Genomic DNA, 121,041 nt, shown 5'->3' on the forward strand with positions numbered 1-121,041 from the left:
CTAGTGTTGATCTTCATCAGGTTTCAAACTTGCAGCTCTCCCACTACCCTGTTCTCTTTGAGACTGATGTTGTGGGCTAAGCATAAGCCTGAGCCTAGGTTCTGTGTCAGTGTTGTGTAGGTGTAGTGTACCAAGGTGTAGTGTAGGTCTGATAAGTGTTGAGAGTGATTATGGGGACTGGTATGGTTCTGGGAAGCCAGCAATTACTGTTGAACCTTCTGCAGGTGTCATAGACCTGAGTCATTGAAACATCTCTGATATTTCCCAATGACATTTCACACTCACTAACCACCCCAGTACCACTTGTTTAAGCACAAGGTATAGATTCATCAGAACCTGTGCCTTGGTACCCTGTAAATGAACCTGTAAAGGAAAACGTTTTTTTTCATTAAGACATCTGATAAAACCACTGTCAGTAACAGGTGTATGAAGTGAGTTCCAAGTGTGAAGGCTAACTGTAACCCTCTTTTCAGTGGCTGCACAGTGGTTGGTGCAGCTTATCCTGTGATGTGAATGGGCTCAAGACTGCCGGAAGTGAGTTCCGGTTCCGGCGGCATGCACTGAGAGCAGGTAGCTTCTGCTGATCCCTCTTTTTTGCTGAAAAATAATGAAATGTGGATCTAATCTGTAATCTCCTCAACCTCAAAACGATATTTAAGTGCAAGCAAGCAAGCAAGCAAGCAAGCTGTGTTGATAGGTGTAAGATAGGCATTCTTTGTTAGAATGTCGACACGTGCGTCAACCAAACAGACTGTATGCAACGCGGAATTGATTGCAACCTTGCGTGATATTGTCCGCGAGGAAATATCCGCGGCCCTTGATGTAAAATTACAACCACTGAACGATCTATTGACATCCCTGAAATCGAAAGTGGAGAAGTGCGAGGTGACGGTGGAGACATTAGAGTTATTTGCTTCTAGTACAAGTGACCAGCTCTCCCTTCTGGAAAAATCACAAGAGAGATTGAAGAAGGAGAATGAATCTTTGCGCCTTAAGGTGGACCAGCTCGAGAATCAATCACGCAAATGCAACATCCGAGTTTTTGGTCTCGAGAACAACGTGGAGTCAGGTAACCCGACCATGTTTATGAACAATTGTCTTTACGATTTGTTTGGCAAGGAGAAACTTGGCTCCATACCACCGGTAGTTGTTGCCCATCGCACCGGCCCGCCACATAAAGTGTCCCGGTGTATGATTGCGAGACTGTACAGCTCTGAATTGAAAACACTGGTCGTCCGGACAGCTGCGAGAGACGCTCCATTGACTTACAAAGGGAAAAAAATCAGCATCTACGCCGACATGAGCGCCGAGCTGAGGAGACAAAGAGATCTATACAAAGAGTTGAGATCCAACCTGCGTAAGATGGACATTAGAAGTGGGTTTATTCATCCTGCAAAACTGATACTGACTTTCCAAAGTGCTACCCACATCTTCTCCTCATTTCAAGAGGCCCAGGAGTTCTATGAGAAGAACATTAAACCCAGCACGGATGGACACTTAGCTGAAGTCAGTGACCCTTAATGGCCACCCAGGTATAGTTCTGGTTACGGGGCTAAATTACTGTAAATTATATTTGTCAATGCTGTGGGCTTCATTGAGGTTGGTGAAGCATAAGACATTGTAGGAAATTGAAGAGTAAGCATATAGTCTAAGTATCTTAATATTTGAGGAATCAATAGCTGAGTAATGTAGAAGAGGGGAGGGATGAGGAAGAGGAAGGGAATTAAAGGGGAGGGAAAGGGAAAGAAAAAAAAAAAGGGGAAAAGGGGTTAAAATTGATTTTGAACCCATTGTTATAAAGTGGAATATTCTGTTATATGGCTTAAGATATGCTCTGTTGATTTTGGAGTATGAGTCTGTTTGTGTGAGAGAGAAGGAATATAGATAGGCCTAGTTTTTTTTTTTCTTTTTTTTTTTTTCTCTTCTCTTTCCACTTATTTTATTTTTGTTTTATTTTTGTTTTTTATTTTTCCAAATAAAGGACAACAGCACTAAAGGATATTCTCTAGATGCCTCTGATCTTTGGAGGAGAGGGGGGAAGAGAGGGGAGGAGGAGGAAGAAAAGGAAAAAAAAAAAAAAAAAATGTATATGTATATATATGTGTATATGTATATATGTATGTATATATATATGTATATAAGTACTACGATTTATTTACTTATTTTTGTTTAATGCTGAGAGGGTTCAAGCAGATTTGGTTTTTGCTGCCTATCGCCGCTATGCTGCAACCCTGCAGGTCTGATGTAGGGAAATGGGACCGGGTGAGGGTGGGAATATTGGGAGGGGTGAAGAGGGGTTTTGGAGGGTGGGGGCACGGGGTAAGGGGTGGTGATGGTGGTTTTCTGAGGTGGGTTTCCGCATGGATCTTATACTTTATTTCTGTTTTTAGTTTTTTGAATGAGAATTTACTTTCTAAACAAGTTTTTATAACTGCATGGATAAGCTGAATATTTTTAGTTGCAACCTGAAAGGCCTCAATAGTCCTTATAAAAGAGCTGCTTGTTTAGATTTGCTAAAAAGAAATCATGTACATATAGCCATGTTTCAAGAAACTCATCTGGTCCAGAAGGATGTAGCAAGATTGGAGAACCGCTTTTATAAAGTTGCAGCTTTTTCTTCTGCATCAAATAAAACAAAAGGGGTTGCAATACTTATACACAAGAAACTTAATGTACGTTTAATAAGTAATGGAGGGGACCAGGAAGGTAGAGTGGCATTTACTCAGTGCTTGTACAATGGAAAGAGAATTGCTTTTATAAATATTTATGCACCTAATGCATTTGACAATAATTTTTTCAAATATTTGAATATAACTCTAGCAAATCTGGCAGATTTTGAAATAGTGATTGGGTCAGATATGAATGCCATCCTTAACCCAAAATTAGATAGATCATATAGCATCAATACAAACCCTCAAGCTACTAAGGCACTTCACCATTTACTTTCTGATTTTGATCTAAAGGATGTATGGCGTTCTTTAAATCCTACATCTAAAGAATATACCTTTTTCTCTAATAGGCACAAGTCATATTCCAGGATTGATTTCATATTTACATCGTCATCACTTGTGTCTTCAGTTGTAAATATAGAAATTGTAAATATGAGTATAACTGATCATCATGCGTACAGCTGCTCACTGAATATTTTAGATGCTCCAAAAAGAGCTAATAGGTGGCGGTTTAACTTAACATTGCTGCAAAACCATGAGTTCTGTGATCAGTTTGAAAGGGAATTTATAGAATTTGTTAAGATTAATCAACCATCAGTGGATGACTCGAGGTTTCTTTGGGATTCTATTAAGGGATTTATTAGAAACAATACAATTTCCTATGCATCAAAATTGAATAAAGAACAACTGAGGAAAGTTAAGGAATTAGAAAATGTATTATCTAACTATGAAAAAGCACAGCAAATAAGATACTCTGATAGTGTTGCAAATTCCTTGGCTGAAGTGAAAACAGAACTAAATCAGTTGTTAATCCAAAGGGGAGAATTTACTATTCATAGAACAAGACTTCATAAATATTTTTATGGGAACCGCCCAAGTCGCCTTCTAGCCAGTAAGTTGAAAAGTAACATCGATCATTGTGCAAATATAACTTCTATAGTGACAGATGCTGGGATTCAGATTAATGACCCTAAGCTTATTAACGAGAGTTTTTGTAAATATTATAAAGACTTATATACTACAGACAGTGAAGCATCAACAGAAGCTATTGACTCATTTTTATGTAAACTGAATTTAAATTCACTTCCAATAGAGGAAGCAACCACTCTGGGAGCCTCCATTACCCTTGAGGAGCTACATTATGCTCTTCAAAGAATGAATAAAGGTAAATCACCTGGAATGGATGGCATTCCACCTGAAGTTTATTTAAAATTTTGGAATTTATTAGGTCCTCACCTATTAAATATGTATTTGTATGCTATCCAAAAAGGTTCCTTTGGTAGAGATGTTAATACGGCTCTTATATCATTACTGTTAAAAAAAGATAAAGAACCTACTAAGTGTGCCCACTATCGCCCTCTATCTTTACTAAATGCTGACATTAAATTATTCTCAAAAACTCTTGCATGTAGATTAGTGAAATATGTACCACAGTTAGTTCATATAGATCAAAGTGGATTCGTGGGAAAGAGATTGGCATCAGATAATATACGTCGTTTATTACATATACTGAATGTATCTTCCAATAATAATGCCTCTTCTGCTGTTCTCTCTGTGGATGCAGAAAAAGCCTTTGATCGCCTTGAGTGGTCCTTTTTATGGGAAGTATTGCAACATATGGGTTTGGGATCCAATTTTATTGGCATGATTAAAACTATGTACTCAAATCCATCAGCAAGGGTGATGACAGGTAACATATGCTCCAACTCTTTTACGATATCAAGATCTACCAGACAAGGAGATCCGCTTTCACCACTATTATTTATCTTATCTCTAGAACCTCTGGCACAGGCTATAAGACAATCAACCAACATTGACCCAATTATAATCAAGTCCACTAAGCATTATTTATCCTTATTTGCAGATGATGTTTTGTTGTTTTTCTCAAATATCAAGCAGTCTCTTCCAAATGTCCTTAATATATTTGACCAATTTAGCTATATTTCCAGTTATAAAATAAATTGGACAAAATCTTCCTTGTTACCACTGAATCAAATATCTAAGGAGGAATGTGAAAATTTCAACATTCCTGTAGTGACTTATTTTAAGTATTTGGGTATAAATATCTATGCATCAGTTGAAAAAATTGTCTTGAAAAACTATAGATTAACTCTCAAAACTATTGAATCTGATTTAGACAGATGGTTAAAAATACCTCTCTCCCTGTCAGGTAGAATTTCGATTGTAAAAATGAATATTTTACCTAGAGTTAACTTTACTGTTTCTATGTTACCTCTTTCCCCACCTCCCAAGTATTGGGACAGATTAAACAGTATCACTACTCGCTTTATTTGGAAAGGCAAACGCCCCAGGGTAAAACTTATTAATTTGCAAAGAGAGAGAATGGCTGGTGGCCTGTCAGTCCCTGACTTTAGATCATATTTTTTGGCTTTTAATTTTCGATCATTGGCAAATTGGTTTTCTTCTTGCACCTCTAACCCTTGGATTGATATTGAAAGAAGTATTGTGGCTCCTGTTCCATTGGACCAATTGGTATTCACTAGACTCTCTAATCGGCAGTGCAGATCTAAATACGGACCAATTATAAGTCATGCTATCCTTATATGGCAAAAGGTGGAGAAAGTCTATAAGTTTAAATGCAAATGGCACGCCAGCACTCCATTATTTTATAACAATGCGTTACAGTCTGGAGGGCGACCGTTCACATCATTGCAATGGTATAATGCTGGTATACAAACTTTAGGTGATGTAATGGATGAAAAAGGTCTATGTACCTTTCAAGACCTCTGTGGAAAGTATAACATTTCACCTACATCCTTTTTCATGTATTTACAGCTTCGGTCAGCTATGCAGGCAGGGGGAATACCCATCAATATACAACCTACTAGTCATCCACTCATGGAATTGATAAAAAAGGTTCTGACAACCATAAAAGGTAGTATTTCGTTTATTTATGATTCTCTTCGTAGCTCTTCATTGTTACATTCCCCCCTTGCTATTACAAGAGTATGGAACAAAGACGTTGATTGTGGTGGCTCGTCAATAAATTGGGATAGAGTTTTTAAGAATATTACTCTTTCATCACAGAACTTGGATAATCAAATTATAAGCTTTAACTATGTACATAGAGTTTATATGACACCAAAGAAAAGATATTTGATGAAAATATCCCCATCCCCTAATTGCACCTTATGTAACCTAAATTTGATAGGTACATTTATGCATATGGTCTGGGAGTGTCCAGAGGTCAAAGCATTCTGGGAAAGGGTTGCTCAAAAATTGTCTATTATGATACGAATGAAACTGGATTGTTCACCACTTCTAATGTTATTGAATGATGATTCATATCTGACGCTTAACTTAACTCAGAGGCGGCTGATGTATTTGGGGATCATTGCTGCTAAAAAGATGGTTGCTGTAAGATGGCTACCTTCTAATTCATTATCAATTCATCAGTGGTTCCAGTCTTTAACAGACTATGTATTCATGGAACTATCCATAGCGAGGATGAACCATGCTAGTCAGAAGAATCTTGAGGCCTGGACGGAAGCATTGTGTTTAGTTAAATATACATCAACTTGAAGGGAGAAGAGGAAATCCATGCAAAACCATTCACACTCATTCTTTATTTAATTACACTTAGATTATGATAAAGATTGATGCGGAAAACGGGCGGGGGCGGGCGGGGGGGGGGGGGGGGGGGGAGGGAAGTTGACACATCGGGAGGGGAGTTAAGGATGTAGGTGTGTGTGTGTCTGGTATGGATGTATGTGTGTGTATGGGTGTGTATATGTATAAATATATAGATGTATACGAATGTATTTCATTTTATACTATCCCTACTATTATTATATGTTTATTTATTTTACTTTATTTTATTTTTATAGGTGTGTGTGTATGTATGTATATGGGCGTATACATGTTTGAATGTGTGTGCATTTATGTATGTTATTATTATTATTGTTATTATTATTAATGTTATTATTGTTGTTATAATCTATCTTTATTGGTTTTTTTTTTTTTTTTTTTTTTTTTTTTTAATTTATTTATTTATTATTTTTTTTATTTTTATATCTTTTTTTTATTGCTATATTACTATTATTATTATTCTTGTTATTATTTATTTATTATTGTTATTTCTTTATGTTTATTTTTACTTATTTTTTGCTATTTAGTCACTTATTTATTTATTTACTTTTTGTTTCGTTTTTCCGCTGATTCATGTCAATGTCAAGGTACCTGCATCCCTTACATCCAGGAAAATAAAAAAAAAAAAACTTGGTCACAAAAAAAAAAGTTGCAGTTATCAATCTTTTTCTTTAATCATGCAGTTTTCATCAATTGCTGTACCTGAACAATGAAGAAAACACAAGTGCACTTTTGAAAAGATCAGACATTACTGATTTTAATCACAATCTATTATAGCTTGAACATTTGTCATTGGACAGGACTGAGGCTGTGGCCCAGCCAGGGAAGTAGCAACACTCCTTCTGGATTGGAAAATAAGGAAAGTGTTTGCATAAGAAAATATATTTAGAATCTGTTTGCACATCAGCTACAACCAATTAATTTGGTTCAACATACAATGTATTCTCTCCTTAAAAAGAAAGGCAGGATTTGGACTTCTCAGTTAAAGATTACCCAGGTAGCAAGCGAATGAAGGACTTTAACTGGGCCAATGACAGAGCCACTGCTGGGCTGATGCTGGCAGTCTGGCCGGATTTAGACTGTGGGCCAACTGTGGTAAGGATGATGTATGTCAATATATGTAAATTATAAGACTCTGTCAGTGTTGGCTCAACACAGGGCCATAGTTTTCAGATTTCCAACCAAACAGGCCAAACAATGCGCTGGCCCAACATTAGCTTGCTAACATGGTAAATAATCCCAAAGGCACCTGAGGATTCTATTCACTAACAGATTTCTACAGGCTTTCCTACTGAAGTGAGGCTCTGTGTCCACTGGGCTCTGCTTTTCTGTGTCAGAAGTGCTGGACAGAGGCTTAGGGGCTTAATGCTGCAGTTCAACTGAAATCTTGTTTGAAGCACGATGCTCTTTAACTAAAAGCTTAAATATTTGTATCCTCCAGCGCTCTGCGTTCTGAGAACTAAAATGATGCTCTGCTCTCAGAGCTGTCAGGAGCGCTCAACTGCCTTTCCAATGAAAATTATTCAGAAAATCACCAGCAGCCTGTTGCCCCAGTTAATTCATTTTAACAGTTGCACCAACTGAAAAAGTTCTAATGTAGAGTTAAATTACAACTTAAAACTCACACCGGTCCTCTACTAGCTGTAAAGTCTTTGTAAAATAACTGTTGGCATGGAGCATCGGTTTGATAGACTTTCTGAGGGACCCAGAGAAGCAAATACAGCAGTTTACATCAGCAATCAGCTTACACTAAAATAAATAACATCTTTCCACCCCATTAGTGATTGTGGGGGAATTGTATTAGGCCTGGCAACAGTATACAGCTTTTACCCTGTTGAAATTACAGGATACACCACTTGATGTCAGTGTTGTTGTCTGTATTAGTTAAATGTAATAATATACAGTATGTAGATTTATGTCTGTGTTGTACTGGGTATGGGAGACAAACTACAAATAAATACTCTAATAAATAAATGCTTTGTACTTGATAAAGAACCTATTTGTTGATGTTTAGTGATGATTAGCTTGGTTCATCCTCTTTTTCTCTCACTATCTCTGAAGTTAGCTAATATTAACTTCAGCTGCTGTTAATTAGTGCAGGAGAAATTGATTTTGGCTCCCGTTAGTCACCACAGAAGGTGAAAACATCACTGTCTGCAACAGTGTTTTGGTTTCATGCTCTACTAGTTCAGATCTAGTTCAGTCTCCATGGGGCAACGATACACAGACATAGCTTTAGTGTCAAACTAACTACTTACAGCATGAAGTTTAGTGTGAACTTTACAAGCTATTTTGCGATCAAATCCAAGTTCAGCTGGTGCAACAGGCTGCAGCACCCAGTGGACACATGCTTTCTTCTATTAAAGAGTAAAGCCTGCAAAGACAACCAGGAAAACACAGGAAGTAAAAGACTCAATATACAGTTTATATATTGTGCTTTTAACATTTCTTCCACCATCTTACAACCCAGTAAAATCATGCCCCATTTCCCTTCCAGTGAATCCCTCTCATACATCCTACTGTTCACCCAGCTTACACACCGATCCTTCACCCTAACCACCCCCCCCACCCCCCCACCCACCCACCCACCCTTCTCCCACCCTTCTCCCACCCCTGTCTGATGCATTACACCCATGGGAGTCTATGCATGTTTCCGGAGCTGAAGCTTGCGTAGTCTCTCATGGATGTGCAATATCAGGCTTCCCCCGGCATTCAAAAACACATCAAAGCTACATGTTAACAACACAAACCCATGCACCTCTGAATACATCAAGACACACCTCAAAATAAAATGCTTCCAAAACTGATTACACAACACAGTTGAGAGCTACAGCTACCAGTTACTACAAAACAAAAGCAAAGCCAACTACCTGAACAGAACATTTTTCAAATGTTCCTCAAACCGGATTACAAGAGGGCAACTCAACAGTCTCATTAGAGAAAACATTCACTGAGCATGCCCAGCTTCTGGAAAAAAAATATTTACATGCAGAATAGTAATCATTACAACACATCGACTTCCTCGTCCCCAAGGCTAGCACGGCTGTGGTGGCTTTGTGAAGGATATGACTTTACATGCTAGTTGGTACCTGCTTTGCCTTAAAGTGCACTCATGACAACTGGAAGCTGGGATCAGGGTCCAAAATTAACTAAATTAACTAATAAACTAAACATTTATCTGCCATGGATCACTTGCAAAAATAATCGCTAAATATTTTTCAGAGAAAGATGCCACCCTACTTGTTTACAATGCTGTTTAGTGCATAAAATCAGCTACTGTGTGAAACATTCAATAACGAGATGAACAGATTTAGAGAGCCAATCAGGAGCCTGCTTGATACGCAGCCATTGCTTTGCTTGGATTTGATTGGCTCGCGGTCAGAGAGAGGGCACACTGGTCAGCAGGGACAAAGTTTGAGGACAGGGAAAGACGTAAGGCTTTATATAACCGCGGCTTTCACATGTTATCGTCTCAAAAAGTTACCGGCCAGTGTGGCGGTTTGATCTGTACTGAATGATCCGACAAAGACAAAGTTTTACCAGCGTTTGTCACTTGGTGAATTGTAATTTTGAACCCTGGCTGAGACATTTCCAACCTCCAAGCTATGAAGATAAACAAGGAGAGGAAGTGAGCAATAATGACAACATGCCAGTTCAGATTCTTATGACAAAACTGTCGTCTCCTCAGCTCAAAAACTACAACAGTTCCCAGTTGTCATGAATGCGTCTTTACTGCCACCTAGTCCGTTTCACTGCCCTCTGGCTGCAGCATCAGCTGAAAAGAACATTTGGTGTTTGATTATCAGATTATTTGGTCCCTTATTATAAAAAGCCCAAACAAAACAATCAACCCAAACAAACCCGATTTGGTCAAACCAAGGATTTGAACCAATGATCCCAAATTTAGGGAGAGGGGGAACTGAACCACCACCAACCCTAGGAGCCCTGAGGATAAGGGAGAGGAGGGGTGGGGTTTGGGGGGGTGGGGTGGGGGTGGGGGGGGGGGGGGGGGGCATGCAGGGTGGGGGGTGGGGGGTGACATCTGGGTCCTCTTGTCGTTCATTCATTCCTGTCGGAGAGAAGCAGTGTGTCTTTAAGGAGTTGTAATGATTTCCTGTTTCGAAATAAACAGAACACAGGCACGTTCGTTATGCTTTGCACAAATTATTAGTCAGTCAGCTTCAGAGAAAAAGAGTCTGGTCATCAGACGTGAGGCAAAACAGCAGTTAAATGTTCACGATTTGGGAGAAGATGATGAGTGCTTGATTTATCTTAAATCAAAAGTAACGGGTACACTTTTGAGGCTGTTTCACAGCCTGGCAAGATAAATCAAACGCACCACAAGTTAAGTAAGGCATGATGTACAGCAAGCGCTTAGGGATCTTCAGTCACCCTGTCAAGGCTTAGTGACTGGCTCACTGTAGATTATCCAGCTTGTTATACAGCTACTTACCACAGACATTAATCCTTTAGCATACAAAATATTGATTTAAAAGGCTTTAATTGCAAGATCAAGTAATTTACAGACTTCGCCCCCCAAAAATAATACAGCAGATCTGTTTGCAGTAACCAAGGAGCAACATCTTCTGGCACAAGGTGTCGCCAGTTAATTTGATTTGAAAGCAACAAAATTGACTTCTCGTTGTTCTTATTCATTGTGGAGTGAAATGCTTAGATGTGGAACAGCGGTCTGTTATTCAGCAATAAACAAAGGCTTTTATTGGCCAATCAGAATTGAGTATTCAACAAAACCATGAAATTATTAAACTAGGGATGCACCGATACGTATTATCACTATTACTGGATATTTGGCCATTATCAGGCTATAAAAGGGCATAGTTATCAGAGAATTTCTCCAATAGTAAAATGCAATGCCAAGATCCACTTGCAACATGCCAGAAACCAAGGCAAAGCAACTGGACTTTGGAAAAATTGAATAGATCTCAGTCATTTTTGTCAAGCTAACATAATATTGTTCAGTACAAGTGATGTGGCAGTATGGGTGCATCCACATTTGAAGTGATATTCAAATATATTTTTGTCCAAGTCTGGATTTTTGGAAAAAAGATGTGCAAGTTTGTGAGTTCTCTCTAGATTTCCCACTCTCACAAAGTCACACTTGGATAGTCCAATATACAAATAGTTGATACTCAACTTCCTATCAAATAACTATAATGTGTCACTGAAAAGTCTACTGAGTTTTTACAGCCACTCGATGATGTGAATATTATAGAGCATGAACACGCGATGTGTGGGTGTGTGCAAGCGTGAACACTTTTGAATTTACACTAAATACTGGTGCAAATATACAGAAGGTGTTTTTTGGACTCACAGTGTAACTGTTTGGCTTCAGAACACTTGGATTATTGAAATTAGTTTGCTAACAAATTTTCTATATTTTCCCCCTTTTTGGAACGCTAAAGAACTTCACTGGTGTTTCGCCTGACATGAGGGTGAGTAGATAACATTTTCATTTTTGGGTGAACTATTCCTTTAAGATAATGGCTAGTAATCTTACAAGATATGTGGCTAAATCTGGAAGTTTTGTGTCGGAGATTGGTCAAATTTACGAAAAAAATCTCCTTTTTAAAGCACAACTCTCTCCTCCGCTCTCTTCTTCTCTCCAGTATTTACCTGTTTGATAATCTCCCCAGTTCTCTCGATGACGATGGTCTTGGCTTCCTTGACGGGGGAGGTGGCCTGGTAGTCGTCGCCCAGCAGACCAAGGATGGGGTACTGGTTCCTGTACCTACACACACACAATATAGTGTAATGTAGTGTAGCATAGTGTAGTGTAACATAGTGTAGTGTAATGTAGCATAGTGTAGTGTAATGTAATGTATAGCATCACGTATTGTGGCATAGTATAATGTAATGTAATGTAGTGTAATGTAGTGTAATGTGGTGTAGTGTAATGCAGTGTAATGTAGTATAGTGCAGTGTAGTGTAGTGTAGTGTAGTGTAGTGTAGTGTAATGTAGTGTAATCTAGTGTAGTTTAATGCAGTGTAATGTAATGTAGTGTAATGTAGTGTAATGGCATGCAGTGTAGTGTAGTGTAATGTAATGTAGTGTAATGTAGTGTAATGTCATGCAGTGTAATGTAGTGTAATGCAGTGTAATGCAGGGTAGTGTAGTGTAATGCAGTGTAATGTAATGTAGTGTAATGTAGTGTAATGTCATGCAGTGTAATATAGTGTAATGCAGTGTAATGTAATGTAGTGTAATGTAGTGTAATGTCATGCAGTGTAATGTAGTGTAATGTAGTGTAATGCAGTGTAATGTCATGCAGTGTAATGTAGTGTAATGTAGTGTAATGTAGTGTAATGTCATGCAGTGTAATGTAGTGTAATGTAGTGTAATGTCATGCAGTGTAATGTAGTGTAATGTAGTGTAATGTCATGCAGTGTAATGTAGTGTAATGTAGGATAGTGTAGTGTAATGCAGTGTAATGTCATGCAGTGTAATGTAGTGTAATGTAGTGTAATGTCATGCAGTGTAATGTAGTGTAATGTAGTGTAATGTAGTGTAATGTCATGCAGTGTAATGTAGTGTAATGTAGTGTAATGTCATGCAGTGTAATGTAGTGTAATGTAGTGTAATGTAGTATAATGTCATGCAGTGTAATGTAGTGTAATGTAGTGTAATGTAGTGTAATGTCATGCAGTGTAATGTAGTGTAATGTAGTGTAATGTAGTGTAATGTCATGCAGTGTAATGTAGTGTAATGTAGTGTAATGTAGTATAATGTCATGCAGTGTAATGTAGTGTAATGTAGTGTCATGCAGTGCAGCGTAGTTTGCTGTGGCAGCCTACCTCTTGGTGATGATGGTCTTGGTGAAGTTCTTGGAGCTGTCGCTCTTCTCCTGCTGCAGCTTCCTGATCTCCTGAGGACCACAAGAGGTCAAAGGGCAGAGGTCAGAGGTCACACGAGAAACTCTGCAACAGGTTTAAATGCTTGGATGCAGAGTTTCTGACTTCCTTTCTCCCCATGCATGCCTGCATACATTATGCAAACACCGAGACACACAGACGCACACACACACACACACACACACACACACACACACACACACACTGATTATGATTTAACTTTCTGCATCACAGCTACTTTATTTTATTTTAATTACTATTATATTTAAAAAAAAAAAAAAAAAAAAAAAAAAAACAGCTACTAAAACTTAATTTCTTTTCTTTTTTTTTTAAACCACTTCGCTTCCAAGTTTTACCACTGTGCAAATAAAATTAAAAAGTAAAACTGACAGTTGCAGCTTGTGGTTTTGCATGTGTGTGTGTGTGTGTGTGCGTGACAGAGGCAGCTCACGCCACATTCCTGAGGTAAAATGAACTGACAATGTGGAAAACAAAAAAAAAACCCAGAATGCAGTTGGACTCGACTGGTGAAAACCAATCAGTGGAATAAAGAACAAATCAGCTTACATACCTTGAAGGTGTGTTTGTGTGTGCATGTGTGTGGTGTGTGTGAGAAATGATGTAATGAGAAATATACTCACAATGACTTTCACAGGTCACAAGTGAACCATTGTGTGTGTGTGTGTGTGTGTGTGTGTGTGTGTGTCTATCGGTAAATGTGTCTAAATAAACATAAGAGATCAGTATTAAAGAATGCATCCTGTTTGTTTTTCTAATAGAAACCAGTTGACTTGGTTTTCATGGCAGTTCAATTCAGGTGACTCACACAGTTCCTTTTCCATGTAATTTCAAACACACACACACACACACACACACACACACACACACACACACACACACACACACACAGACAATGACTTGATGGTGCTATTTTTTTGTATTTTTTTTAACTAAACTACATATATTTTCAAAACACCATGAAGAACATTACTCTTCCTGAACTTATATACTTATATTTGAAAACAAAATCATGAAACCTGAATAATGCCTGACGTGTTAAAAGAATTCGCTTAAATGTAAAGAAATGAAATAAGATGAATAGTAGGACGGGAATGTGTTTTCTTGCAGACCTCCTCCTGTCGTGTGATGACGGTCTGCCGCTTCTCCAGCATGCCCAGCAGCTCCGAGATCTTCAGCTGGAGGCTCTTCTCTGAGGACGACCTTTCAGTGGTGACCGTTGTCTGGATCTTCGTCAACTGGGACTATAGAGGGAGAGAGAGGGAGAGAGAGAAAGAGAGAGAAAGAGAGAGAGAGAGAGAGAGAGAGAGAGAGAGAGAGAGAGAGAGAGAGAGAGAGAGAGAGAGAGAGAGAGAGAGAGAGAGAGAGAGTGAGAGAGAGAGAGAGAGAGAGAGAGAGAGAGAGAGAGAGAGAGAGAGAGAGAGAGAGAGAGAGAGAGAGCAGTGGTAAGTAAATGAAAGTATTCTCCATCGTTTCAACTATGACTTTTACTGTCTTGAGAACTAACTCTTATTAACTCCTGGTGAACCCTTCCATACTTTCTTCTATACTTAATCTCCTCTATTTTTCCCCCATGCATCCCTCTGTCCATTTCCCTGGATGTTTTTTTTAAGTTCACCATTCCAAATTGTTCATTGGTGAAGTGAGTCCTGTTGTAAAGCCTACTGACGCTTTGCAGGCAAATGCGGAAGAAACACAACAACTGGGCGAGGAAAAGAGAGATTGTTGTTGTGTGGCTGTATGAATGAATGAATGAAACTTTATATAGCACAAGTCATACATCAAATGCAACTCCAAGTGCTGAACATAAAAAGTGAGAATAAGAGTAAGTTAAAAAAGAATATGAGTTTAAATAGAAAACATGGAAATGAATAAATAAAATATAATAAAACTAATAATAAAATAAGAAGAAAAAAAAATAACAGTAAAAATGCAAGTCGACATAAACTAGATAAAAGCCAGGCTAAAAAGGTGTGTTTTAAGTTTTCTTTTAAAGATATCCACACTCTCTGCCACCCTCAGGTCCTCTGGCAGGCCGTCCCACAGGCTGGGGCCTCGCCGCGGGTCTTAGACCGAAACCCTAGGAACAACCAAGAGACAACTACCAGAGGACCTGAGGGATCTAGTGGGTAGCCTACATATCTTAAAACCATGTCAAACATGTAGTCGGGAGCGAGACCATTTAGTGATTTGTAGACTAATAAAATAATCTTAAAATCAATTCTAAAACTAACAGGTAGCCAGTGCAGCAATTTTAAAACAGGTGTAATGTAGATCCATTCAGTCATGTAAAGTAAAAGTGAATAGTGTGATAAGGTAGATTAGTTTCCAAATGTAGGTTACTGTGACACAGGAAACCGAGTCTCTACTGCGAAACACGACAAGTTGTAGCTTGAAAAGCTTCAGCTCAATTACCCGGAACAAACAGCTGGGTTTTGGCTTTGTCAGGCTAATTTAGCAAAGCAACCAAAGTAAATGTTAACATGCCACTACTAGCCACTACTAACGCTAGCTGCTACTAGATACATTAGCTAGTGTGCTAATCAGATGTGTTAACAACAAGACAGTGATGATTAGCTGACCAGATACCAGTAGTGGAAGAAGTACTGAGATCTTTTACTTCAGTAAAAGTAGCAATACAACAATGTAAAGATACTCCATTACAAGTAAAAGTCCTGCATTCAAAATCTTACTTAAGTAAAAGTACATAAGTATTGGCAGCAAAATGTACTTAGAGTATCAAAGTAAACCTACTCATTATGCAAAGTGTCCCCATTTAGAGAGTTATATTTTTCATAAATTATTGGAATATTAATACTGATTTATTGACATACATGTACATGTAAGGAGCATTTTAAAGTTGTCAACGTGAAGCTAATCTTAACAATTTAGCTATACTTTTGGGTAGTCTAATCTATAAAATGCTATTTTATAGATATTTTATAAAGATGATCAAATGTTTTAAATATAAAATATTGATCTGAAAAGTAACTAATAACTATAGCTATGAAATAAATGTTAATGGAGTAAAAAGTACAATATTTCCCTCTAAATGTAGTGGAGTATACTGTAAGTACAAAGTAGCATAAAATGGAAATACTCAAGTAAAGTACAAGTACCTCAAAATTGTACTTAAGTACAGTACTTGAGTAAATGTACTTAGTTACTTTCCACCATTGCCAGATACTATGGTTAGCTAGCTAACAAGCTGACATGAATGGATCAGTGATGAAATGATCAGTCAGTCAAAAACAGCAGAGAAATGAACCATGTCCACTGAACTCTGCTGAAATGGCTGAGTTGTATGTTTTCACAGCTGTTGGTGACTAAGAGCTGAGGACTTCCACTATGACCGCCAGTCGGTCACCTGAAAGTCCTCTATATTTTTATCTTGTTTTGCCCAATTCAAATGTATCCATTCATGACTCCATCTTTCCGTCCGTTTCTCCCCTCTCACCCGCAGCCTCTGTAGCTCCAAGTCTTTTTCCTCTCTCATGGAGTTGAGCTGCTCGTTGTACTGACGGGACAGCTCCTCTGTCTTGGTCTGCAGGGTGGAGCTGCTGCACTGTCCCGCCAACTAGACAACAGACAGACAGGGTAAAGGGAAGACAGGAAGACAGATGGACAGACAGAGAGAGAGAGAGAGAGAGAGAGAGAGAGAGAGAGAGAGAGAGAGAGAGAGAGAGAGAGAGAGAGAGAGAGAGAGAGAGAGAGAGAGACAGTTAGTCAGACATAAAGAACAGCAGTGCAGTAATCATTTAAAGTCTTCTACCACGGCTGCATTTGTATATTCCTAGAAAAATCATTACAACCCCCTACTTGATACTGAGCTGCACATTCCACTAAGCCTTTCTCCTGACCTTCATCTACATCTCCCTTCCATGACTGAAGTGGATTTAATGGGTGTAATCAATAACAGTGGGTGGCCCCTACGTTTTGGACACTCTTGGTCTGAGAGCACAAGATGTGATAGGGCTGTCGCATTAACCGCAATAATACCACACTATAGACAAGCTAACCGTGGTGGATGGCAAGCAACCGCCACAACCGCGCTATGTTCACGTTTTTCTTTTTTTCATGATTTAGCAATTTTCGATTTTCAGAACCCCCTGGCGACTTTATAAAAGTGACTAGCTGGCGACAAATCTGGCGGCTTTTTCTGACCATGGGGAACAATGTTAAAGTGTTGAATCCCAAAGCATTTGCCAATAGGTTTCTAATGATCACAGCGCTTCCCACACACAGCGGAGCCTCCCTTCCTCCGCTGCGAGCGGAGACTGTAGGTTATATATTGATATGCAAATTAGCATATGACATATCGCATTCACCGCATACCACGCTGTTGAGACACCCTAAATCACCGCAGGGGAAATTCCTTCACTGCGACAGCCCTATGATGCAACATTCCTAATTTGCCAATTTTAATTGTAATGGTACTAGATCATAAGAGTGGGCCTGATGTGCCATTTGAAGCTTTCAGCATGTGTCGGGCCTGGCGGGGCAGTACCTTCTGCCGGAGCATCTCGTTCTCCTTCTCCATCGCTCTCATCCGCCCCTCCAGCTCCTTCACCTTGAACTCGCGGCCGGAGTCGGTGCTTCGGCTGCTCATCAGCTGGCTCTCCAGCGTACGCTGGGAGGCACTGCTCTCCTTCAGAGACAGCTGGAGGAGACGACACGCAGAGGAACTCAGAAACACACACACACACACACACACAGCACACACACACACACACACACAGCACACACACCTAAACCTATTCTGATCTTAACCCTAACCCCAAAACAGCTTTTTAAAGTTTTCTGAACATTGGCAAAATGACTCACACATTTTCCTCATCTTTCTATCGCACAATTGATCCTCATTAGTATAGAAAAACAAGACAACACACACACACACACACCTAAACCTAAACCTATTCTAATCTTAGCCCTAAACCCAAGCAAGGAGTGGTAAAATGTTGTCACTTTGAAGGATTTTCTTCATCTTTCTATCTGGCACATTCGTTCATCATTAGTATAGAAAAACAAGACACACACACACACACACACACACACACACACACACACACACACACACACACACACACACAGAAGAGTGTACCTGGAGCTGTCTGTTGTTCTCTCTGACGGCCTCCAGGAGACCGTCGTACTGCTGAGCCTGGTCCGCCTTAAACTCAGATCTCTCTCCAAAGTCTCCTTCTCACTCTCCAGACGCTGGGATGAGAGAGATTATAAAATAATACTCTGCTGGTCAGACTGAGAAAGCAGTTTTAAGAATCACTTTGGGCTCTGGTAACTGTGATGGGCATTTGTCATTCTAAATGATTAATCAAACAGATAATCGATAGCTTAATCGATAATGAAAATAATTGTTAGGTGCAGCCCTGACCCAAACCCAAAAATTGGCTTCTTCACAGAAGAACAGAGGAAGGAATCTTAAGCTTCTGTTGTATTAAACTGACAATAAAGAAATAAAAGGGTCTTTGTAACATCTGACTGTGTGAAAACTGTATAGCCAAAAACATTTGGTACTTGCTTTTGTTAACGATCGCTCAAATAGTAAAAAAAACGATTAACTACTAAAACACTGTACAAATGTGATTCAGTTGAACTACATATAACAACATATAGTTCTCATTGTGTTGTGGAAACACAACACTGAAACAGATCTGAGGACTTGAGTGGTGGAAAACTGTAATGATTGGGTGGAATATTTTCCCTGCTGTAACCAGCACTTGAGAAGAGTAAAACCACTGTATTAGACTTGACTAAATAACAGGGAAGTAACACATACGTAACAGGTTCGGAAACAAAACAAATTAACACCAAAAATAACCAATCCATTTACCACAGAGGCAAGTGCATTCAGTGATTTCACCTGACAATTTCATTTCTTAGCTGCTAAAGTAGTTAAAAAAGAAAGAAAAAAAAAAAAAAAAGCCTTGGTCACTAATTATACAGGTTGGACACATCAGTTTTCTTCCAGTCGTAATAAGTGAGGAACGTGTCAGTGTAATGAGTTCTCAGTCGGCTGCTAAAAGATCATTACTCACTTTAAGGTCATCTGACGTGCCATGTGATCATTTCAGCAGCTCCTTGCTATATGTACTGTGTATGGTGTGGAACATGATATCAAATACAATGCCAGTAAGAGTGTTGTCTTGATCTGTAGAACCAAAGAGCACAAATGTCTAAAATTTCCTGACTTCAAATTGTCTGATAATAATCTTGGGATCTGTAATAAGGTAAAATATCTTGGACATTTTATTACAGAACAAATGACAGATGATGATGATATATATAGGCAATGCCGCAGGATGTATGCACAAGCAAACATTCTCTCACGCAAGTTTAGTATGTGTAGAGATGGAGTGAAGGTGTCCCTGTTCAGAGCATATTGTACACCACTCTATATTGCACACTTGTGGTCAAACTACAAAAAAGCAAGCTTACAGAGACTTCAAGTAGCTTATAATGATACCATGAGAATATTACTTAAAAGACCTAGATGGTGTAGTGCAAGTGAAATGTTTGTGGCTGCAGGAGTAAATAAAATCATCTTGGTTTTATCAAACATAAGGTTTAGTACTATACGCTACCAATCCCAGCTGTGGAGACATTGGTTTGCTTTGTATGTAATTCATTGTATGTTATGTCCTGTTTGTTTTTTTTATCTGGACCCTGAGTCTGAAATAAAGTTTGAATGTTTGAATGAATTAATTAATTAATAAGAGGAGAGTGAGGGTTCAGAGATTTTCGACTTTAACATGCTAGGTGAAGACACAAGCTTGGCCTTCCATGTCCAAACAATATTATAATGAGTCTCAATCTATAGCCACAAACTACCAGACAATAGTAGAGATGGAGTTTGAAAAATATATAAGCCTTCATTAAGGTCTGTTATTGAATTATCACTAAAAAAAAATAACCGTAGATGTTTAGTAAATATTTAGGGTACTATTTCAAATAACTACTGTAGTGCTGATTCTTTTAAATCACTTCTCAAGACTTACTTAATTCTGTTTTGCTTTTAAGATGTTAAGTGCTTTGAGTCATGAGAAAGCGCTATATAAATAGAATGTATTATTATTATTATTAGATAAGATTGACCAATTACAAGTCACAACACCCGTCATGTCCAGGCTGAAGTCCTTCTAGGTCAAGATCATGGATTTATTTTTCACCTCATTTTTCATCTCTGGGTTGTAAAACCAGCAAGTGAAAACTGTTGGTTTTTAAATTCCCGCCAGTTTTCACAGCAGTATGGTTTTTAAGTCAGAGCCCCGTCGGCCGACACAGCTTCCTCGTTCAATATGACAGTGGAACGGCTTCAGTTCATACAGTCTGACAGGCTGATAATCAAGATTTTGCTTCTCTCCGATGACACAGTCTGACATGAAGTGAACGGACGCAAAAGACGGTCACAATGTCCGCAAACACATTTAGCCTCATCAGTCAGTCTCACCCTGAGGTCGTCAGACATGTGGATGAGCTCCTCTCTCAGGCTGCTGAAGGTGGACAGCAGGAGTCGCATGCTCTTATCTGCAGTGAGACGAGTCTGAGGGAGAAACAGAACGAGTTCAGTCCGAGAAACACACACTGAAAGACAAAACGGACACTGAAGGGACATTTAGAGTGAGCTGCTCTGATCTGCAGTCGGACGGGTCTGAGAGGAAGACAAACAAACACAATCATCTGGATAAGAGCAGCAGCTAAATGCTAAAAATGTAAATGTACAGAGCGCAGAGTCTGTCTCACCTGCAGCAGGTAGCGGATCTGCTGTTTGGTCAGTTCAGAGGCTCCTTTGGGGATCAAACCCTCCACCTCCTCTCTCTCCACCTGGACACAGAAAGACACAAACACACATGCATTAAAAGACACACACACGCATACTGTAACCCAATCCTAATCTTAACCCTAAACCCAAACCCTAACTGTCAAAGAGCCCCTGAAATGTCCTCTCTTTAGAGGATTTTCCTCATCTTTGTCTCTTTGTAAAGATATTTGGTCTGAAAAAATATAAATACACACAAGAATACACACACACAGAGAAAAATACTGCATGCATCAAGATGTTTAGTGAGCACATAAATGTGAAAAACAGTTGGAAAAGAGGTTTTTCAAGTATTTCAAATTCATTAAGTTAATTTTCTGCTTGTTGTACTTGATGCAGCTGGTATAAAAATATAGATGGTGATCGTTTTGTATATTTTATTAAACTACAGTGGTTATAGAAGCAACATATTATCTCAGAACTGACCAATCCTGCCAAAATCACCTGTAATTTTCACCTGTAATGCCTCACCTTAATCTGATTATTCAGAGTAACCAGAGTATTATGGAGTATTATGGAGTATTATATGTATGCAAACATGGCTAATTTCAGCCTTTAGTTTGGCCACAGATGAATATAATATTTGTCAAGCCCCGTTCAGATTTGGTCTGCGTCGGGTGTGTTAGTTACCTTGTAGTCGTTGCTGGGATCCAACTGATGTTTCCTGTAATACACAGGAGGAAAGACAAACAATGAGGAAGCCAGCATGACAGGATAGGAGGGAGATGTGTGTGTAGGTGTGTGTGTGTGTGAGAGAGAGAGAGAGAGAGAGAGAGAGAGAGAGAGAGAGAGAGAGAGAGAGAGAGAGAGAGAGAGAGAGAGAGAGAGAGAGAGAGAGAGACAGAGAGAGAGAGAGATTGTCTACGGGGTGAGTGTGTACGTGACTCTGTGTGTGTCTTACATCAGTCTGCCGAGTGTATCATAAGTGGCTTACTAGTCCATAAATCATCAGGGTCTCAAACACACTGAGACAGGTGTGTGTGTGTGTGTGTGTTTGCTCAGTGATTCAGAGCCACTGTCACAGGGCACAGGTCATAGGTGGCTGACAGACAGGTGAAATGTCAGAGGAGGATTAAGTCTTTCTTTGCCGGTTACTGTAAATCACAGTTACATATTGTAGATGTCAATTTTCCTCTTGAACATTAACAATCAAGAGGGATTCGACTGTAGAGAACTTGGTCTGACATCATCAAAGAACTTGGTCTGACATCATCAAAGAACTTGGTCTGACATCATCAAAGTCCACTTATTCACAATAGAGAACGTCCTCAAGGGGTATCATGACTTTTACACAACAGTTACCAATGCATGTACACTGTATCCAAAGTAGTGTACATACATAAGAGTAAAAACAAACAGGAGAAAAGTAAAAAAAAAAAAAAAAAGATCATTGCAACCAATAACGCACAGCAAGCTGAGCATCATGGATGGTTGGAACACACTTTGACTAATCAGATTGCTTGGCTGAAACCCTCTGGCGGCCATATTGGAGGTCCTCAACCCTGCTCATAAATCGCTGGCAGCAGCTGGTTGCATTCCTACAGAACTGAATAGACGGTTAATTCCTGTGGTGTTTTTGACGAGGAACTTATCATTTCATCACTGATCCATCTGATTGATTTTGTGTTTAGATAATGTCAGATTGGTAGCTAGCACACTATAGCTAACATGTCCAGCACAAGCTAGCGTTAGCAGTGGCCAGGAGATGCATGCAAACATTAACATCAGTGTCTTTGCTGGCTAGTTAGCTAGCTAACAGTTTGTCCAGGTTAACTGAGCAGATGCTTCTCCAGCTACAAAAACTACAATCCACTTCTCCAGCTATTCACTTTTACTTGGACCTCCATGATGGCGCCTTAAATTGATAGGATATTGATATATTGCATTTATTTTGTAAGGTCTATTAAATATTGAATTATGAATACATTTCAACTTGATCATTTGGATTATTATATAAATAATACTTATTGTTATAATTATTATATATCACTACTAATATTATTCATATAATTATTATTGTTATTATTAATATGATTATTATTGTATAATTCTAAGATTTTATTTAGTCAGTACCCCAGAGTAATTTTAGTTCCTACCTGTAACGTGTGTGTTGGGGGACGTTGTTGAAGAGACACGAGATTCTCTGTGCACATGTGAGAAGCTAATGCTGAGTTGTCACCTGCTGACATTGCCTTTTTGGCCCGGAGGATCAACAACCACTGTAGCCCGATTATTGCCCACAACCCGGGAGACTGTAGTCTTCACATAAAACTTAGGCTTACAGGAGGATCTACAGTATCTATTAAAGAAGATGTGCCTTCATAATCTGTTAAAGAAGAGGAGAAAGTGGTCTGAACTTCACAGATGAGAAACCCGAGGAAAGGGAGAGACAGAAAGAAAGAAACCTCAGATGGGAACCGAAACTCTTGTTTTTGACCTGTTCAAGCACGTTGCTCATGATGCAGGGCCAAACTGCCAAAGTCAAGGTCTGCCTCCGTGACTAAACCCCATGGCGGTTCTCCAGGAATTCCTTCTAGATTCTACTAACCTATATTCCAGCATTGTAAAACCAGATTGTAATCACTGAATAATTAAGTGTTATTCAGTGTTATAAATTCTGTCTGTCTGGGAGTTTTGCAGCGGTGCCGAGAAACAGTTTAATATTCATATCTGCATCCAAGTTCAAAAGTTTGCCAGGCTACTTGCCCTAGGTGAATGGAGGAAGCATGTATGAACATTTTCTGCATATTCAGGGTCTCAGTGTGTTGTGTTAGTTATGTGTATTCAGTTCCCTGTTTCAAAGCCTTAGGCAAGAGATATGTTTACATGAACAGGCAATACATATTTCATGAACAGGCTCTGACACAGTGACTTTAATACACATTACTGAGACATTATTGGCATTGAAACCTTCAGTCCACGACCAATCCCTCACATCGACTATGAGTTCCTTTTCAAGCATGCAAGAGAGCAAATTAAAAATTCATTTTATTTGCCATACTGTACTGTTTCTCACCCTGCTGTGTTCTTCTGTCTTTTATCTAATTAAGTTTTCTGTCTTTGTCATCTTTATATTTGTTTCTCATCATCATTTCATCACTGTGTTGCTACTGCTTCGCTTCCATCACTGTGCATCTACACAAAGCAAAACTACATCACAGCAAACTAAAGCAAACTTAGCTAAACTGTTGCGTTGAGTCTTCACATTCTCAAACTGCATGTTTGCAGCACAGTGGTGTGAAACGGCCCTCGTTTTATTATTGCACCGGTCAGAAAAGCGGTCATTAACACCGCTCAGCAGAGAATGGACTGGAAGAAAAAAAACATAAAGAAAGAAAGAAAAATCTGGTACAAGAATACAACAAAACCAAAAAACAAAGAAAATGGAATTTCCTCCTCCTCCTCTCTATACACCGGACACAAGCAGAGAAAATATTCACAGTAACAGTTCCCACCCGTCTCTCTCTCTCTCTCTCTCTCTCTCTCTCTCTCTCTCTCTCTCTAAACTCCCTCTGGCTTCTTGGGAGGGAAGACAAACCCATTTAATCATAACTTCCTCCCTCAAGCTGCACAAAACCTCAGCTCTCCTCACTGTGCTCTCTCTCCAAACCACCAACACTTTCCCTGGTGATTTATCAGGTCCTGTGAATGTAACCTGTACATATGTGATTCTGTGAACTTTATTGTATGACATTCAGTAAGCCATGCATACATGGTTGTTTCACTTTGCAGTATCTAAATGTCGGGTTTTACTTTCACTGATGCACTGAAGTTTGTTACGTGTTTTATTCCTCTGTACTGAAATGAATTACACCGATCTGTGGAAGAAGGAACCTGAACTTGAACCGGTTACTCTGTTCAATGCATGATCATTTACTGAAAGGCTTACTGCATATATTTGCTAATCAAATTCCATGACTTTTCCAAGATTGCTCCGTGACACACAGCACAGTTTCCATGACCGGTGGTTGCGTGACCAAAAAACATTTGCTGCAGTTTGCACTTTGAAATAAAGTGTACTAATCTTTTGACATTGGGCATCAAATAAGGCATGGTGAGGTCATTCTACACTGCAAATGACAAGCTGTCCAGTGATTTTAACTTGTTTCCAGACCTATCAAGCTTATTTTGTGATATTTTTAAAATCTAGAAACAAGAAAATTTCTCAAAGGCAATTTCACTTTTACCAGGTAAATGTCCTGAAGCAAGTTACATTCTCCTGAAAAAAAAGTCACATTTGCCGAAACCAGTAAAATTATCTGCCAGTGCAGTGAGATAATTTCTCTAAAATTAAGCTTGATAAGTCTGGAGATAAAATAACTTAGCAAGTTTGTCAGTTTTTGCAGCAGTGTCTATGTCTAAATGGTGCATTTATTTGTTAGATATGTTGGTTAGAATGATCCACACTCTTGTATGTGGCAAGCTACAACTATCACTTAGACATACGCAATCAGGGATTTGTCATTTGCGATATTTCTTCAAATGTAAATAGACCTACAAGCAAACAAACTTAATTAGATTAATTAGATATTTGACTGGATTTAAATAAAAAGACAAACACATTTCCATGACATCTCTGAAACTTTGTGGATATCTATCTTTAGCCATAACTTTCCCTGGACCGGAAAACAATTTTGAAGTTCCACGATTTTTCCAGGTTCTCCACATCCTTAGGAACCCTGCACTGAGAGCATCCTGATAGCACTTGGGTGTTAGCATGGCGTATCCAGTAACTGGTGGATCACAGATTTGATCCTCCAAACTTGTCCAATGTTTGGCTCAAGGACACTTGGATGGGAAAGTTGTTATGTTATGTTATTCCTGTCAAAGTGTCCTTGACAGGACTTATGTCTCACCTACTCACTCAATGGAAGTTGTGCTGGACAAGAGTGTCAGCTAAATGCCTAAAATGTAAATGTACTTCAGAACGTACCGTCCACGGATCTTGGCCACGTGTTCAGAGATACAGGAGTGGATGTCACAGTTCTTCCTGTAGACCTCGGCCAGCAACTCGCCGAAGAAGCGCGTGTCCATCTTCATCAGCTGAGGCACTTCCTTCACCTCGCTCCTCACATACACCTTCTGTATCACCGCGGGCTTCTTCTCTATTACATTGACGATCTCCACCTCTTCCACCTCCACCAACTCCTCCTCCACTTCCTCCTCTTCTTCCTCCACCTCCTCCTCCACCTGGAAGAATGGCAGAGACAAACTTACTCACATGCACAAACACATTGAGGTTATTTCTTGTATCTGAAAGTTGTGGTTGTTGCTTCCTGTTTAAGCAGGAGGCTATTTAGTGCTCTTTCTTGTTTTTTTATTCTTATATATGTATGCAGTATATGTTATGGTTTATGTGGAAAAATAGTCAATGTACAAATGTACCAGTCGATTTGTACATTACCCGACAGCGTGGTGCTTATACATAGAAAGATTTCCCAAAATTGTATTGTCAATTTACATTTGTACATTGATTTCTTTTTTCCACATAAACCATAACATAGACAGTATAGGCCCACTACTTTGAAGACAACTTTTCAGTCAGTACACATGCACCACTAACCTTTGTATAAAAGCCATAATACTTTGGTTCCCATAATCAAGTTAAAGAATGGCCTCTATGGTAGGGCGGGGCGATATGGTTGAAATCAATATCATGATAATCATAAGAATTTTTCTCGATATCAATATATATCACGATATGGTTCATGTATGCAAAATCACGTTAAATAATCAAATGAATGTTCATCTCATTGAACCGAATGGTAATGATAGGTGTGATGTCAAACAAAACAGAAATATTCAAATAATATTCCTACCATACCTCATTTTATAATAATAATATGATATTAATACATGACATTTATATAGCGCTTTTCTCGGTGCTCAAAGACGCTTTACAAACACAGGATAAAACAAATTTAATAGAGATATATATAAAAGATAGAAATAGATGAGAAAAGGACGTATACATAGGGAGGAACGGGGGAGGGGAAGAAGATTTTATGAGAGAAATGTGTGTCACGATATTAAAATATCTTCATATCATCACGATTTGATTCCACTAAAAGACAATAAACAATAATATTGAATTATTGCCCAGCCCTACTCTATGGTACTATTGCTTTATTCAATAGTTAAGTAGCAACAATGTGAGATCATACAGCTTCACCCCAGCATGTTGAGCACTGCTGGCTATATAAAAGTGGAGAAAGACTGAAAAGTGGGGATAAAGAGATAAGGAGACTACACTGTCAAAGGTGGCTGGGTAGTGACATATTAACAGATTGGATCATGAAAAGTACCAGGTGAAAGTACCAGGTACATGATTTAGCCCACAGAATCAGATGGATGATGACAAACAGTAGGCCTTGGGTGTAAAAGAAGCATGTAATTCAGATGCCAGTGTGATGATATCTACACTGCATCATGTGTCATTCATTATTAGCGAGTTTCTCAGTCAATTACTGCAAGAGATTTAATACAATGCGACAAGTCACTCCTCGCCTTGTGGTCACGACTGCCAAACGGCTGTCAAGATACATCATTGGTGGAAGGAAGGACTGAGGAGCGTGAATGACGACCGTCACCACTGCAGCACAAATAAAGCTAGCTGCTTATTGGGTAGCTAGCCACCAAGAAGAAGAAATTTAGGACAGAGGAGGGCACCGTGTACTACTGTCATGTTACATGATTTCTGGGTAATGAAGTCCTTCAAACTCAAAAATTCAAATAATTCTCTCCCGCCACCACTTGGCGCAGACAAACTGCAAAATTGCCATTCATACATGGATTTATACCTCTTCTCTGATTCTTTTCTTGCAAAGGTAAGACTGGGATTAACCAATGAACAAGAGACATACTTGAAACATACTTTTATGAGATTATAGGATATAATATGTTGGAGTTTTTATATAACATCCTGCTGTAAATGGAGGGTAGGGGCGTAGCTGTGGGTAAGTTATTGGAATTACAAAAATGGGCACATCCAATCACAGATAAATCATTGAATTAGGCGCACAACACTTCTAAGGAGCTCAATGGTAAATCCCAATGTACCAGAACCAAACCCCATCTACACATGCCATTGTGTGTAGCCCACGCTGCATTTCTGAGTAAAAAACACCCACGGCCGCCTGTTACCTGCGTGTAGCAGCAGAGTCGAGTCAAACAATTGTTACATAACCTGTTATCCAACGCCAAGCCGAGCTGCTGGTTGTGTGTACTCTTCACACGGAAAGCACCTTCACTCTCTACAAACAGCCGTCCATCAAACTCTTTGTTTGCTGACACATGACAGACTGCAGGTCCAACTGAACCAACACCAAGCAAAATGTGTGATGTTTGTCCTTTCTAGTTTTTACCTCTTGTCTTCATCTGTACTTATGTCCCTTTTGTCCTGTGAAGAACTTTGTGACGAAGCTGTTTGTTAAAAGTGCTTTACAAATCATTTCTACTGACACCCACCAGACCTTGACCCTCATCTTGAAGCCACAACTCAAGAATGGGAAAAGAATGAGACACAAGTTCATAGCCAAAACAATGTTTGGTGATTCTTTTTCTAGTGAATTCCACATCAGGCTTTCAAAGACCGGTTGGTTGGGTTTTTGAATTGAAAGTCTGGCCAAACTCTGCTCCTCTTACTGGTCTTTCATACCAGAATGCGCATAGTTTGTGCAAGGTACAGCGCAAACTAATGACGATGACTAATGACATGAATAATGTGCTAAGGTTATGCTTTTGGTCTTAGCATCGTACAAAGCAGCTTAAATAATTCAACAATGCTGCTATCTTGGCTTCTTTTGAATCAGAATGTGGAATATGTAAATAACGCAATATCATTTTTCTAACCTGGTGTCCATCCTTTCGGATATTATCTGCCATGCCTGTGACTTTTTGGCCAGGTTCTGATATGTTATTAATGTGGAGTTATATAACCGTGGGTACAAAACTACAACTACAAAACTGCCTGTAAATGCCGGAATGCCATTGGACGCATCCTTGTACAGGTCAGCGTATTTGAAGGTAAAAAAAAAAACCTGGCGAAATATCAAGGCTTTTGGTTGCGCAGCTGTTTAGGAGAGTGCAGCCGCTTCCTTCATTGAAAACAATGGCCTTGCTCTGCACAATGCCGTGGTTGTGCGTTTGGTGTGAAAGCCCTGTTAGTGTCACAGTTCAGCGCTTAATATGGTTTTACCATGTTGTAATATCATATCGTGAAAAGTTTGTGCTTGGCTGCCTCCTGCATGCGATAATCAAAAACTTCATGCACAACAGAAGAGGACCTGATGCTGAATCTAAACACAACTCATAGTAGAAAAAGGTAGCAGCACTCAAAAACCCACTGCAATTAATTTAATGAAGTTAAAACAGCAGCAGGGGAACAGTAACCTGCATGTTCCCACCTGTGAAACGCTTGCAGGGACCATCAGGGGGAGCCAGCAGCCGAATGATGAGAGAAGCAAACATCACTGATCCTCCGCCTCACATCAGCTGACAAAATCTGGGTGAGGGACGTGAAAAAAGCCTGATCTCCCCCGTCAGAGAGACTCTAAACACCCAGCAGGACTGCTCAGTGGCCAACAGTAGAAACTGTAGCTGGACTGGGAAGCTGTAACACTTCCTCACCCAGAAACGACTTCCCTTTGTCATTCCTATAACACACACACACACACACACACACACACACACACACAGTGCCACTCCCTCTGGCTGCTCCAGCATGTCTAGGTCAGGTATTAGTGTGTGGATGACTTCCCTGTTTCACTTTAGGAGAGACTGATTGCCACAATTATATCATAAATCAAAACTTTTCTTTTCAAACTTGCCTTCCCGCTGTCTTCTTAACCTCTGGGCTTTATGCTTTGATCATTTTTGCTTTTGCTTTGATCTCTTTTGTTTTGTCTTTTTGGAATGTTTTCAGTTTGTGCATGACTCTGTGCAGTGTCCTTGGGTACCATGAAAGGCACTTCAAATAAAAAAAATGATTAGTATTACTATAACATAGCATTACAAATTCCATCTGATTGATGCTTTTGTCCAAAGCGCCCTACAGTTTCATGAGTGTATACCAAATGGGACAGGGTTAGTTAGGCAGTGTTAATACCTTGCTCTCCCCTTCGAGATATACATGATTCTTATCTCTCTCACTGCCAAATCAGGTTAGAGGGGAATTTCAAGAGGCAGGATTTCCTGGTTAGCCTAACCAAATATCCAAGTTAATCCTTAAATTGCCTATTCTGTCCTATGGGTGTCTAGTAGCAACAACAAGAACAACAATTATAAAATAATAATATTGGTGAATTTATTTAAACCGTTCTTTCCATTAAAAAAAGATCATCTTAAAAAGCGACAGAGACAAAAATAATACATAAATACAAAATATGACCATGAAGGATGGCTGTGTTGAGTGCAGGAGGGAAAGTGACTGCCGACCTTAGAGCCAACTCAAGGCTCAGTTTCAATTCTGCCCACTTTCAGATGAGGGTGCGGTTGGCCGGTTATGTTATCTTGGTACTTATAAACTCTAGGGATGAAGAGGAAATCTATACTGCTGTATTTATTAGTCATAATCCAGGAGAAATGTCACGGAGAAAGAGAGGGATTTGTAAAACAGAGTCATAGGTCTGTCTCTACGATGACAGATCCATACAAGACTGTACACATCAGATGTTACAGGCTTGTTAGTCTGTCATCTGGTTTAAGTCTGATTTGATCCAATCTGATTTCAACTTGGTTTCACCCCTGAGAGAGAGAGATGGGGGGGGAGATAGGGAGAGGGAGAGAGAGAGAGAGAGAGGTGTTTTGGTGTTTTAGCTGATGTCACCCCTTCTTAAATATCCAAACTGCAGAGCGGTCCAGCCAGATTCCACACAAGCCTGGTGGACCAGTCAGGGCCAGGGCTTTCCAGCAGGTTAGGCTGACACTATTGTGTTATTGGAGGGCCTCCAAGACCCCCCATGGAGCCCTGTAGCACTTCAGTGAACAAAACAAACAGCCTCTTCTGCAACATTATACCCACGTTCTGTAAAGGTCATGGCAGATTCACATGGAGAAGCAGGGCTGAAAGGAAGAAATCATGAGGAAACACAGCAGCTGGGTAAACACTCATCCTCTGCTCACAGATTTTCACTCAACCCATAAATGTTTTTTAGGCTGATTGGAATTTTAGTTACACAACCATTTCTCAGGGCTGCTCTGAAGGCAGAAATCTCATTGGTTGACATCAGTGGGCGGAGCCAAAGAACTATGGTTCCGTCAAGTAACGTTAGACTGAGACTAACTTAGTATGTAGCCAAACTAAGTTATCTAGGTTAGCTAGTTAGCCTAGCTGACCTTCCAAGTTCAAACTAGCCAACCAACCTATAGCTATGTAGGTAAGCTAGTTAGTTAGCTTGAATGCCATGGTCATGAATGAATGAAAAAAAATAAATAAAAAAATAAGTCATTGCAATTCATATTTATTTTGACATTATCTATATCTTTGCCATTCAAGTTTGCCAATAAGCTAACTTGCGTTAATGAGAAAAAATAACGTATTGAGGTTTAACTCAACCAATGAGATTATTTCTGCCTCCAGAGCAGCTCTGCCTCCAAGAAATGTTTGTACCAAAACTCCAATATGCTATTTTTAGATTGGCGGTGTACCAATCTTGCATTTTTGTTAGCCTGTCATGGTAATGTTTACATTTTTGCCAAAGTCTGCAGTCAACAGGTTGTGAAATATTAAGAATTCTTACTGTTTCACAACCTGCAGTCAACAGGTTGTGAAATAGTAAGAATTATTAACTGTTATACACATTTGATTTGTCAACCCAGATCTTCCCAGCCAGTATGGGAAAACAAGCCTGCTCCTCTAAGCACTAGGCTACCGCCTGGTGAGCAACACACTAAATACAAGGAAAAAACACCTGCTGGCAAAATTGTCTGTCTCTATTGTTTCAAAATGTTGCCTGTGTATCAGATCATGGCCCTTTTCACTTCCTGCAGCCACTCACCACCCATACACCAGAACCAATAAGAGATAGACTAAACAACGATGTCATCACACTCAGGAAATGGTTCATGGAAGCAAGCTGGTACAGGAATTCTGTTTCAGGATTGTTTTCATTCAAAAATCAAAGAAACTGAGCAGAAGGGAGGAACAACACAGGCAGCAGCAGGGTGGCCTAGAGGTTCAAGAGACTTTCCCATAAACATCACAGGTTTGATCCCTGCAACGACAAATGCGTCTTTGAGCAAGACACTGAACCCTAACCTGCTCACTCATTGTAAGGTCAAGCATGGCACTAAAACTGCCTGTGTTAGGTTTGAGTCCTGCAGGGGCCACAAACACCTCAGGTTAAGTTGCTCGGGATAAGGTCAACACTAAATATGTAAAACAACACTATGTGAATGTTGTGTCTTGAGGGAAAGCATGGTGACTGCTGGGTTCCATAGCGCTGTTGCCAAGCCAGCACTCGCTTCTGCAAAAACCTGAGTCAACCCTGAGTAACGCTGGCCATGCATGCACTCACACACTCTCACAATCAAATGCCATGGAAACTGTAGGCTTGCCACACACTTAATCCCTCATACACCAATTTATTTGAATACTATCTTTAAGGAATTGCATGTAAAACTATTTCTATTGTGAATGCCACGTCTGCCACTGATGCTTCGTCAGTTTGTCTCAATAACAGCCTTGTAATACAGAATATAATATGATAAAGATGACATGATAAATCTGATAAAGGTACCTGTGGTCCACACAAGGTGCTGTGCCTAAGTATGAGTCAGATGAAACCGCAGGATCTCACAGTGTTTGGATAAGGGCTTGGCACCAACGGTCAATCATATGACACATCACACCGATACCTGACTGTCTGGGCTTGGTTCATTCACACCCTGTCTAGATCGCTTGAAAGACGGCCGTTATCTCGTTTATGGTCCCGCAGAGCTCAAGGGTTAGAGAGCAAGGCACTCGCACTGCCAGGGTTAACGGTTCCATTCCCTGTGTTGCTCCAGCTGTACAGCATGGCAGAAAAATTTAAGAAAATCTGAGCACAGCAGATCTAAGGAGGGTAAACATATTATTTTGTATTACATTAGTGTTTATCTCCTCTCAGTGTCCCATTTACCTCATCAAAAGAGACTTCAGTGTCCCCCTCCTCTTCTGCATCTCACACTGTCTCTAAACTTGTGTCACCCAGCCTCCAGCCTCTCGGGTCTAAAACATTGTCACTCAACCTCCAGTTAAGTGTTTAAATTTAGCCTCTTTGAAGCAGAGCAGATCACCTGAAGTGTTGAGCGATTGGTGACGTTCACCCTTGACATTTACCTCAAGACTTGCAGACAGTGAAGCAGCAGAAAAAAGCTTAAATTCCTGACTCTACAACAATACAAGCAACCTATAGTGAAGAGTGCAACAGTGAGGGGCGTAGGCAGCGCTGTACAGTATGTGATGCATCTAATCACATGTTGGCGGGTGTCCCCGAGCGCTGCAGGGGTGTGGCTGATATGGTAACATTCCTGTAATTCCTGCAGTGAAAGGACGGGTAGAGATGACAGACTAAGATTTACAGGCCTTGATTCTGTTTCCTGAACCAGTCTGGAGGCAGCAGATACCTGCGGGCAGCAGCTGCAGCAGGAGCTGGGCTGGGTACCACCAGAAATACCATATTTAATACCAGCTTTAAAATGATACTTTTCTGAATACGTTGATATTTTAAAATGGGACAGGTGTAGCGTTTTTTTACATCAATAAATCATTACCACATTGATTTTGAGACATCATACTATAAAGCAAGGAATCTCTGTATGTAAGAACCGTTTGTCCGATCTACTTCACACTTGGCGAGTGTATTGCTGGGGACCCAAGGACGTGCAGTGTCGGATTTGGTGCAATTTGGACACGTTCAATATTAATAAACTTTGAATAAACAAGCGAACAGTGCTCGGCCTCTACTCTGCATTTTGCATATCTGTTGGATCGCTTTACGGCACAAAACAGGAAGAGGTTCTGTTCTTCCAGAGCAAACAGAGCTAAAGCTTTCAGAGTTTCTACTGGTGTGAGATGGAGGTGAGCAATCGTCTCCATGATGGTCTCATTGATTTACAGTCATTATATATTGATTTACACATTCTTATCCAGAGCACCTCTCAATGAATGAACCAGTAAAATAAGTTTCTACTCATAGATCACCAGATTACATAAAACTAATCAGTGCCACAGTGACATGCTAATATTCCTGGGACACTAGAATTATCATGTAAGATGTAAGACAAAAAACAAACAAACAAAATAAGAGCCAGGGAGAGAGAGGTACAAGGGAATTTTCTTTTCTGCTGACTGAAAGCACAATTTTGTTATTCATTCAATAGAGCAATTTGTCTGTTTAAAAATGTCTACATTTCCAGCTGCTTTTCTAAATAGAATCACATGAGGTTCAGTTGATTTCCCCAAAACAGTTAATGCTCATCAAGCTGGAGAACGTGATTTCTCTCTTTTGTTATTTCGTTTTTTTTCTTTTTGAGGTCAGTCCTATCGGTCAGACTGTTAAAACTCCCTTAGAGGATTTGTTTTCAAGGATACAAGACTATACAGCTGTAAGGCTGAAATTCTATTACTTTTCACTCTGTTGGTGTTGTTGTTGTTCTTCAGGTCGACTGCCACAGGGTTTAATAAGCAGTAAACTTCAGACGCTAAATTCCAGGGATTCACTGCAGCACTACAGTCGTACTGCTGTGTAGAATGTGTGGAAGGATTATAGCAACCTCATGATGATAGGTTAGACTCAAGGTAGAGACCTGTGTGTGTGTGTGTGTGTGTGTGTGTGTGTAAGATAGGCTGACCTAGAAAGGAGAAACAGCGCATGGAGAGAACAGACCAGACCTGGGTCAAACAGTAGGCTATTTTATATTCTTAGTTTTTGTTTTAATCTCCTTGGACTACCAGACGGGTGGGGTTGACCATGACCATGACCTCTGACCTCCATGTGTGTGTGTGGGAGGTGTGCAAGAAGATAAATTCTCTACTGGGATCAATAAAGTATTTTTAGTACTTTTATCCCACTTATTATTTCTGTAATTTATTGTTCACCAAATGTCACAGAATAGATTTTTTTTCCTCTTGTTGAGTTCACTGCTTCATTCGAGCATGATGGGAAAACTGAGAGGTTGCGAGGTCACTTCCTGTTAAGACGCAGAATAGAGACAGATCCATCAGAAGCGCTGATAAAGTGCCAGCTGTCTCTCTGTTTCCACAAACCCTTCAATTAAAATGTGTGTTTGGACCCAAGTCAATCGTGTACAGACACGATTTGCATATTGGGTTTGTTCCAGGACAACATTACATAAAGGTTTGAATATGTGTAATTAACATAGCTGGAATGAATGACGCCGATCACACAGTCGAGGCGTCTGCAGATATTTCCTCAAATTGAACAAGGATGAAGATGTACATAAAACATGTTGGTTCTACAAATACTGTCCCTAAAATGTGTCAGTGACAGAAATGTTCACAGGGCATTATGATCACACAATGAGCTCATTGTGAGCGCTTTATAACTATAATAATGAGACTATAATGTAATATAGTATAGGCAAAAATTCAAAATTCAGGGACTGAATACTTTTAAGATTGGAGTTTTACTCGGATAAACATTTCTTGGAAACAATCTCACTGGTTGCTACCACACACACACCCACACACACACACACACACACACACAGTCGCTTGTTAGAGCACTTGGTTAACCTCAAATTCCACAAACTGTGTTGCGTCAGTGTGGTTCTAGCTACTCCACAGTGCGCTTTTATTTTGAAAAGTGAGGGGGAAAGTGGCTGCACCAGATCCATCAATATGCAGAAGTATAGCTTTGGTATTTTTTTTTTTTCACTTTCACTTTTTGCACAAATGTGAAGAAAAGCTGAGCTGAAACAAGCCAGACACTCATGTAGTCGGTTACAGCAGTGGTTCTCAACGTGGGGTCCGGGGACCACCAGGGGTCCTTGAGAGCAGCACCTAAAGCAGCACCCCCCCCTTTTTCTAACTCCAACAAACATCATTCAGAGCCTTTAGCTGGGATCAACTACAGCTGACTGGTCTTGTTTTACTTCACATCGACTGGCCGAACCGTCTGACAGCAGAGCAGACGGTTCTGTGTGTGTGTGTGTGTGTCCAGTGCGAATAGTGATGTAGGTCAGTGTGTGAGTCAGCCCTTCAGGACTCTGTGTGACCGTGTAACACTAGATGCTGGCTTTTGGAGAGAAAGGAGTCACCTTACCAAACAGGTTCTGTGTGTGTGTGTGTGTGTGTGTGTCTGTGTGTGTGTGTGTGTGTGTGTGTGTGTGTGTGCGCTTGTGTGTGAGATTGTGGGAGAGAGACAGGAAGAGTAAAGAAATGAGGAAAGAGAGAAAAAGTGAGGGAGAAAAAAATATATAGACAGAGAGTGAAAATATAGAGCGAAAATAAGAAAAACACATTGAGAAATTTGGAGTGTGAGCACACACAGACACAATACACACACACACACACACACACACACATTCCCATCAAAATGCTCCCAGTCGGGGGTGTATCTGCCTGTGCATCATTGGGACCAAAGGTTGCTGATGAAATGCCAGACTCGGCCTTTCCAACAGTCATTATGAGGCTGGATGAGGCCCAGCCGTCTACCTGCTGCAGCATGGGAATTCAACACGCAGAAAAACATCTCGATTAAAAACACAATTAGGCTCTCTGCACGACACAAAACCTCTTTGATGTGCAGGCCCCGACAGACCTATCAGCACAGAGTATCAAAACAAACACGGTGCTGGATTTGAGCAGTGAAAACCTCTTCAGATCTACACTCTTTCTTAGTGACGCTAAAAATATGGTTAAAAACAAACCAATCATGCACACATTTACATGCAACCACTTCAAATTAATATTTTGTTTTTAATATACACTGCCTTGTAATTTCATGTAATGTTTGTTGTAGTTTATGTATATTTCATCCTATTTTTGAAGATTTGTTGTGTTGTATGTATACTGTGCTTGATTTTTACTTTACATGTATACTGTTTTGTTCACCTCAAATTCATGATGCTCTTACCAAGTTTTTATCCTATTAAAACCATATTGCATTGAAAAGTCCTAGATATTTAGTTTTCTTTAAGATATTAAATTGATACTGGACTCTTGATTTGTTCTGACTTGACTTGCTGTTCTACATTTAGACTTGAGACTTGACATTAATGACTTGGACTTGACTTGATAATCTACATTTAGACTTGGGACTTGACTTGAGACTTGTGCCTCAAGACTTGAGACTCAAGCAAAGTTGACTTGGTCACACCTCTGTGATGTGCAGTATCTAGCAAAAAGAGGCAGAAATAAAAAAAATCCACCATCACCAAGGACAGTCGGGCACCAATTCCTGACAGCGACTCCCACACAGTGAAGTTGTGGTTGAGTTGCGGTTGCCAGTTTGAAGTGCGATGGCACCATGAGGCCGTCATTGTGTCACAACACCAGGCTGTGCTGCAACAGACTGAGAGTTTTTTTTATCAGCAGCAGACTCTACATGCAGATGGTGCACAGATGTGATAAGACAAAGATATACAAATTACTTTCAGCTGCATGTTTCACTGCAGAACACACTAGGGCTGCAACTAACGATTATTTTCATTGTTGATTAATCTGGCATTGACGGAATGCAGGTTGACAGAGGAAAAGCACCAAATGGAAAAAATTGGCAGCATACCTGTATCTCAGATGCAAAAATAGGAATTGCCTTTAAAATACTTTTAATATAATAATTTAATAATTTTTGTTCCTGAACAGGCTGGAAAGTGAGTTTGGAAAGCCATAAATTATTGATCAACAGATAGGCCTATATTATGCAGATATTTTGTGGTGATTTTGTGCTAAAGGGTAGTAAAAATCAAATATATTGTCCTTTTAAGTAATTCTGGGTAATAATATTGTAACATATTGTAATCCCAGTTGGCTCGTTAACTATTACACTACCTGATACCAGAGGGCTTTTGTCAGGATAAACTTTAAAAACACGATATCCTGTATCCATGGCGCCCCTCTGTATTGTTGTTCCACCGCCCGGATCACTGTCCTGTAATTAGGTCAGGATACTCCACAAACTCTTCAGAGGGCCATCTGAGCAGAGAGACCACATTTAAAGGGAAACACCACTTAAGTTCAGCTCCGAGAAGCCTCACATTCCCATAATCCCCTAATCTGTGTAATCTGAGTTGCACCGGTCAACAGAGTCAGCCTCGCCCTCTGCAGGGAGAGTCTGCGGCCGGGCGGACGAGCGGGTAGAGAGACTGTCCCGCAACTGAAAGGTCACAGGTTTGATCCCCGCATCAGCCGCTGTGTCCATCAACAGCCGTCTTGCTGAAAACCCCCTGAGCAAGACAATGAACTCTGACCTACTCGAAAAATAAAACTCTCTTTAGCTTTTATTTTTATTCTTTTTCTAGCATTTATATCACAAGAATATTATGTGACAACTGCTTAGAACACATCATTGTATTCTCTATGAGAAAGTAGGATGGCCATCTCTTACCACTCGAAGAGAACAACACTGCCGTTTGTTTATTTACAAAGCCTTACGTGGCAAGCTACCATTGTATTTGTCTTCGCTTTTAAGTTTCAGTGCTACAGGATATAATACATGTTCACAGGCATACATTAGACTGGACATTCCACGTATGAACACAGAGTCAGGAAAGACCGCTTTCAACTTTTACGCACCTAACAGATGGAATAGGCTTCAGGACTCACTCAAATTGGACTGACTTGTCTCCATAGAGACGTTTAGGGTGCTGCTGGATGATGCATTATATAGGGATTGCTCTTGTTTCTCTTAGTTTTCTTATTTTGTCTGCATGTGGATTGTCTGGAAATAACTTGTCGTGAATTTGTTTGTTTTGTTTTCTTGTTGTTGTGTACACAGGTCTCTCTTGAAAACGAGATCTCGATCTCAATGGGACTTACCTGTTTAAATAAAGGAATTTAATTTAATTGAATTATCATGGCACTATGACTCTGATCATGGCTGCTTGTAATGTTGGTGATCTAGTAATTAAATTTTTGTCTACTGCTGTCGCTCCGGATCAGAGCATCTGCTAAAATGTCTAAAATGTCTCTCAGTTAACCCCGCCCCCTGCACTGCCACAAAAAACACTTCCAAGGGAAGCATTGCTCACACATGCTGCAGCCTCCACAGAACCACGACCCTAACGTGAACACAGCTATGGCTATGGCTCTGCGTCGCCTACTAATTTGTCAATTAAAGTGATTTAGATTTAAATGAACGGTCTCTTCAGTGCCGAGCTCCATGAGCGGAGCAGAGAGGGAGCAGCTGCTGATCATGAAATAAACCAAAACTATCCAAACTTCTGGGTCTGGGTGAGAAAAGTAAATGAGAAACGCTAACCCCCTTCCTCAGCGACTGCTGCTGAAGTGCCTTTGAGCAAGGCATTTCACTTCCAGCAGCTCCAGTTTACCCAGCGACCAACAGTAGAAGACTGTGGTTATACTGGGAAGCTCCAGTATAACCAGTGTGTAATTGTGTGAATCTGAAGGACAGTGTTGCTGATAAAAATCACACATGCACAGCAAATTTTCCCTGGATAAATACAGGTAAAAAAACAATAAATAACTAAAAATACAACTATCAAGTCAAATGAAAAAGTAGTGTTTGTGTTGCTTGCTGGTGGCACAGTTTTAACATGGTAGCTGGCACACCGTATAGGCTGAATAGGCAAATGCCTAGGGCCTCATGCATCCTTTAATATATTTTTTCTACTTTAGAAACAAAAAATGTGTTTTTTACTCAGTCTTTATTGCTTGATGGTGGGTAGGATTTGTCTCAAAGGGGGCCTCCACAGACCTCCAGCAGTTTAGAACCGGCCCTGATGGAGGCCTATAAAGATAAAAATAAACCCTCAGGTCAATGTCACAATATACAGTTTTGACTGCAGACCTGTGCAGACCGGTGCAGCTCACCTCAGAGCTACAGGCAAAACTAACACCAGGACTGAACTGTATGGAATGTGGAGACGTGGAGATGTAATCGCTGCCGAAACCGTTTGACTATGAACATCTGTCACATTTCATTGTGTTCACTGTGTGAAATGTGAATTCAATTTTAGGGGTTAATAGAGTGCAGAGATTTCTTCTGTGTGTGTGTGTGTGTGTGTGTAGAGGTCCAGGGGCCAGATGCATAAAGATAGACCTAGTCTTAGACTTAAATGTGACCTTAAGTCAAACTTGCTATAGACACTTCCCACTGAGCAATTTTACGTTGATTAGACGTTTAAAACACGTCTAAATGGCCCATAGCCGTCTAGGCTAAATTAGGTTTAAATGGGGTCGAAAAGTGAAAGTTTATTAGATGTCTATACATAGCCGTAATGATCCTGGGCTACATGAAAGCTAAAGTATAGACGCGACGTTGAAATCACGTCTTTTGCTCATTGGGTTATATTTACCTGTCCCTACTACTTCTTGATTGTTGTAGATCTCTAATGAGTTGTTTCTGTCTCCAAAGACTCACTCTTCTTCAGGTTCTTTCCAAAAACCAAAGATTTGCCATCCTTTATGAAACAGCTTCAGTATTTAAACTTCCCACTCAGACAGTTAGGCCGACTCGTTGCCATAACAACGATGTTCTTAACTCAAGATTAGCCAGGGGGAAGGTGGCTAACTGTCCTACCTCAAAATAAGTCAGTCGTAATATTTAAGTAACAGACAGTCTTAATTAGCCTAGTCCAACCGGAGAATGTAAGACCAGTCTAAGGTTTAGACTAGTCTTAAACTAGCTTTATACAACTGGCCCCTGGTTAAGACTTATGGGTGATGGGGTTTTTGCTGTGGCTGCACCGAGAATGTGGACTAGCCTTCTCCGAAACATCGGATCCAATAAGAAAAAACTGAAGCTAAAAAATCTGCCCTCCCTACCACAACCCACCACCACCCTTACTTCCCACTGCACTACCTCAATGTGAGACGTTTCTAGTCGTGTCTCCTTCATGTAGCTGACTCCTGTCCTGCTGGGAACATGGAATTATCTTGCATGTATTTGCATTTTAAGACATCTCTCTCATTTCATAAAGTTTCAGGAGATCAGGCTGATCACATCAGCCACATTTTTAAAACTTGTTTTACAACCTTTACTCTTTGGGCTTTCACTGTGTCTGTTGGTGCCTTCAAATGGGGTCGTGTTTACCGTGTTCACGAGAAGAGTCCATATGAACGCCCCCCTCCTGTGGTATTCACGACTTCAGAAGTGGAAATTTTCTGAAATCTCAGAGTTCACGAGTTGTGACGTATTTGTTTACGTTTTCAGAAATGGCAGAGGCCATGGAAGTTCATTTTTCGGTGGATGGTAAATTAATATATTGTAATTTTAGTCGTATAGAGTTTTTCTTAGTAATTTTATGTCTGAGGAAAATGTTGATATTCCCAACGGCCTCATCTTTTTCCTCTGTCATTATGCCTTTGCATTTCCTGCATTACGTTACCCGCTCGCTAGCTAGCTAAATCGTTAGCCTCGGTGGCTTCTAGATGCCGACAGTAACGCTAGCAGTGTTGCCTAGCAGCGGTGCTCTCACGACTTAACCACTTGAACGCCAAGCATATCGTGTACACGACTTCCCATGTCGTAACCACGAGCTCACGAGTTCCATTTGAAGGCAGCATGTTATAATACGCTCTATGGAAACTCTGCAGTTGCGTCACAAATCTTCAAGCAGCTGTGTGAAGATAATGGCTAAAACAACCGGTCTAGAAAAAGAGAAAAAAAACATGGTGGTGTGTGTGTAAGTCAACTGAGTAATGTAATAAGTAAAAGTAAAGTCTGCTAAAGTAGATTTGTTTACAAATTTAGATTAGTGTGACACTGGGAAATATCTAGTCTTTAGCCCTGTCTCTACTCCAAAACACTTTAGCTTGTAGAGTTGAATACAAACAACTGAACTGTTTTTATGGCTTTGTTAGCTAGCTACCTAGCCAGCAGGCTAATTTACCAAAGCAACCAATGTTAATGCTAACATGAAACTAGCCACGCGCTTACATTTGTTTCTACTAGACACGTTACTGACTAAATCAGATGTGTTTACAATGGTGTTGGCTAACAAGCTGAGATAATCTAAACACAAAATCAATCAGATGTATCAAGTACAGGAATTAGCATGTCTCTTCAGTTCTTTTGAGACAGCCAAATCATACATTACATTTAGAAACATAATTAGCTGTCACTGTGTTATGTGTGGTTTAACCACAGGCTACTCTTATTCTCTTACTTTGCTGTTGGAGCTCCACACTCTGACTCTTTGTAACTGCCTTATTACCTCTGCCAAGGACATTATGTTTTCGGTGCCGTTTGTTTGTTTGTCTGTTAGCAGGATTACAGAAAAACTACTGGCCCAATTTTCATGAAACTTCATGGCAGGGTGTAGCATGGGCCAAGGAAGAACCCATTAAATTTTGGAGCGGATCCAGATCCGACTCACGAACAAGCAACAATAGCATGAATCTTGGCGGAGGTCTGCGCTCTCTGAGTGCCCTTCTAGTTTTGTGAAGCACTTTGGTTCAAACTGGTTTTGTGTTTTACTGCAAATGACTGTAAAACGCTGACTTGACTACACTTGACTAGTCAGTCAGTCCATCAGTCAAGTGTGTGTGTGTGTGTGTGTGTGTGTGTGAATGTAATCCATGCATTGGTTAGCGGATCAGGACTTCATGTCATTGCATTACATCATCACCCCCCTCAGGCCAACCAGGCTGAGTGTGTGTTCAGATGTAAAGTGTCTGTCAGTCAACAGGCGCCTGCAGCAACTTCACAGTAGTTCTGCCTTCTCTATATACTGGAGCAAAGGTTTCCATGTGATTGTTCCCCTCACCTTTAAAGAAATATTAGCCCAGCAAGCCTGATCTTCATATTTTAACACCGTCCATTTGCTTCAAATGCTTTCCATCCAGTCAAAAGACAAAAACAAAACAAAAACTAAGTTTGAGCAAAACTACAGTTGTCAGCAATGTCGTTAAAGTAGTTTCTGAACTTTTAAATAAAAATAAAAATAAAATAAAATAAAAATAAAATGGAAAAAATAATAATGAAATAAAATGCTAAATATATACAATAAAAAAAGAAGCCAGACATTTTCTGCACCCTGCTGTTGCTGCAGGAGGAGGCAGAGGTGTGGTCGACAACATGTCGCTCATCCAGCCGCTTCGTCTGCCTTTCAAACCGCCAAGCAGTACATCATCAAAAGATTTCCTGGAGAAAAGCCGACCAGTAAATAAGTGTTTAAAGACTAACACCCCAAACTATTTTCTGAAGATGTATCTAACACAAGACTGAACAAATACTGGGCAAGTCAGAGCGACAACAGATCAGAGCCTGGAGTAACAGCAGATAACTCTTCAGATGATGCAACATGCAAGATGAAGGACAGCCACATATATATATATATTTGTTGAGACTTGATTCTCAGCACTGGACAAAATGAGAGCAGCATGGGTGCCAAATAAATATGATTATAGCTATATCAAGGTACAGTATGTAAAATTACATGAAAATGGGAACATCAGTGGAATATTCTTCTGCTGTGCAACCAGCTTTATCAAAGTGCTTTCATAATCAAAGTAGCCTCTGGGTATTGTCATTCCAAAGGTATCCACCATTTGAAAAAGTGACACCTCTCACACAAAAGTAAACACTTATTATGGAAAAGAAATCAAGTTGGCAGCTATTTTAAGACTTTTGCCCACCAAATACAAACATTTCTGACGATGTGACTCTTTATGTTTTTGAAATGCAGGGTGATGACTCGCATTAAACATTATTACTCAAATAATAAAGCAAAACCTTCCAATTAGATTACCGACTACATGTAAATGCAGTCAGGATTTTCTCAAGCCCTGCCAAGCCAGATGACATCAAAGTGCTGTCAGATCCCCTATAAATCAGAGATCCTCCCTGTTTTGACAACAGCCGTAAACATGACGCTGCGGGTTCCAGTCAAAAGAACGCACCCACCCGCAGCAAAGGCAGGTGGGGACACACCCCGATTAACACCCACCCAATAGCTTCGTCAGTGTTGCAGCAGGCCAAGGTCCTGTGATCATGAACAAAGTGCAGTTGTAACTGTGGAGGTGAAAGCAGGGCGTTGCTGGAAGAAGAGCATGCGTGCTCAGTGAATCGCCTCTGGCTGAATAAAGCGTTAAAAAAACAGTGCTACTATACTTTCACACGTTGAAGCATTCCCATGCCGAGGCTTCGCAGCATAGTTAAGCTGATGGGTGTGTCTTCAAAGAACCAACACACACTGAATGGACTAAGATCCCTCCACAGTTGTCTTTCCCTGTTTCTCTCTCTGAAGCTGAAGCAGCAGCTCGGTTTTCATCAATGAAATTATATTTAAATTTTGAATCATTTTGAAAGTTGACACAAAGGCAAGTGAAACACAAGTGAAATCAACATTCTACGGCCAGTTTGGAGAACTAGGACATTGTGACTTTGGCCTTTGCACTCCTTTATTATTGGTTCAAGGAATTGAAGCTTCTGAAGATCATCAGCTAAATGTAAAAAAGTGTAAATGCAGAATGAAGAGAAGTGAGGAGAGCTCAGCATGTATTGAACTGCACTGTACATCCTGTTCCAGCAAACATTTTGACGTTAATTACATGTTTATACGACGGCCTGCACCGACGCTGAAGACACATAAACGTAAACACAGCGCCAACATGGAAGTTGACACGATGCCTAATAGCCGTCCAGAGCTGCTGCCTGCATCGTTTCTGGAAGAAGGACCCGATGTCTTTCTGATATCAGTTCAAAACAGATTACAAACCTGTTTTAATTTGAATTTTTACTGAGACATAATATCATATTGTGAACATTTTGTGCTTGTTTGGGTCACTTGCTGGGATTTTATTTTTCAATGTATCATTCATTCAACTCTTATTTAAGGTGGGATGACATCAGCTAAAACTCTCTGTCTCTCTCTCTCTCTCTGTCTGTCTCTCTCCCTCTCTCTCTCTCTCTGACCTCATCATCTGCAACTTGTTGTGACAAGCTGCAGACTCATTTGTGTGAGTATGTTATCTGTGTGAAGGTTATCAATGCTTCAGTCCTAGATGCTTGATAGAGTGTGAGCCAGTCCAGTTGTATGTTCACTTGTCATCTTGATTTTTTGCTGTTGTTTATGTATTTATTTAGTTTTGATATCGAGATTGATTTGAGATTGGATGTTTACAGAAGCCTCTTTGTTAATTGTAATCTCTCCTATTGCATCTATTCTTACTGTGTTTGTGCCACTTTGCTCTTTGCTCCTGTTTTACCTAAACTAAACTAAACTAAACTAAAGCAAGGCTTACAAGGCTTTTGCTCCAGTCGGTTTGTACTGAAGAGTACTTGTGTGGTCGCCAGGTTCAGGCATTATTGTGGCTTTTACTCCCACAGGAATGTATTCACGGTGGGCTGAATTTGTAGTTTTGTGTGTTTGTGTGTGTGTGTGTGTGTGTGTGTGTGTGTGTGCGTGTGTGTGTGTGTGTGTGTGTGTGTGTCCTTACCTCCTCCTCAATACTTGGCTCGGGGCTCTTGATAGGGCTGGACGGCTGGCTGAAGAACACTGAGGAAGACTTCCCGTTGAGGCTCTGAAATAACGGACAAAGGAGGGAGAGAGAGAGAGACACACAGTGAGTTTTAATAATGAACACCAGTCCATGGCAACTAAACATAACATATGACCTCGTCTTTCTGCTTCTGTCCAACAAAACTACACTGAAGCCAAAGCAAAGCCACACAAAGTAGTATGTTACACCTTTCTAATGGAGAGAAATGAGCTGTATTGTGATACACTTTGCCCAGTGAGCCCAAACTAATGGTCTAAGAGTGTACTGTCCAGTAAAAGCAGTGGACTGGAACAGTACTCAGTTCACTTGGAGTTGCTATCTTAACTGACAGAATGGTAATGGTGCACAACTTTGCTTTGTAATTTCCCTCTTTCACCCATAAAGCGTATCAGACAATATTTAATGTTTAGTACTTTCTATCGGTAGTGAAACGCGGTTATTTACTGTCGAGTGAACGGCAGCAGTAGTTCAGAAACAGCTGCAGAGAATGCAGCTCAGACCTGATCAGCCCACTGTGCAGCAGCACCACAGACACAGAGTCCTTTAAGCATCACATCACAACCACATGACTGCAGAAACAGACCGCGAGGAATGCTGCTGTCAGCTCCTCCGGCCCTCCGATCGTTGTTTACCGCTCGGCTCACTCTCCACACTCATCTCTGCTCATCACACCATCACAGCAACATAACGTCACCTGTCAGAATAACTCTGCAGCAGAGCCTTGTATCTCTTGTAAGTTGCAACACGGGAGGATTTGGAACTTTTTCAAGTCTCCGTCAAAGACATTTACATCTTACTGTGAGTCAGTGTGTCAGTATGGACTGACAAGTCTGAGTTGTAAATCAATATGTCTTTGCACGGATGTCACCAAAGCAAATTCTTGAACCTTTATTGTATTTGGCGATTAAAGGTGCTACCTGTAGCATTTTGTGTTTCTCAAAATTAAGACCACATTTCCCATAAACCCTGCTGCTTCCTGTTGCTACTCGTTTCCCCTCGCTGGAGTCGCTCCGGGTGCGTTTATTTTAAAGAGTAAGACATAGGATAAGAGCCAATAACAGTGTTGATAACAGCCAATATTATGACGAGGTCAGCTTTGTGCCATAAAGCAGTGTGTAGAGGCAGTCTTCTCAGTGATGGATTCATTTGTTTACGGTAATTATACTTATGTCTAAAAATGACTGTGGTGGTGATTTACTGGTGTTAAATATCACACGTAGCACCAAGTACCAAGTAATTGTGGTTTGTAGTCATGTAACATTCAATCAGGAAGCATTGGGAACTTGTTCACATCGATGGGTCAGGCATCAGCAGGTCTAACATACTGGCACCCATGTTCCACAGCTTCATTATTCTGATTCTCAACAAGACAAAAGTGTAGTTCATTCAATATGTGTTTGCATTTTACAACAAATCTATCCAAACTGCAAGATGGCACTGTCCTACTGGCTGTAGACTGATGACTAACATGCATTCAATTCAATTTAAATCAAACATTACTGTCCCTGGATGGTAAAGTCAAGTCAATGGCACTGGTTTTTCCTCACCACATGCCTCTCAAACTCCCGTACTTTCTGTTTGTCACTGGATATCTAGTACCTGTACTATTTATCAAAAGTAGTAGCTGTAGTATTTATCTGAAATTTATCTAAAGTAGTACCTGTGGTATTTTGGACAGCCCCCATATTTCAGAAACATTTACATTTTACATTTCAGGCATTGAGCTAATTCTCTTGCTCACTCTGACGGGACACATGGTCGCTGGGCTGATGTAACTTGCTGTCTTTCAGTTGCATGATGGTCCGTCTAACCACCAGTCTGCATTGTCTAATCCCATAGAACTGATTCAACAAGGTGGAAGAATGTGTTTGTCTTCAAATGGTAAGGGTGTGCCACCTCAGCTGAACGAGACTGGGTGTGGCAGCGTCTCTCTATCCTGCTCTTTGGGCATTATTTAGCTGAAGCTTGTACACCCAGAGCAACTTACCGTGAGAATAACAGTAGAACAAGCTTCAATTTGTAAACCACCAGCATTGCAAGCGGCCAATAGCAAGGAGAGGGTCAGAGCCAGAGTCCTTACAATATTCTGTGACACGAGAGTGGTCAAGTAAGAAAGAAATGTTGAAATAAATACAAATAAGAGCTGAGGAAAGAGGGAGAAAGCATTTTTTATGAAAGCAAATTAGAGAGAGCAGAGGAGGGAGATGATAGAGGAGAGATGATTCAGTGGGGACAGAGGGAGGTGAGGTGAGTTTTCAGCCCAGGGCTAATGCCAAGGCATTCAGGAAGAGATTATCAGACCAGTGAATAGCTCGCTGGCAAGCAGGTGTTCAGTTAGACTGGAACCTCTAAAGAAGGAAAAGTCAGATACGCCAGAATGTTAAGTGGAGACAAACTCTAAAGCCTGCAGCACAGCTTGTATTGTAGTGAATGGGAAAATCACACCTTAGGTAATTAAGCATGAGTTTCAAAACATGTTCCACCTCGCCAATGATACCGACGGTAATTTGCTACTTGGTTTACCTGCTAGTGTTTTGTATGTTTTCACAGTAGACTTTGATTGATAAAATGTGTCAACTGGTGTGTTTGGGACCAGACTGTCTTCAGCCGCTGCTGTGAAGGGAAGCGAATGAGGTTAACTTCATTTGCACTCCAGAGCGTTTCCTCCTTTAGTTCACTTTGTTTGTCCAGGTGAGAACGATGCCGTTTGAACTCTGGTGCCACCAAATAACGGCAGCGAGACACCTGAAAATATGAGTCTCTCCACCAAGCCAATGTCGGTGCAGTTTGTTAGGAGTGAGAACAAAATCCAACCGACTACAGGAAACCACCACAGAACCAGGATGCATCGATCAGGTTTTCTGGGGCCGATTCCAATTGCCGTTTTTTAACAGTGTGATTGTCCCTCCATCACAGACCTGATCACCAATTAAAATGATGCATTGATTTTACCCAGACTTTCTACTAACAACAATGTAAAAGTGTACATCGAGCTTAAATAGTAAAATTTCAATCTAGCACTGTGTTTCAGAGATTGTTCTTATGGCTGTCTATCCATGTGGAAATAGATCATAGGTTTTATCCAAACATAGTTATTACATGTTAGTGTGTGCTTGATGACTGAGCTGCTTCCTCACCTGTTGCTGCTGGCAGAGCATAAAAAGTTTTTCAGGCTCTGCCCTCTGTCCACTACATTAAACTGGTCCTAACCTCTGACAGGCTGTGAAGTTCAAAACACCATGTAGGAAATGAGCTGTCGATGTCAGCTGGACGACCTACACCACTATCGCTCTGCTGACTGTCACAAACCGTCTCATAGTTTTTACAGCAAACGTTTGGCCACATTCCTGATCCGGCAATTTAAAGTTTGTATTTTTTTCCAGTTGTAACAGTGATTGGCGATCACTGATGACCACATTTATCATCCGATTATGATTGGTGGCTGACCGATCGAGTTATGCAAAGCCGAGCAGAACACCATGAAGTCTGGACTGATGCTCATATTCAGATATTTCTTCATGCGCCTAGCTATGCTATGCTAACTTAGGCTACAAGAACTGGAATTAGATTTGGTTTGAATCGAATCTCTAACCTGCAGGATGACAGGTCACCAAAACTCTGTCCAATAAACAAGCTACTAGTGAGTCATGTGACTTCTGATTATAAGCCCTGGTTCACTTGTAAGTATGTGAACCTAAATTAACCAAATACATGCACAAACAAACAAACTGCAGCAAACTATATAAGAAAAGAAGACGAAAAACATATAAGAACTATATAGGCCTATATATCTTTGTTTTATTAATTATTATTATCATCAGCATCAGATAGTTATACAAAATTATCCAAAAACATATGTATATTATCTACAACTACTACGCTACTACTATTATTAGCCTACTCCTACTGCTAATAATAACAATAGCCTAAAAATTAAATAAAAAAAAAAAAATGAAAAAAAGCAACTAGCCTACTTGGTAGTGTCATGTAAGTCCATGGGGACTGGGCACCTTGTGTGTCTGACACTTTGATAATCCAATCAATCAATCAATCATTCAAAATCAACAACAACTAGAATAGGCTAGAAAAATATATTTAAAAAAAGACTGCAACTCTCCCTACTACTGATCTCGCGAATCCAGCTGCCTCGCAAGGTAAACTACTACTACCAGACAACTTCTTGTGCTGCTAACCCCAGCAGCAGAAGCCCCAGCGGCCCGGGTCACGGCCCGGGTCAACTCACCTCGGACAGGACTTCCTCGTGACTGCTGACGCTGATGCGGGGGAAACTCTGCACACTCTGCAAACTCTGCAGGTAGACCGGTGACACCATCTGCGGCGACACCATCTGCGGCGACACCATCTGCGGCATCACCTGCGACACCATCTGCGGCATCATCTGCGGCATCATGACGAAGGACTGCTGCTGCTGCTGCATGGCCTGCTGCACCGGCACCAGGTACCGCACCGTCTCGTACGAGCCGTTCAGCGAGTAGGACGGCAGCGGGGAGACCGGCCCGGGCGAGATGACGGTCCTCGCCGCCGGTTCCGAGGCGACGTTCACGGTCCTGTAGGTAGTCCTCGTCGTCGTCTGGCCCGCCGGAATAGACATCTCGACGCGGATCAAATTTAATTTCCTCCCCCGAGAAAAACAGAGAAATAGATAGGTGAAAGTCGTCCAAAGTGTCCCGGGACAGAGCCGAGCTGCGGGCTAAACCATGCGGGTCTGGCTCCGGAGTTTCTGCCGACTAGGTGGAAGTTTGCAGGAGAGGAGCGGAGAGGTAAACAGGTAAACACCAAAGACTTGAGTCTACTTCCTCCACTGGGAGACAAAGTGCGGAGAGGAGGGGAGTGGAGGGCGGTGCACTGCCCCGTTTCTGGATCAGGAGGCCGGGCCGACCGGTGGGAGGAGGCCGGGCCGACCGGTGGGAGGAGGGGCGGGGCTCAGAGGTCGATAGGAACATATGGGACTTGGGGAAGGGAAAACAAAACAAAACAAAACACTACACAACATGTAGGCTATGTATAACAACAACAACTATAATAATGATAATAATAATAATAATAATAATAATAATAATCATCATCATCATCACAACAAAAACCAATACATTTTACATGAATTTATACTATATTAGGTTGGTATTATTATAGGTGGTAGTAGTAGTAGCCTAGTTGCAATTATTTTTTATTTTATATTTTTGGGGATTTTCGCTATTATTATTGTTATTAGCCTATTATTATAGGCTAGTAGTCTAGGATATTTTCGAGTTGTATTATATATTAATTAATATTTGTATTATTAGTAGGCCTATAGTTGCAGTTATTTTTGTCTTTTTATTGTTATTATCTGGATCAGAATTTTACATATTCTTAAAAGTTATTATTTTACATATCCCCTGCTGATTGTGTGTCACTTTCTCAAAAACACATCAGATTAGGATCATTCTGATCCAGATACCAGATTACAGAATCCAGATTTGCACTGTTTTATTTACTTGGTCAGTGGTTCCTAAACTGTGGTCCAGGGGCCTGCAGGGGTCCCAGCAGAGTGAGGAACAGTTTAATTCACTAGAACTCTGCACAATGAGAGAATAAGGACTGTTGAGATCATAGGTTTCACTTTCCCCACTGTTTTCATTCCACCTACAGCAGTCATCTAATTCTATATAAAGTCCTATCTAATTCTAGTCTAGTTTGGGAACCTCTTAACTAGATGAAAAAGTCTAAAAGACAGTTTGTATGTTACTTGTATTCACTTTCCTGGATGGATGTGCAATGCTTAAGAAAAAAAAAATCAGAAAAGAAAAAAATTCAAAGTTTCAGTGGACGGCAAAAATACTTCAAAACAAAACAATTTCCCTGCAAATTGTTTTATTGAAGGATCAAGGATCCTTTTAAAAATAAAGGTTCACAAGAGCAAAACTATGTTCAATCAACAAGCTACTTGACTTGTATTGCTGTATCGTTCTATTTAATTTGCACTTGACCAAATTAATTTCCCAGCTGGGATAGTAAAGTAAACCTTGGCCTTGACTTGTCTGTTTACAAGCCAGCTGGGTCACTTCTAATTAGGCAGTGTGAACCAAAACAAAAGCGAATACAAAAACACTACAAAAATACACTTTTCCACTCTGGTTCAAACCAAAGAAAACGATCGCACTGTGGCACGAAACGTCACATGAAGTTGGTGAAGAGTTATTTCATGGGACGACTGCGATGTGCGGACTCCAAGACAGATCCAGTAACCTTGTGTGAACTGGCCAATAAAGTAAATGTCATCTTCTTCACGTTTTCCTGAGTCTGTCAGGGATTGGGAATGGAAAGAGTAAAGTGTTTCGTGTCACAGGAGTAAATTAATATCCAACAGCCCCATCTTGTGGTGAAATACAGACACTACGTGAATCAGCCTGTTCGACAGTTTCTTTCCAAAATGAGACTTAAGATTTGAAAAGTGACTGACAGCACAAAATAAGCAAAAAATATAAATATGGAGTACTTTTTTTTTGGTTGGCAATATGATAACACTGGCCGTCTAAATCCTCTCTATTTTGGACATGATGAATTTTTCTATGGATGTAAAGATTTTCACTTGAAAAAAAATATTGCTGTTTAGGTTTACACTGGTGTTTACAAAATACGGTAGTATGACTAATCAGCCAGGTTTATACACATGACACAACTCAATGGGCAAGAAGAAATAAACTACTCAGGAATGGAAACAATCAGTGGATATATTTTATTTCAGAGTGTACGTTTACTTCATACAAAGCAAAATCCATTCTGTCAAAGAGAGAAAAAGAAAGTAGTTTATAGGTAAAACTTCAACCATAGAAATCCACTGACGGGACAAGCGAAAGGTTATAGATCCGACTGCAATAATACAGGTTGAACAGACATTTGACCAAAGTGCAGATGACCAGTGGAAGTGACCCGGGCCAAACGGCATCTGCAAACACTGAGAGAGTTTTGTTTCTCCTGCCTCGGTGCCAGATGGGCAATGTTTGCCACATCGATAGTGCTAGAAAGTTTAGCCAATCAGAGTATTTATCAAGTGTTTGGAAGTCAATGTAGTACACTCTGACTGACACTAGGATGATCCTGATGTGGTAAACCCCGCCCACCTGGGACTCCAAGGAGGTTAAAACTAAGGTTTGACCGATATTGGCTCCTGATACCGATATTATTGGATTGAAGCTGTCGATAGCCGATATCTTGTTCTGATTTATTATCTTAAATTTGACCATTTTCAGAAGTGTTTCCCTCTGAAGCATTTAGAGCATCATGGGACACTAAAACCCTGAAATCCAGACTGATGGAATTATCTTAGGGTTAGCAGCTGTTCAAGACTGCCTTTAAATTAATAAAAAATATATATATATCATTGAACAAATAAATTAATACATAACCGGTGGAAAGAAAACTAGATTTAATTGCAGGTTTTACAGTCTGTTTTGTTGCTGTGATCAGGGAGGAAACTCAGTTGACTGGCTGATATCTGATATTCAATAAATATCGCCAATATCGCTCCGATATCGGTCAAACCGCAGTTAAAACAAACACAATTATTTGCAAATACCAGTGCGACGGGTCGTACAGTGTGTCAGACAGCAGAACGATGCAGCAATCAGAGGAAAACATCAACAGTACTGAGCAGCTACACCACAGTCACAGGCAGGGCAGAGAAACAGATAACATTAACCTGATTACAGTTACTGTAAAAATGTAATCACTGTAAAACTGTAATCAGATTACTGATACAGGTACTATTACTGGATAAATCACTCAGGAACATGTGTGAAGGGAAAGAGGGTGTTCACATTGTGAGATTGTGGACAGCAACAAATTTTAGAAATCCAAAAGTAATCCAAAAGTATCTGAAAGTAATCAGATCACACCGCTGGATTTGAGTATTCCCGCAGGTTGCAGTAATGAATATTCTGCAGTACATTTCATTTTGAACGTAACCTTCCAAAAAACAGATCACATGCACACGCTGTTAAAATGGTTCTTCAGAGGCTCTGATTGCAGTCATGAGGAAACCATTTTTGAATAGTTTTTATTTCTTCTTTCTCTCACTATCAAACACGACCTGTTGTAAAGATAAAGCACTAAACAATCAGAATCAAGAACCAAGCACAGGAATTGTCTTGTGGATTTCTCTCGCAACACAAAAACGTATTAAAAACAAATTGTTTTGTATCAAAAAGATAATCCTATGATTACAGCCAAATAACTACTTTTTGGAACTATTTTAAGGTTTTTCTTCTTGGAGTGTGATAATAAAGCGCGGCTGGTTATTTCACCGGAGTGTAACAGCTGGTGGATTCCCATGTTCAAGAAACATCTCCAAATTCTCTAATTCAGTAGCTGTGTCAACCCAAAACCAACATTGTTCAACTGTGGACAGTTAACACACAACCGGTGTGACTCACACTGGAGGTTTTTCACCAGTGGACAATTTGTTCAATTTGAACAAGGGGGACGGAGATGAGATCAATCATTGTTCTAAGTTCCTGCTAAAATTCGGCCAAAACGTATGAGGAGGTTCATTCCAAAATGAACTACTCACCATTTTGAGTGAAACCTACTCTCACAAAATGGATGCAGGCTTCAAAGTCAAACTCATTAAGAACTATTTAGGTCACTAATAATATCTAAAACCACTGCCCACAAAGTGCATTTTACCATTTAACTCTATTTTTGAATGATGTGCATTTGAAATACTTTTTTGAAACGGATATTTCAAACTTTGGAATGAAACCCTTTAAATTGAGGTTAGATCGTCCTCTGCTCTTCACTGTCAGGTCATACTAGTCACTGACACACAAGCTGTGTGTGTTACATTAAGGGAGTTTGTGTTGTTCACCATAAAAATAATGCTGGTGATGAGAATGCGTTTTTAGGCAAATAGTGAAGTGTAATCAAAACGTGGTCGACTCAGAGCACTTAAAACAACAGATACAGATGAAACACACTGAATAACTACTGTTTACTAAGAACTAAAAGGAGTATAGTGCTTTTCAGAGGACATGCCAATGTAAGCATTAAATGCAATAAGCATAGCCAAGCAGGAATGGACAATAACAGCAGCCAAACTGTATTCAGACTCACTGAATACAGAGACAAATAAATACATTAATCATTCTTGGGTCAAATCAGATCAACATAAAAGCATAACTTTGTCAAATAATTAGAAAATAGATCAAACTTTGCTTTAGAAATAAAATCTTAAATATTTTAAACAATTTCCAATAATAATTTAGCTAATATGATACCCTTTTCACCAGAAGCATTATGACTGGGTTAATCAATAGGAGGATCTGAGACTATACAAAATACAAATGGAAATCTTTGGATGTTTTAAAGGGTGGAAAGGTCATCAGTAACATCATTAGCATATACAACAGACAGGTACACTGTCACTGTCTGCAGTACATCTGCGTCTAGTTGGGGACAACACACACTTATTAGTAGCATGTGACTTTTTGACAGCATATGCTCTTAATGTACATATTATAAAGTAACACTGGAGTGTCGTCCCAAAACTACACGCATACTGTACAGTAGATCTGCTGAAAAATCTTTAAAAGAATGTGAAATCTGATTGGGTGGAAAAAAACAAACAAAAATAAAACCAAACTGGCACACGGCTCAAGGTGTCAGCTAGCTGCACCGGGATTTCCGTGGCTGAACTGACTGGACATCGAGCTCTAACTGTGCGTTCACACCAGCAGCAGCAGGAGGAGGAACCGGTCCGAAGAAAAGTTCCACCCTGTTTCTACAACCAGAGAAACCACAGTCACCTCGTTTTCGAGCATCATAAAAAGGTGACACTGCCAATCAGCAGCCAATCATCTACTGATGTTGCTGCATTTCCCGCCTATGGCTGCAATGCTACTGGTGCTACAGCTAGCATAACAACCATCAGACAGTGGCATGGCGATGTGGTTACTAGCGGTCTGAATGTAGAGTCAATGTAAGCCATTTTCAGCCACTAAAGAAGGTATGAAAACCAAAAGAAGGTACCAGCAAATAGACTGGTGGATGAGGCTTGCCTTCTGGACTTATTGTGTAGAATTAGGGATGTTTTCCTAAATAGGGATGTCATGATACCACAATTGTAGCCAACGATAATATACCAGAAAGTATCACAATACCAAGTAGATTCGTTATATAATGCCAAAGAGTGCAGACGACGACTTGTGTGTGAAACATGAAGCAGTTTTAGGTATAGAAGCAGGCTGAAGTTAAACACTTATGAGCTCACAATCTCCTTTGCAAGTTTGTTTTATTTATTTGTTAAATATTAATTCTACTAACACAAGCCGCTGTGTGATATGCACCATAAATCTTGATTCTCACAATACTAAACATATTTTATCATCTTTGGCGTCAGAGGTATTGTAAACCCCTTGATCACAGTTAACGAGTTGAATGCGTGTCTGTCATCTTTCAGTTCAAATGGGAAAAGTCTGCACTCAGTCTGCAGGAGGATAGATGCATTATGGATTGAGTACAGTCGCAGTGTTTGGTATTGTGATACTTCAGTTGGACTCTAACGGACATCTAACGGCTCAGGAAAGTATGACTGCTGAAGCAACACAGTACACAGGTATTCACTAACAAACTGAAATGGATGGAAACTGGTTTAAAGATCAGCTGAAGTATTGACACATATTAGCACAATCTATAGATAGTGAATTATAAAGAAATAAAAAAACCCAAGTGAAAGCACACAAACTCAATATGGTCAGGAGGCATCGGTGTAGGCAAAGGAGCAATATTAGGCAAAGAGTCACAATAATATTAATAGGTGATAAAAGCAAAAGCGTATAAGGCTCGAGGAAATACAGCATGTAACACTGCATCTCTCCCAGCACCTTCACAGCTCCAGACTGCGTTTCCCAAAACCATCTTTACACCGAGTTCATGCTCCATGCAGGTAAGGCAGAAACGCACCGGAAACACCGGACTTTGGAAAGTCAAGAAAGGATCAGAATGGCTTTTTTTTTTTTTTTTTTTTTTGTGAGGCTTTTGGAACCGCAGTGACCACCAACACACTTCAGGACAAAACACAGAACTTGTATAGACTTGGATAGAACGGTCATTCCACTGTTTACCATGGTAATTTGGCTAGTACAGCATAAAATGGTGATTTTGGAATTTTAAGGGTTAGTTGCTATGGTGACAACGCAAGTCTGGACATGACACTGTAAAGTCTGTCACACTTGCTTGACAACTGAGCAGATGAGTCTGTTAGCAAACAGTCAAAACTCAACTGAAAGCTAACGTTAGCTACGAGGCTAACGTAGCTTTATCAAAGACTGTACTTTTCTCTCTAGCTCTTCTAGTCAACATTAGCATGCTACCAATCCATGGCAGCAATTTAGCTAGTGGCATTCGATTGTTCATATTAGGGCTGCAACTAACTATTATTTTCATTGTCGATTAATCTGTCGATTATTTTCTCGATTAATCGATTAGTTGTTTGGTCTATAAAAATGTCAGAAAATGGTGAAAAATGTCGATCAGTTTTTCCCAAAGCCCAATATGACGTCCTCAAATGTCTTGTTTTGTCCAAAACCCAAAGATATTCATTTTACTGTCATAGAGGAGTAAAGAAACCAGAAAATGTTCACATTTAAGAAGCTGGAATCAGAGACTTTTGACTTATTTTTCTTAAAAAAATAACTCAAACCGATTAATCGATTATCAAAATAGTTGGCGATTAATTTAATAGTTGACAACTAATCGATTAATTGTTGCAGCTCTAGTTCATATGTATGGACAAAATATGAAAACTATACAGTCAAGCTGGTTTACTGGCGTCCAAATATTACAAGCCAACTGCAGGACGGGCCATGGAGCAAAGAAGACGATGTGGTGACGTTACCAAACAGGTGCAGAAATGCAGGTGCACTGCTGCACCAACTATCACATCCAGTGAGTTTGGGCCTTTACAACACAACAAACATGATTAGTCTCAGTCTCAAGATGCTTTTGGGAAACCCATCTCTGACCTACTGACTGAAGCTTTCCACTGGGAATGGCTGCCAGGGTGGGAAACTGTTCAGCAACCAGCCGCAAAACACTGAAGGTCCTTAACAACTGAGTAAATACAAGGAAAAAATGCAAATAAAATAGAAAATAAATAAAAGGAAATGTGCTATAGAAATGAATGGACATCTTGACCAAAAACAAATATGAGGTACTGAAAAAAACAAACAAACAAAAAAAAAAAACAGTGATATATTACATTTTTAAATAAAAGAAAGCCTGTTAAAATGGTGAATGCCGACAGTGTGTTTTAAAAAACAACTGCAAGTGGATGAAAAGTCTCCTGCCCTGGCAGCACATTACTGAATTGCACAAGCCAAACAAAGGACAATTAGTATTCGCAAATAATTCCTAGCTTTGGTTACGATTAATATGGAGATTAACTTCATTGATCCCCACAGAGGAATTGGGTCACTGCAGCAGCAAAGAATAGGATATCAATAAAAATACAAGTTGTCACAACGCATATCAGCATCTGTTTGAGGAGCTCCATGGGTGGAGCTTACAGCATCAGATTCAGTTCACATAGTATCAACTGCAAACAAGTACACACTGACTTTCGATCACTTTCCTGTAATTGCCTAAAAGATTATCCTGTACACCAAATCTTTGTTTAAAACAGAACTAAGAATTATTTGCAAATACAATCTGACCCAGTCTGGTAGAAGCACAGTTTGGCACAACGGCCCCTTCCTATCCATGCTAGATGCCTCTTTTCCATTCATGCCACGACTCAAACCTCAAAAGAGGGAAAAACAGTAAAAAATAGTTCAACAAGGCCTATATGTACAACTGGACATGCCTAGGATAAAATACATCCACCTGTGTGTGTGTGTGTGTGTGTGTGTGTGTGTGTGTGTGTGTGTGTGTGTGTGTGTGTGTGTGTATGTGTGTGTGTGAGAGTCTGTACATCCATTTACATTATTGTATGGTCGTCTTGTGGGATAACCATGACAAACCACAGCAGGCCCCTCCCACAATCCACTGTGTTTAAAGTACTTCCATTTATAGTGTGTGTGTGTGTGTGTGTGTGTGTGTGTGTGTGTGTGTGTGTGTGTGTGTGTGTGTGTGGTGTGTGTGCACTCTGGGAAACAGCAGGCGGGTCTCAGCCTCTGTGTGCCCCTTAGCAGAACTAAACAGAAAAGATAAATGGCTCAGTGACAACAAAATGAATAAAATGACATGGACTTCATTGGGATTGTGTGCAAAAAAAGAAAAAGTCATTTTGGTTTGTTATAGTGGTGAATGAAAAAGAAGAAAAAGTCAGTCCCTTTTTTCATCAGAGGCTTTGGTACAGATTCTGGATTGGTTTCAAGTAAAACTGAACGTTTCAGATGGCTGATGTTCTGAGTTTGTTTTCCAATGTCTCTGTAAATTTTACTTAAAAACTGTAACTCCAATTTAATCTTACTCTTACTTTAATTTTAAATGTAAATGGTCTTTTCTTCATTCCTGACAAACTCACTTTTTGGTGATGTTTGGTTTTGACTGAAAACTGAAATATTCTCATTTAGCCCCACAGATTTAGTCCAAGCAGACTTTGGACTGGGGTCAACTAAAAAAAATCCAAAATATCCAATATATCCATGATATGCGTAGCAGTGATGCTACTGACACTTTTCAGTGGAGCTTTCTATTGGAAACGTCTCCATACCAGTTCTAAAACAATGCTTTTCTGATACCATCTTTGTTGAATGAAAGCTAATTTCATTTTGTAATATGGTAAATTATTTTAAGTTGAACATTCGTTCATGCCATCTGCTTTTCTAAACTGAATCGGACCATGTTCAGTCAAACTCCTCAGTATGAATCACTGCAAACAGGAAGAACGTGACCTCATGTTTAGATCCAAGATTGAGGCTTTTTCATAACTTTCGGTGTCTTAAAATACAATATCAAAACTCAGTACATATTGCTAGTTATCATTTTTGATACAGAGCCTAACTCATCTGGAGTGCTGGTTCTTCCACTTTGTCAGTGTGAACGCCATCTCCAGCAGATCCTGCAATCCTCTCGTAACAGTCAAGTTGCCACTGTAATAATATTCTCTAATAGTTATTTTCCTGACACATTTCATGCAGTGCAGATGTGCCTAAAATACAGGGTTCCTATGCATTTCAAAATTTCATACTCTTTCCTTTGCAATTCCCAGACCTTTCAGTACTTGATAATTATCAAATTAATTTCCCATACTCTTCTAAACTTGTGTAGGAACCCAGAGATAACAATCACAAGCCTCTTCTGTGTCTCGTGAGAAAATCACGACATTCTGCTCAGTCGATCCAAAGCAGTAAGCCTCGTCTCAAATGACATCAAGGTAATAAACTAACTTTGAACTCGGTTTCCATCTTCTGCTACAACCAAACATTTAGCTGCCTGGGGAGTGTCAAGGGTGGTTGAGGGTGAGAACACTCCTCGAAACTGTAAAACAAAAAAAAACAAAAACAGAGCGAACCAATGACAGTAAATAAATACTGAACTGAGATCCAGGTGAAATCAACATAAGATGTGGATAAGCATGCGCAGACGAATGATGTATCATGTATCAGTGGTGTGACTCTGGGAGGGACTGTGAATGTAATGGGGACAAAAAGCAGGGTGCTACTGTGTCTACGCCCCACCTCTGCCCAACACACACACACACAGTCTAGTAGACCAACGGAGTGTCCCACTTCCTGCTCGCCTTAAAATGGGAGGTTCTTCAGCTGCTCGAAGGTGATGAAGAACTGACAAGTTTGTTAAGGACAATTTCATGAGTGACAGTCTGCAGGCCGGAGACGCTGCATGGACTAACAGAGTGCAAATAATGTCTAAATACATAACAACTAGAAACAGATGCCTGAAAAAGCTTGTTGTGGTGGCAGGAATGTTACAAGTAATAACAAACAGTCTGATAAGATGGATTTGTTTACTGTGACACAGTAAACTGTCTTGTCTTTAGCCCTAGTCTCTGCTCCAAAACACTCTGAGTTGTAGCTTGAGAGGAGTCAGCTCAGTTAACCTGAACAAACTGTTCCATCATGCTGCACCGAAAGCAATTTCCACCGGGCCTGGTCAGGTGACAGTAAAGACTAGGAAGAAAAACTGAAAATGCAATATTTTTTTTTCTGCAATATATATTGCGATATGAAAAAATACAGGAATTTTCACTAAATGACTTGAATAGCTTTATCAAGCCTTGCCCCTTTAAGGAGGTGGCCTTGTGGGTAACGTGCGCAGGTGACACAGTAGGAAGTGAGTGTGTTTTTAGCAGCAGCCAGTAGGCATGGGACGATATGAAAATTTCATGTCACGATTATCGTGGCCAAAATAATTGCGATTCACGATATTATCCCGATAATCATCAAAATATGCTTAAAACTCTTAAAATGGCACTAAAACGTACTGGAATCACTTTACCTTACATTTTGTTAAGAAACAAATATTTTTATTGCATCATAGGACACATATCTTTTTATCGTGAACATCCTTTTTAGTGGAAAAACTAAAGGGGCAGACACCTTCCTCCGGCAGGTTCTGCAGGTGGGCACCTCATCTCTCTGTCTTTCCTTAGTTTTGAATCTATAGTATTTCCACACATCCGATTCAACTTTTTTTTGTGGGGGATACAAAGGGCAAGCCGAACCTTCAGCCATGGTGATGATTGACTGGAAAGATGTGGGTTCCCCCTTGTGGCAAATGGCAATTCAAAATAAATAAGGAAATAAATAGGACTGTACGTTAGTGAGCTAGACAGCTTTTTCAAGTCACTCATGAGGATATTCACGCTCATGGGAGGATATTCACGATTATCCCGATAATGGAAATTCACCAAGATAAAATTATCTTGAGTGTTTTTATCGCAATAAAAGATAAAATCTTATATCCTCCCATCCCTAGCAGCCAGTGAGTTGCAGGATACTAAGTAAAGTTACCATAGTTAGCGGGAAAAGAGCTTAGAACATCACCGAGAGGCCGTGCATTATGTTCGCTGCTGTACTGAAATAAAGTGCCAGTTGGTCCGGACTCTTAGACTCTTATAACAAACCCTTAAATGGGAGTAAATTATGATATATCAGACAGACTTCTCTTGTAGATTAGTCATGGAAAATGAGAACCGTGCAAGTTTTCCTTTTGTATCAAGCAGCAAAAAAGTTGTAGCATGACGTGTTTGAGTTAATTTTCCTTACTTGACATCGCATGTCCTGCGATCTGACTACTATGCATGTGCACATCGCGATGACGATGCTGAAACGATATATCTTGCAGCCCTAGTAAAGACTCTATTCTATTCTGGCCAAGTGCTTAAAGAGACCATCCAGTAACCAAAAGGTCACAGGCTCGCTCATCCTCCCTTGTGCAAGACACTGAACGCCGACCTGCTCAGCCAAATGAATAAAATGTAAAACGGTATTCCTCGCTTTCTATTCTATCAAGTTTAAAAAACAGACAATATGTCCAAAGCAGCCGTTAAAAACACTGTCCAATCACAGAAACCACTACATACCACAATAAACCCGTTATCGTGCGTAACTGAATATCAGTTATGCAGTTGATGTTGCAGGAAAAGTTACCCTGGACAAATAAAGGTTTAGCTAATCAACTGACTAGCCTTGCAAACTAGATCAATCAATTATTAAAGATATATGATTCTTATATAGATACAACGTTCCTACGCATTTTCCATTTCAAAATTGAATACTGTTTCAAAACCTTAATTTCTGGACTGGATTTAAAGTGTCTGTATAACATGACCATCAACTACGTCATATCCTGATATGTGGAATGATAATGTTCCATACTCCACCAGCAGAGTTACCCAGGACCTAACAGTGGGTCTATAGCCACACAAAACAAGAGCCTCGTGTATCTGGGCTAATATTCTAAATATTTCCAGGCTTTTTGTGCAATTCCCAAACTTTTCAAGATCTGAAACTGATTAAAAGTTACATTTTCCATCTATTTCCAGACCTGTGTAGGAACCTGTAGAATTGAAAAGGATACGATGATGTTCCACGGCCCCAGTCTCAGCCAGTTAGGCCAGAATCCCTTATAGAGGGCGAAGAACCCCTCGTTCTTCCATGTCTGCATCACTCCATCCAGTGTTCCCTTGTACATCGGGCTTCCCGACAGAACTCGCTGGTTCATCATCCGGGTCCGAACCACGTCCACGGGGTTGGAGGCCAGCGCCCCCGCCAAGCCACACGTGAAACTTGAACTGTGGAGACATCCGGACATGGGGCAATGTTAAAGGCCCAGAGTTTCATCCCAAAATAAGATGTGCACCATTTGAAAAAAGTAGGCGGCGGTACACTGAGACATTCATATAATTACTGTAAACACACATAACCATCGCTGAAAAGACTGGCAGCTTCTACCGGCAGCTTCTACCGGCCTCTATACTGCATTTTATATTGTGTGCCACCAGGTCAGATTTCGTGGGAAATGTGTTGTATTACTTTACGGCCAAAAGAGGAAGAGGGCCACTGACACCTGTTATCAAGGACAGCACTTAAACACATTGACTAAACATAGCTTTTAGAGATATTCTGTTTATGAATTAGTTTTTTTTTTTTCCACGTAGATAATCATAAGTCTCTGCTTTTATGGACTGCTTATGGGACATGCAGATGATCAGAAGCGGGCAGTTAAACGGTCTTACCCACTACCGCACCATTAACCCTGCTGGTGAGTTTTATGAATATGGGCCTTTGTGTGATCTTAGAACACGTTCACATGGACTGCAATACTCCGACATTAACTCGACAATACTCTGAATAAGACACTGCCATGTAAACAACATTTTCTGATTACCTTAACCTGAATACGGTCATAGTCGGAGTAAGCAATAGTCGAATAGAGACATGTGGAGTATTCCGATCTTAGTCACATTATTGAAGTGTGTTGTACAGGGTTCCTACACATTTTCAATTAAAAAATTCCATACTTTTTCCAAACCTTGATATGTTTTGAAGATTTTGTCTGGTGTTCAATATGATTTACGCAGATAGACATCTTGCCCCTGCTAACTAGGTCATATCACTCTATAGATGAAGATTGTTCTTCACAGCGACAGATATGTGAGATGATTGGCAGGGTTCCTACATGGTTTCCATTTTAACATTCCATATTTTTCCCAGACCCTATGTTCTTGACTGGATTTGATTTTGGTCGGTACTTGATATAATGCATGCTGACAGCGGCTGGGTAATAAGAGCGTCCCTCTATCTGAACATTATTCTTCACATCAACAAAAACTGTGGACTCAAAGTGGCTCTACAACAACATAAAAGCTATAATTATGTGTATCGGACCTGAACCACAACATGTTCCATACTTTTCCAGACATTTTTTTCAAATTACAAAACTATTTAAGACCTGGAAATGATCAAATTCATTTTTAATACTTTTCCAGACTTTCCAGACCTGCGTAGGAACCCTGACTGTAGACATGTAAACACCTTCATCGTACTTCCAGCGAGTGTTGCACAACTTGTTTACAGAAGAAAAGACGACTGCCACCGGTAAACAGAAGTCCCAACATTTTGTCCCGACCACGGCAGCAACATGACAGAAAGGGTTTCAGGTTAAATTCCAGTGGGAAACTCAGACGTAGGGACGTAATGTGGGCGTGCGTCTTCAGTCATTAATCGAACTATGCTCTGTAGCATGTAAACGGGAATATGAATGGAATATTCTATAAGCAACTCATGTAAACACCTTAATCAAAATATTGTCTTATTTAGAATAAGGTCAATAGTCAGATCATTGCAGTCCATGTAAACGTAGTCAATGTTGTACCAAATACTTAACATATCAAACATACCACTTTAAGAAATGTGATCATAATGTATGGCCACCGCCTGAAAAAAAAAAAAAAAACAGAGAAAAAAAAGAATAAGCTTACATGAAATGTGCCAAAATGGTGTCTCCCATGAGGCCGGAGCGAATGAGGTGCTTCTTAGTGATGTCGTAGACAGGAAGCTCCACCCCGACCACGATGGCTGCCCGCTGGGCTGTGGGGATGACGCCCTGAGGAAGAGGAGGATGAAGAGAATCACTCTGCCTGGAACACTTCAACAATCTTACTCAGTTGACAGATATGATGAAAGGATGAGAGATGACATACGACGAAGGCTATAACGCATATCAGCACATATGGCTGCGTTAGATTTCTGCTGTTCTGTTTGTTCTGTTAGATGTCTGTGTGGACCTGTTCTTTCTAGACCAAGTCCATCTTCCTCACTTGTACAACAGATTGTCCTTTACTTTCTTGAAATTTGTCCATGTTGGACTTTAGTGTGGCTTTGAAAATGATAGAACTGCTATCAAAGCAGCTACTGGAGGATGGACACAACGGCAGGCAGAGCATGGAGGGTTTTTTAAGCCAGTGGTTCTCAACGTAGGGTCCGGGGACCACCAGGGGTCCTTGAGGGGATTCCAGGAGGTCCCCAGCAAATTGATGAATTGTTAAACCATTATTCACCATTATTTAATTTACAAGAACTTCACACAATTAGAAAATGTAGAAGAATGACTATTTTGATCATGTTTCACTGTTCTCTCTCAACCTACAACACAAAGAGTCATTGAATTCTGGACAAAATCATCTCCAACAATAACAAATATTCTCAGATTTGGGTCCAAGAGACAAAATCTCATCAAATGGGGGTCCGTGGCCCTAATGTGGGCTAAATTAGGGTCCTTGATATGAAAAAGGTTGAGAATCACTGTTTTAAGTGACACCAAAGGCCCTCTAGTGGTTGGTCAAAGCCATAGCTCTCACTCAGCTGTTTGAGCTCTACATACTATAGTTCACTATGTTAAAATTATCTCAGTGATGCATCTCAATAGTAAGATAAATAAAAAATAAAAAAAATGTTAACAGGCAAAAGTCGAGGTTGACAGCCGTGATAGCCATTTGTTTTTTATGACCCATCCTATCACATATACACACCATCCAGCCACTCAACACAGACACACACACACACACACACACGCACACACAGTGATCCTCTACTCACTCTCCACAGTCCCCTGGTGCCCTCTGTCTGGTAGATGTTGATGAAGTTGGACATCATGCTGCCTTGCAGCAGGCTGCCCTGGGCCTGCATTCTGATCTGCAGCAACAACACACACATAGAAATGTAGTCAGAAAAACTGTACCATTCATGACATGACTGAAAGACCAATATCGGCCCGATATATCGCCAAGCTGATCTATTGATCTAAAACATGTAAAGAGCACCTTGAGGACGTCGGTGGGGTTGGCGAGGGAGGAGGAGAGGACTCCAGACACGACGCCACAGAAGACGTTGATGACCATGGTCTCATCTGTCAGAACAGAGACAAGAAACACTGTTTACAGTCTGAATGCCACCAAACAAACACAATGACATACAGATTATTATACATATATACACAGCTATAGGAATATTATGGTATGCCAACAGATTATATGAATATCATGCATACTCTTCACTCTTAAAAAAATATATTTCATTTTCAACACACATCTGTGTAACTTTTCAACACAATATATGTTAAAGACAACACTTATTACATGGCTTCGTTGAATACTCAATTATGATTGGTCAATGAGTGCATTCTCATACGGTTTCATACGCTGTTTCAAATTGAATCATATCACTCTATAGTCAAGAGGTCGGGTTGATTTTGTTGGTTTCTAATCAAATTAACTTGCAACACCATTTGCTAAAAAGACACAACTCCTCGGTTACTGCAGACAGTCCTGCAAAACTCTGTTTTTGGTGGAAGCTTATGAGATATTTTAGCTTGTAATAAAATAATTTGAAACCAATATTTCAGGTCAAATTATTAATATCTTTGGTAGGTAGCGGTGTAATAAGCGATTCACGTTGGGGTCTTCGATCACCATGTCAGTATTTATTTTGCGATAATGCCCAAAATGCTATGTACTCATGAAAAAAATATACTGTCCATATTTTCATTATTCAGTATCTTTAAAATAGAGAATTGAGTCAGTAAAATTGTTGCATGTTTTAATCCAAGTACTAAGGTGACTTTGTCATTTTGGTCATTTTATCACAGCAGGTATCCCTTTTGTTTGTTAAATGGTAAATCTCATTTTGGAGCGAACGTCTTTGTTTTATTTTAACATACTTTGTGTTGAAAAGTAACACAAATCTGTGCTGTCCCAAACTAGACACATTAATGTGTTGAAAGTAACACATGTTAAGAGTGTGCACAGAGAATAGGACCTAATCAAGGCTGTGGCGATATTATACACAATGTGCACACAGACTATATATGATTGTAGGAAAGCTAGATTATAGGATCACTATACATACCGAACATATGAGACTATAACAAAGACAGAAAAGACAAAAAGGTATCTTGCATACAAGAAGTGATAATTTTCAACAAAGACTTGATTTCATCATCTAGTAATTAGAGCTTGATACAGGCATGCAGTGGTTCATAAGGAGTAAAGAGAAGCCTGCGGTGGCTAAGGCCTAACAAAGCAAGTGTTCTGTTAGTCTAATTACTATTTAACTTTGTCATCGCAGATATTTTACACAGCCCAATTTGGTTTGTCATCCACACCTGGGTCCAATGGTATTTGCAAATAATTCTTAACGTTTGTTTTAACCTACTTGGAGCACCACATTGGTGGGGTTTACTGCATCAGGACAATTAAGATGAGTTGTTGATCACAGGAAACTAGACTAGACGGACCTCCAAAAAGTCTAAACTTTCTGGCATTCATCGTTTTCCCCTGATGTGGCAAACCCCACCCACCTGGCACTCCAAGCAGGCTAAAACAAGTGCTGAGAATTATTTGCAAATACTATTTGAGAGACTGCACTTCTCTGTTATAACCGTTTATTTAATGGTTATAAAAAAAATAGGGACCATTGTTAGCAATTAGCCTCAGAAGAGTTTGTCAATGTTAGCGAGTGGTGGATCTCATTAGTAGGAACCCAGTGTATTATCTACAGTAGAGTAAGAGGAAGGAGGAGGAGACAAAATAATAATGGATTGAGTTTAGAACAATAGTTACAGTGATCCTTGATCAATGTGACCAACAGTTAGTGTGGCGAGTCCTCGTGCCGTTCATATTTTGGGCAGGAGAACGGGCGTTCGATCCCACCACAACCACAGGGAAAACCCAAGCCTGTATCTGTATCAAAACAAGCATTCAAAACACAGTGGCACCATCTTGGCACAGGGCATGCAGAGTGGAAAGGCAAACAATCAACAGAAAAAGAGCGCTTTATATTTTTAGCAAAACACGCACACATCAAAAAGGTGAAGCAATGCCTCAGTATCAAACCCTCCCTCCCTTCATTACCTCCCCACCCTGCTCCCTTCCCGTCTACCCTCCCTTGCCTCCTTTCCTTCAGAATCAGAATCACATTTATTCGGCAAGTACACTAAATGCACAAGAAATCTGACCTGGTTAATCGGTGCTGACACAATACAGCAGTGGTTCTCAACGTGGGGTCCGGGGACCACCAGGGGTCCTTGAGGGGGTTCCAGGGGGTCCCCAGCAAATTGATGAATTGTTAAACTTCAGCATTATTTCATTTACAAGAAGTTAACACAGAGAATATAGAAGAATGATGATGTTTTGTCATATCTAACATTAAAAATATTCTCAGATTTGGGAGACAAAATCTTATCAAATTTGTCTCCCAAATGTTTCCGGGGCCCAAATGTGGACAAAATTAGGGGTCCTTGATATGAAAAAGGTTGAGAACCACTGCAATACAGGACTGACTGATACACAAGGTGCAGAAAAAAACATACAATACTTTACATATAGCCTAGTGCAGTAGTGTTGTCACAACATCAGAGGTTTGACTCTGATATCAATACTAAGTTTAATACCTAGAAATTCAACACTACTACAATATCACGGTAAACAAGCAATGCCACAGAACAACCACTGTGCTTTATTTTAACCAAAAGTACCGTGGAAAGCATCATGACTTCAACTTACTTCCACAATACCATTAATATTCAACTCTGCAATGAGAACAAATGACAAAATAAATATATGAAGAACTTCAATAAAACTCTGCAATGCTGATGATGAACTTGTATTGCCACACATGAATTTGTAGCAACTTTTGCACAGGGGTTTGACGTTGGTTAAGTGTTTGTCTTTGTTGAGTCTATAAGTGAAACGGTTCCACATTTAACTACTTGCACCAGTTTTATAAACCAGTTTAAGTGGACTGGGATCCACTTCAAGACATGGTGGACTGAATGATGCTGATGCCATGTTTTCAGCTCTTTGACTCTTCGGTCATCAAGAGCCAGACTGCATCTCTGTCTATTCCAATCCTCCTCTCCTCCTCCTCCTCCTTCTTCTTCCTCCTCCAACTATTCCAATCCATGCTCCAACCACATACACAGATCACATTTGGTTCAATTATCAAACGGTTATAAGACTTGATGTCACTCAGTAAGGCAAGGCAAACTTTATTTATATGGCACATTTCATACACAAGGCAAATTCAATGTGCTTCACATAAAAGAGAAAAAAATACATAAAAATCTTTCTGAGCCAAATCGACACACAGGGAACTTTACTCTGGCTGTGTGTGGTGTACTCCTATCTGCCCTCCTACCTACCTATCATTTACTGTATATTATCCATCTGTTGCAGAGCGACTGTTTGGCCATTAAATACTCAAAGAGAGAGAGGGAGAGAGAGCTGAGGAAATGTATCAAAGAGAGAGACAAAGCAAGGTGGGAGAGAGGAAAAAAAGAGCACAGAGGAGAGTTGGACCAGAGAGGTAGTGAGAGGGAGTGCAAGAGAGATAAAGAAAGAACGAGAGTGAGGAGGAAAGAGGGAGAAAGGAGAGAGAGGTAGAAAAGCAGATAGAAAGGGGAGAAGAGATATCCTGTGGTTGGCCATTTCCTGCGAGCTGGAGAAACACGCTGGCGCCGGCAACTCGCTGATAAATGTAATGCAAACTCATTTGGCTGATAGTGCCTCTCCCTCTCTCTCTCTCTCTCTCTCAATCTCTCTCTCTCTCTCTCTGTCTGTCTGCCTCCCATCTGCACTGCTTCACTGTGTGTTTCTGTTCATTTCCCTGTATATTAAATGGACGCGGGCCTCTGATGCAAAATAGATTTTACAGTCTCACTTTTTCCTCACGGCACTGTTTTTAAAAAGTAGCAGCAGCTACAAAGTCTTGTTTCTTATCGTCTTACTCTTAGTGTGTCCTTAGTTTTAAAATTCAAATAACAAATAATTACTTCTTTATTACTTTGGGGCACAGCTATGACCCTATAACCCGAAGGCAAGGGAAGTGTCTCCAAATGATGGATGATGATCCACTTTTTTGGAGGTAAAACAACGTTTTCAGACTTGGGAGAAGGATGTTTTTCCAAAGTTTGTCTATGTAACGCTCCTCTCTTTCTTTCCAAATGGAGCTGCTTTTGTCTTGGTCATATGCGTACATGTTGTGCATTCACCACACCGAGACTTTCAGGGGAAACTGAAATTCTAACAAAAGGTTAAATTTTGCCGAATCGCACTATTATTAATCGGGTAAACATAAAATTGCGATATACGATTATCTACGATTAATTGTGCAGCCCTTTTGAACTACTAATCTGCTAATCTAATCTGGTTTATTTTCATCTCTCTCTCTCTCTGATACCCTCTCAAAGGCTACGTTCACACCACGGCCTTTCAAGATCAATTCAAAATAAAAAAAAAAAAAAAAAAAAACTGCTAAAATGTGAATTTTGGATGACTGTTCACATCTATTCCAGGATGTTACCCATGTTGAAAAGACACGTGCAGAGGATAACAAAACAAATCACATCTGTTTTTGTTCCTACTCTCCTCCCACTTGTTTCAAACACGTTTCAGTTACAGTACCTCAAATACCAGTCAAGTCGGCTGTTTTACTTTCTTTCCATTGTCGTGTCTCGTCCTCCATGTTAACGCTGCTCAGACAAGCTGCCGTGTGGCCAAAATTATGACAACTGTCTCAGGTGAAAAACATAAAAATTACTTCTGATTTGACCGTTCAAATACTAGTTGCATGTAGGTCGCATGCCTTGAGATCCGATTTTGTATGAAATATTCATGTGGTCCAGCTAGGGACTGAAAAACATGCTCCTCCATGCAGCTTGTTACTGTTAACACCGATTAGAAAATATCAGATCTGTGTCAGATGTGAGGGAAAAGAAAGAATCCGAATTGGGACACTTTCAGCTGCAGTGTGAACATAGCTGAAAACTCTCTCTCTCCCTCTCTCTCTCTCTATTCTACCTCTCTCTCTCTCGTCTCTCCGCTGCCTATTTCTCCCGCCTAGAAGCTTTCTGCCTCATGTTTAGTTTGCATATTAGTGCCGGCAGGTTAACTCACTCTCCCAGTTTTCAGACGCTGTTTTGCGTCAAAACAGATTGCCACGAGACGTCTCAGCTGTGCGTTTTTTTTTTTTTCTGTTTGCCTGACAGCTTCACTAAACCTGACGTGGGCTTTGAGAAAAAAAAACACAAAACACTGTCAACCTGAAGAGTTCAAGAAACCAACTCTCTCATGAATAAGCTGATGATGGCAAGGAGGAGGGCAGTCAGAATTTCATACTGTATTTCCTCTAATAGTGGCCGGTAGTCAATTAAAAGCCGGGTCTCCGATAATGGCCGGGGGCGTGGTCGACACGAACAAATAAAGGCCGGCCCCAGATACAGGCTGGGGAAAAAAACAACAGTGGATACCGGTAAACTCCTGGTGCCTGTTATATAATGTAATTGTAGTTTGTAGTAACGTACAAGTGCCACAAGATGGCAGTATGCCACAAGATGGCTCGGCCGGCGGAAGTCTCTGGAGCGTGCCGTCGTCGATTACCGTAATTATCGTAATGCATTGCAGTAACAAAAAAACGGCTACCTAACGAACCTCAACAGAAGCAGATCAGAAAACAAGGAGGCTTCGTACTAAAATATGAGCAAATATACTTATCAAACAGAGGGAATTAGAAATAAAGGCCTGTCTCTAATATAAGCCCGCTTCCAATAAAGGCCTGGTACCCTCTGCAGTTGAAGTAAATAAAGGCCCGGGCCAATATTAGAGGAATTATGGTAAGTAGGTCCAGATACAGTATCACTGCTTTGCAGAAAAAAATCGATTCGATAAACAACGACCTCCCTCAGGCGAACTCATAGCCTGGTCATGAAATCAACCCCCCTGAGAAAAAAAAAAACCCTTCAGGTGCAAACGTTGATTTTTCGACATGTAACCAGTTTTTCCAGGTCGACTTTCTTATTGTGCCTGCATGTTCTTATGTTATTCTGCCAGTTGTCTGTTTGGACCAATGTCACCTGCACCAGTATCACCAAGGTACATCCCTGTGCATTTAGTGTGCTTGTACATGTATCACACCTTACTTAACAAGGTGATTCTGATTATCAAGTTGTCTCACTGTTAACTACTGATAACCCATTCAGCAGAAAGAAGAATGGTCAAGGTCAAAGTCATAGCCTGCATTCCCCTGTGCAATACACCCTGTGAAACCTGAAGCTTACAGTACCAGCCGGGCGGGATTCGCTTACAGGACCGTGCAAAGTTTAGACGATTACAGGAAAGCATTTGAAATTCAATTTAGTCTTCTTTTCTGTAATTGACGACTTACTGAGACTATCTAAATTAATGTGATGCCGTTTAGATCTCCAGAGGGAAATTATCTTGTCTCTTTTTTAAAATTCTCCTGGTCAATCCCGGCCATCTGGTACTCCAAGCCGATCAAGACAAGCGCTAAGGAATATTTGTGAATGCCTTTTGATCCAAGTCTGCAGTGTAACTAGAAGCATCCCATCCAGAGTTGTTTCCCAGTCATCACACCGCCCACTAGCCCATCCCAAAACATCCAACATGCAAGCAAAGTGTCCCAACATAACAACCAGAGGGGAGAAGGCCTGTATTGGGGTCTCTGTTGCTTACAAATAAACAAAATTTCAGGCACCACAGATGTTTTGAGTCCAAACAGAAGGAAAAGGAACAGGAGAATCCCAGAATGAGATAAGAGAACAAGCAGAATGCAATATGGAGCAGGGTCAGAAATAAATATGTCGGCTCGCCTGCCAAGGAGACTGGTGAAATTTAGAAAAATACACCAACAAAGATTTGTCGCAGGCCAAAAGTATTTAACAACTATTTTTGCAAACTATATTTAAACAGCCTATATTTAAACAGGTGAAACAGGAATTGAAGCATAATATACTGTTGCACTCATTGTAAGTTGCTCTGGATAACAGAATCAGTTAAATGGCTAAAATGTTAATATAATGGCCAAAAGAAAATTGTCCACCAGCCAAATACTGAAAAATCTTTTGCTGTGGTGGTTAGGGTTGCAAAGGGGTGGAAAATTTCCAGTAAATTTCCGGAAAGTTTCCGGTAAATTTCCATGGGAAGTTAAGCTGGGGAATTTTGGAAATATTCCAAATTGGAAACTTTCCATGGGAATTATGGGAATTTATGGGAATTAATGGGAATTTATGGGAATTAATGGGAATTTATGGGAATTAACTGGGAATTGAGGGTAATTTAATGGAAAGGTATCACATCCAAGCATAAATATTTGTTTTGTTATAAGCAGACATCCATCCAAAATAATACAATTAAAACAGATTTATTTGTAAGTAGAACTTTATCAAGTGTTAAATATTTTATTGAACAATCAATTCTTTCATTGAAGAACAAAAACATGAATGTTGAGTTGCATGTAGGGGGCGTGGTCTCAATAGCCCTGCAGTAAGCAGTGTGCTATGTGTGCATGTGATTGAGGAATAGCATAGATATTCAACTGTACTTGCATGATATCTGGTTGTTTTAGTCAGGATTATGCTAAAATATATTTTCCCCAACTATATTTAAGTTCCCCATTAAGAGCATACCTTCAATTTAGTAAATTCCTGGTTTATTCCCGTTTATTCCCATAAATTCCCGTTAATTCCCATAAATTCCCGTTAATTCCCATGGAAAGTTTCCAACTTTGAAAATTCCCGGAATTTTGCAACCCTAGTGGTGGTTAAAGAAATTTGTTAGGATACCCAATCACCATTTTGTTCTTTGTTTGCTATTCTAAAAGCCTAGTTGGCTGGTAAAGTAAGTAAAAGTAAAAGAATTTCGGGGGTTTACCAGTAACTAAAGCCTGCAGACAAAAAAGCCCAGTTGGCAAGCTGTAATTTCAGACCCTGGTGATGAGAGAGTTATAAGAGAAGTTATCAGAGAGGTAAGAAGCCAAAATATCAGAGGGAGAAATAATTGACACCCACCTTCAGGGTGACTGACAAACAGCCTCTTCAGAGTGTTGTAGGTTCCTATCTTGATCGTCCCGTAAGAAGCTTGCCTCAGCAGGGCCGGGGAAATCCTGTAAAGACAATTGGAATATTTTTATATTTCTAGGGAAAACCGACTACAAGCAGGCAAACTCAAGGGCACCTCAGTGGTAGCTGCTGACGGAGGGAAGTAGGCTTGGGCCGATGTTCGATAATATCAAATATCTATAGAATGTCTGTCTGTCTGTCTGTCTGTCTGTCTGTCTGTTTATCTATCTATCTATCTATCTATGTGAATATCACAATATTTCCGGTGGTATCAAACACCCCACCCCTCCACCCGGCCGTGGCACCATGTGTCGCTTAGATCACAACTGTGCAAACTCATAAACCTATAATCTACTAGTGGTAGGATAGTTAAAAAAAAACAAAAATAACCATAGTGGTATTATAAGTAAGTACATACGTGTAATTTAATTACATTTAATTTAGAAATAAGTTAAAATACCAAAGCATTTTTTAAACTGTTTTGGTGTTTTATCAGTTTTAATAAAGTGTTGAGACAAAAAAAAAAAAAAAACGCCCCCCCCACAGCCCCTTTTACTTCAAACCAGATTCAAACCAGCAAACTTCCAGTCTCAGACTGCCTCTCTCACCTCGAGGTTACTGCCGCCCCAATAAGAGGCCTAAAGGCTGGAGAGGAACCAGCCTTGATTTTAATCCAAGACACGTGACGCTGGACTGAATCTGAAATTTCAGCTTCACTATGTATAAATGTTGGGACCACTTGCTCTTTCCGTGAAGCAGACTGATCGGGTGATTCCAGGTCAAATCTGATCCCTACTGGGTGTTTTTACATGAGGGATTTCTGCTCCAAAACACTGTAGGCTATATCCACTTTGGATAAAAAGAATTGTTTGCCAATGTTCACTATTCATTATTTTAAAACAATATTTAAAAAACACAGATTTAAAAACACAAAGGTTAAAATTATAACATTGTCTAAAAGGTAATTGTGAGAGCTTATAATAGTGATACGGTCAATAATATTCAATGATGACTTTTACTTTCTGGCAGCAATAATTTTATTAGCTTAGGTGTCACATTTTAGAAGTGGTGTATATCTCAGTTTGGAATGAAACTCTTCAAATACAGCACAGGGCCATGCAACGTAAGTGACACAAGTAATATGAGTAAAAGGTCTATATATTTTACAACATGGCGTCTCAAGCAAATGGCACACATCCCCTGGCAGGCATCAGACACAGCTATGTCATACAGTACTGGCTGTACTGTGTGCTGGATGCTAACAATAGATCTGTGCACGTTGGCTTATTTGGAAGCGTCAACAGGTAACCTCTTTTTAAAATGTCATCTCATTGACACAGGCTACACTCAGGAAACCCAGGCTTACTGAGCCTGTCTGTGCTCGGGCCTCAACAGCTGCACTCAATAAGCAACTGAAGAGACAAAACACCTGGTTTCCACCCTGAAAGAGATCTGTCAAAGAAATGCCCCTTCTTGTCCAAATTTCAAAATGGAACAACCTTCCTGTCCCGCAGAGTAGGGCTGGGCGATATGGACAAAATCAAATATCACAATTTTTTGACCAAATACCTCGATCAGTATATTGATATTGTGACAATATTGTAGGGATGACTATCGGTGCTTTCACAAAATATTTAAACAATGAGATTTTTGATAAATAATCATCAGTAATGTGGATATAATGATTAAGTGGGTAAAGGCAAATAATAGAACAGCCAGAACAGTCTGGTAAGTTCAGAAAATGACATCACTTTACTGTAATGCAGCCTTTAAAACCAGGAAAAGACAACACTCATGCCATATCACGATATTACGATATCCAAAATCTAAGACGATATCTAGTCTCATATCACGATATCGATATAATATTGATATATTGCCCAGCCCTACCGCAGAGCTGCTTTGGGAACTACTGTTGGATTCAGCAAATATCAGAGTCATACCTCCCACAGTGTGGTGTTACGGCTGTGTGAGCAAAGCTTACTGTTGCATATCTTATTAAGCACATGCTTAAGAGATGATGAGAGAGTAGTGAGAAAGAGTAACTGACCTGAATAGGAGAGAGGGGGGTGGGGGTGGGGGGGGGCAATTTGAGCCTTTAACTCTCACGCGCTACAACATAATCTGCTCCAACTGTCCATTCCAATGCCCCCAAACTAGCAAGGAGTTGGTTTGATCTTGAAAAATCAGTGGTGATGGCCAAATCATGTCTCTAATCAGAATGCGGTGTAGTGTGAATGTGATGTAGCGTGGCCCGAGCCTAAATAAAAGCGGCTCCATACCCAGAGTAGAGCGCCCGGACGCCCTCCTCCTTGCCGATCCTGAACAGGGCGTGGAACATGCCCCTGTAGCGGACCTCCATGTACTGGGACTGACCCTGGACCTGCAACCGGGTCTTGGTCAGGTCGATGGGGAAAGTCCCTGTGGATTAATAAAATAGAAGAAAAAATATCAGGCTATTACCCACAATGCTCAAGTTCAACAAATGTTTTTCAGGTAATAATCCTGTTCAAACGGTGCAACCATGAACAAAAACAGCTCATAGTTTTTGAATCAGGTGTCAAATTAATACTGCATCTGGGTATAGAGATAGGTTATCCTATAAGTAGGCCACTCTAGTGTGCAAATAAGGCTGATAAGCAAGCAGTGGACATTAACATTGTAATGCTATGCACTGTACCAACAAGCGGCCATCACACAGTTTCAGGATAAACTAACTTTGTGAATTGTGCACATCTGCAGCTACCAGGCGCTGCACACGATGTGCACCAAAGACCAAACATTTTTAATCAACTGGATGCATCCTTCGTCATTTTGACGCCATTGCCACCGTCATTCAGCAGATGCTGCTGCAGAATTTCTCTATTCTGCTCCGTTTTCTGTTAATTTAAAAGACCCCATTTGCATATTAGCTTTTATTCTGTTACATAATACCACATATTAATCCAGAAACCTATATGACAGTCAGTCTGCATGTTATGGTGCATCACGTACCGAATTCTGCGACAATCGAGGCCATCCCTCCGTAGATGAACGGTTTCCAATTCAAGCTGGCCATCTCCGTGGCGGCGGCCGCTTCTACCTGCTGCAGCCCCGCTAAGAACAAAAGCAGGCCGCCGAGATAGAGGTAAACAAACTGCTGTAATCTCGCACAATGCAACATCTTGATAAACATTGATCAAATTGAGCCACAGATCACTCGACTCCTCAGCATCAGCATCGCAGAGTACTGCGCCGGAAAGAGACGCCCGCTGTGTCAAACATTCATGAAAGAGCCATCATATTTCTCGGGGGTTGCTATTGGCTGAGAACGAAGTCAATCAAATTTATAAGGAATTCAATTGGCTCCCATCTGTGGTTGTGCCGGGGTGGGCAAAACATGAGTGACAGCTCGGTGACAGCAACAGTGTCACGGCAATGAACTGAGGTTATTCGTCAGATAATAAACAGTAACACGATTTAAATAACGACATATAAACCCCCCGTCAAATTGTGGTGTACCACTTCAAGTAACAGAAAATCGTACATTTTATAAGTAGCCATCTTGACTAAACAGAAGGCCGTCCCAAGAGCTCCGGGCGGTTGCTAACGCTAGCACACGAAGCAGATGGCTGTGGCTAGGCTAAGCGCTAGCGAACACTTCTGGAAATTATTAGCGAGCTTGCTAGGTTACAGGTCAACAACTAACGTTGCAAACAGCCAAAACGCAACGTACCTGTGTTGTCGGTAAAAGTCACGATCTGTTATTTGACTTTGTTTTGCATGACTTATCCGATACGTCGGGTAACTTTAATGAAGTGAAACCAGAAAACTTCTCCCCTGCTGTTAGCTTCCCATTGCAACCAGTGTCAAGTGAGCTAGTGTTCAACAACAGGATTTCCGTTAAGACTTTCAAAATAAAATGTTCTATAGACGAATTGTGTTGCAACGTTTTTAATAAATATATTAAAATATTAAAACGAGATTGTATCCTAAACTAAAATTACAGCCAAATGTGGAAAGAAATTGTAAAATTAAAAAAATACATTTGAACGATTTTGCTGGATAAAACTAAGAGTGTCCAGAGAGCAGTAATTAACGTATGTCAGGGCAAAGTATTATCCCAATTTAAATGGATTCACCTTAAGTCATGAAAAAAACGAATGATGTAGGCAGCAGGTTCCACACAAACTGGTCCACAACGGAAAGAAAAATGAAAACTAAATTATGTGGGGAAAAACTAAAACTTAACTACAACTAGAATAGTCTGAAAAACTAAAACTAACGTTAACTAACGTTAAAATTGTAAATTGTTAACACACTTCAAACTGACTTGAACTCAACTGAATTAGGGATTAATGATGAAATAGAAATAAAAAAGACAAAATTAAAAACATGAAACTATGCAATAACGATATATATTTAAAGAACAACCTGTAACAAATGAAAGTAAGATGACATTTTGTTTGTTTATTTTGTTGTCAATTTTTTCCAACTTCCGGTATTATTCTGGCCCTCTTGCTCTGGCTGGTTTATGCTGCATTCACGTCACATGAGAATGACGGTAGATACGAGCTTCCTACTTTAAAATAGCTGTAGCTGGTTGTAATTCCCGCTGCTTATGCACCAGCAGCTACAGAGTAGAACCGTAAATTTCACGAACGTTTGCTTGAATCTTTTTGTTACAGTCTATGGTTTGAATGGGTGGGCAGTAACCATAGCAACATCCAGTTTACAATGTCACAGCTCTGAGACACTAATGAGTTTGACTTGAATATATTATGACGTAATATTCTGTTTTCCTAACTAAACAAACAGATAGATAGATAGATAGATAGATAGATAGATAGATAGATAGATAGATAAGTATGTTTAAAGTATGTTTGTCTGATGGAAAAGAAAGCAGCAAAATTACTTAATGCCAAAAAAAATCATACTGTAGTTTTTAGTTTTTAACACATGACATGTTAGGTGTGTGATTAATCTATAAAACATGTGTAGGAGAGTAAAAAGAAAAATGATGAATTGGTTAGCTTTATTTGAGTAAATGTGTTACAACATGATACAACCATTTTAAATCAGATTAACTGAAAGTCTCTGGACAGAACTAGGCCCTGACCCTGCAGGGAGAAATATGACTCTGTAGTGTTGAATCATACATGCCATGTTTCCATCCTAATGTAACTTTTCTTTCAGCAAGTTAAAATCCTTAACCCTATCAAATCAATAGATCACTTATGTAGCTTATTATGTGTTTAAACACTCCATTCATCACAGTTCAATAGAAACATGAGATATTTTAGTTTCATTTAACCCTTATTTAAGCAAACAACTTGACTAAGAACACAGTAACTTCAGCAGCAGAGGGTGTTAAGGCTCATTAACATCTAGAATGATAACTATAAAGACAACTATAAGCTATAACAATACATTTTTGCTCAATCATTCACACTACAACAATATATGAGATCATTTCCTCAGCAGACAAAGCTTTCATCACTGCAGCTCCGCCCCCATCTTTCTTACAACTTTAATCTGATTGGTTGAAAATGTTTTATTGTTGTCTCTGCTTCCAAAAAAAAAAAAAAAAAAAAAAAAAACTAAAAATACCAATAATAATACAAAAAACTATAAAAAAATACAGTTATAGTTAGGGATTATTTTGAGGCCGATACTGATATCTGATATTTTCCCACCCATATAGGCCAATACCGATATGCATTTTAGTACAAATGAATCTTAGTACAAATGCAGGTTTAAAACAGGTTAAGCTTTTGAGACATACCTGTCTTAATTGTTTTTTTTTGTTTGTTTGTTTTTTAACAAAACACCATGTTAGTTTTATTCTGCTGCTAATTTGACAGTTGCATTTAGTGACACAAAAATGGCAATTCCACAATTATCCACAAATATCAGCAGTAAAAATAATATTGTGCCAATATTTTGGTATATCAAGTCTGCCGATCTATTGGTGCATCCCTATTGTTTTGGACACAGACATTCTTTTGGTTTCATTCTGATACTATCTTTTTAGTTATCTTTATAGTTTATTGTTCTTGATTTGAATGGACCTTTACTCATTCGCTTCAACCGCTCCTTGGGATTAAAACCAGCAACTTTTTAGCCTTCAGGCGACCTCTATACCCACACATGACCAAACATGTTTGACCTTTCCCCAGCTTGTCCCACAGCCGAGTGTTTATCAAGCTGAAGGAGTTCGACACGCTCAGATAAAAAGTTATGCCACACAGTCGGCTACACTGCAGGACAGCTGAGTGTATAGGTAGGCGTACAGAGATTCTGGTTGTTAAAAGTATCACCAGTCACCTAATTTCTACCAGTGGGTGTGTTTAAGGCCTATACCCACAATTCCTTTCAGCTGTATACCTCACTGACAAGAGCCTGTAGTCAGCTCGGCCAATCAGGAGTAACAGATTAACACAAGAGTCCTGCTTCGTCTCGCTTGGTCCGAGATGGCATGATGGTCTACCGCCTGATTTTAAACCAGAAGATTAAATCAACAATAAACCCCAAATAAGATCAGGTCTACATGTTATCGCTGGATTTGACAAATGACAACTGATGTGGTTTACTCATTCGCACTTTTACCAGCATTAGATTTGCATTAGTGCGTGTTCCCCCTTCCTGCCGGATCATCACTTTTGTGTGATAAGGGTACAGTATACACCCACCTCTCTCTTTGGGTATGGAAGAGTTGAAATCACCACTGAAATCAGAAGGTATAGGTTTACATAACGCTCTTTCTCCAAGTATATACCCATTAGTTGCCATTTAAATTATATAGGTATATACAGTATGGTCACAGTATACAGTAGCCAACTTCTCAGCTCCCACACTTGACCCACATAATGACATAGGCTAATATGTCTTTTTGTACTTTATACTAAAAACAAGTGAGTAGAATATAAGCTCATGTCTGCTCTCCTGTTTTAGCCCATACACTCTTCCCTCAGTGATGGATCTGGTATCTATTACCACTCCAGCATCTGAGGCCAGAGCAACACACTTTACATATTTTTGCATACATAATTTATCATATTCTCTGCTCTCAATACAAATTCTCTTAGCAGGCTGCGATTAGTTAAAAATGCCGCAGCAAGACTTCTAACCAACTTAGCTTGGCTGCACCGGCTCCCTGTTAATTTTAGAATTGGGTTTAAGATTTTACTGATTGTTTTAAGGCTCTACATGGTCGAGCCCCAAGCTACACCTCTGACCTTTTAACCTGGTATGAGCTCAATTCTATATAAAAGCCTTTCTATAGTGCTTCTATTGTATTTGTTCTGGTTCTTCTTTAGTGTCCCATCTATGTTGTCTTTGTCTAGTTTCCTGTCTGTATGTTTTTTTTTAGCCTGTTTTTGCTTTTCTGAAAGACACTTTGTAACATTGCTTTTGAAAAGTGCTATATAAATAAAGTTGATTATTATTATTATTATCTCCTTTGGGTCCAGGGCTCAAACCCTCAGCATCATTCAGATCTATTCCTCTACTGTGTTATTCATCTATTAGATCTATTCCTCTACTGTGTTATTCCGCCATTAGATCTATTCTTCTACTGTGTTATTCCTCTATTAGATCTATTCCTCTACTGTGTTATTCCGCCATTAGATCTATTCCTCCACTGTGTTATTCCTCTATTAGATCTATTCCTCTACTGTGTTATTCCGCCATTAGATCTATTCTTCTACTGTGTTATTCCTCTATTAGATCTATTCCTCTACTGTGTTATTCCGCCATTAGATCTATTCCTCCACTGTGTTATTCCTCTATTAGATCTATTCCTCTACTGTGTTATTCCTCTATTAGATCTATTCCTCTACTGTGTTATTCCGCCATTAGATCTGTTCCTCTACTGTGTTATTCCTCTATTAGATCTATTCTTCTACTGTGTTATTCCTCTTTTAGATCTTTTCCTCTACTGTGTTACTTTATACCTGCCTCCTCCACAGCGATGACAGACAGTAAAAATCTCCTCTGTCACCGTGACACTAATCATCACACAATCCTTTTGGAAGAGCATATTTTTTTTTAAACCTTTATTTACCCAGAGAACGTATGAGGAGCATGTTGGTTCTATTTTTTATTTATTTTTTTGCCTCATACTCTGAACAGCGACACACTCGCACCACAGTTTCTACTGCCGGCCACTGTGCAGCTCCACTGGAGGTTTAGTGCCTTGCTTATGGGCAATTCCATGATGATTATTGAGGGAAAGGACAGGATTAACTCCTTCACATCCCACGTCTGCAACAGATTCTCTCAGCCAGTCCCGGGATTCGAACCGACGACCTTCCAGTCACGAGCCTGTTTGGCTTAGAGCAGCCGGGCTCACCGGCGAAACCTGAAGACGCTTTTAAAACAGGAGCGCTGACGTCCGTCCCACCTCACTCGCATCTCACACAGCAGGCCTGCTATGATATCCAAAATGTTAATCTGCACCAGTAGAAAAACAGACATTTTTTTTTTTTTTTGTTGTGGAAAATGACACTCTCCTCTTCTTTGGTTAAAATACAGTCAGAGAATTACAACAGTAAAGAAGAGAAGGCGGGTGAGTCCCAATTCAGAGAAATTAGGAGGCCTGGCGATCCCAATTCAGAGAATATTCAGGTGATGAAAACAATTCGAGTGTAGCGAGAACACCATTCTTCTTCCTCCACTTCTTCTTCTTCTTCGTCTTCTTAATCTGTGAATGGGTGATGCTCTGCTGAAGGTCATGGTAGACGGAGGCTGCAGCGGCAGGGCGCGGCGTCTCGGTGCGTCGGGTTCAGGCCGTGGCGGTGGAAACAGGAAGCGCTGCGGATCACAGAGTGGTGCGCAGCAGCCGCATGACACGCTGGTACAGCTGCTGGACGACCAACACCAGATTCCTGAGAGGAGAGAGAGGGAGAGAGAGAGAGAGAGAGAGAGAGAGAGAGAGAGAGAGGAGGGAGAGAGAGAGAAAAAGAGGAGGGGTAGGAATAGATAGGAACAGGATAAAAGAGGAAGAGACAGTGGGGGAGGGAGGGAGGAAGGAAGGAAGGGGATAAGAGAGATAGAGAGAGAGACTTAGGGTGCGTTCACACCAAGCATGTTCTGAGCAGTTTATTTGAACTCTGCAACATTTCTTCCTTTAGTTTGTCCAGGTGAGAACGATGACCTTTGAACTCTGGTGGCACCAGATAACGGCACCGAGAGTCTCAGTCCTCTAACATAGTGATTCTCAACCTTTTTCATATGAAGGACCCTAATTTAGTCCACGTTAGGGCAACGGACCCCCATTTGATGAGATTTTGTCTCTTGGACCCAAATCTGAGAATATTTTTGTTGTTAGAGATGATTTTGTCCAGAATTCAATGACTCTTTGTGTTGTAGGTTGAGAGATAACAGAGAAACATGTCCGAAATAGTCATTCTTTTACATTTTCTAATTGTGTGAAGTTCTTGTAAATGAAATAATGGTGAAGTTTAACAATTCATCAATTTGCCCCCTGGAATTCCCTCAAGGACCCCTGGTGGTCCCCGGACCCCACGTTGAGAACCACTGCTCTAACAAGAGAACTGCGGTGCGGTTCGTTAATCCAACCAACTACAGGGAACCACCCCAAAATTCAAGGTATCATGGGTAATAAGGAGACGGATGCAGTGCAGAAAGGCTAGCAGAACAAAGTGAAGTCTGGACTGATGCTCATATTCGGCTTTTACTTCATGTGTTCTTAACTGGTATGAACACCACAGAAGAAGAGACAGACAAGTCCATCATGCTGAGATAAAGTTACAGGAACTGGGTCAGATTTGTTTTGACTCTCTAACCTGACAGTTCACCAAAACTCTGTACAATAAACAAGCCACTTGTGAATCATGTGACTTTTGTTTACAAGCCCCACTTTGCTTCTAACCGGACAGTTTGAACCTAAACAAGCCAAACAGAAAAAATGCAACAAAGTGAACTTTTCCACTCTGGCATCAGATATCCGAAAACAAACTGTCGGAGTGATTGCATCCAGAGATGTGGGCAGTGAGTGGTGCACACACACACACACACACACACACACACACACACACACATGTTTACTTCACTTTTGGGGTATTTACATAGACTTACATTCATTTCCTGGAGACTTAAACTAACCCTAACCTTAACCACTGACCCAAAAATCAGCTTTTTACCAATTGGGGACACATCTTTTGTCCACAATTGCACAAGCCGTCCCCAGTCAACTGGTCTTAAGTCTGGTGTGTGTCCCTGAAACTAAGTTAAGTCATACCCACACACACACACACACACACACACCCACACACAGATATCAACACAGACTCACCGAGCTCCGACAGAGAAGCAGTTGTTGCGGTTGGGGTTGAGGCAGAAGAGCGAGGCCACGCAGTAGACACAGCACAACAACATAGACAGCAGCCGCCTCTTTAAAGACATCTTCAGTCTGGAAGGGAATCACAGCCACAGTCACATTCATTCATCTCTCTCTGACACAGATCAGAAATGTGCAGGAATTTGTCTTGGTGTCAGCTGTGCAGAGACATATCAACAAATAAGATAGTAAAGTGATGGATTCCAAAATATAGCAGTCGTTTTCTCTACTGTACCAGCCAATTATTTATTTAAGAACACACTGGAGCTCTGAATGATGGCTGATTGGCAGCCAAGGTAGAGCAGATTAATTTACCAAACTTACAAACTTACCAGACTGTACATAGAAATATTACTTACAAATTATAATGTAAGAGCATAATGTAAGAAGCATTCACTTTCCCGCATAAATCTGAAGCAGAAGCGGTACCAGTGTGCTTGAACTATTATTTTTCAGGTTTTGGCTTTTGTCTTTTACTCTGAGATCCTGGAACAGGCAAATGTGCAAAAGTTTTTGAAGTATCAATAAATTATAGATAACAACATTTTTTGTACAACTTTTGTTCCTTTCAGATCACTGATTTATCCCTGCTGAGTTTGTCAGCCCCTTAACTGTTTTTTAACAGACTGGAGTAGAGCAAAACCAAGTTTGCAGGCTACAGTGTGCAGCAGGAGCAGGCAGGCGGCCTCGTTAAATCCCTGTTCCTGTTGAACGCAACACATTGCCCTTCTCCATCACCTGAAAACACCCATGAATCATCACCTTAGCAGTCCAGTCCAGTCGTAATCTCCAGAAACAGCTTCTTTCCGATAGATTGACCCTCCAAATCCAGAAATCTCCTCCCTTTGGTTTAAAGAACACACAACAGTGCCTTCAAGAAACTTCTAGGCCAAGGTGGCGTCAGAAGAAGCAGGACGGAGTTGGCAGAGCCGGAGGTGTAAACAGGATCCCAGGTGCCTGGGTGCTGCTGGGTGCTGCTGGGTGCTGCTGGGTGCTGCTGGGCACCGGGCACGATAACTGCTGACCCACACTTTGTTTTGAAAGGCCCTGAAAGGTCTAGCAGGGGTGAATAACATTCCTACATTGTATGTCTGTTGGAGCTATGGGGTTATTCGGGGTTGGGGAGGGGTGAGGTGTGTGTGTGTGTGTGTGTGTGTGTGTGTTTGTGTGTGTGTGTGTGTGTGTGTGAACTCTGGACTGGTTGGGATTATTGGGTTGAGGATTGAGGATGTGTGTGTAAGTGTGTCAAAGTGGTACCACATGAAATATACTTGACATTAACCAGCCACAGTGGCTTGTGCTTTCTGAATTTCACCAGTCTGTTTTTTTTTTAGATTCTACCCTGCAGGGAAATTCTCCCCCTCCCCTTCTACAGGGAGGTCAAAGGTCAGGGTCAGGTTGTAGGGATTCAGCGTCTTTCTCAAGAACACTCCAGCAGGACAAATGCTTTCCGTTTTGTTTTTCTAGTTTTCCTGGATGGGTGTGTTATCTGGAGTGTGTTTGTGGAAACAGAGTGGCAGACAGGGTGTGGGAGTACCACATAACATATAATCAGATTTTTTTTTTTAATGGTGATCAGTTGTAGTTAATGTAAACAAATAAATAAATAAAATTCATGATAATCAGATTAGAGATACTTGTGAAAAATATGTGGTCACTTGTTGGATTACTCAACAACTCTTTAAAGAAATTTAAATTGTGAGATTATAGATCTTAAAATAATAGTTGATACTGTTTATACAACATAATAAGACTAATAAAATAAGATATTAAGATAACAAGACACTCAAATTACAGTCTATAGACCACAGTACATTTTTTTTCCTTCAACAGCATATTCTTGATGCGATTTTAGAGGCAAAAGTAATCCAAACATAACTGAAATTATATGTGATTACTTTTGTTACTGAGTTTGAGTATTCCATTGGATTATAATCAGTGCATACAGCTAGTAGCAAAGCAGGTAATCAATAATCTAAAATGGATGACATTTAGAAATGTTTTTGTCAACCAGCCACAGTGGCAAGAGGATTCACAACATCAACATCTGATTTAATTTCCAAACTGCCAAGGATTTTTTATTTATTTCTTTTAGGATAGAAGATTAGATGAACACAGGTTGGCGTCTTATCAAGGTGGCTGGTAGATCTGACAAACCCACCAACCATAGCCAACCATCATCAGTATTTGACAGGTAGTTGGTGTTACTTTAAAGTCCCCAAGTCCTCAACCAATAAAACCATCACAGACTTTTGAACAGTCCCGCCCCCTCCTCCCATCAACGTCCAAACAGCTCCTATACAATATCTTTACATCCCTGTGAGGAAGTTTGAGTTTTGACACTTTTATATAGCGACATATTTCACTTTGATTTACTGGATATTTGCTGTTGGCAACAGCGTGTTTCCCATTCATAAAACAGAAAAAACTACCTGTCATGAGATGCTTGTCATCTTGCCTCGGGAAACTAACATGAGTGATGTGCTCACTCTCTCCCTTACACTTTTTTCTTTCTCTCTGTCTCACACACAAGACTCAAGACCTTTGGCAAATCTTTAGTGTCTACTGGTTAAGTCTTGCATAGAGATCATCCACTAAGCAGCACTTACTTTGATAAAATGTCACCTTTTAGCATTTGTTCAGTTGTTTGTATCGCCCCTCCATGGTGATTGCAGGAACAACAGGCAAACAAGCTGCAAAAGTTGTAATTTTACTGAAATAAGTGTTCCTTATTCGGAAAAGGTCAGAAAATACCTCAACAATACAACATTTTTATTTTATTGTATCAAAATTCCATTATTTTTAGTGGTTGCTTCATGGCGTACCAGTAAGTGTACATACAAATTCCAACCAATAAAACCATCATAGATTTTTGAGCAATTCCAATGCTCCTCCCATTAAAAAAAACCTGCGCAACGTGGCATTTGTGTTCAAAAAACATTGTTTTTATGTTCACCTCTGAAAGCTTCCTTTTCCTAAGACACCATGGTTGAGTCCTTGGGTGAGATGGTGTTTATTAATTTTGAAGAATCCAAAATGTGTGACAGCTCCAGATTATTTTAGAATTTTTGAACTTTTGAACCCTTTGAACAGTCGGTCCCAGCCCCAACATCCTGTTTCAAATACATTGCATTTTGGAAGCAAGACGCCATTGAAATGTCATTTCCATGTGACTTTAAACTGCCAGAATCCATGAAGGAGCTTCACAAGATATATAAGTTAAAATATAAACATCTCAGATCACTCCATTCCGTCTCAATGTTTTCCTCACAGACACTAGCTACTAGCTGTTGCCAGAAGCTGGTTTGATGCCAAATGTTGTCTTCAGTGTGTGCGGTGAGAGTGTCATTACCCAGATTTATTTGTGTGGTGAATCCTAGTGGAAAATGGGCCCATCTTGCCAGATGTCTCTCCTGGGGACTGTGGGACCAGAACAGGATGACAGCCAGCAGGGGCAGAGTAGTCCTGGGAAGTTTGAGTCTTTTTGGTGATTTGTTCATTTTGAGAACTTTAAACTTTCGAGATTTTGGGGTTTTCAAGCTTTTTCTTAGATTGAGCTATCTGGTCTTCATAACTTCCGGGCAACGTCCTGTGTGCCTGCACATTAAGTGTTTCTATTTCAGTATATTTTAGATGGTGACTTATGAAGGCATGCATTTTGGTAAATGTTAACAGTTTTTCGTTTTATTGATTCTACTTGTCTATTTACAGTATATGGTGAGAGAATGGTAAAAGTAGTTTTCAAATTGGTGTGTGTGAGGTCAATTGTTATTTGTTAAGAAAATAATTAACAGAGTACAAAAGCACACTTTTATTTAAATTTATTTGTAATATGGCTTAAGAATAATTACAAGATTAGTTACACCAAAAGGCTAAACAAGTAACTACCATCGTGCCTACCTGGGCAGTGGGCATACACCGCAGACACAGTATCTGCAGGCTATCTGCTGTATTGCATGCTGCTTGCTTGAATGCAAACAGTGATAGAATGCTGAATGTAGATTGACATGCGTAATATACTATCTATGTCTTGCACTGTCCCATGGCACTGAATATGAAGTCCTACTGTCCCTGTGTACACAGTGCAAACAACTGTAGAATATAAATATCACTTGAATATTCAAAAAGTATTCATTAACTATCCACATTTATGCAGTGTTGTGTACAATCAGGTTGCGAAACTGATGAAGCTAAGCTTTGCCGTAATGTTTTAACTGCTGCGGGGAAACAAAGTGCGGGAAGAGCGGTATACACAGACACTTCACTTTTTCATTTAAAGGTCCCATATCGTGGAAAACAGGATTCCCCTTGCCTCTTTGATTATAAAAGAGTTGGATGTGCTATCTAAAAATCATGGAAGTATCAAAACACACAGTGTACTGGAGAGTTTTCCCTACCTGTAGCTGCTGGGCTGGTGTCTCATGTTTCACTCTTGAAACGGTTAGCCAATCAGAACAGAGGGGTCATTAATATTAATGAGCCTTAAAGGCACAGCAACAAAAATGACCTGTTCTTGGTAAGGCTCAGAGAGATGCTGGAAAATGAACATGTAAAAATGGATTGAGAGTGTTTTTGGTACATGACACCACACACACAGCTTTGAATGGACCTCAAGACATAAAATAAAACACTGGAAAGTGTAGAATATGTTAAGTGACCGTTTTGGTTCAGTGCTAGTTTTAAAGTGATTGTTATTAAACACAAAAAATAAAGAATTAGTGCATTACTTCTACTCCTGCTTGGAAGAGAGCCAGCAGGCAGAGGGCTGGGACAAGGGTCAGTACAGCAGCAGATGAGCCGGGGAAGGTTGTGTACAGCATGTGTCTGTATGTATGTGTGTGTGTGAGTGTGTGTGTGTGTGAGGGGGTGGGGTGGGGTGGGGTAATGTGCTCTCACAGGCACTACAAGTAGAGGGGAGGTGTGGTAATGCTGTGTGTGTCTTCCTCCTTCAGCGTTTGTGAAAGGGCTTTTACGGTCACCGATGGGACCGGTGAGATCGAATGGATGTTTTGGAAGTCGATCAGCTCTCTTGAACTCTGACAGCAGTCATTACGGAAAGATTATGGAGCAATGGATTAAAGTAACAACATACAACGGCATGTATGTTGGGGGATGTGATTCATCTTCTTACGGAGGAATACAATTTACCAGATCTCATACATTGTAAGAATCTATGACACTTAAGGGGAAGCAGCTTCCGATTATGAATACGATTTGACTGCACAGCCTGGAGGTTTTGGTTGGGTCAAGCTTCTCACTTAAAACACAGGGGTAAATTGACATTTGTAAGTTGCATTCCAGTGTTTTTTGGCAAGCTGAAGATTTCCTGCAGGTTTTTGCCCAAATGCGGTCAAACCATTCTGGTAGTAGACTGGTAATAGCTTTGCCATTTAAATACAGTTATATGTAGGCTATGGCAAATGCAACTCTTTTTAGTTATCAGGGTGGAAGTAACTAATTATATTTACTGACGGTACTGTAAATTAGATTTTTTGAGTATTTTTAAAGTCAGTAATTTTACCTTCACTTCACTATATAGATTATTCTGACTTTACTTTGCACTTTATTGTGTAATTTCAAATTTTTGCAGTTTGAAAAGTTAGCTAGTTTGAAATCTGTCTTCTCAGCCTTTTAAAAATACATGGAAAATATCACTTTTACTGAGTACATTTTAAATGAGCTACTTTTTACTTTTACTTAAGTAAAATATCAGCAATATCTACTTGAGTAGGATGTTTTATTACTCTTTCCACCCCATCTACTTTCTCTGTGGTACCTTCTGTTTTCTCTAACTGTGATTATCCTAATTGCAAGAGCCACCATTCCCATTGTAATGGATGTGACTCTGACTCTGATCCCAGCAACATCGACCAGCCGCAACTGGACACAAGGGCAGAAACCCATCTGATAGTCAGAGGCTTTTGTGAAGCTTCTTGCTTAAAAAAATATATATTTTTTTGTCATTAACATGTCATATTTGACCGGACATGTGGGCGCTGACCCCTCTGTTGCCATGACTCCTGCCAGCATGGATTCCTTTGAGCCCACGGCTCAAAGCATCCTGAGGCCCCGGGTGATGGGTGTGATCCTGAGCATCGCCTCCTGCCTCATCATCTCTACCAATCTGCTGGTGGCAGCCGCCTTACTCAAGCTGCTCCGAAGGGGGGGCGGCCAAAACTGGTGCTTTGTCCTCAACTTGGCGCTGGCCGACACCCTGGTGGGCCTGGCCATCACTGGTGTTGCCACAGAGGATTTGCACAGCAGCAGCAACAACACTGACAGCAGCAGCCACATCCCTGGCGCCCCTCTCTCCACCGCCATGCCGCTCTCTGCTCAGGGCAAGACCAGGTGTCTGATGCGCATGGCCTTCATCACTTCGCCCTGCACGGCATCCATCATGTCCATGTTCCTTATCTCGCTTGACCGCTATGCGGCCATCAAGATGCCCCTGCGTTACTCCTGGCTGTGTGGGAAGGGGACTGTGGCTGGGTCCCTGCTGGCCCTGTGGATCAGCGCCCTCATTATAGGATTCCTGCCAGGTGGGACCTTAAATTATACAACTCATTGGTTTTTTTGCTAAATTAATTTTTATCGTTTATGACCAAGACTAGATGTGCCTAGTGGTGGCTGTGCCGTTCTGGTTGTGACTGTTTTCTTGATATTGGCTTCATACCCGGATAATAACCCATGCCCTCTGTTCCTCAGTCATGGTGCGCCAGCTGCAGACAGAGGGCTACAACGGCTTCTGTGCCTTCTTCTCCGTCATCCAACAGGCGGGCATCATCGTCTTATTCTGCGTGTGTTTCTTCCCTGTGCTCTCCGTGTTCGTTTACATCTACCTGGACATCCTGAAAATTGCCTGCAGCCACCAGAAGCAGATCTGCCAAGTTAGGCAAGCAGGCTCCAGGACACATGACCACCATGATCATCACCAGCAGCAGCAGCAGCAGCAGCAGAGGAGCCATTACTGGGGCCATGTCAAGGCCCTGAGGACTGTGGCGGTGCTGGTGGGCTGCTTCTTGGTCCTCTGGTGCCCCTTCTTTGTGGTCTGCATGGTGCAGGTTCTGTGTGAAAGCTGCACGCTGACCAAAGTATTGGAGAACCATCTGTGGCTCCTGGGGCTATCCAATTCACTGATTAACCCTCTGGTGTACGCCTACTGGCAGAAAGAGGTGCGTCTGCAGTTAGGAGCCCTATTTTCCTGCTTTAAGGGCAGGTTGTTGGCTCCCGGACCGTTAGGTGTCCCAGAAAGGTGTCAGCCACAGCAGCCTGTGCAGACTCAGACTGGAGTTTCTGGCGGTGAATCCTCCGATCCAACGCTGCTGCCCCACATGACCTGTAATGATGAGGTTCACACTGTGCCACTGTCTGCCTCAGCTAGCTTGTGAGTGACATGGGGAAAGGGGCGGAAGGGCGGAAACAAAAACATGACTCGGCAATGAGTGTGTTTACCTGCATATTGATATTCTGATATTATTCTGGATATTAGTGCTGCAGAATTAAAAACGCAAAATAGTAATACTTGCTACCGCAATTTCTGAACACAAAAGACTGCAAGAGGTGTTTTGGAGGACAGAGGAAACAAGGCTCTCTAGTGCTGTGGAGAATCCCTGGCCTAGCTGCAAATGGAGTAAATCTTTATTTTTTTTTCAAACAAATTTTCAAGTAAATCCTAAGCATTAGCCCCAAGCATCCACATTTTATGAAAAACGTTTATACACAAAAAAATGAAGAAAACAAAACAAAACAAAACAAAAAAAAAGAGATTTTTACTGTTTCCTGCTGATTTAATCTTTTTTTGCTTTTATTTACTGCTGTGTAGTGCTTTGTATTTGTATTTTGAAAAGTGCTATTCTTATTAACTCGAACGTATCTGCGCAAAAACCCTCATGAATGTTTGGTCGTCAGTATGGTTTGAGTGTAATATACTATATGTAATTCCACCCTGCTAGTCCCTCTGGTGGGTCCATCATTAAACACAGTTTAAGCAGCCAAGCTTTGTTCAAACCCACATAATTTTATTTTAAATTTCTGTCAAGCTCCCAAGGTTTTCAAAGATACCAAACATGTCAGAAATCTAGATGTTTGTGCACAAGACATCTGCCGGAGCAGCCAGAGCGAAGCCGGGGGTTTCCCGCAGCGCCGCCTGGTATTGGTCCGTAATCGGCGACCTGTCGATCACTGGACAGGCGACCTGTCAATCACTCAGAAAACTACCCCGTTTTATAACCGTTAGCCTATATCCTGTTAATTATGCAATTTTTTTGAAAATTGCCATATGGACATAAGTAAATGCCATAAGTAAAATTATCAACTGAGACCATATAATCTCTTGTCAAAAAAATATATATTGACTTTATATTTTGAGTGAGAAGTTGAGCTATGGTCCCATTGACTTGACTGGAGTTGGGTGGGATTTGGAGTCTTTTTGGAGCCAACCCTAGTAGACATTAGAGGAAATGCAGCTTTCAGCCACTTCCTTATTGGCTTAAAAATTTTTGCTTTTGACAAGGATCGACACATTGTTCATTGTTTATCATTCATACGATCAAATGTCATCTTAAATATCTGATAAATTCCATCTTTGTCGTAGCCCTAAGACAAGCTCCTGGAGAATCCTTTCTTTAGCTGAAACACTTCTGACAAGTAACGCAATTGCTTCCCCCATTTTGTTTTTATGACGCCGTTTAAATCCCACTTTTAAGACCAACTGCTAAACAAAACATTCCTCTGCAACCAAATGGTAAATTTCTGCTTCTTGGATCTTTTACTGTGCTCGTCATAATTGTGGATGTGTCACCAGCATAGGGTCAGCTGTTTTTCAAAAGTAAATATTATCTAATATCTTTTTTTTTTTTTTTTTTTTTTTTTTGCTGTAACAGTTATCTTACTCTTTCAGAATGAAATCACTGTAATTCCATTTAATCTGATGCTTTCTCCCTCTTTTGGCCTTTTGAACAGGTGGAGCAAGACTACTGTGCTTTAAGTGACAACAAATTACAATAACATGATCCAAACAAAAACATAAATATGAAAAATAAACTGATTTATTTTCTCATGCAGTATTTGATTATAGTCCTAACTTTAATCACAGTATTTTGCCTCAGAGTAAAAGCGTCCTCTTACCTGTCATGGGACATTTGAAATGTTGTTTTAGCTTTATTCGACAGGAAAGATGCGAGATAACACGATAACACATAGCAAAGGTCATGAGACAGACTGGAACCTGTGACATTGCACATAAATCGTACGAGCTGTCATGGGTCTTTTTGAGTTCTTTGTTATATACTGCTTTATTACTTCCATGTGATTTAGTAGCTTTAAACTGATGACACTCAGATAGCAGACGGGCCTGCTGTTTATTTGAGCGGTTGCTATTGCACATATAATATTTTACAGCTGGATATCTATTCACCCATGGGAACTTCCTTTGGCTGTTTAAACCTGGACACGATCCACTTTACCTCTGACCATTCTGTATCAACAAAGCAATTACTGCAGCGGATAAGGAAGATCACTAGGAGGGTCTGGTCATTAGATAGCTTTATACACAGTAACGTTGGTCAAAATCCCTTCAAAAAGACACATAAATTGGGCTTGAAATGATAAGAATTTACTTTTAGAATCAGAATCATGATCATTTTATTGGTATTGGTAAGTACATTTGCACATAAGGAATTTAACGGTTGCTTGTGTAGGTTACATTGTTAAAAGACAGAGAAGAATAAAATACAATGTAAAACCAATAAAAAACAGTAATATAAAAACATTATATAGTAGAAACAGTAGAAGAATCAGAATCAAATACAAAATATAAGTATATTGCACAGTAAGTATTTGCGCTGTTTTGAATATTGCACTGTGATAGATAAATAAATGAGTGAGTGAGTTGTAGTGGCATGTGGTAGCATCCCGTTCTCATTCCTGGTTTTAGGGCAAGGAATGTCCTGTGCATCCTCTTAGAAAGTATCTGTAATTTCCATACAGTGGTGGAAACAATGTCCTACTGAAATAGAAGTACTGTTACTTTGCTGATATTAGTATTTTAAATGAGGTCCTCTGTTCGAAACCAGGCGGAAACTAGGGATGGGCATTTGATATTCACTGGGAACTATTCGACCATTCTTCGAAGTGGCCGCGCAAGGTTTGTGTGTGCGACAGTGCGTGACCTCCATCTCGTGAGGTTTGGTAACGCAGAAGTAAATGCAATGCCGATCGACTCGAATTTCATGATATATTGTTATGCCCAGTCTAGGGGTGTCTAAGACACAACATGAATAAACCCCATCTTCCCCAAGTCCCAAGCAGCCACAAAGACAAATAGCTCAATATAAAGAAAGTGGGTTTATTTACAAGATTAAATAATGTAGATAGAGCTTGATTTGACTTCAGGGTGGACAAAGGCCAACATAACAAACAAAACAATTCTAACTGGGAAGTAACCAATGTAACCTCACGAAAACAAAGAAACCAAATGACAACAACTTACTTCCCTAACCAAAATAAACATGATAAAATAAGGTTAACCAAACTGGCAGTCCACCCCTTTTAACTCCAAAAGAAGGGAACAAAACCATGTTTAGACAACATCAGGGTCAGAAGTGTGGCCAGTTGAGAGAGGAGGGAGATTGGAGATGCCCCTACCGACGCCAACTTGGCTCTTTATATAGCAGACTTCCTCTTGAAGTAGCCAATCAAGTGCCGGCGCTGGAAGGTGATCCACCAATCACCTCCTTGTCCACGCACACACCTATTTACATAATGCAGACACCGTACACATTTTAAGACAAAATACGAATCTCTTCCATCCCTGTAATACTTGGACCCACAGAAAATATTTAAACTAACTACCATCAGTGGGAATAAGAGATGAACTCGCGTGCATAAATTACATCTCTCCTCGTTAGTATAGTGGTGAGTATCCCCGCCTGTCACGCGGGAGACCGGGGTTCGATTCCCCGACGGGGAGGAATCTGTTTTTCAGCTGGATGGAAGGAGGATATGAACTGATTAATGGACTCTGTTTATAGTCCAACAAAGAAATCCTTGCCCTGGCTAAAATTACAGTCATAGTTAATTCTAGAATTGTAAAGCTACAGTAGCTGAACTGGTAAGTCAACCAATAGTGAAGCTGTTTAAAGGTGAAGCCTATGCGAAATACAACAAATGGTTCTTAAGAATAAAAAACAAATGCTTTCTGGACGGTGAAAAAACAGCTTGAACATGTCTGGCCACCACGACACAAACTGACCCTGCTATCTTTGAGGGAGCTTGTCATGCTTTCATATACAGCGTGATATACTGTATATTACTGTCATATCAGATGTGTTTAGTATGAATTGCATAAGGAACGGTCCTTCACAAGACAGATGCATCATCAAATATATAGAGCTAATCTCTAAATGTAAGTGTGTGTGTGTGTGTGTGTGTGTGTGTGTGTGTGTGTGTGTGTGTGTGTACATACACACACTATACAGAGTTGCAAGGTAAATAGAAGATCCACTCAATGGATAAATGTTTCCAGCAGCAAAAATGTGTGACAACAGCTGGATTGCTTTGCTGTAAATCCTATTCTGTGTTATATTAAAACCAATGCAGCAAAACTTCAGAGAAGATTTTCCCATAACAAACAATGTGAGTATACGAGCTCTTTGTTGAAGTAGTGTGTGGCCCTTAAAAGGACCTTTGGGTGTATGTAGTTGGAGGCGGTTTACTTAGAGCTGGTGTACTTGGTGACCGCCTTGGTGCCCTCGGACACGGCGTGCTTGGCCAGCTCACCGGGCAGCAGCAGGCGGACGGCGGTCTGGATCTCCCTGGAGGTGATGGTGGAGCGCTTGTTGTAGTGAGCCAGGCGAGACGCCTCACCGGCGATGCGCTCGAAGATGTCGTTGACGAAGGAGTTCATGATGCCCATGGCCTTGGACGAGATGCCGGTATCGGGATGGACCTGCTTCAGCACCTTGTACACGTAGATGGCGTAGCTCTCCTTCCTGGTCTTTCTGCGCTTCTTGCCGCCCTTGCCGGCGGTCTTGGTCACGGCTTTCTTGGAGCCCTTCTTGGGCGCTGACTTGGCGGGTTCAGGCATGATGAGATCTCGATACTTTTCAGCAGAGAATGAGCTGAGAGGAGCAGAGCGGATGGTTTTGGAGGCAGCTGATGCAAATGAAGCTGTGCTGTACCTCCTATATGATTGGTTTAGAATCAGCGCCTGTCTGCGGAGTGGCTGCAGGAAGAACTCTCCCATAGAACTACATCATATAGAACTGATATGCTCATTCAAATTAATGTGAGTGTGGTAATTTGGCTGGCAGGTCTACTACTGCGACATGTAAACACCCATACATAACAAAGTAAGTATATCAGTTTCCGTAGTGTAGTGGTTATCACGTTCGCCTCACACGCGAAAGGTCCCCGGTTCGAAACCGGGCGGAAACAGTTTTCCTCTGACCCGGACAGACCCACCGTGGCTCATTGATCTGTAAATAGATTCAGTATCAAGTCCATTGCACACAAATACACTGCTGATGTTCGAGTTTTCATCATATCGTGCAGCAGCAAATAGCTACGTTAACCAGCCAATGTCTTTAACGTTTCTCTTCTTATATTAATATTTGTGCATTCATTTATCTTACTGTGTCAAACATTGGGTAATGGAATGGTGAGTTCACAGTTTATATTTCTGAAGTATAGTGTTTGTTATAAGGCATATTATACACTGTATCAGGGAGGGAGAGAAACTCTGATTTTCTTCCACAGCAATATCTAAACCAGGGGACACTTCCATATGTGTGCCCATTTCCTTAGGTGGTAAATATATTCATAATCATTACATCAGGCGCACATTACTCTAAATTTAATATGTCATGGCTGGTGTTTCAAATCCTCTAAAATTGCTATTTCACCTCATCAGGTCCTCCTGCACCACGCAAGGTCCAGGTTTCGAGGAGTCCACCAAGAGCCACAGTAACCAAAGGGGAGGGAACTGGTGAACCTTCAGTCCCAGTGAAGACCACTGTTCCTGTCCCTCCACGACTGCTGCAGGTGTTCCCTGAGCCCACTGAAACATCGGCTCAAAGTATGTTATTGAATTCTTACCAAATAGTTAATATTCTGCAAAAAAGGATTCAGATCAGTTAATGTAGCTGTTGTTTACTTGTCATTTAAGCTGTGATATTATTATCACCCTACATGAAAACTTGATATCACATTTATCTGACTAAAGCACTTGTTTCTCAAAGTTCACAGTGGCGGTGTAACAGCAGCTCCAGCTGAGCCAGCCAACGTGACATTGTCCGTTCAGCCCCTCAATGGTAAATAGAATTGAAATTACTCAATGTCAGCTGATGTTGGCACATTTACTGGTGCACTATATGAGCTCTATTTTGACTATATTGCATTTTGTAGATCCTCCAGGCCCTGTACCAAACAGGCAAGAGGCACCACTGGATGAAGGTGAGCCTCACACATTCAGTTATCTTTTATCACCCCAACATTACAATGATGAATGAGTAGATAGCATTTTCATTTGCACTGTAAAGCTTTTAATATGAATGCAAATTATTACAAGAAGAAGATGTAATTGATGAGTTAAAATGTAGGGAAAGGATTCAGTTCCAGGACAGGTGGCGGGGGCAATACTGTGTTTAGGCTTGTTTTAGGTCACTAAATATACAATATAGGCTACTGTATTTTCTGTCTTATAGCAGTGGTACATACAGCAGTGGTCCCTGCCCCTCCACCTCTGCTTCCTCCGAGCTATGACCAAGAGCTTCGTCATTGGAACTATTCCCAACAACAGAGGGTGTGCAGGTATGCAATCAAATTATTTCAGTCATGTTATGTCTTATTTTAATCCATCCATTAATGTTATGTCATGTTATGTCTTATTTTAATCCATCCATTAATGTTATGTCATGTTATGTCTTATTTTAATCCATCCATTAATCCATATAGAATGTGTTTGTTCTATATGGTCAGAACACATTTCAGATATTTATTTTTTTGTTTTGTATTGTATTTTTTCAGGAACTGTTGTACTGCCTTCAAGGTGTTGGACCCAAAGCCAAATGACCACCTATCCTGGGACTCCTGGAGGACCACTGAGGCCATTGTTTCAGATTCAACTTCTCGCAATTTGGCCAACACCTGCACGTCACGAAAACATTTTAATGAGGACATTGTTGTGAAGTTGGACTTGTTCCACTGTATGCAGCGGTTGACCAGAGAGTGTGTCTCAGAGCACCACCCACTCTACAGCTCCTTCTGTCAGTTCCTCTCTGCAGCATTTACAGTGGTGGACCAGAGTGACCTGCAGAAGTTGAAGGAGGCCTACACTTTCTGTGGGATTGTGCCAGCTGTACCCACCAAACAGCACATTCGTGAGCACTGCAGAATGAAAATCCCACCCCCACGGGAACTGGTAGAGATAGTGGAAGATGCCCTTTGGCATTTCCACCTTACCAAGGACCCCAGCGACCTCCCCCTCTTCAAGCCCTCTATGTTAAAGACCTGGAGGATTCAGCGGGTCCACGTGTTGAGAGGCTGCCTCAGTGACCCAGAGTTGGAGGATGGATATCAGAACTGATCATTTTTACTCATTATAAACTTATTTTTATACTTGCTTGTTTTTAGTCCCTCTTGTTTTGCTCAGTATTCTCCTTCTTCTTCTTGTTCCACCACTTTTCCACAACTTCTGCCCAGCCCCGTCCCATTGCTTTGCAGCAGCTATAATACTCACCACTATACTAACGAGGAGAGGTGCTGTAAATCGGGACCAGGTCACGTGGTAGTGACACTGCTCTAAACCCGTTTCCATTCATTCTCTATGGGAGTACGGATGGGATATATTTTTGGCCACAACGTTGGAGTCTATGGGCTGGTGACGCTGTTCCCATTTTTGCCGGCTAGTGAGAGAAACAGTCCAGAAAACATTTGTTTTTTATTATATATATATATGTATACACACTCACCGGCCACTTTATTAGGTACACCTATCTAGTACCAGCTGGTCATCTGTTGCTATAGCCCATTTATCATAAGGGCCAACAACTTGTGTGTTCAGAGATGCCCTTCTGCACACCACTGTGGTAAAGAGCTGTTATTTGACCATTTGTGGCCTTTCTGTTTCTCTGCCATCTTCTGACCTCTCTCATTAACGAGATGTTTTTGATTACTGGATGTTTTTTTGTTTTTCGCACCATTCTCTGTAAACTCTAGAGACTGTAGTGCGTGAAAATCCCAGGAGGGCAGCTGTTTCTGAGATGCTGGAACCACCATGTTTGGCACCAACAATCAGACCACAGTCAAATGGTGAGTTGTAGTGGCATGCATTTTGCCTATTCTAATGTTTATTTGAACAAAAAAATAAACTTCTTCACTATGTCTGCAAGCTTTATGTATTGAGTTGCTGCCACATGATTCACTGTTTAGACTAGCAGGCTATTTGCATTCACAAGCAGGTGAACCTAATAAAGTGGCCGGTGAGTGTATATATATATCTATATATCTATATATCTATATATCTACACACACACACACACACACACACACACACACACACACACACATATATATATATATATATATATATATATATATATATATATATTTTTTTTTTAAGAATATTTGTACTTTGTATTCTATATAGCCTGAAATGATGCTACTCCTAATATTTCTAGTTTACAGCTGCAAATGGTTTCCTTTGCTTAAATCGTGTTTTAACTGTTTGTCCATCAGTAATGGGTGACATTTATCATAACAAATCATAACAAAAAGGTGTTGAATGTAATCACACTATTTTCACACAGAATTGACTGTTCCACTCAGGGGTATACTCTATTCAAGCAGAAACAGTTTATTTTTTTAGGAAATAGAGTTTGTTCATTTTACTTTGTTATTATAGATACAAATTACAATTATAGATGACAAATTAAAAAAGACAAAACTTTGGTTTCACTAAGAGTTTGTTGGTTCATTGGTGCCTCTCTTGATCATTCAAAGCTTGTAAGATGTAATGATGTTGCACCACTAAGAACCATTTAAGAACCAGAATTATTCTGTCTGTAAATTAAATTAAACAGATGTTTGTAAAGACAGTAGATAATACATGTTAACACACTTTATCACAGTTTTCAAACAATGGACACCTGAAACAAATACATTTATCTTGTCTGATTTGTGGCAGAGATACTTCCCAAGTTGTCTTTTCTCTGTTCCTATTAAAATATTCAGCAAGAAACAGGTCTATCTGAGATAGACCTGAGAGATAGTAAGAGATAGTAATTCAAAAAAAAGTGTAATTCCAAAGTTTTTAATTAGGATTAAGTATCAAACAGAAACACTGTGACTTGCAGTAGATTCAGTACTGGGATAAAATCAGGGACAATGGAACCAAAACTCAAATGATCTCCAAGCAGCTGCTGTTTAATAAAATCACAGAGTAAAGAGGCTGAAGTGGTTTAAAAGGTACATGGAATGAGACTGGTGAGCTGCTTTGCTTACCAGGTATCAAATAAGTTGATCTTTGGAGTCAAGGTTTGCATAAGATAAGATATATAAGATACTTTATTGATCCACTTGGGGAAATTCAGGAAGAAGGCTGATTTCCCCAAAGGAAGAGCCCAAGGCACACTCCTTTGAAAGAAGTGTCTGAAAGAAGAATAGTCCAATTTTGGGGAGATCAGCCTTCTTAACCACAAACAATGAGCTTCATTCCCCTTTTTACCCGTTGGTTTAAAATGTAGTTTTCCATGAAAAAAACAGATAAATACAGAATGATGTTTCAGTCTAATGGACTTAAACTAGAGAGCACAGCAGGTTGGATCACAGTGCATTAGAAGTTTAGCTATATTATATAGTCAGGTTGTTTGTGTCCATTGGAAAAAAATAAATGTTTGGCCTACTTTCATGTAAAATCAGAGAATATCACAAACTTTAACAAAATATCTTTTAACCCTCTTATTATGTTTGGGGTCATTTTGACCCCATTCAACACTTAACGTCTCTAAAAACATGATTAGCATTATTTTTTCAGCTTGATACTCGATTACTTTTCCTAATGTGGAAAACTGGTAAACATAAAGTGTAACATGACACGTTTTCAAGGTCCTGTACACATTCTGTATACAAGAGTGTTGTATACAAAATTTATATCCAAAAAACTTATACAAACTTATAGAGAAAATATACAAGTTTTACACACATTTTCTTCCTCTTTGTTTTGACTGATAACTGAGGTAACTTTCCCATGCAATTTTTGATCTTTAAAAAACATTCCCATACTTTAGGGCCCTAACATAAGACGTGTAGTTTTATCAAGTTTTTATAGAGTTTTATCTCACCTGAAGATGTTCTGCCAGTGAGCTCCTGTCAGCTCTCTACAAGACTGTTTTGGTGACTAATTTACTTTTTATTGGTGTTTTATTCATTATTGACTAACTGCTTTGTGTTACCTGATGCTCTGAAGTGTAAACTTATTTTTTGTAGGTTTAAATTGCTGGGGTCAATTTAACCCCAAACATAAGTGATTTCTGTTCATTTTAACATAATACTAGGGTTAAGTGTCATTAATCATGACTGCAGCATTCACTGAAGCCAGAAAGAAAACGCCTCAGGAACAATCTCTCACAGGAAGTCACCGCCAGATCAGTGTGTTTACTGACACCAAACAATCTGCCGATTAAAACAAAACAAATCACACCAATACAGTACTTTCACTTTTATTCCCTCGTCAGACATCTCTGCTTACTGGACAACTAGTGCTGTTTGGAATGTGAAGCATATTAAACCATTTTACGAGACGAAATGTGAAGAAAACCCGCTGCGAGCTGAACACTGTGCCGGTGTATCAGAGAGGTTTGAAGCTTCCCTGGATAAAACGAAAGTCTCCTCAGCGCTAAACATGACGTCATCCCGAGAGGGTACAAGTTTTCTCTCTGCCCCAATAACAGTTACACTTGAAAACTGCTCCGATCGGTGTCTTTTATCCCTAAAATGTGGAATAGAAAACACAAGTGTCGCCACATTTCAACAGGACAGACAGAGCGGCTGTGTGTGTTGAGTCTACACGGTCCTCATGCCGTGTATAAGTCCCGCCTCTTGCTCTGCGTCGACAAACAGTCCAGTCAGACTCTGTAGAGCTGTGTGAAGCAGACCGAGAGAGAGAGAGAGAGAAGACGAAATGGCAGAAGCCGCTCCAGCACCCGCCCCTGCCCCGGCTAAGCCCGCGAAGAAGAAGGCTCCCAGGCCGAAGAAGAGCGGCCCCAGCGTCGGTGACCTGATCGTTAAAGCCGTGTCCGCCTCCAAGGAGCGGAGCGGCGTGTCTCTGGCCGCCGTCAAGAAGAGCCTGGCTGCCGAAGGCTACGACGTGGACAAGAACAAGGCCCGCGTCAAGATCGCCATCAAGAACCTGGTGGTAAAAGGCGTTCTGGTCCAGACCAAGGGGACCGGGGCCTCCGGCTCCTTCAAGATCGCCAAGCAGGCTGAGAAGGTCAAGAAGCCGGCTGCCAAGAAACCCGCTCCGAAAGCCGCGAAGCCCGCTGCCAAGAAACCCGCCAAGAGCCCGAAGAAGAAGGCTGCAGCTAAGAAGCCTGCTAAGCCAGCCGCTAAGAAATCCCCGAAGAAGGCGAAGAAGCCCGCAGCGGCTAAGAAATCAGCTAAGAGCCCCAAGAAGCCGACCAAGAGTCCCAAGAAGGCGGCGAAGAAGCCCGCTGCTGCCAAGAAACCTGCCGTGAAGAAGGCTGCCAAGCCCAAAGCAAAGACTGCAGCTAAGAAAGCAGCACCGAAGAAGAAGTAAGCTTCCGGCTTTACTTTACCCAAAAGGCTCTTTTAAGAGCCACCCACAACCTTCATGAAAGAGCATCTTTTTTAAATGTTATGACAAACTATAAGCCTATCACAATTGATATCAGGTTGTTGATGTGGCAAATTAACCCACCACACACACACACACACACACACACACACACACACACACACACACACACACACACACCAGAAAAACACTTGAGTTACTTTTTCGATCAACTGGCCACAATGTTTACTGCTTCTCTGTTAACTGCTGTTTATTTCTTTGTAGATTATAGAAAACATAACTGCGGATAAGTGACACTATGTGTGACATATTTTTATAAATTGTAAAACTGTAGATGTTGATACTTCTTCATTACATAGTGTGGCGAGTGAAGAGATCAGTACTTTGTTGTTTGATACTTTTTTAATCCTCTGGACTCATGACAGGTTTGACTCCAGTCTTACTGAAGATGCTTTGGGATGCTGCTCATTTCCCACTCTGCACCTTTCTGTTTCCTCTACTTTTGTCTTCAGATTATTCTACACAGATCCATCTACATAAATGAACCATAAATACATATGAATGCTAGAATGTCTTCATACATGTATACTACTGTAAATATAGCTTGTATAGTTATTTATAAATTGTATGTATTTTTTAATAAATCATAGAAATTAATGTGTTTTTCATTCTTCACACTCCACTCTGTGTTTATATTCTATTACTGTGTTACTTTAACTATTAACTACTAATTATTACATATTACATAATTATTTCAGTTTATTTTTGTTCATAGTGTTTTAACCTTATCTTATATTGTCTTGTATTTATATCATGGTTTTGCTGGTTATCTTTTCCACATGAGTGAAAAAAGTGATCGGAAATAGTAAAAGCCTTTCTGCCGCCGTTAGACTCAGCTGCTGTGGAGGAGCGCTTTGAATTGTGGTTTAGTGGTTTAGTTTGAATTTTCGGCGGGCTTCCAAAGCGCCTTTCCTCCAATAGGCCTAGTTGATCTGATGAAGCTCGCGCCTCCCCTCGGGCAGACCAATCAGCGTGTAGCAGCGCCCCGGCGTTGGCTATATAAAGCCGACATTCAGCGTCAAACCACACATTTTCTTCTGCTGTAAAGAAGAACAGCTGAACTTTGAACAATGGCCAGAACCAAGCAGACCGCCCGTAAATCCACCGGAGGAAAAGCTCCCAGGAAGCAGCTCGCCACCAAGGCTGCCAGGAAAAGCGCCCCGGCCACCGGCGGCGTCAAGAAGCCCCACCGTTACAGGCCCGGTACCGTGGCTCTCAGAGAGATCCGTCGCTACCAGAAATCCACAGAGCTGCTCATCCGCAAGCTGCCCTTCCAGCGCCTGGTCCGAGAGATCGCTCAGGATTTCAAGACCGACCTGCGCTTCCAGAGCTCCGCTGTCATGGCTCTGCAGGAGGCCAGCGAGGCTTACCTGGTCGGCCTCTTTGAGGACACCAACCTGTGCGCCATACACGCCAAGAGGGTCACCATCATGCCCAAGGACATACAGCTGGCCCGCCGCATCCGCGGAGAGCGAGCTTAAACTCTCCTGCCATCACTCCCCACAACGGCTCTTTTAAGAGCCACCTCACTATTCACTGAAAGAGTTTATTCCATTGCAACAGAACCACTACAGTGACAGTCAGTTTAATCACTGATCTCACAATAATTACGTCTAAATAGTGTAACACAAAATTAACGTACTCTCACCATGTCACTTGTGTTTCCAACCAATACTTAACTGATATTTGATTGTGATCACCTTTGGTATAATCACGTGTGGTGATGAAACGGAATATATTCTTCCAACAGTTAATAAGTGGAAGATAAAAGTATTTAAGATTAAATAAATGTTATGTCAGTTATTTCAAAGCTGGGAGGAATAGGTAAAAAAGTGATCAACACATCACCAGTGTGGAGCTTAAATACACAATATTGCCGTCTGATTTTATTTTGTTTTGTGTTAAATACGTATGGGGTGGGGGGTGCTTTTGTTATTATTACAATTATTATTTGATTAATGTGCTATATTCCAGCATTAAAGAGTGCACTTTTTATTGGTAACTAATAACATGAAAAACACAAGATCACAAAAACGAAAATGTAAAACGAAAGTAGTTTTACATAAAGTGAATGCACTCTGGTGAAGTATATTAGCCACTAATTAGGTGCAAAATGTTTGCTCGTCATTCATTTTCTATGACCTGAAACAACACAGATTGAATTTGAATGAAACAGCTCCTCTTCACTAAACATTGTGAACGTGATATTTTTGTGTTGTGATGCCCAGTGTGGAGGATGTTATGGCAATAAAAGGAACCATGTTTATGACAGTAAAAAGTTTTAACCCTCCTGTTGTGTTTGTTTCATGTTAATTATGTGTTCCCGGTCCAAAATGACCGCCCCGTTATAGCTGATTACAAATCCATAATAATACATATATTATCACCTAATGTTGTCTTAGATCTTTTTATCAACTTAAGCTCTTGTGAACATTACAAGTTTTGAACTTCTATTTGCTATTTATGGCCTGTAGGCCTCATTGACCTGAGCTCATACAACTCGTTTTTGAGTAAAAATAGCATAATGTATGGATTATTTTAACTATAACAAATACTCAGATGAAACATATTGTGCTATTTATCACAGCCTACTTTGTGCCAAAGTTTAACATTTGTTTTGAAACCATTTCAAATTTTTAAATAGTGGCACAAAATAACATCTGTCTAGTAGAGAAAGGACATAGGCCCAAAACTACACATGGAAACTTTACTGCATCTTCACTGTCAGTTTCCTGGCCTCTCTCCTCCTCACCAGTGTCATGATCAAAGATAAGATCAAGAGCCTCACAGTATATTGTTTGATCATTGTGCTGCCACAGAATGAATTTTGAGCAAGGCCTCAAAAAAGCTTTATATACCAGAGCTGCGAGAAAGGTTCTATATATTATTGAAACAATGTTGCGATTGTTTGTGAGAATGCCAACAGGTGTGGTTCCCGTGGGGGAAAGATTCTACTGGGGAAAGGTTCCGGGGGTCTGGGAGAGGAAGTGTGTCCATCTGATGAATGGGCATGTGCCTGAACTCAATTTTATACACTAATTGTAGTCTCACCCATTCATTTCTAATGACCGGCCACAGGTGTACAAAAGTTAAATGAAACACCCAAAATTTAATGAAAATTATCAAAATATATGTTGTGTGTTCAGATGCCCTGTGTAGACAAAGTCATAGAACCTTATGACAATCAGATTAAATGAACTACATTTTTCAGAGAGAAAACTTGTAAATCAGTCCAATTTGACCGGAACACAACAGGAGAGTTAAACCCATCACATGTGAAACATGTTTTTGAGTTCTGAGAATCTTTATGACTTTATTTGACTTTAAACTCAGAACACTGAGATTAATCTTAGAAATTAAATAAATTGTTCATGTGGCTCTAATCCTCTCTGTAAACTTTAGTCAGTTTGTCATGAAACGTTTTATTTTGAAAATCCAAGACGGTCCACAACGGAAGTGTTATTTGCTGTGTTAACTTGACACCAGCAGTTTTCTGATTGGCCGACGTTTTTGAAGCCCCAACTGACCAATGAACAAGCAGCGAGGGACATATAAACCGGTTCCCAAAAACTTCTAACCATTCTTTGATTCTCCAATCACAAGAAAATAACGAAAATGTCTGGACGTGGTAAAACCGGCGGCAAGGCTCGTGCCAAGGCAAAGACCCGCTCGTCTCGTGCCGGTCTTCAGTTCCCCGTCGGCCGTGTTCACAGACTGCTGCGCAAAGGCAACTACGCCGAGCGTGTCGGTGCCGGAGCCCCGGTGTATCTGGCGGCGGTGCTCGAGTACCTGACCGCTGAGATCCTGGAGTTGGCTGGAAACGCCGCTCGCGACAACAAGAAGACCCGTATCATCCCCCGTCACCTGCAGCTGGCCGTCCGCAACGACGAGGAGCTCAACAAGCTGCTGGGCGGAGTCACCATCGCTCAGGGCGGCGTGCTGCCCAACATCCAGGCGGTGCTGCTGCCCAAGAAGACCGAGAAGCCCGCCAAGAAGTAAACGAGACCAGCTTTTCCTCACATCAAAACAAAGGCTCTTTTAAGAGCCACCCACTCACTTCAAAAGAGTTTTCCTTACTAGTTCTAACATTTATGCTGACAACTATAAAATACTTGTATCTGTTATGTAGCCTACTATGTCTTAACTGATTTTCAAGATTGCTGCCACTTCAGCTATAGAGCTTATGCTCATTTGGAACATTGTATGATGTGGGATATGCACAAACTACGGAAGCCGAGAACGGCCGTGCTTGCAATTATTTTTTTTTATGTTGAGGTCACGAGTTAATTATCTCGAGATAACAAAGCTCGTTTTCTCGAGATAACGAGATAATTTATCATGAGAAAACGACTTTTCTCGAGATCACGGGATAATATGTAGAACTCGAAAGAGTGTCTGGTTCATTTGATCACACCTGATTTCAGCCTTCAGATCACTGTCATGACTATCGGGGAGGATTCATAACTGAACAGGAAGCATAAATGTGTAGTTTTGTTTGCTGCAGTTACATTTCCAGCTTAAAAATCAGTTGCTACAGTTGTCAAGACGCCCTATGCATGCTGGCATGGCACTCCTGATCTCTGATAAACATTATAAGTAATAGGAAGAAACGACATTTTGTTTTCTCGTGATAACGGGTTGATTATCTCGTTATCTCGAGATAACAAAACTCGTGATCTCGAGATGGCATTAAAAAAATAATTGTAAGCAAGGCCGTTCTCGGCTTCCGTAACAAACAAAACGGCTTTGAGCTCCAAATTTATAAAGGGAATGAGTGATCTTGAGAGCCCCGACTGTGTTGCTTTGTCTACTGACCGCCAATTTGACGTCATACATCACTCGAATTTAAAAGATCCCACTTTGTATACGTTCTTTACACAACTAAAACATGAATGAAATCAACATAAAGCAACAATCAAATATAATCAAATATAATATTGTGGGATGATTTAAACATGCTGCACAATATTTCAGGTTATTTCAGCATGCTGAAAATGTCATGATTCTTGTGTCTGCATGTTAGATATGATTGAGGCTTTATCATATACTAATTCAAGCCTTTTTAACATACAATTTCAGGTTATAACCGTATAACTTTGCACTGAGTTGAAGTGTGAAGCAATTGTGTCAGTTTTGTTGTTTGTGGGTGAAAGCCCTCCAGTCAATAATTGCATTAATATTCTATTCTAATGTAGTTAAGTTAAACACATATATGCTCAAGTCGTATTTTCTAATGTTTTGTTGAAATGCTATGTTCAACCAAGTTGTGTATTTTTACTGTTGAAACATTAAGAGAAGAAATCATGTCAGACACACCAAAAATGTGTTGTCAGTTGTGTTGTATCTGCTATCTTTTTGAAAATAATAATTTCTCACCATGTCATGTTGAAGTCATAAGTTCTGCAGTTAGAAAGTGATTCATTAGAGACAGAATGTAAAGACAGATTGTGAACCACTGGTTTCAACAGTGTTTTCTTTAAGATGCCATCTATCCAGTTTCACTTCATATTTAATGTAATCATTCCAGTGAGTTTTTTCATATGATTTTTGTTGTTCTGGACACCTCATGTTTAGTTACTCTTTTTTTCAAGTTTGAAAATGTCAGTTTGCCCTGATGACTCAGCTACAACATCCTCATGAAACTGCTGATTAAACATTATGATTTAGACACATTTAGACACGATAACAAACACCAAGTCATAAAACTGGTTATTTTATTGGTTATTGGTTTTATTGGTTAGAATTTTATTTTGAAGGCAAAGTCGCATAACCGGAAACGCGATTGCTGATAGTCTCTGCTAACTTGCCACAGCTGAAGAGCCTTTGAAAAAATGTGGGGAAGGACTGTTTGAGGGAGTTTGGCGCCGCCCATCTAAGCGCGCTCTTCCCTTCCTCATTTAGGTCCGCAAAGAGGGTTTAAGTACTGAAGCTTTCTAGAATTCTGTATCAGTTTCTTTTTGCTTTGAAAGAAAACGCATCGAAAATGAGTGGCCGCGGAAAGGGAGGAAAGGGACTCGGAAAAGGAGGCGCCAAGCGTCACCGTAAAGTTCTCCGTGATAACATCCAGGGAATCACCAAACCCGCCATCCGCCGTCTGGCTCGCCGCGGCGGAGTCAAGCGTATCTCCGGTCTGATCTACGAGGAGACCCGCGGTGTGCTCAAGGTCTTCCTGGAGAACGTCATCCGTGATGCCGTCACCTACACCGAGCACGCCAAGAGAAAGACCGTCACCGCCATGGATGTGGTCTATGCTCTGAAGAGGCAGGGCCGCACTCTGTACGGCTTCGGCGGTTAACTTCATTTACCATCTCATACTCCAACGCAAAGGCTCTTTTAAGAGCCGCCCACTTCATTTAAAGAGTATTTTCTTTGTTCGTTTATAATACAGAGCCTTAACCGTAATAACTCAGTATTATGCAGAAGTGTCACAATGCTGTGTGCATGTCCTTAAATACCAGAGAAACATGTCACTTGAGGTATAAATCCAGTCTCATTCATATTAATTGCATGGACCCGTATTGTCTTCTGTTATAATTTCAACCCATGATTATTTCACCCGTTCCAGTTCCCAGTATGTCGAGTCACCCTCCAATCTCCTTATGCAATTCTTACTAAATAAAGCCTATGCATTATCTTATAAATAGCAGTGAAAATATAAGTAGGTCTAATACCATATGAAATAAGCAATTGTTCCAGTAGAGACAGCAGTGTATATTGTGGTTCTGTGGTGTTATGGTTAGGACTCTAGACTCTGAATCCAGCGAGTTCAAATCTCGGTGGAACCTGGTTTTCAGGATGAGTTTAGTTCATGAATCTGAATCCAGAATCTCAATCCCTTTGTTGCATAAATAGCGAGTTGCCTCCTGGTCCTGGTTGCATGTGCAATTTGTTAAGAATACTCTTAAGTGCATTGATAGCCACCAAGCACGCGCGGTTGCAGTCACTAAGTCTTTGTGTGGAATTGAATGATTTGATACATAGAAATATAATAGATAGAAAGGTACGTTACTGATGCATCATAGTAATCTCTGGCATAAAACAGGAATTTGAACTTTCATCATGTTGCCATGAAAATGAGCGTTTTGAGTTTGTCTTCAGTGTGTGACAATCAGACAGTTGTAATGTTTAACTCACTGACACTGACATGTTCAACAAAGTGATGATTTCATCATGAAAACGCATAGACTTTATGAATTTCATGCACAAATGCTGCGTTTCAAAAGTTTTTATAGTCCTTTTTTTTTTTTGCTAATCTTTAGTGTACCAGGCCAGCCAACAACACAGCAACACAGTCGTATTAATTTGAATGGGAATATCTATGCGTTCTAGTTCTGTGGGAGAAAGTTCCTTGTGTAGCGCATGCCCAGTCTGGCTGCAAATCTCTACCAATCGTATAGTAGGAAAGCCACAGCTCTATTTGCATCAGCTGCCTCTAAAACCATCCGCTCTGCGCCTTTGACCTCATTCTCTGCTGTGAAGTATCGACATCTCGTCATGCCTGAACCCGCCAAGTCAGCGCCAAGAAGGGCTCCAAGAAAGCCGTGACCAAGACCGCCGGCAAGGGCGGTAAGAAGCGCAGAAAGACCAGGAAGGAGAGCTACGCCATCTACGTGTACAAGGTGCTGAAGCAGGTCCATCCCGACACCGGCATCTCGTCCAAGGCCATGGGCATCATGAACTCCTTCGTCAACGACATCTTCGAGCGCATCGCCGGTGAGGCGTCTCGCCTGGCTCACTACAACAAGCGCTCCACCATCACCTCCAGGGAGATCCCAGACCGCCGTCCGCCTGCTGCTGCCCGGTGAGCTGGCCAAGCACGCCGTGTCCGAGGGCACCAAGGCGGTCACCAAGTACACCAGCTCCAAGTAAACCGCCTCCAACTACATACACCCAAAGGTCCTTTTAAGGGCCACTCACTACTTCACCAAAGAGCTCGTATACTCACATTATTTGTTATGGGAAAATCTGTTCTCTGAGGTTTTGCTGCATTGGTTTTAATATAACACGGAGTAAAATTTACATCCATATAGCAATCCAACTGTTGTGACACATTTTTGCTGCTGGAAACATTTATCCATTGAGTGGATCTTCTGTTTACCTTACAACTCTGTATAGTGTGTGTATGTACACACACACACACACACACACACACACACACACACACACACACACACACACACATGATGCATCTGTCTTGTGAAGGACCGTTCCTTATGCAATTCATACTAAACACATCTGATATGACAGTAATATACAGTATATCACGCTGTATATGAAAGCATGACAAGCTCCCTCAAAGATAGCAGGGTCAGTTTGTGTTGTGGCCAGACATGTTCAAGCTGTTTTTTCACCGTCCAGAAAGCATTTGTTTTTTATTCTTAAGAACCATTTGTTGTATTTCGCATAGGCTTCACCTTTAAACAGCTATAACAACATACTATTGGTTGACTTACCAGTTCAGCTACTGTAGCTTTACAATTCTAGAATTAACTATGACTGTAATTTTAGTCAGGGCAAGGATTTCTTTGTTGGACTATAAACAGAGTCCATTAATGAGTTCATATCCTCCTTCCATCCAGCTGAAAAACAGATTCCTCCCCGTCGGGGAATCGAACCCCGGTCTCCCGCGTGACAGGCGGGGATACTCACCACTATACTAACGAGGAGAGGTGCTGTATATTGGGACCAGGTCACGTGGTAGTGACACTGCTATAAACCCGTTTCCATTCATTCTCTATGGGAGTTCTAAAACACTACGGATGCGATATATTTTTGGCCACAACGTTGGAGTCTATGTCTAGTCTACTTTTGCCGGCTAGTGAGACAAAACAAGCCTCTGTAATATGGAAATATGGGAATACAACAATGCAATATGTAAATACTAAAAAGTTTAAATGTTTAAACTCAACTGTTACTTGGATGTTCATCTAACTGATGCCTTGAATATGTGTCGTATTTTTTTTTATCTGCCATAATTATTGAAATGTTCAAATACTGAGCAATAAACTATTGAAAATTTCTTGAATGGTTATATAACATTTAGAATAAAACATGCATTCACTCTGTGTCCACACAGACATGCTCAGATCAGATGAGACACAAAGACTGAAAACCACAATTTGTTCATGTGTATACGTGGAGCTACAAGACTCTTTCTTTCTTTCTTTCTTTTCTTCATTCTTTTTTTCATTTCTTACCGTCAACAAATCCTATGAAAATAACAAAAGCATCAATGAATTTGTCCATATAGCCGATGCCCAATAAAGCCATGTCCCTGTAGTCCTAGAACTCCATTGTATTACAAAAAACTATTAAACACATCAAAGAGCCATGCTGTTGCTCTGGGCAGCATATTTCATCATTGCCATGCACCGGGCCGGCCGACTTTTTCCTCAAACAACGGATCTATTTGACCTTATTGAACAATATTTGAGAAATAGGTAAAATAGTTGGTTGATACACCATATGAGGGTGTATCGATATGAAACCATATGAAACAATGTAAAACAAAATGTACTGTCAAGGATAGTGGTGTTTGGAGTACATGCGGAAAGGTCTGAAATGCCATAAAGTAAGGTATCAAAACACCATAGTGGTGTTTGGAGTACATGAAAGTCAGCTATTAAAACACTGTACTGGTGTTTTCAGTCCATGAAAGTAAGGTATCAAAACACCATAGTGGTGTTTGGAGTTGAGGAATATAAGATCTCAAAACACCTTACTAGGTTTTAGAGTTCCAGGTTTTACAGACCTCAAAACACTGTGCAGTCGTTCAAATCTCTATAATCAGGGGTTTGAATCTCTGAAATGTGTTTCAAATCACTTATCTCATTGGTATGTCCACCTATATCAGGTTTAAAAACTCTGTGACCTGAGTGCCTCAAAGCACCATTTTCGGATCTAAAAACAGTCACGAGTCACGTGTTTTGTAACACTCTATGTTGTCTTGAAACACCAAAAAGTGGTGGTAGCAGAGTTGCCACCACTTTTTGGGTTTAAAAACACTTTCTTCTAACAGTGTAGATCAGTCACATCAGGATTTCTGGGGGGCTTTTTAGTGAATATTGTGGCCCAAAATGACTGCAGACTGCTATTATCAAAAATTGCAATGGAATTTGCAGTGTTTTTTGTCTTATTTTGCATTAGAATTGCAGGAGTGATTGAAAATTGTAAGTCAGCAGTGAATGATTGTGATTTTTTTCAAGAACCTACCATTTATCTCAATAATAGATAAAAGTCAAATCATATATAGTCAAATTAGACAAATGATAGCATTACAGAGTCACAAAATAATAAAACTGGCAAATACAACTTGAATAAACAAATTAACAACATACACAACCACGTTTTAGAACAATAGTAAAGACATCAAAACTATGAAATCACATAAACAGAATTATGCAGTGACCACAAAACAAATCAAAACTCTCTTAAATTTTAGATTCTTTAAAGTAGCCGCCCTTTGTCTTGATGGAAAGACAAAAGCTTTGGAAATAAATTAATACATAGGATGAACTTCACTATTTATATGTGTCTAAGAAACAAATTTCAAGCATTTAAGCATAAGCATTCAGATCAAAATGATTTTAAGATAATGAAAAACATAGTACATTCAATCAGGTGTGTCCAAACTTTTGACTGGTAGTGTATTATATGAAAACCTGTCTGTAAAAAAATACTTTTAAGAGGTGACGTATTTTACCAACCAAAGCTCCACAGCCTAAGAGCCCGGATTACAAAGGCCAGATTACATTTTGGGTTTATTCTTGACTTGTTGGGACCAGGATATACCATATATTATTAATAGAGCAAGTACCATGATTATAAACAGGTGCTGTGAACCAGATTATAGAACCAAGCAAAGAGTAAACAAAGTAGAAAAACTACATGACAATACATTTGAACAGACACTGTATATAGAAATCTCAGGCACGGCTACAGAAATTTCACACTGAGAATCAAGAACTTCCTGAGTGAACACATCAAGACAAGTTACTGTTCTTATTGAATTTCAGGAACAATTGCCTGTTAATGGGATGACAATAAGCAAAAGGACAGTAACTGTTGCATGTAATCAAGACTTGAATCTAACTTCTCTGCAAATTGGAGTTTTAATTGTACAAACTTCTCGAAGGCAGAGCTTCTCTGAAGGCAGAGATAATCTTATTTCTTGAGTTAAACCTCAGTGGGCGGAGCCAAAGAACCACAATTTTTCAGACCGCAAGTTACGTTGGGAACTAGAGGATAATAGGCCTGTTAACGCCATATCTGAACATCACAATGATCGGGATGGGAATCCCCGATGTGAGGCTTGGTCAGTCTAAACAGATTATCTGTCAATGTGAAGGTTTTACAGATTCAATGAGCCGCCCCGATCATATCAAACGTGTGACATTTATGACCCGATGTCTGGACGGGTCCTGTGGTGTGTGGGGATCACAGATTCAATCAAAGAGCGGAGGTCTTGCCTTTTTCACTTTAATTCAGTCCAACGTTACAGCTAGAAAAAAACAAGTACCCCTCGATTCAAGCTGGAATTTGAGGCGGCGCTAATATACTGTATATATACTGTATATATACATATTAGATATAGAAAAAATAAGATATGAATAATCTGGTTCTTATTTAACTAAAGACTTATTTTTGAAATTCTACTTGTAAACTTTTTAACGACTGATGTACAAAGAAAGTCCAGAGATCTGTTTGAGCTGTAATGGTAAGATTCTACCAGAGGGTGGCAGTGTGTTGTCTAGTCTTGAAAGCACAAGAAGAAGGGGGCAGAGCTGCATGTGTAGCTCCGCCCAACATGTAGCCCCACCCCAACTTCCACCTTGCATCAGGGGCTATTTGGCTCCGCCCACTGATGTTTAATTTAACCACTGAGATTATTTCTGCCTCCAGAGAAGCTCTGGTTGCATAATTTTGCATAACTAAATTTTAGTTTGCACTACTAAAACTCCAACGTGCAACTTATCAGTGGCTTGTAGTTTCAGAAATTGCTCCACCAATTTAATTTCTTAGCTGCCAAAGTAGTTTAGAAAAGAAAGATTGAACACAGGCTGGCTACTTTGCTAGCCATGGCCAAAATCTACCACAATTTGGCCAGTGGCTTGCTTTAATTTTAAGCTCTATAAATAACTCTAATATGGGTTGTGGTTTATTAAAATATGTGACCTGACGGTGACAGACTGGTGCCGATTGAGGAGAGGGGTCAGAGATCATGTGTTCTTGGCGCTGACCAGAACGATCTGGATGTTTCTTCTTTTCATCTCTCTGGTCATCTGACACCAAGTGCAGGCCGTACAGCAGGTGGCATACACACAGTCATTACACATGGTGCCCTGCAGAGAGATACGGAAAGATTAGGCAGACAGATAAATAGACTGGATTTCCTTTGGATGGTGATGGTGTATTATTCTTGATACAAATGTGAAACTATTGAGTGTGAAAACCCCAGCATCAGTGCGCTACTTGACACACACATACTTATAACCTACTACTACTACTACAGCTCTTTAAAAGTCACTTCAATGTTTTGTCTTGCCCTTCAACCTCTGAATGGTACATATAGGCAAGGCAAGGCAAAGTTTATTTATATAGCACATTTCATACACAAGGCAAATTCAATGTGCTTCCCATAAAACACAAAAAATACATAATTTGTCAGTTCAAATGACATTAAAAACTCTTAAAATTACACTACAAAGAAAGATAGACATAGACACACACTCTATGCCTCAATTTTCTTAAAGACTGAAACTCTTCTCAGCCCCTTCACTTACACAGATGGAAGTGGATTTAACAGTTCAAAGCTGCACTGTGCAATATGTTTTATGTTAATATAGGCTACATGCAACTTATCAGCCTAAATCACAAATTGGGACTGCTACAGAGAAGAGTGTCCCATCTTCATGAATTAAACACACTATAGCTTCTATAGCTATAGCTTCACTCTATTTGCCCAAATAACATTTTTGGCCTCAAATTTTCACTGGTGGGAAATCTTGTCCATCAAAACTTCAGAGCAAAATAGCAAAGTGTCTCCTTTTTTTTTCTCCGTTTTTTTTAAGAATATTTGTACTTTGTATTCTATATAGCCTGAAATGATGCTACTCCTAATATTTCTAGTTTACAGCTGCAAATGGTTTCCTTTGCTTAAATCATGTTTTAACTGTTTGTCCATCAGTAATGGGTGACATTTATCATAACAAATCATAACAAAAAGGTGTTGAATGTAATCACACTATTTTCACACATAATTGACTGTTCCACTCAGGGGTATACTCTATTCAAGCAGAAACAGTTTATTTTTTTAGGAAATAGATTTTGTTAATTTTACTTTGTTATTATAGATACAAATTACAATTATAGATAACAAATTAAAAAAGACAAAACTTTGGTTTCACTAAGAGTTTGTTGGTTCATTGGTGCCTCTCTTGATCATTCAAAGCTTGTAAGATGTAATGATGTTGCACCACTAAGAACCATTTAAGAACCAGAATTATTCTGTCTGTAAATTAAATTAAACAGATGTTTGTAAAGACAGTAGATAATACATGTTAACACACTTTATCACAGTTTTCAAACAATGGACACCTGAAACAAATACATTTATCTTGTCTGATTTGTGGCACAGATACTTCCCAAGTTGTCTTTTCTCTGTTCCTATTAAAATATCCAGCAAGAAACAGGTCTATCTGAGATAGACCTGAGAGATAGTAAGAGATAGTAATACAAAAAAAAGTGTAATTCCAAAGTTTTTAATTAGGATTAAGTATCAAACAGAAACACTGTGACTTGCAGCAGATTCAGTACTAGGATAAAATCAGGGACAATGGAACCAAAACTCAAATGATCTCCAAGCAGCTGCTGTTGAATAAAATCACAGAGTAAAGAGGCTGAAGTGGTTTAAAAGGTACATGGAATGAGGCTGATGAGCTGCTTTGCTTACCAGGTATCAAATAAGTTGATCTTTGGAGTCAAGGTTTGCATAAGATAAGATATATAAGATACTTTATTGATCCACTTGGGGAAATTCAGGAAGAAGGCTGATCTCCCCAAAGGAAGAGCCCAAGGCACACTCCTTTGAAAGAAGTGTCTGAAAGAAGAATAGTCCAATTTTGGGGAGATCAGCCTTCTTAACCACAAACAATGAGCTTCATTCCCCTTTTTACCCGTTGGTTTAAAATGTAGTTTTCCATGAAAAAAACAGATAAATACAGAATGATGTTTCAGTCTAATGGACTTAAACTAGAGAGCACAGCAGGTTGGATCACAGTACATTAGAAGTTTAGCTGTATTATATAGTCAGGTTGTTTGTGTCCATTGGAAAAAAATAAATGTTTGGCCTACTTTCATGTAAAATTAGAGACACTTAACGTCTCTAAAAACATGATTAGCATTATTTTTTCAGCTTGATACTCGATTACTTTTCCTAATGGGGAAAACTGGTAAACATAAAGTGTAACATGACACGTTTTCAAGGTCCTGTACACATTCTGTATACAAGAGTGTTGTATACAAAATTTATATCCAAAAAACTTATACAAACTTATAGAGAAAATACACAAGTTTTACACACATTTTCTTCCTCTTTGTTTTGACTGATAACTGAGGTAACTTTCCTATGCAATTTTTGATCTTTAAAAAACATTCCCATACTTTAGGGCCCTAGCATAAGACGTGTAGTTTTATCAAGTTTTTATAGAGTTTTATCTCACCTGAAGATGTTCTGCCAGTCAGCTCTCTAAAAGACTGTTTTGGTGACTAATTTACTTTTTTATTGATGTTTTATTCATTATTGACTAACTGCTTTGTGTTACCTGATGCTCTGAAGTGTAAACTTATTTTTTGTAGGTTTAAATTGCTGGGGTCAATTTAACCCCAAACATAAGTGATTTCTGTTCATTTTAACATAATACTAGGGTTAAGTGTCATTAATCATGACTGCAGCATTCACTGAAGCCAGAAAGAAAACGCCTCAGGAACAATCTCGCACAGGAAGTCACCGCCAGATCAGTGTGTTTACTGACACCAAACAATCTGCCGATTAAAACAAAACAAATCACACCAATACAGTGCTTTCACTTTTATTCCCTCGTCAGACATCTCTGCTTACTGGACAACTAGTGCTGTTTGGAATGTGAAGCATATTAAACCATTTTACGAGACGAAATGTGAAGAAAACCCGCTGCGAGCTGAACACTGTGCCGGTGTATCAGAGAGGTTTGAAGCTTCCCTGAATAAAACGAAAGTCTCCTCGGCGCTAAACATGACGTCATCCCGAGAGGAAACAAGTTTTCTCACTGCCCCAATAACAGTTCCACTTGAAAACTGCTCCGATCTGTGTCTTTTATCCCTAAAATGTGGAATAGAAAACACAAGTGTCGCCACATTTCAACAGGACAGACAGTGCGGCTGTGTGTGTTGAGTCTACACGGTCCTCATACGGTGTATAAGTCCCGCCTCTTGCTCTGCGTCGACAAACAGTCCAGTCAGACTCTGTAGAGCTGTGTGAAGCAGACCGAGAGAGAGAGAGAGAAGACGAAATGGCAGAAGCCGCTCCAGCACCCGCCCCTGCCCCGGCTAAGCCCGCGAAGAAGAAGGCTCCCAGGCCGAAGAAGAGCGGCCCCAGCGTCGGTGACCTGATCGTTAAAGCGGTGTCCGCCTCCAAGGAGCGGAGCGGCGTGTCTCTGGCCGCCGTCAAGAAGAGCCTGGCTGCCGAAGGCTACGACGTGGACAAGAACAAGGCCCGCGTCAAGATCGCCATCAAGAACCTGGTGGTAAAAGGCGTTCTGGTCCAGACCAAGGGGACCGGGGCCTCCGGCTCCTTCAAGATCGCCAAGCAGGCTGAGAAGGTCAAGAAGCCGGCTGCCAAGAAACCCGCTCCGAAAGCCGCGAAGCCCGCTGCCAAGAAACCCGCCAAGAGCCCGAAGAAGAAGGCTGCAGCTAAGAAGCCTGCTAAGCCAGCCGCCAAGAAATCCCCGAAGAAGGCGAAGAAGCCCGCAGCGGCTAAGAAATCGGCTAAGAGCCCCAAGAAGCCGACCAAGAGTCCCAAGAAGGCGGCGAAGAAGCCCGCTGCTGCCAAGAAACCTGCCGTGAAGAAGGCTGCCAAGCCCAAAGCAAAGACTGCAGCTAAGAAAGCAGCACCGAAGAAGAAGTAAGCTTCCGGCTTTACTTTACCCAAAAGGCTCTTTTAAGAGCCACCCACAACCTTCATGAAAGAGCATCATTTTTAAATGTTATGACAAACTATAAGCCTATCACAATTGATACCAGGTTGTTGATGTGGCTAATTAACCCACCACACACACACACACACACACACACACCAGAAAAACACTTGAGTTACTTTTTCGATCAACTGGCCACAATGTTTACTGCTTCTCTGTTAACTGCTGTTTATTTCTTTGTAGATTATAGAAAACATAACTGCGGATAAGTGACACTATGTGTGACATATTTTTATAAATTGTAAAACTGTAGATGTTGATACTTCTTCATTACATAGTGTGGCGAGTGAAGAGATCAGTACTTTGTTTGATACTTTTTTAATCCTCTGGACTCATGACAGGTTTGACTCCACAGTCTTACTGAAGATGCTTTGGGATGCTGCTCATTTCCCACTCTGCACCTTTCTGTTTCCTCTACTTTTGTCTTTAGATTATTCTACACAGATCCATCTACATAAATGAACCATAAATACATATGAATGCTAGAATGTCTTCATACATGTATACTACTGTAAATATAGCTTGTATAGTTATTTATAAATTGTATGTATTTTTTAATAAATCATAGAAATTAATGTGTTTTTCATTCTTCACACTCCACTCTGTGTTTATATTCTATTACTGTGTTACTTTAACTATTAACTACTAATTATTACATATTACATAATTATTTCAGTTTATTTTTGTTCATAGTGTTTTAATCTTATCTTATATTGTCTTGTATTGATATCATGGTTTTGCTGGTTATCTTTTCCACATGAGTGAAAAAAGTGATTGGAAATAGTAAAAGCCTTTCTGCCGCCGTTAGACTCAGCTGCTGTGGAGGAGCGCTTTGAATTGTGGTTTAGTGGTTTAGTTTGAATTTTCGGCGGGCTTCCAACGCGCCTTTCCTCCAATAGGCCTAGTTGATCTGATGAAGCTCGCGCCTCCCCTCGGGCAGACCAATCAGCGTGTAGCAGCGCCCCGGCGTTGGCTATATAAAGCCGACATTCACCGTCAAACCACACGTTTTCTTCTGCTGTAAAGAAGAACAGCTGAACTTTGAACAATGGCCAGAACCAAGCAGACCGCCCGTAAATCCACCGGAGGAAAAGCTCCCAGGAAGCAGCTCGCCACCAAGGCTGCCAGGAAAAGCGCCCCGGCCACCGGCGGCGTCAAGAAGCCCCACCGTTACAGGCCCGGTACCGTGGCTCTCAGAGAGATCCGTCGCTACCAGAAATCCACAGAGCTGCTCATCCGCAAGCTGCCCTTCCAGCGCCTGGTCAGAGAGATCGCTCAGGATTTCAAGACCGACCTGCGCTTCCAGAGCTCCGCTGTCATGGCTCTGCAGGAGGCCAGCGAGGCTTACCTGGTCGGCCTCTTTGAGGACACCAACCTGTGCGCCATACACGCCAAGAGGGTCACCATCATGCCCAAGGACATACAGCTGGCCCGCCGCATCCGCGGAGAGCGAGCTTAAACTCTCCTGCCGTCACTCCCCACAACGGCTCTTTTAAGAGCCACCTCACTATTCACTGAAAGAGTTTATTCCATTGCAACAGAATCACTACAGTGACAGTCAGTTTAATCACTGATCTCACAATAATTA

At 40.4% G+C, this 121,041-nt stretch overlaps 9 protein-coding genes, 3 non-coding genes and 1 pseudogene across 12 annotated transcripts; 9 read left to right on the forward strand and 4 right to left on the reverse strand.

The window, feature by feature from the left end:
* Positions 1–8,888: 8,888 nt before the first annotated feature.
* Positions 8,889–50,243, reverse strand: pof1b (POF1B actin binding protein). The gene is given in 14 exon segments (XM_071522996.1): positions 8,889–10,392; positions 11,913–12,027; positions 13,092–13,162; positions 14,279–14,410; positions 16,624–16,743; positions 17,674–17,826; positions 18,268–18,341; positions 18,344–18,380; positions 20,632–20,724; positions 20,925–21,005; positions 21,631–21,664; positions 25,934–26,156; positions 45,583–45,652; positions 49,875–50,243. Coding segments are annotated over 14 exon segments (1,593 nt in total). The 3' UTR covers positions 8,889–10,371.
* Positions 50,244–58,552: 8,309 nt separating this feature from the next.
* slc25a14 (solute carrier family 25 member 14) lies at positions 58,553–77,123 on the reverse strand. The gene is made up of 8 exons (XM_071522999.1): positions 77,003–77,123; positions 76,291–76,429; positions 73,958–74,052; positions 65,919–66,004; positions 65,695–65,790; positions 64,578–64,702; positions 62,675–62,888; positions 58,553–60,417 (listed from the first exon to the last, which is right to left on the reverse strand). Exons 1-8 carry the CDS (start codon positions 77,064–77,066, stop codon positions 60,376–60,378), a joined length of 861 nt encoding a protein of 286 aa, XP_071379100.1. The 5' UTR covers positions 77,067–77,123; the 3' UTR covers positions 58,553–60,375.
* A 13,195-nt stretch (positions 77,124–90,318) lies between these two features.
* LOC139647155 (glucose-dependent insulinotropic receptor) lies at positions 90,319–91,738 on the forward strand. The gene is made up of 2 exons (XM_071523009.1): positions 90,319–90,889; positions 91,056–91,738. The coding sequence occupies exons 1-2, from the start codon at positions 90,319–90,321 to the stop codon at positions 91,736–91,738; spliced, it is 1,254 nt and encodes a 417-aa protein (XP_071379110.1).
* Positions 91,739–95,247: 3,509 nt separating this feature from the next.
* Positions 95,248–95,319, forward strand: trnad-guc (transfer RNA aspartic acid (anticodon GUC)). The gene has a single exon. It is a non-coding gene; the product is annotated as a tRNA-Asp (tRNA).
* Positions 95,320–96,060: 741 nt separating this feature from the next.
* On the reverse strand, positions 96,061–96,435 carry LOC139647148 (histone H2B 1/2). Its single transcript, XM_071523001.1, has one exon. The coding sequence runs from the start codon at positions 96,433–96,435 to the stop codon at positions 96,061–96,063; it is 375 nt and encodes a 124-aa protein (XP_071379102.1).
* Positions 96,436–96,712: 277 nt separating this feature from the next.
* On the forward strand, positions 96,713–96,785 carry trnav-cac (transfer RNA valine (anticodon CAC)). Its single transcript has one exon. It is a non-coding gene; the product is annotated as a tRNA-Val (tRNA).
* A 5,738-nt stretch (positions 96,786–102,523) lies between these two features.
* Positions 102,524–103,262, forward strand: LOC139647145 (histone H1-like). The gene has a single exon (XM_071522997.1). It carries the CDS (start codon positions 102,529–102,531, stop codon positions 103,141–103,143), a length of 615 nt encoding a protein of 204 aa, XP_071379098.1. The 5' UTR covers positions 102,524–102,528; the 3' UTR covers positions 103,144–103,262.
* Positions 103,263–104,291: 1,029 nt separating this feature from the next.
* LOC139647152 (histone H3) lies at positions 104,292–104,702 on the forward strand. Its single transcript, XM_071523005.1, has one exon. It carries the CDS (start codon positions 104,292–104,294, stop codon positions 104,700–104,702), a length of 411 nt encoding a protein of 136 aa, XP_071379106.1.
* Positions 104,703–106,836: 2,134 nt separating this feature from the next.
* LOC139647142 (histone H2A-like) lies at positions 106,837–111,090 on the forward strand (annotated as a pseudogene).
* Positions 109,205–109,516, forward strand: LOC139647154 (histone H4). The gene has a single exon (XM_071523007.1). It carries the CDS (start codon positions 109,205–109,207, stop codon positions 109,514–109,516), a length of 312 nt encoding a protein of 103 aa, XP_071379108.1.
* A 725-nt stretch (positions 111,091–111,815) lies between the features above and the next one.
* On the reverse strand, positions 111,816–111,887 carry trnad-guc (transfer RNA aspartic acid (anticodon GUC)). The gene has a single exon. It is a non-coding gene; the product is annotated as a tRNA-Asp (tRNA).
* A 6,882-nt stretch (positions 111,888–118,769) lies between these two features.
* LOC139647146 (histone H1-like) lies at positions 118,770–119,384 on the forward strand. Its single transcript, XM_071522998.1, has one exon. The coding sequence runs from the start codon at positions 118,770–118,772 to the stop codon at positions 119,382–119,384; it is 615 nt and encodes a 204-aa protein (XP_071379099.1).
* Positions 119,385–120,501: 1,117 nt separating this feature from the next.
* LOC139647151 (histone H3) lies at positions 120,502–120,927 on the forward strand. The gene has a single exon (XM_071523004.1). The coding sequence runs from the start codon at positions 120,502–120,504 to the stop codon at positions 120,910–120,912; it is 411 nt and encodes a 136-aa protein (XP_071379105.1). The 3' UTR covers positions 120,913–120,927.
* The last annotated feature ends 114 nt before the right edge of the window (positions 120,928–121,041 follow it).

This window comes from Centroberyx affinis, unplaced genomic scaffold, assembly GCF_046629955.1.
Source record: "Centroberyx affinis isolate AG114_WGS23_722 - 3 ecotype Tasmania unplaced genomic scaffold, CSIRO-AGI_Caff_v1 ptg001053l_1, whole genome shotgun sequence".
Taxonomy (NCBI): domain Eukaryota; kingdom Metazoa; phylum Chordata; class Actinopteri; order Beryciformes; family Berycidae; genus Centroberyx; species Centroberyx affinis.

Coding starts and splice junctions, on each gene's coding strand:
- LOC139647146 (XM_071522998.1), top strand. CDS start 118,770: ATGGCAGAAGCCGCTCCAGCACCCGCCCCTGCCCCGGCTAAGCCCGCG.
- LOC139647152 (XM_071523005.1), top strand. CDS start 104,292: ATGGCCAGAACCAAGCAGACCGCCCGTAAATCCACCGGAGGAAAAGCT.
- slc25a14 (XM_071522999.1), bottom strand. CDS start 77,066: ATGGCCAGCTTGAATTGGAAACCGTTCATCTACGGAGGGATGGCCTCG. Junction 62,889..64,577: donor ACCATTTTGGCACATTTCAT/GTAAGCTTATTC, acceptor ATGTCTCCACAG/TTCAAGTTTCACGTGTGGCT. Junction 60,418..62,674: donor TGGGGCCGTGGAACATCATC/GTATCCTTTTCA, acceptor CAAACTTGTCAG/TTCTTCATCACCTTCGAGCA.
- LOC139647151 (XM_071523004.1), top strand. CDS start 120,502: ATGGCCAGAACCAAGCAGACCGCCCGTAAATCCACCGGAGGAAAAGCT.
- LOC139647145 (XM_071522997.1), top strand. CDS start 102,529: ATGGCAGAAGCCGCTCCAGCACCCGCCCCTGCCCCGGCTAAGCCCGCG.
- LOC139647154 (XM_071523007.1), top strand. CDS start 109,205: ATGAGTGGCCGCGGAAAGGGAGGAAAGGGACTCGGAAAAGGAGGCGCC.
- LOC139647155 (XM_071523009.1), top strand. CDS start 90,319: ATGTCATATTTGACCGGACATGTGGGCGCTGACCCCTCTGTTGCCATG. Junction 90,890..91,055: donor CATTATAGGATTCCTGCCAG/GTGGGACCTTAA, acceptor TCTGTTCCTCAG/TCATGGTGCGCCAGCTGCAG.
- LOC139647148 (XM_071523001.1), bottom strand. CDS start 96,435: ATGCCTGAACCCGCCAAGTCAGCGCCCAAGAAGGGCTCCAAGAAAGCC.